We start from the raw sequence: 125,303 nt of genomic DNA, 5'->3' as shown, positions 1-125,303 counted from the left end.
GCACTAATTTTCATATTTTTGCCATTTTTCAAAATAGAAAAAGTGAATGTCCAAATTGGTCATCTGAAGGATATCTACCTGACCACTACTCAAACCCACTCTGGCAACCCGGACATCCAATTACCTGAGGTCATGCACGTGTCGCTAAATTGCACAAATCCGCCACCAGTCACACGGGACACATGAAGACTCTATTAATTAGTCATCTTACTTTGAAATCGTAAACGGCTTATAATTGTCTTAAGCGTTTTCATTAATAACCTAAGGTTATTATTAAGTCTTGTATTTAGTTAACTATTTACTGAGTTAACTTAAATAAATATTTAAAAAACTGCAACCTATCTTCACTATATTGTGATTAAATCTCAAAGGACCGCCTGTCCAACGAAGACGCAGCCACGAGGGGTTGGTTTAACAGCATAGCAAGGTTAGAAAACGAACTTGAAAAGTATTTTGTGTACCGCACTTTGCTGAATATTAATTTTTTTTTTCTTTTATGTTTGTATATACCGAGACTACGAGATTTGTAACTGTTTATTAAAACACATAAGAAAGCCGTTCGCTTAAAAACGATGTCAATGGACGCTCTTAAGACCCGATAAAAAATAACTATCAATACAAATTATTATTTTTACACTAAAACTTTTGGTTCAATAAGCTAGATGATTACAGCTTTTAGAGTTTCAGTGAAATACTTACAGTATTAATTGTTGAGCTGATAGAGTTTCTTAGACAATAATCGACTTGACCAACTTTTGTACTAAATTTTCTTTTTGTGACTTATGAATGGCCTTATATTTTGACCAAAAAATGAGAATCTATTAGGTTTTTGCGGTGATACGATGTTCATTTATTTGCAGAACTGGCTAATTTTTTTTTTAAACAATTTATGTTGTACATGCATTACTTCGACGCGGAGTTTAAACTATATATTCCGGTTACGGTTGTAAATTATAATATAATTTGAATAAAATTTTTGGAAGCATTTTCTTAAATATGATTTTATTATTTCTTTATATACATTGATTTCATATGCTAGTATAAACTAAACGAAGTAGAAAACGCAGAAATGAAGAATTTACTTGGTTTACCAAACGAGACAATGTCAAATCTATCTAATGTTACTTTAATTTTATTTTGTATTTAAAATATTGGTTTTGTTTCAATAAGAAAATATTTTCAAGAGCATTAATAATTAAGTGTCCTGTGTCAAAAGTAAATTTGTCATAGGTACGTTTTTGTCTAACGTAGACAAAACAAATTAAAACCTTATTTTATTTTTAGAAATAAAGGTAAACATAAGTCGACATATTTAATATTCAAAAACTGCCCATAGTGTATGACTTTGCGTCAGTCAGCACCTGCAACGCACTTAAAATCATTTCGAATAGTAATGCGGAATCCTAGGATATTATGTAATTTATATAATATCAGTGACCCATACAGGGGTTTTTTTATTTGGTAGGAGGAGAGGAATATATGCCTTGACTAGGTATAAAATAAATATTGCAAATTTCCAAACCAAAATTCTCAAGATAAGAAATTATGATAGGTAGCCATGGCCTTTCCCTTTGTGGTGTCAACTCGACATTATTAAACATCAATTTAATAATCTACCCGATGCATAGGCTAGCTTATTAGTAACTAGTAGGCTCAATGTTACAATCACCCACTCAGCCTGAGCTCAGCGATACAACTAGATTGTATAGTTTTATTTTATATAACTGTATTTGTATTGTATGTGACCGAGAGGTCATGGTTAAGTTTAATCGTGAAGAGAGTATTATTAATAATATTTTACTGTTTGTTTTATAGAAATAGAAGGATGGAGTGCAGATTGAAATATAACTTACTAAGAATAAATAATGACGAAGAAATGGCTAAAAATGGCGATAGATGTAGAAGACAAGAACAATTTTATTTTTAAATATAATTTGAACTGAGTATTCTGTATAATATGGTAAAAAGTATTAGATATCTGTATATGTTTAAATTTATACATAAAGGAACACACGGGATTATAATTGAGTAAAAACTATTTATTTAAAATATATTAAATCAATTGACAGTTAATAGTGCAATAAGAAAATATTATTACAACGAAATAAGTATAGTGTAATATAATTATAGAAGATAAGTATTAGATATATGTTTAAAACTACACATAAGATACAAATGTGGTTATATTGTAAATTAAAACTGTTTATCATGATATATATAAAATTAGTTGACAGCTATTAGTGCAGTAAGAAATAATACATTAATGCATTATGAAAATATTATTACAATAAAATAAAAATATTATAATATCATTTTAGAAGATATAATACCATTGTTTCGTGGTCTAAACTATACAGTTTCTCTAACAATTGGACATAGTTGCCACCATACGTCATTAATTTTTTTAAATCTTCTCTCTATAGTTCCATCATGCATGTTACAAGTATTATTATCGGGGTCAATCCAAAGCTCTCTTATGTATGATCTCGGAAATTGTGCACTTATATATAGTCCTATCAAACGACACAACCCCCATAAAAAAACATCATGGACAGATCCATCTGAAAAATTAAAAAACAATTTTTTAATTTGCTAAAGTTAGCTTACCAAGTAATAATACTCTGTAACATTTTAGTATAAATTTCATCTCTAAAATAAGCTTTAAAAGCTATTAACGACTATCAAAAAAATAGTAATTACTTGTTTCTTCAACAACTTCAGAAGTATCAGTTCCTGTAACAAATACATCAAATCGATTTACAGTTAATACAAAATTGGTGGATACATTTCATATAATATAAGTTAATACCATCACTTTAAATCACATATAACTCCATATTAATATTTACCTAGTACACCTCGTCTAATTGTATTTTCTATAGATGTTCCGGTAACTCTTCTCTCTTCTGCAAGGGTTGTTAAATTTAAACGTCCCAAATCTACGATAAAAATTATTAATTGTATATTGAGAAGAAATAATAAAAACTATTTTAGTTGGTCGTGATACATAATTACACTACATTTCAAAGAATTAAGATATAAAAAAATGTTTTATTCAACCAGTCATTAGAGTTAAAACTCAACAAATGTATTTTTTCTATACATGAAATCCCAAAGAACTTATTACACATTAACATTAATTGTAACTTTAGATTGATGAGGAGCGAAAATATTCAAGGTATAGTTAGACTCCCTACTAAATTAGAGCATCCGATATTAAAAAAAAAAGTTTAAAAATCTAAAATAACACCGTAAAGGTTTACTAGTTCTCACTCTTTCGCTCTTTCTTTCACCTCAACAAAAAGTTTATTTTTATTACATTATTATTGTTTGACATAAAACATTAAAATAATAAAATGAAGCAAATTTCAACTCTAATCTTTAACGGCTATATTTTACGAATATTGAAAAATTCGTTATTACCTTCGCTTACTTCATTGTCTTCAGAAATAGCAATTTATGTAACAAATAAATCAAACATGAAATCATTATACAATTAGCAACAGTTATTTGAATAAACGGTTTATATCATAAAATGTTCAAGCATAAAACAAATGTGAGGCACAAAAGGGTAAAGGGACCCTACTTCGCAAACATCAAATTTTGAGTTATTGGTAATTAAACCTTACCAAAAATTAAAATAAGTACCCTTAACCAAACCAAATAATATATTTTCACTAAATATGTTTCTAACCCAGATCGATGTGTTGGGCTCTACTGTGATTTAGATTCTCGAGACAAGAGGTCCTTTTTCCCTTTCCGTCTCACTTATAAGTAGTAGGAAGTCCTCTCGGTGGCAGAAAAGCGAAATTATTTTTGGCTTCAATTGATAAGCGTTATCAATTACGCTAACTAATTATAGATATAATTTATAATTTGTTTAAAAAAATAAGTCGAATCGAGATTCGAACCGGAGACTCCCCGCATGCCGATCAAAAGCACATATTGACATTTTGGTAAAGTCAACCGCTGTTGCCGGCTGTTTTTGACTATGATCCCTCGCTAACTACCTATTTTTAAATCAACATAAATAGCAAGGCATACATTTCATGAACTTTTTAAGTTGAGAATAATGTACTTAAAATTTTAACTTGTCAACCACCGATTTTGAATAACTATGTATTCTTGGAGTTTAGGATAAGAGAAAGGTCGAGTGTAGTATTATTTTTATCAGCGAGCACTTTTCAACCGCACTTCCCTTCAGGTCCTCACTTTCAAAAACTAAAAACTCAAATAACATTTAACAATAGGAATATAAATATTTTTGTTATTATTGAATCGACACGGTACGATAATAAGCGATAATAAGCGATATGTAGACCTAGATAAAACACTTCTTGGCACACCACATGATACCCACCGGCAAGATACGTCGCGATCAGTTCAGGTCATCGACATTATTAGGTTAGGTTAGGTTAAGTTGGCAACGATGGGGTGGCCAAGGTGCGGGGTGCTCCAACTCCTACTCATAAACTATAGCGTTTTAACTTTAAATCGATTTTTTTTTAGTTTTCATTAGATCTACAAATATGTATTTTATAATATATTTTTTAAATTTTATACTTACTTAATGTATTTCTTACTTCTAGTTTTAGTTGCATCATAAATTGGTCATACTTGGGTCCTACAATTATAAACAAATTATAAATTAAGTTACCTAATTTTTTTTATAATTAACACCAATATGTCATTCTTTGTGATACAGATCACAACTATCTTATTTGATAAAATAAAGTCGTAACAAAATAATAGAATATGCATGGTGTCAATATTGTACAGACATGCTATTTGTATTACAAGAAAGTATATTATGTTAGTAGCCATAACTTATTATGATAATTGTTAAAATTTAAAATAAGTTTTATCCTTGTTATATTGTAGTAAAATATTCTTATTAAATCTCTTATAAAAAATGAATATTCTCGTGTATTTAATATATATTTATATATTAACGGTTTAAAACCCGTACAACTTCTTATTAATTTTTACCTAATTTACGTCTGAATATATTTTTTAAAGATGTTATAACACGACGTCTTCTCTGTTCTGCAAGGGTTGTCAAATTTAAGCCTTCAGAATCTACGAAAATAATTATTAAATTACTGTATTGAGAAGAAATAACAAAAAACATTTTAGTTGGTCGTGATAAATAATTTCATTACATTTCAAAAAATTCTGATATATTTATAGTTTTTTGTACATCCAGTCATTAGTGTTAATACCCAACGAATGTATTCTCTTTATAGTTAAAATGCCAAAGAAATTATTACACATTAACATTGATGTAAACTTTAGGTTGACGAGGAGCAAAAATATTCAGGATGTAGTCTCTCTTAAAAAGAAGGTATAAAAATCTACACCCGTTGCGTATTAAATTTCCGGGTTGCTAATTGTTCAAAAAAAAAAAAATATATTATTATAAATTAATTTCCTATTAAAAAGTGGTAAAAACTAATTTATAAGCATAACGTAAAAAAAATCATCGTAAATAGTAACTATGTCTCACTCTCTTGCTGTCTCTTTCTTTCTCCTAAATAAATAGTCAAACTATCGTTTGACATACAGCATTATGCAAATAAAATAGAACGCATTTTAACTCTAACACAAGTTTTAAAGGCTGATAACGAGTATCGAAAAATTCGTATTTACCTTCGTGATATAGAGCATCAGAAATAGCAATGCCTGTAAAAAATACACCAAACATCAAATCATTGTGCAGAATTTTACTAACCACATTTTATAATAAATAACAGTGACTCCAAAACTGAAATAAATTAGACCAAGTAATTAAGGCAAAATATAATTGTATAAATGTTGAATTATTTATCATAATAAAATTTGAACAAATTTGAACTACAAATATATGGGGCATCGGAGTCAAACCTCGTGAATATCGGCATAACATCACCACATTATTTCGAAATTTTTTTTTTCAACTACTTTACCTCAAGTATTTTTTTTAGAATTTATATTACCTAAGTTATTTTTCACAAAAAATCAATTGCGACCAGCTTAAACGAAAAAAGTCTCTGATTTTATATTAAAATTTTCAGAATTTAAAAACTGGGCGATATCGATTTTTCGCGCTAAATAACTTAAAACCCCTCTATTTTAGTGGTAAAAAGGGTGATAAAACTTTCAAAAAATAAGGGACTTACTAAAAAACCAATTTTGAGGAGACCGGTTCGATTACCATAGGTTTGACTCAGAATGTCTCATTTATATAATTATTCATTTTTTTTAATTTGATACTTACCCAATGTCTCCTTTATTTCTTTTCGAATATTTAACTGGTATTGAGCGGCATAAACTAAAATTTAAAACAAAACATATTTTGATTTACCTACATATTTATTTTTTAATTAAAAACAATATTATGGAATTTGAAAATAGGTATATGTGATCATTTTTATAGTGTTTATTAATAATGAATAGGCGTTAGATATTATATTAAACATAAACTATTGAAATATGGTTACCAGTCGGTGGGAAAAAGCGAGCTAATGCTGAAATTAAAACAAAAATCTTTTGTTCAAAAAAAAATATCAAACAACTTCGCGAAAACATTTCCATAATGTACAATGAAAATGATTACCCGTTACAATGTTGGCAAGGTCCACTTGATCTGAAATTAACTTTACATAAATAAATAGTAATGCATTTGCTGCTCAAGGTAGAAAACAAATGTTTATTAGTAACTGGGAAGAAATGTATTCCATCGGATATTTAGTACGATGAGAATCGTTTTGGAAAATTCAACAGAAATGAAATTTTGGCAATATTATCATAACATTCAACAAAAGCTATTACCCGGTGCAGTGATCATCAAATTGATTTTGGCTAAAATCGACATTATAAAAATGAATGATATTAGATTTGTTTTGCTACTACAAATTATTACATTTTATATTTATAAATTGAAAGAAGAAGGTCAAAGTAGAAAAATTGGTTGACTAAGCTTACATCAGTATTTTTCATAAAGATTTTATTTAGATTGTAATTTTTATATCATTTTCAAATATTTTTTTTTACTATTATAATTTTTTTAATATTATTATAATTATGCTACCGAAATTCCTGTTAGGAGAACCTTCATCATTAACAATTTTTTCAATTATATATTCCAATCCATCTAGAACAAGCAGACAAAGATTTAGACTATACCAAAAAATTCAAATAAAATTAAAGTAATAACTACTGTTCTATAAATAGAAAATTTTTAAACCATGTTTAGCCATATACATTTAACTTAATAATTCTATTAGCTTATTAAAAGGATCCACTTTAAATATAATATTCTGTACACTGGTTCAACACACCTGGTGTACTTTGTTAAACTAATACAAGAAATTATTATAATCAATTATATATTACATTATATAAAATAGCAATTTTATAAAGTACTTGACTAATAAGTACTCATAACAAAACACTTATATTATAATGGCATATCAATTTTATATATCTTACTTGCTCTAGAATTATTTCCTACAATTAAATCATTCTTATTAAATGCTTGCTCGATGGCTGCATCTGTAATACATAATTTAAAAAAATGTATAAGAACAATGAATTTAAAAACTTTATAAAGACAAAAAAAAAACACCGACTTGTAAGAAAAACAATCTTTTTATATGTCTCTGTAAAAATAAGAGGAATTGATTTTTTTTTCATATGTAGGTACAACTCTATTAGGTTTTTAATTGTGAAAATAAAATAATTACCATCATCATCATCGTTTGCCGATACACTTACAAGGATAAATGTGAATAAAAAACAGAAAAGTTTCATTTTTATCTGCAAATAAAATAAACATAAATAAAATCAATTTATATTAGTCACAACTGTCTCCGGTGCCAAGATGAGAAGGTTTTGGTTTTGCGAGACTGATCTTTATACGATTTATATATGTATATACATTTTTTTTCTAGACAACAATATTTTCTATACCCTTAAAATTGATTTTTTTGTATTGTTACAATGCCATTTATATTATACATCTTATCCTGTATTAACCGAGCACTAATTTTCATATTGTTACCATTTTTCAAAATACTAAGAACATATTATTATATAAGCATGTTGTATTGTGACGCACAACACATACCGCGGGAAAGGGCGCAATTAAACTGTTTTCACAGACCTGCAAGACGGCGCATCTGCATAGTTCAAGGACCGGAGTTGGCAAACGCGTGTCACTAATGGCTATCAAGCGCGCATTTGCAAAAGTGGATGTCCAAATTGGTCATCTGAGGGGATATCTACCTGACCACTACTCAATGTATCTGATAAGAACGGATGGTTTGTTTTTAGCCGACAAAAACCGTGGCGCTTATAGTGCAAATGAGTATAACTTATTTAAAAAAACCAATTTCAAAAATATTCACTAGAACAAAAGTTATTTAATTTTTCAAATCTTTGTGGGCCACCCTGTACAAGCATATGTGACTGATCAGCAAGTGGACCAACCCCATTCTCATTCCCATCCCCACCCCAACCCCATCTCCAGCCTCTCCACATCCCCTTATCTGTAACTCTTATCTCTAATATCTAATCTCTTATCTTTCTTATCTTATCAGATAAATCTTCTGATATTTTTGTGAGGAAAAAAAGTGAAAAGGATTCATGATAAGGACAAATTTTCTTCGGTAACGTTCTGCGTGATGCACGCACACACAGATTTTCTTATTGACCCCCCAGCCAGATAACATATCCATGTGGAAATTCTTAAACATATACATATACTAGAACAAAAGTTATTTAATTTGTCAGGTGTTTGTGGCACACCCTGTGTACACAAACCTAAAGTAAAAAATAACATTTTGATATTTCCTCTGTTCTAATTTAAAAAATCAACATTTAGCCAAATGCCTTTTATATTTTATTTTTAACTAAAAAAGTTTTAATACTACAAAATTCAAAAAAATAAAATCGGACACGTATATTGTGCAAAATTTTTAAAAAAGTAACTAGCATTAAAAATAACTTATTACTGTTTTTCTACAATAAAAATGTTTAGGGTTTGATTGAAATATTTACAATAATTTGTGAGCTGATAGAATTTCTTAGACAATAATTGACTTGATCAGCTTTTAAAACTAAATTTACTTTATAGGTCTTATAAATAGGATTATATTTTGACCGAAAAATCAGAATCTAATAGGGGTTTGCAGTGTATATGTTTTTTATTATATTACTTATTTTATTATATAAAAGTTTGTTCATAAGTGGGATCACTTGGAGTATTAACTGAGCAATCTATTCTTAGAATTGTGTTTTAAATACTAGCGGCCTCTAAGCTCATCGAGACTCCAACACCTCATTGGGCTTTATAAAAATCAAATGATTTCAATATACAATTTTCATTAGTATAGCAAACATAATTGCACAAACGCCTTTATTTTCAAGTACAATCAAGGTATTGTTCCATGTTTATATGTAATTACTGTGATTCAAGTAGAAATTTAATATATTTTTGTGTACACATAACAGCGGATAACGTTTTTCTCAAATAAAAAATTTAATTAAATATATTTAAAGAAAAGACGGTCGTATTTAGTACTTACAAATAATAAAGGAACACATACGAACTATACAAACAATATTCAAAAAAATAGCTTGATATCTAAACGGTATTTATTCAAACTGAGTATCTTAATAAAAATTACTAAAACTAATATTTTTTTGTTAGGATTTTTTTTTCGCAGTTACAATACAATTTATGACTGGTTTATGTTTATTATTGCATTAAAAAGAAATATTTGTTTAAAAAAACACTACTTATATGTTGAATAAAAGTTTTAGTATTATTTAATAAATAATACTCATTACTGTTTTTTTACACTATAACTTTTTGTTCATTAGCTCGTGCCTATTTAGTTTTAGCTTAATAACAATTTTTAGAGTTTGATAGAAATACTTACTAAAATTGTTGAGCTGATAGAATTTCTTAGACAATTATCGACTTTTGAAGCTAAATGTTCTTCATGTGACTTATAAATGAGTTTATGTTTCGACCGAAAAATCCGAATTTAATAGGTTTTTTTGCAGTGTAACTGTGTTCATTTATTTGAACAGCTAGTTCGTTTTTTTTAATATGATTTATGTTGTACATACATTATTTCGATGCGGAGTTTATACAATGTTCCGGATACAAATATAATATAATTTGAATAAAACATTAACGATATTGCAATATTAATTTGAAAACGTACATAATATCATACCGATATAATAATGAATTTAGATTGATTAGGTAATCTTTTCCAACAAAATCAGTAATGACTAACAAACCTACCTAATGCTAATTACATTTTATCTAAAACAATTACCAGACATTTGAATTATTAAACTATCCCGGATTAAATTATTTGACGGCTTATTGGTTTGGTTTGAAAGTGTTTTAATCATTTCCGAAAGGTTCGATGCGAATCTGCACATAGTATTAGGTTTTACAGCCTAAATCAGTACAGCTTAAACCAGTAGAGTATAAATTAAGTTCTGTCTATACTAATACAGTATAAACTAAATACAGTTTAAACCAGTACAATTCAAACTAAGCACGGTGTAAACCAATAAAGTGCAAATTAGTAAAGTTACAACTAGTATATGTGAACCAAGTATTGTCCAAACCAGTATAGTCGAAATCAAGCAGAGTTTAAACGCGCACATTATAAGACATTATCAATGTGAGGTCCAGTATCCACAGATCGCATAGAAGCGTTTTCTTAAATGTGATTTCAAATTTTCTTTATACAACTTGATTTCGTATACTAGAATCTAGTGCTATAAATTCTAATGAGTATATTGCCAACTAGTTAGATTTTTTTTGTTCATCTCGCGATTCCGTCACTAACGTTATTTGGTGTTAATAAAGGGAAATAGTAGGTATATATCTAACATACAAGGAAGCTTACATACTACAACAACACTAGAGCCAACCCTAATAACCAACCTCCCCTCCCGTGAAGACCACTCGACAGTATAAAACATCAAATGAATAACCTACCCAAGGCGTGGGCTAGTTTGTAAGTAACTTTTGCGCCGAATCGTACAATCGCCCGGACCGATGATTTACCCCAACCCTCTTCTCGGTCTATCCAAAGATCAGCTCCTTACAGGGTTCTGTACTATCATCGAACGTAGCAATGGATTTTGGTTTTCTCCAGGCATGGCTTCTTTTGTTAACTTTCAATAAGTCCGAATCAATTATAATGTTTTCAGTTTTATACACTCAAAATATTTATATTTTCTGAGAAGTGAACTATTTCAGATAGATCACCTAGTATAACTATTTAAAAAACAGTCGAATTAGTTCAAAAATGTTGGCCCAAAACTTACTAGTAACAAATAAAGTCAAAGAAGTAGTTTAATTTTATATAATTGTATTCATGCTGAATGTGCCCGAGCGGTAATGTTTAAGTTTAATCGTGAATAGAGTCTCATTAATATTACTTTACTGTTTGTTTTATAAATATAGAAAGATGCAGTTCGAATTAACTTACAACTTACTAGGAATTAATAATGAAAAAGAAATAGCTATAAATGATGTAGGGATAAGAACACTTTAATTTTTAAAAATGATAAGAGCTAAATATTCTGTACAATATGTTAAATCGTATGAGGTATATGTTTAAATCTACACATAAGCAACAAATGTGGTTATATTGTAAAGTAAAACTGTTTATTATGATATAAATTAAATTTGTTAACATCTATTAGTGCAATATGGAATAATATACAAGTGCAAAATGAAAATATTATTACAATAAAATAAAATAGTATAATATAATGTTAAAAGATATATCATCGTTTCGTGATCTAAATTATATTAAGAGCTCCTCGAGGAATAATTGGACTTAGTTGCCACCATACGTCGTTAATTTTTTTAAATCTTCTTTCCATAGTTCCATCATGCAGGTTACAAGTATGATTATCGGGGTCAATCCGAAGCTCTCTTATGTATGATGTAGGAAATTGTACACTTATGTATAATCCTATCAAACGACACAACCCCCATAAAAAAACATGTTCAGATGATTCAGCTGAAAATGTAATTTAATTTTTTTTAATTTACTTATATTAGCTTACTAGTGAATACTCTGTAGCGTTTTATTATAAATTTCAACTCTAAAATAAGCTTTAAAAGCTATTTACGTTTATCGAGAAAATAGTACTGGGTCATTCCAGGTGAAATCACCTAATGGGTGTGCGAGTATACTTCAAAAATTTTTGAAATTTTTATCATATATTCTTTATGGTCCTTAATAACACAAAAATTAAAAAATAAAATATTTTAATTTTTTTTGGACCTAGTAAAAAAAAAAATATATATTTTTACTTAAAATATGGTTAAGAACACTTAATTCTAATTACAGAGTCGGGAACATAAGGTGTTTTTGGATATTTTTTTATAAAAATTGACCTACCTAGGTCCATTAAGGACCTAGGTTATTAAGGACCTATAAAGAATATATGATAACAATTTTAAACATTTTTGAAGTATAGTCGCACATACATAAGGTGATTGTACGTGGAATGACCCTACTTACTTTCTTCTTCGGCAACTTGAGAAGTATCAGTTCCTGTAACAAGTACATCAAATCGATATACAGTTAATAAAACAATGGTGTATACATTAAATATAATATTAGTTATTATCTTCATTCTAAAACCTAAACAACTTCATATTAATATTTACCTAATACACCTCGTCTGATTGTATTTTCTAAAGACGTTCCAGTAAGTCTTCTTTTTTCTGCTAGGTTTGTCAAATTAAAACGTCCCAAATCTAACGAAAATAATTATCAATATCATTATTATTGTTTGACATAAAACATTCAAATAATAATATGATGCAAATGTCAACTCTAAAACAAGATTTAAAGACTATATTTTACGAATATTGAAAAATTCGTGATAACCTTCGCTTACTTCCTTGTCTTCAGGAATTGCAATTTATGTAACAAATAAATCAAACATCAAATCATTATACAGTTAGCAATAGTTGTTTAAATAAACGGTTTTTATAATATTTTTTTATTATAGGATCATAAAATAAAATGTGACGCGAAAAGGAAAAAGGGATCTCACGTCGCTAACATCAAATTTTGAGTAATTGGTTACTTAAAATTCTGCACTATATTTAAAACATTTTGAGAACAGAATAGTTCTCCTATCTTGAAAATTGGCCATGTTGTTATTTTTGTCAACACAAATATTGTTTGAATTTGTTATCGGAAATATTTTTTTTGAGAAAAAATCCTTTACAGTTATAAAATGATGGTAACTTCTTATTTCACATATTTAAGAAATGAAATTTAACCAAAAATTCAAAAAACTGCCCTTGACCAAACAACATAATATATTTTCACTGAATATTTGTTCAACCCTGATCAATGTGTTGGCCTCTTCTGATATTTAGATTATCGCGATAAGAGGTCCTAGATCCCTTTCCGTTTCTTTTATAAGTAGTAGCATGGCCTCGCGTTGGCATAAAAGTGAACTAGTTTTTGGCTTCATTTAATAAGCTTTATCCATTAACCTAACTAAAAAGAGTAAGAATAATGTAAATTGTTTTCCCCTCCCTCTTGTTTGATTTAAATAAGAATTTTGGAGACTTTTAAACTTATCACGATCCTCCCATATACAAAATGAATTTTCAGAGAACAACCTAAAAGTGTTTAAATCTCATACTACATGCGACTAACGCAATGTACCATAATACAAGAGTAACGAGCAAAATAAATTGAAGCCAAATTTAGCTCATTTGTCTGCCACCCGTAGACACTGCAAAAGGGCCAGTGCCCCAACTCCTACTCACATTAAGTAACTTTACACTTACTTAATGTATTTCTTACTTCTAGTTTTAGTTGCATCATAAACTGGTTATACTTAGTTCCTAAAATTAAAAACGACATATATATTAAGGTACCTCATATTTTTTATGATTGACACCAATATGTCTTTTTTATTTTTGTCAATATAAGTTAACTATATAGTTACCACTTTTCATTGTAATACAGAACACAACTATGTTATTTGTTAAAATTAGGTCATAAAAAATAATAGAATATGCATGGTGTCTGTACAGCCATGCTTATTAATATTTACCTAATTTACGTCTGAATATATTTTTTAAAGCTGTCTTAACACGACGTCTTCTATTATCTACAAGGGTTGTCAAATTTAAGCCTCTAGAATCTACGAAAATAATTTAATTACTGTATTGAGAAGAAATAACAAAAAATATTTCAGTTTGTCGTGATACATAACTGCATTCAATTCCAAAGAACTGTGATATAATTAGATAAAGTATTTTGAACATCCAGTCATTAGTGTTAATACCCAACAAATGTATTCTCTTTATAATTGAAATTCCAATGAACTTATTACATATTAACATTGATGTCAACTTTAGGTTGACGAGGAACAAAAATATTTAGGATGTAGTTATGTGTCTCTCTTAAAAAAATGTATAAAAACCTACACCCGTGGTGAATTAAATTTCCGAGTTGTTAATTGTGAATAAATATATATAATTATAATTAAATTTTCTATTGCAAACTGGTAAAAAATAATTTATAAACATAACGTTAAAAAAATCATAAATAGTTATTATGTTTCACTCTCTTTTTGTCTCTCTCTTTCTCTTAAACAAATATTATATATTGTTAAAACTATTGTTTGACATACAGCATCGTGCAAATAAAATAAAACACATTTTAACTCTAACACAAGTTTTAAAGGCTGATGACGAGTATCGAAAAATTTGTATTTACTTTCTCGATATAGAGCATCAGGAATTTCAATGCCTGTAAAAAATCCGTCAAACATCAAACCGTAATGCAAAATATAAAACTCGGTTCGTACATTTTATCAATAACAGTCACTCTAAAACTGAGATAATTTAGACCAAGTAATTAATGCAAAATATTATTGTATAAATGATAAATTGTTTCTAATAACAAAATTTGAACAAACGGTTTATATATAATTTCGAATAACCATCTAATCATAAGCATAAACATTCATAGCCTTTTGACTTTATTTTTTATAATCAATTTTTTATAGACTTTCTTTAGAACTACAAATATATAAAGCATTCCGAGTCAAACCGAGCCTTACCCCTTCAACATTTTTCGTAAAATGTTTTTAAACTTCTTTTGGTTTAAAATTTTTTTGAAATTTGTATCACTCATATTTACTCCTAAAATGGAGATTTTTTAAGTTATTTTTTACGAAAAATCAAATGTTTTAATGATATAATATGACCAGTTTTAAAATTTGGTGTGTTCAGAGCGCCATACCACGCCCCTCAAAATCCTCTCTTATAGGGGTAAATATGTGTGATAAAAATTTCAAAAAATATATCATATATTAGACCAAAAGTAGTTAAACATTTTTTTTTTAATTTAAAGGTCAGGCCCCATTTATATAATCATCGATTTTTTAAATATCATATTTACCTAATGTAGTTTTTATTTCTTTTCCCATGCGTATCTGGTATCGCATAGCAGAAACTAAAATTTAAAACCAATTATATTTTAATCTACTTACATTTAATTTTTTTTTGATAGCAATATGTCCTATTGGTATTTGACAGTAGGTACATATGATTATTGTCAAAGTATTTATAAATAAAGAATATGAGTTAGATATTATATTAAAAATACACTTTTAAAATATGATTACCAATAATTGGCAAAGAGTTTTCGGAGCCTGAAATTAAAATAAAAACCTTATGTTCATAAGTAATATCAAACAATTACGCGGAAACACTTCCATAATTCGCAATGAAAATTATTACCCGGTACAATGTCAGTAAGTTCCAATTTGCCTGAAATAAGCATTACATAAATTATTGATAGTGAATTTCTATTATGATAACAGAAAGACGAAGATCAAGGTAGACAAAAATCATGTTTATTAATAACTAGGAAGAAATTTGTTTCATTGGATATTCAATCCGATGTAAATCTGTTTAGAAAGTTCACTAAAAATGAAATTTTGGAAATATTTTCATAAAATAAACAAAAGCTATTACCCGGTACAGCGATCATTAAATTGATTTGGGCTGAAATCAACATCATATAAATCAATGTTATTAGATTTTATTTGGTATTATAAATTATTACATTTTATATATATATAAATTAGAAAAAAGTAGAAAAAAATATATTAAATAGACTAGGAAACTTTATGAAAATTAAATGGCTGAAATGAAGCAGATTGGTTGACTATACTTACATTAGTATTTTTCATAAAAAATCCATTTGGAATTCGAAAAATTGGAATATTTATATCACATTAATAAAAATAAGTTTAAATTTAAATTTTTATACCGATTTCAAATATTTTTTTCTACTACTATAATTTTATTTTTGTATTGATATTATTATAATTATGCTACCGAAACTCCTGTAAGAACGGTCATCATTAACAATTTTTTCAATTATATGCTCCAATCCATCTAAATTAAGCAGACAAAGATTTAGACTATACTAAAAGATTGAAATAAAATTAATGTAGGTTAGTAGGTACTAACTACTATATACATTTTTATAATAAATAGAATATTTTTAAACCATGTTTAGCACTTAGTAGTAGTCATATTTTTAACTTACTTTTTCGATTAGGTTATTAAGAGTCACTACTTAAAATATAACGTCACACTGATTTAACATACCTGTGTACTTTATTAAACTATTTAGAGAAATGATTGAAATCAATTATATATTACTTGCTAATTTACTAAGTACTTAACTAATAGGTACTCGTAACAAAACACTTATATTATAATGGCATATCAATTTTATATATCTTACTTGCTCTAGAATTATTTCCTACAATTAAATCATTCTTATTAAATGCTTGCTCGATGGCTGCATCTGTAATACATAATTTAGAAAAATGTATAAAAACAGTGAATTAAAACAATTAGAAAAACAAAACAAAAATACTGACTTGTAAGAAAAACAACCTTATTATATGACTTCATAAATGCTGTAAAAAAATAAGTATTGAATTTTGTTTTCAAATTTATAACTCTATTAAGTTGGTAATTGTGAAAATAAAATAATTACCATCATCATCATCGTTTGCACTTACAAGGATAAATGTGAATAAAAAACAGATAAGTTTCATGTTTATCTGCAAATAAAAATAAAGATAAATAAAATAAATGTATGATAGTCACAACTGCCTCTAGTGCCAAGATGAGAACTATGGCAATTTTTTAAATATTTTTCATTATACTTTACATATTAAGCATCCAAAGTAAAATAAAATGTACAAAAAAGAATATTTTATTTAGCCCCAACTCAAAAAGTTTATACCTATTTAGAAAAAAATTTCAAATTGATCATAACTCAAAAAATGTCAATACTACAAAAACTATTTCGCATTTTATAAGTGTACAATATTATTTTAAGAATTTTTTCGTGTTCACTAAAAAAAATTCCAAAATTAAAAACATGCAAAAATAAGTATTTTTACTTAGACTTAATTTTTAAAGTAAATAATAATATTTTTTTTTTGAAAAACTGTATCAAAACTGGTGTTTTGCATGTTTTAAATTTTAAGATTTTTTTTCTTACTTTAGGTTTATATACACCGAGACCCTACTTTTGTGAGGAATTATAAAAACGATTTTAAAAATTATTTTTATTTCTACACTGTAGAAGTTTACCTCCAAGCCAAATAATGTATAAATTAAAAATCTATTTTGGAATTCATCAAAATCTAGATTATGTAAAACGAAATTATTATATCTGTTCCAGTAAAAAATACAAAGAAAACCCTTCGCTCAATAACTTTGTAAATAAAAGTTAATACCCGCTAACAAAATAACTAGCAATAAAAAAAAATTATTACTGTTTTTCTTCACTACAAATGTTTGTTCAATAAGCGAAATAATTACAAATGTTAGGAATTGATTGAAATACTTACAATAATTTTTAAGATGGTAGAATTTCTAAGACAACAATCGACTTGATCAGCTTTTGAAACGAAATATTCTTCATGGGTCTTATGGATGTGCCTTTATTGCGACCGAAAAATCCGAATTTAATAGGTTTTGCAGTGTAACTTTGTTCTTTGGTTTGCACAGCTGGTTTCCCCTTTTTTTTATATGATTTATGTTGTACATATATTATTTCGACGCGGAGTTTAGACAATGTTCCAGATATGGTTAAAATATAATTCGAAAAAAACTTTTACAATATTGAAATACTAAAATTTGAATAACATACATAAAATTCTACCGATATGAAAATGAATTTAAAGTGACTAGGTAATCGTTTCCAGCAATAGCAGTAATGGCTAACAAACCTACCTAATTCTAACTATATTTAATCTAAAACAACTAACAGACGTTTGAATGATTAAACCATCCCGAATTAATTGATCTGGCGGCTTACCGATTTGGTTTGAAAGTGTTTTGATCATTTTCAAAAGGTTCCATGCGAATTTGCATATATAGTATAACCTAGTGCAGTCTTAATCAGTAGAGTATAAATTAAGTTCTGTCTACACCAATACAGTATAATCTAAATACAGTGCAAATAAGTAAAGTTAGAACTAATATATATAAACTAAGTATTGTTTAAACCAGTACCAAGCACAGCTTAAACCAGCACAGTAAAATATCATCAATGTGAGGTCCAGTAACCACATATCGTATTTCAGAGCGATTTCTTAAATGTGATTTTATATTTTCTTTATACAACTTGATTTTAGGTACTAGAATCTAGTGCTGTAAATTCTTATGAATTTATTACCCACTAGCTAGAGTTTTTCGTTTATCTTGCGATACCGTCACTAATGCTATTAGGTGTTGATAAAGGGAAACCGTAGGTATATATCAACAAGGAAGCTTACATACTATAATAAATATGTCAATAGTTGCAGAGTTCCTAAATATCACAGGTTTTCATAGAAAGAATGAATTGTGGATTGACTTGCAACTTATTAGAAATAAATAATGAAAAAGAAATTACAACAAATGGCTATATAGGTGTGAAGAACACTTTTTAAAATGATTCGAACTAAACATTCTGTATACGGTAAAAAGTATTAGGTATATGTTTATATCTACACGTAAGATACAAAAGTGGTTATATTGTAAATTAAAACTGTTATACATAAAATTATGATATATGTAAAATTAGTTTACAGCTATTAGTGCAGTAAGAAATAATACATTAGTGCAATATGAAAATATTATTACAATAAAATAAAAATAGTATAATATCATTTTAGAAGATATACCATTGTTTCGTGGTCTAAATTATACAGTTTCTCGAACAATTGGAAATAGTTGCCACCATACGTTATTCAATTTTTGAAATCTTTTTGTCGTAGTTCCATCATCCAGGTCACAAGTATTATTAGCGGGGTCAATACGAAGCTCTTTTATGTATGTATCTGGAAATAGTGCACTTAAGTATAATCCTGCCAAACGACACAACGGCCATAATCCAACTGAAAAATTAATTTTTTTTCTTTAATTTTCTTATATTAGCTTACTAGTCAATACTTTGTAACGTTTTCGTATAGATTTCAGCTCTAAAACAAGCTTTAAAAGCTAACTACGTACATCGAAAAAATAGTACTTACTTTCTTCTTCAACAACTTGAGAAGTTCCAGTTCCTGTAACAAATGCATCAATTACAGTTGGTAAACAATTGGTGTATACACCAATTTTATATAATATTATAGTAACTACCGTCACTCTAAAATCCTTACAACTCCATATTAATATTTACCCGATAAACCTCGTCTGATTGTAGTTTCTACTGATGTTCCAGTAAGTCTTCTTCTTTCTGTCAGGTTTGTCAAATTTAAACGTCCAAATTCTACGAAAGAATTATTAATTTACATTATTATTGTTCGACGTAAAATATTAAAATAATAAAATGTAGCGAAATTCAACTCTAAAACAAGCTTTAAAGGCTATATTTTACGAATATTGAAAAATTCGTGATTACCTTCGCTTACTTCATTAGTATCAGGAATTGTAATTTATGTAACAAATAAATCAAACATCAAATCATTATACAGTTAGCCATAGTTGTTCAAATAAACGGTTTGTATAATATTTTTTTATTATAGGATCATAAAAGGTTAAAGCATAAAACAAATGTGACGCGAAAAAGAAAAAGGGATCTTACGTCGCAAACATCAAATTTTGAGTAATTGGTTACTTAAAATTCTGCACTATATTTAAAACATTTTGAGAACAGAATAGTTCTCCTATCTTGAAAATTGGCCATGTTGTTTTTTTTGTCAACACAAATATTGTTTGAATTTGTCATCGGAAATTCTTTTTGAGAACAAAACTCTTTTCAGTTATAAAATGTTGGTAACTTCTTATTTCACATAATTCAGAAATGAAACTTAACCAAAAATTAAAATAATTGCCCTTAACATCAAACCTTAATATTTTTTCACTAAATATGTTTCCAACTCTGATCGATATGTTGGCCTCTCCTGCGATTTAGATTATCGCGACAAGAGGTCCTTTTTGCCTTTCCGTCTCACATATAAGTAGTAGCAAGGCATTAGATTGGCAGAAAAGTGAACTAGTTTTTGGCTTCAATTGATCATCGTTATCAATTAATCTAACTGTTATGAGATACATGTGTTGCTAAAACTAAAACAGCTATGCTATAAGATAACACTGTCGTTAAGAGGATGTCAGCGCAGCGATTTACTGGCACTAAAACATGTTTATTTTAATTAAAAATTAGTGGCTCTTAATTGATATTAATGCTAAAATACCAATTAGATTATTTAAAGAAAACAATTTTTGAAGGGCATCTCGAAGCCATTTTTTCGAAACACTCGATTTTTAGAAGTTATAGGGTATAAAATTAACAAAAAATGTGTCTTTTTTCAAAATAAATTAATGAATTTCAAATAAGACATTTGAAATAACAAAAAAAAACTCACTCAGTAAGCCGTGATTTTTTGATAAAAAAATCTAAGTTTTTATGGAAAATATTTTTTTAAAACGCTGTCACGCATACTGAGATAGTCCGAAAAATAATTTAACTACCAAAAAAGAGTCTTAATTAGAGAACTAATAATTACATATCACAGTTTAACCTTTAAGTTAAGATTTTGTAAAAAATTGCCTATACTTTACTCCTTAAAATGGGCTGCACTGACATATTCTTAAGACGGCTCAGAGTAGGCAATTTACATTTTTCGTTGTATAAAAAAAGATATATTTTATATATATTGACGATGACGACTTCAAATCTAAATTACTACTACTATGTGCTATGATTCTATTATTAATATAAAATATGTGTAAAATTGGGATCACATTGTATAAAAACACTATGAAAATAGTAAATTAATAATATTAAATTTATATATTGTTTTTCCCCTCCCTCTTCTTTAATTTATAATATGAATTTTTTTTTGGAGACTTTTAACTTATCACGAACCTCCCAAGTACAAATGAGATTTCAGAGAACGACCTAAAAGTGTTTAAAGCTCATACTACACGTGACCAACGCAATGTACCACAATACTAGAGTAACGAGCAATATAAATTGAAGCCAAAATTGTCTGCCACCGGTAGACACTGCTAAATGGCCAGTGCCCAAACTCCTACTCGTGTATATCTTTTTGACTTGAAACTTTAAATCGATTCTTCATAGTTTTCATAATTGTATCTAATTTTACACTTACATAATGTATTTCTTTCTACTAGTTTTAGTTCCGTCATAAACCGGTTATACTTGGGTCCTAAAATTAAAAACGACATATATATTAAGGTACCACATATTTTTACGATTGACACCAATATGTCTCTTTTATTTTTGTCGATATGAGTTCACTATATAGTTACCACTTTTCATTGTAATACAGAACACAACTATGTTATTTGTTAAAATTAAGTAACAAAAAATAATAGAATATGCATGGTGTCTGATAAGCAGTACAAATAAAAGAGCAGTGTTGCTCATGAAAGTAGGAGTGAAGTGGGGTCATGAACTAACAAAATAGCAGACTTGGACACAATGTAGATATCATTACTCTGATAGGCTGAATTTTTTGGGTAGGGGTCTGGAACTTGGCCCTTTTTCACTGTTAAGTTTTGGTTGGATTTGGATTACGAGAAAAGTATTGTGTCTGTAGTCATCACTTAATTTATTGGACAATAATTGTTAACAATTATAATTAGTTGTATCGGTATTATAATGTAGTGAATTATTCCTATTGAATACCTTATAAAATATAAAACTCCTTATTAATATTTACCGAATTTACTTCTGAATATATTTTTCAAAGCTTTTTTTACACTACGTCTTCTCTGTTCTGCAAGGGTTGTCAAATTTAATCCTTCAGGATCTACAAAAATAATTTATACATGACTGTTTAGAGAAAAAATAATAAAAAACATTTTAGTTGGTCGTGATACGTAATTGGATTACATTTCAAAGAATTGTGATATAATTATAGTTTTTTTTTTCAACCAGTCATTAATGTTAATACCCAACGAATGCATTCTTTCTGTACTCGAAATCCCAAATAATTTATTATACAATATATATATATATATATATATTATATATTATTTTTTTATTGAAAAGTAATAAAAATTAATTTATATACAAAACGTTCTACTATGTCTCTCTCTCTCTCTCTCTCACACACCTAAACAAATATTTTATATTATTAAAACTATTATTTGACATACAGCATTAAACAATTTTAAAAAACCACATTTTAACTCTAACACAAGTTTTTAAATTCGTATTCACCTTCGCGATATAGATCATCAGAAATATCAATGTCTGTAACAAATACACCAAACATCAAATCATTATGCAGAAAATAAAACCCAGTTAATATATTTTATATTTTATAAATAACAGTTACTCTAAAACTGAGATAAATTAGACCAAGTAATCAATGCAAAATATTATTGTATAAATGCTAAATTATTTATCATAAAAAAATTTGAACAGACGGTTTCTACAAATTGTCGAATAATCATCATAAAAGCTTTTTTAATCTAATTTTTTAAAGGCTTTTTTCACAACTATAAATATATGGGCCATTTGGAGTCAAACCACGCGGTCATCGGCCAGACCTCTTCAAAATTGTTCGTAATTTTTTTTTTGAAATTTTTATCATTCATATTTACCCGCTAAAATAGAGGTTTTTAAAGTTATTTTTTACGAAAAATCAAATGGCGACCTGTTTTAAAATTTAGTGTGTCCACAGCTTAAAACCATGCGCCTGTATTATTTTTTATTTTATTCTAAATTTTTCACAATTTACTACTAATTACACTGTATAGTACAAAAAAAAAAAAAAGAAGTAAATCACGGCTCATTTCCGTCATTAGACGAAAAGATTGGGTTTAAGTCTCTGATTTTATAATAAAATCTTCAAAATTTAAAAACTGGTCGACGTTTATTGTTCATGAAAAATACCTTTAAAACCTCTTTTTTGAGGGTCTTTTATTGGAAGAGGTCAGTTCGATGACCGTATAGTTTGACACTCAGAGTGTCCCATTTATATACATATTTAAAATTTGATACTTACCCAATGTCTCCTTTATTTCTTTTCGCATACTCAACTGGTATCGTATAGCAGAAACTAAAATTTAAAACCGAATATATTTTAATCTACCTACATTTATTATTGAAAACAATATGTCCCATTGGTATTTGACAATAGGTACATATGATTTTTCTCAAAGTATTTATAAATAATGAATAGACGTTAGATATTATAGTAAACATAAACTATTGAAATATGGTTACCGGTCGGTGGAATAAAGCGAGCAAATGCTAAAATTAAAACAAAAATCTTTTGTTCATAAATAATATCAAACAACTTTGCAGAATCACTTCCATGATGTGCAATGAAAATTATTACCCGATATAAGGTTGGTAAGGTCCAATTTGTCTAAAATTAACATTGTAAAAAATAATAATATTGCTTTAATTTTCTATTAGTATAACAGGAAGACGAAGCTCAAGGTAGAAAGAAAACATGTTTATTAGCAACTCGGAAGAAATGTGTGCCATCGGATATTAAATATATTTCTTTAGGAAATTTAATAGGAATAAAATGTTGGAAATATTTTCATAAAATTCAACAAAAGCTATTACCCGGTGATGCGATCATGAAATTGATTTGGGCTGAAATAGACATTATAAAAATTAATGATAATAGATTTGATTTACTATTGTAAATGTTTACATTTTATATTTATATAAATTAGAAGGAAATGTAAAAGTAGAAAAAAACTATATTAAATAGACTAAGGAATCTTTTTGAAAACATAATAGCTGAATTGAAAAAGATTCCATTTGATCTTCGAATATTTATATCACATCAATTGCATAAAAATAAATTTCAGTTAAAATTTTTATATTATTTTCAAATATTTTTTTTCTACTATTATAATTTTTGTTTTGTTATAATATTATTATAATCATGCTACCGAAACTCCTGTAAGAACGGTCATCATTAACTATTTTTTCAATTATATGCTCCAATCCATCTAGAATAAGCAGACAAAGATTTAGACTATACTAAAAGATTGAAATAAAATTAATGTAGGTACCTACTAACTACTATATACATTTTATAATAAATAGAATATTACAAAGTACCTATACATGACTAATAGGTACTAATTAATAGGTAAATATTGGCATAACAATTTTATATGTCTTACTTGCTCTATTATTATTTCCTACAACTAAATCATTCTTATTAAATGCTTGCTCGATGGCTGCATCTGTAATACATAGTTTAAAAATATTTATAAAAACAGTGAATTTAAAAACTTTATAAAGACAAAAAAAACCACCGACTTGTAAGAAAAACAATCTTTTTATATGTCGCTGTAAAAATAAGAATTATTAATTTTTTTTTTTTTAATTTATAACTATTAAGTTGGTAATTGTGTAAATAAAATAATTACCATCATCATTTGCCGATACACTTACAAGGACAAATGTGAATAAAACGCAGAGAAGTTTCATTTTGGACTGCAAATAAGATTATAAATAAAATCAATTTATATTAGCTACAGCTGCCTCCGGTGCTAAAATAAGAAGGTATTGGTTTTCCAAGACTATTTTTTGTATAATATGTTTATATATATAAGTTTTTTTACTAGACAACATATTTCTTATACCGTTAAACTGATTTTTTTGTATAGCAAGGTAGAAATCGAACCCAAAAAGTTCTTTATTTAGCCACAACTGTAGTAATTCACATAGATTTCACGAATGTTAATTTATGATTTCTTATGAAGATATACAAAAATAGTAAATTGGTCTATAGTAACTATTTTAATGGATTGTAAAATAGTTAGGTTTCACTATTCACAATACTACACACAAGTTGTAGTGAAAAAATACAATTTTGAAATTTATCATAACTCAAAAAATTTCAATACTACAAAAATTGTGTATGGTACTAAAATTAGCATATTATACGTAAACAATTTTATTTTTAGAATTTTTTTGTGTTCGCTAAAAATTAAATTCCAAAATTAAAAACATGCAAAAATAAGTTATTTTAACTTTAACTTAATTTTTAAAATAAATAATAAAGTTTTTTTTTTAATGGCTTTTTATTTACTGCAAATTAGTTTATTTTACAACAAAATCAAATTTGGAAAAAAAAACTGTATAAAAACTTGTTTTTGCATGTTTTAAATTTTTAATTTAATTTTTGGCGATTATAAAAAAAAAGGTAAAAATAAAATTGCACACATATATTGTGCAGAATTTAATTCCCTACAAAACTACATTTTTTAAATTTTTTTTAGTTATGATCGATAAAATGTATATCAGTTTACTGAATATTACTTTTTTGAAGATATTTTATTATTATTTTTTTTATTACTTTAGGTTTGTGTTCACCAAGTCGCTGCTTATGTAAGGTATTATGTTAAAGATTTCAAAAATGGACTTTTTTCTCTACATCCTACAGTTTACATCAAGCCAAATAATGTATAAATTATAAACCTTTTTTTAGATTTCTCTTCAAAATGTGGATTGTGAAAAACGCAATATTTGTAATAATTGTTTTAGTAAAGCAAAATAAAAAAAACATTGGCTTAAAAACGTTGTTAATGGACGCTGTTAGGACCCGATAAAAAATTAACTTTTAATAAATAATATATTTAATACGGTTTTTTTACCCTATAACTTTCGATTCATTAAGCTCGTGAGGTATTCTAAGTACAAAATATAAAAATGAATTTAACCAAATATTGTTATTTGAGTTAGATTTTGAAAACGGTTATTATACACATTTCTTTCTAAACATGACTTCGGATAATTCTTCTCAATAAACTCATGATTGATTTAAATCAAAGCTATTCATAATTTAAAAATAATTTTTAAAACCCTGAATTTTTTAAATAAATGTTTCATAGAAAATTTAAGAAAAGTAAAACAGTTAAGAGTAATATAAAAATCTCAGTGTTTATAGCACAAATTAATTTAAATTAGTTTTAAAAAAATCTTAAACACAAACATGTGTACAAGAACAAAATGTATTTAATTCGTCAAGTCGTTGTGGCACACCTGTATACACAAACCTTAAGTTAAAAAAAAAATGAAATTGGACACGTAAGTATATCATGCAGAATTTGGTTCTTTACAAAATTATATTTTTTTTAATTTTTGTAGTTAGAAATTATTTAAGTTATGACGGATAAATTCATTTTGCTGATTATATATTATTTTTTTTTTTTTTTTACTTAATGATTTCAAAAATGGCTTTTTTTCTACACCCAACAGTTTACATCAAGCCAAATAATGTATAAATTAAAAATCTATTTTGGAATTTTTCAAAATGTAGATTTTGTCAAACGCAATGTTTGTATATGCTTTAGTGATAAATATAAGAAAACCGTTCGATCAAAAACGTTGTAAATGAACGCTGTCTTAAGATCCAATAACAAAATAACTAGCAACTAAAAAAAAAAACTTATTACCGTTTTTCTACACTATAAATTTTGGTTGAACGAGCTAAATAATTACAATTTTTAGAGTTTCATAGAAATACTTACTAAAATAATTGTCGAGCGGATAGAGTTTCTTAGACAATAATCGACTTGACTCGCTTTCGAAACTAAATGTTCTTCTTGTGACTTATGGATGGGCTTTTATTTCGACCTAAAAATCCGAATTCAATAGGTTTTTGCAGTGTAACTATGTTGAATTATTTATACAGCCGATTGTTTTTTTTTTTTTAGTATGATTTATGGCGAACATACCTACATTCCGGATACGGTTATAATATAATTTATATAGATCGTTAGCGATATTGATATACAAACAATTTTAATAACGTACATTATAATATGATATTGATATAATAATTCGTTTAAAAAGTTACTAGGTGTAACCATGTTCAGCAATAGCACTAATGGATAACTAAGTACCTACTCAATGCTAATTATATGCAAGACCAGACCAGACCTTAATTGATTTATTAAACGATTTCGTGTTAATTGATTGGGCGGCTTATCGGGTTGGTTAGGATTACTTAAATGTATAGAAATTCGTATTTTAATCAATCTCAGCAAGTTTACTGTTGTAGCTACCGTGCCTATATTGTAATCCTTTACAACATTATGAATAATAACAGTATTATTATTTGAGCTGGAGATAAAACGAACGTTGCTGTTTAATTCCAGTATTGTTTCCTAACCGTAATTTAGTTATAATGTATTTGCTCATCCGGTATAAGATAGGCCTATAGTCAGGCCACCGATTTCTTCGTTTTCGTCGATATTTGTATTGCTACCATTGTTTTCCCCTCGTTTACACATAACCGACGCAATATTCGATAGAAATTAAAACACATGTTATTAAACGTGTCAACTTTTATTTATTTAATGCTTATTTTTCGCCGTGAAATTAAAATAATAGCATACCCGAACACTATTTACCATCTTTTCCGCAATTTACTGCGCCGCCACCTTTCTATAGTGTGATATTATAAAAAAATGTCTATTCAAACGTACTTTGTATGGGGAAAAAACTGTGCTACATAAGCTTCGGGCAAACGATCAAATTTGATGTGCCTTCTCCATCCTTCTCTGTCCAACGCCAGGCTCCTTCAATTAGTACCACCTCCCAACTGATCAACGGCCGACTTTCCTACCCTCACACAACATAACTGGTCGCAGAATAATTGTCCATGTCAATATGGACCATAATATTATTAACGTAGCCGTTGGCCACGGCCTAAACATATTAATACAAGGTTATATTTAAGTGTGTGAGAAAACCACGCATTCCACGGCCGAGGGGAACGAGGGGAAGGAGATGGCGGCGACCGAAAACCCTCGAATCCGTATTCCGATCACGCGAGCATTAAGAAGATCCGTCTTGTCCGTGTATTAATATAATATGTACTTACATATTATTATACCCGTGGCGTTGTCGTTTGTGCGATGTGACTATATTTCATACTGTTATACATGTACTGTAGCACGGAGAACGTGGCGGAAGGGAATATAAATGAGAGCTCATTAACGATAGCCGCAGCTTCCATGCGTACAAATAAATATATATATATATAATGTATAATCATATAGTAACAATAATGTGTGTACAACGGGGCCGAACGGCTTAAGCATCGTGCCCGACCGCGTGTTGTCGGGTCAGAAATCAATATCGGCCGGGTCGTTTGACATATTATTATTATTATCATTATTGTAAGTACGATATGTACAAGTACGAGTGTGTATGTTTGTGCTTTGCCGGCGGTCAGTGCCCTATAGCGCGTAGCAGTGTATACACAAGTATACACTGTACATACACGAGAAACCGCAGTTAACGCACAAGAAGTGGATGTAATACGTTGTGTTATTAGCCATTAGGTATTGCTTTTGCGCGCGATGGGCCCAGCGGGCTGTGCGCGGTGTTTGCACATCAATCGGCCGGAGAGACCGGGCCGAGTGCGAGGATCATCGGTCAGATCAAACGCCGGTGCTAAATTTCCGGTAAATCTAAAAAGAAAATAAACCCTATCCAAGTACACACACACACGAGTTCAAAGTCGGACCGGTACGATTAAATATTTACCAAGACCGGGTCGTGCCTCCGGGGCGGGTTATATGTGTATAGGTATAGCGGTCGTCCGGGGATATCCTCGGCCGTCTTAAAACGCTTATAATGTAGGTACATAATGTATTTATTTATAAGTGTGGCGTGGCGTGGTCGCGGTGCAAAAGTCCCCGGGGGGGGGGGGGGGGTTGATAGCTATTTTTCGAAAACCCGAGTACGACGCCCAAGAGTCCGAAGGCGATTTCATTTTTTTCGACCCTCCAAACGACTATCGACGAGTAACGGGTCTGGGAGCCCAGCCGTTTATAGAGAATTAGTCGAAATCATTTTTACCACGGTTATTACCGCCTTTCAAGTATACATACCGACACTAAAAATCGAGAACATCACACCGATGCTGATGTTATACACATCTACTGATGAAATTCGCATCCACTTGGGTAAACATAGCTCTTAGAGCGTCTACATTGTAGGGTTCTTTTTGAAAGTCCAATCAAATACCACCCTTTGAACAGGGGACCGGATCAAAGGTGTATCGGCGATAAAGCACTTCTGCGAAGGTAGGACTAAGCCATAGATATAGTAATATTATTGAAAATTTGCAATCGATTGCCGAATGAGTTAGTTGTATGTGTGTCAACGTATAGAAACAATTTTATTCTAGAGATGGAACCGCTTTTTACATTTTGGCCCTGGGTGTGTCTGGTTGAGCTTAGCCTGGGCATGTCGAGGAATTCTTGCGTTTCTTTCTACCTCCCTATAAAGCCCAGAGGGTATAATAATACTCGTGATTGGTATATGTACAACGCCAGCTGTTCGACAGTGTGCTATAATAGTACATAATAATATAATACCAACGTTTGGTAGCCGGATAATGAAATTATTCGATTATTTACCTGACCCGGTGGAGTGCCATTTATTGGTTGTACCTACCCAAAATATTTAAGGGCTCGTTGCATGACTATAATATAGTTATGTATAAGCACCCATCGATATTATATTATTTTAAGTGTTGCACTATATTGTGTGTGTATAAAAAAAAACATTCAAACGTGTCTGTACGATTGACGTCTTAGCTGTAATATTTTCTTATAACAATGGGACAATATTATACTTTGTTATTATAGATATTGTCAATACAATATATAGTATTAATATGTTATTATTGCGACGGTTAGACGAGCCGTCCCGTTTGTCGAAGCTTTACTACATTGTTATAAAATATTAAATTGATTGGAAACTAGTCATATCTATTTTGCAAAACCGTCAAATTATACATTTTATACATATACACCTTACAATGTAACATAATATCCTCGTTTATGTTAAAAAAGACTTTTTAACATGAAAACTTGAGAACTATGTTCTACACGAGACAATAGATGAGATGTATTCTCCTGAAGGTGTATTTGTTTTGACTTATAAAAAAAGAAAATCTCTCTAAGCAGTGATACAAAATAAGGTATAACAAAATGTCATGTTTTCTATGTAGGTAAGTTTGTCAATAGTCTTATAATAATTGTTTGACAGTTAAACAAATTCTAAGCGTTTCAAATAGATGTAAAAAAAATATTTAGAGAGACAAAATTGGCAAAATCTAAAGGTATAGTCGGTATTCAATTGTGTATCTTGGCAAACAGTAAATTTTTAATATTTTATTGCTTTTTTAAATGTTTAATAACTACATCTGTGTAGTCGACTATTACAATTACTGCAGTGCTTTTAATTAATGTACAGCATGTCCCAAAAGTACAATGACAATAAAAGTGCTAAAAATGAAATTTAACTACTTAACACTATTATAGGTAATATGATATATTATGTTATTGATCATATTTCTGGTTAAACGCGACGGTCGAAAAAGATCAAACAGTCGACATTTTCAATGATCAAATTATGATTAAAAATGTTTACATGACCAATATTTTAACGTAAGACACTCATTTTATGTTAAATAAATATCGCATTTTTATAGTTTTTTTGTTTTTGGAGACACTTAGTTTATGTTGTTTTGGATTATTGGAAAATTTAATTACTCTTTAAATCAAGGATAAATTTAACCAGTCGATAACCAGTTTATCGGATAACTGCTTTTGAAGTTACTAAAGATAAAAATAATACTACACCCTTCCTGCCGTCTTAAGTTTTAAACCTTAGAGGACGCCACTCGGCTCACTTCTAAGGAGTAAAGTATAGGCAATTTTTTTGCAAAATCTCAATTCAGAGCTTGAACTTTTGTTAACATAGTAACGCAAATTCAATTGTTGATGGCCATTTTTCTATAGGAATAGATAGCCCATTTTTTTCCCCCATCAAAACTGCTTTGCGAGGGACAAACTTATGAGTTCAATATTCACAGTGAAGTTACCAAATTTTTGCCATACATATAGAAGAGAACAGTAGTTGTATATGTGCGCTACGACACGTATTTTTTATTTTTTTAGTCTTTCACTAAAAATATTCTTGTGAAATCGATCACCCTGTACAGTATAAAAACGAAAACATCTGTCGTTACTGTTTAACCAACGAGTCGACTCCATTTGTGACTTATTCGATACCGTTGTTTTTGTTCGATACTACAAAAATTAGTGTACGGTTGCAAAACGCATGGCTAAAAAAAAAAAAATCATGAGCATTTCAAAGTACACACAAAACAGTTCACTTGGATTTTGTCCGAGTACACAATTTTTCATACTTAACTACTATTGTAAGTCTCGGATTTGTGTGGAGCACAAATAATTACATGTACAAATAAATATTGTACTCAATCACCCTGTATATTATATATACAGGTATTTCATTAGGGATAAGACACTCGTTTTCTGTTGAAACAATTCTATAACAATATCAAATAAACTTATTATTACTTGTTACACTGTTAACTGTTATTGTAAGCAAACTGCTATTTAGGGTTAAAAATTACAATTGTATCCTCTACCACTCTATGTCCCTGCTGTACCCACTGGTTCATTATTTTATAATTATTATTATTTATAACTTTAAAACGCACACTGTTATGATGTTTTTTTTCTTCTCGTCCATCTAGTAATAATCATAAGACCCCTTGTATTTTTTTTTTTCTTGTTTATTTATTATTTGTTTTGTGTACAAATGCCGTGTTGGGTAATTGTACAAATGTCAAATGCCACTTAAACTAACCAGATTTAATATTTCCCTAAAAGAGGGTGAAATATTATTGCCGCAAATTACTTTTTTTCATTGTGTATTAAACAGTTATAAACCCATTTCATTACGTAGGTACGTCGCCCCTCCCCCCGCCCCACATTAAAATAACATGACAATTCCAGGTATATGTACATAATATAAAAAATATACCGTGTAAACGATGAAACGCGGTTAACCTAACCGTTGAGATTAAGAGGATTGCACGAGGTCTGTTTTTAAGGAGTTTTGTATAGGCAATATTTAAGGTAAAACCCATTTTTCCTTAAATATTGCCCATACATTTCGACCATGTCAATTTGTATAAGCTTCGAGGTGTATCATTTTTTTTTTTTTAATTTAAACAATTTTTTCCTCGAGTAAAAGCGCCATTTCGATTAGTTTATCTTTGACCAATTATTTTTCATTAAACATTGAATCAAACTTGAAAACTAATCAAAAATTGTTCGTCGTGAACGACACGACGGGCGAAAACTATATTATTACAAAGAATTTTTTGGAAAAAAATTTATAGGTTATGTTTTATTCTCTTTAAGTGCCTCGGACCGAGGCGACACCGAGGAGGGTTCGTGTCGACGACGTCTGTATTTTTACTGCGGTCGTCGCAAAGTATTATTGTTATTATTATTTTGTTGTACGACGATTTTTTTTTTTACATTTAGATTTTTCCAATCCCACGGCGGCGCTTGTGTCGGATCACGAAAAAAAAAAAAAGAAAAAAGGAACACACGAGACAGCCGTTAAACGGTTTTAACGACGCGCCAGATTCCGACTGCTATAAATATATATATATATATATAGTATGTCCGCGACCGTCTCAGGGGAAGGGTATGTGCGGCCGAAGGGGTTAGCCAATTTTGTTTAAGTGACGGGTCGACGAGAAGGAACAAGAACAAGAAGAAAAGAAATAATAATAAAAAAAATTTTAAAAAAAGCGAACAAGGCAAGGATACGATATAATATCGTTTCGGTCGTTTTTTACACTCTCACGCGTGTATAGCTCAGGTACCTACCTAGGTATGATGTATATATATATATATATATATACCTACACGAGAAATTGGCATTTTATTACCGTTCCGTGCAAAACGCATAATTATTATATATAGACACACACACACACACGAACTGACGACGGTATAGACAGGGTCCGCCCACCGTCACAAACGACTAGAACTAAAAAAAAAAAAACAGGGGTGAAAAAAGTAGGTATGTGTGTCATGTATATATATATATTTATAATATTATGTATACAGCTAATGTAACATTATTATATACGTTTACCGCGTGGAACAATGGGTCGTATTTTAAGTGTAATGCGCGCACACGTCCGAACGGTGTCCGGACAACAAAGGGGAGGATTTCATCCGATGTCCCCCCCTAGACGTTTAGTGGCAATGCCGCATCCGTCGCCTTACTGCGAAGAGATAATGTACGCTCTGTGTAAAATAACATGATTATTATTATAATGTACAGTATACACCCACAATAATTGTTCCTTGTTATGCAATCGCAAAAGTCCCCCTCGCTCCCCTCGAACGAGCTGAAGAGACCACTAAAGTCCAATCGCGACCAGGAATTTTTTTAAAACCCTATAACGCGCTTAAAATCATTATGGCGTTGAAGAAGCCTCCACGAAGATTGGGTACTTATTAGTACAATAATCGGGCGCCACTGGAATGGCGGAATTTTTTTTTTTTTTTTACCAAAAATTCGTCGACCAATCTGTCAAAAACCGGTGCCGAACCTAAGCTACACGATAAGAAGAAGACTCCTTTCCTCACGTTTCCTATCTCTTCCCCTCAATTGTCTCATCTCGCTTGTTCTCTCCCGTAGCTTTCCATTTCCCTCCCCTATCCTCTATTCTCTTTCCTTTCACATCACCGTTCTTTCTTGATGTCACGAATCCCGGTTAAACCTAACCTAACCTAACCTAACTCTAACTCAAACCTAAACCTAACCTAACCTAACCTATCTAACTCAAACCTAACCTAAACCTAACCCTACCCTAACCTAACCCAAACCTAAACCTACCCTTACCTTATCTCAAACTTAACCTAAACGTTTATTTTATAGCTATCATTAGACTAAATAACTTCATGTCCTAAAACTACGCTCGAAAAAGAGAAATAAAAGTAACACTTCTATCTCTTCTGGGAGAAAGGGCTTATGAAATTTTTTTGATTTGTCATCGTTCATAGATATCGTTCACTTTCTATATAAATTATATGGAATATGCCGCCATTAATTTAAGTTGAGAAAAGTATACATTTTTGGGTGTTTTTCTCGATTTTCAAGGGGGAGGGGTGAACTTTTCGAATTTTTGGTCCAACTAAGTACATGTCCGGTACGGTTTTTGATCTATAGAGTTGCTCATTGAAGAAATCAGTTAAGCGGCTTAGAAGATATCATGGGCCCAGAAACAAACACACTAAAAGTAAAAACTCATCATTTTAAAAACAACACCTTCTCAGATATGCGTCGAAGCTAAAATTAACCTGTTGCATCTGTCTAACTGTTTTTCTTTTAATAAAATATGTCTAAGCTAACAGTGTCGATATTAGCATATTGTCTATGACATCTTCTTCTAAAATGTTTTTATTGTCTTATTAATCAATCAGATTATAAGAATGACAAACTGTCGCTTGATCCAAATAATCTGGTTTACGTTCACCACAAGATTGAAATGATTTTATATTCCTTGTTGCCATAATAGTTTTAAAATAATAAGTTTATATCATAATAATAAATGTATACGAAATAATTGTCTCAGACATGTTGTACAAGAGTCAAGTATAATGTGGCCAACTATAAAATTGAATTATATTATGAGCTATAAAAAAGTGAACACTTCTGTAGTGATTTTATTACTTTCAGTCATAAAATCAGTCTGGATTTTTGTTTAAACTAAGATTATTGATAAACGAAAAAATTACAATTAACATGTATAATATGCCGAATGTAATCACATGATAATCTTCACAATACCTAATGTGTCTACTGTTTTAAGATAATACATTTAATATAAAGGTTGTAATTCGACTTTTATTTTATAGAATTCAAGTGAAAATTTGTAATTGCAAAAAAAAAAAAAAAACACCACTACCGGCTTTTTTTTTGGGGGGGGGGGGGGGTAAACCAAACGAATCGATATTAGGAAACTTAAAACAAAAAGTCACCGAGGGTGCATTTAGTAATAGTCATGATTTTTCTTTTGGTGTCAAAAGCATGTTTAACAATAACTGTGCACATAACGCCAACCCTTGTTTGCACACGGTGTAATTGCACGTGTGGCGTCTGTTGTTGTAAACATTGAATGACAGTGATCGTATAATTAATGAATCCGTATACTTCACGGTCCATGCACATTATTATTATACAGTACAATGGTGGTCACATTCCTATAACTTTTGAATTCTTAAAAATAACGGTATTTTTTTTACCAATATTATTATCCAAAAACTGTGTGAAAATGTTAATATTATTTCATTTGAGTGCCGAGTAAATCATTACACAATATCATGGCCATAAAATCATTTTTTTTTTTTTTTTTTTTTAATTTATTCTTTGCTTTTAGAGGCATATTATTTCCAATATATTAAACTACATTATATATAGTTACCGATAGTAGTCGGTCCATATGACTTCAGGACAAAAAGTGATACTACAATGGCTCTTGTCAATACCAACTAAATATATTAATGTGCATGACTTTTTTTTATTTACAGAATAATGGTTTATTTTTGTATTATTAGCGTGAATAAATATAGTTTATGTTCTTAACGTCTTCTTAGTGTCAAGCTTGAGGGAAAATAATCATTATTTTGTTTTTAAATATAATTTATTAAATGAGTGATGAGATAATAATTTAAATAAAATATTCTCATACGTCATGCCACTTCGTTGCTGCGGCTAGTTCACACAACTTACTGCATAATTTAAAATACTGCCATCAACATTTTCAATTATTAAAACTTTTTCGGTCAGTGTTTGAATAGTATCCTCATTATTTCTTTATCTTATACACACACACACACACATCGCTAAATGTAACTATAAGAAATATCTTACACAGATATAAGTATTTATATGCGTTTAAATTTCTCTATTTTCTCTATTTCCCTATTTAAGTCCACCTATTACTAATGACTAAAAGCGAGAAACTATGTATGACTTTATCCGCAAAATATAGTGCTCTTCTTGTGGAGTTTGCTAATAAAATACCAATAAAACAATAATGTAACAAATGCGGTAATTAATTAAATAATAAAAATAAATGAATTCTAGATTAAATGAAATAACATAAACAGGTAACATGAATCGGATACAAGAATAAGTAATGATGCAGGCTATATAAATGTAGCATTTTTTTGTAAAATGTCAAACTTCGAAGTCACTTGTACATAATAACAAAAAAGGGTGTAATGTGATGTGTCCAAATTAAAAAAATTAAAAAATTAAAAAACTGAACTTTGGTCTTGAATTAGTATAAAAATGTAATGACATTTGTAACATTTTAAATGTTTAAATGTTTAAATGTTTGACATATGTTTAAATGTTAAACATGTGTCGTAAAAGTCCAAAAAAAACATTTTTTAAACTTTTCCGATTCTATGGAACCATGTGATTAAGTCTTGAGACATTTAGAAATTCCACACGTTATGTGAGTTGGCACGGAATGACCCAACAGTAATATATGTCGCTACGGGACCTATACCTGGTGCGCGGTCCCGTCCGGTCGACGCGTTTGTTTTTTAATATGAAACTTACGAGGTGAACAATTTTTTTTTTTTTTTTTTATATAATCATTTAGCCGAGAGCGCGGCAACGCGGTTTCGGAGGGATCTCCACTTTGTTTGGAAAGTGCAGAGATTTTAAAAGCAACAATAATTCAATTTTCGCAGACGACCTTTGGCGGCGCGCCGAGGGTGGTGCGTTTATGCAGTGTTGTTTGACGGCGAAATACGAGTTTTTTTTTTTTTTGTGTTTTTTTATACTTAAACCGACGGCACCCCCCTCCCCCCCCCCCTCCTTACCTAATGCCACGGCGTTTACGCGGTCCTAAGAGTTTCCATTAATCGTGTGTCGTTTAACCGCTCGGCTCGGCGTCGAACCGACAACCGTACCACTTTGTTTGTGATCCGCATAAATTAAACGCGGGCCCTCGCTTGGCGTTTTTGACAAAGTAAATGGAGTGCAAACCCTTCCCTAAGTATACACACACCGTGCGTTATTATAAATGTAAAGTGACGACGGTGTGGCGGCGGCGGTGCGTTTGACAGTTTATTTCGCTATTTTTTTCTCCTCTAAATAATAAATAAAGTATTTTTTTTTTGGTTTTTTACCGTAGTACCGCCAGCGCTGTCAGGTCGTTTGTACGTATTAAAAAAAACATTTTAAAAAAACCCACCGGCATGTGTGTGCGTCGTCCGTCGCACAGTCACCGTCACACGCCCGTTGTATTATGTGGTACACGCGCTATGTATACGTACTTTAAGTAATTAAATTAACACACGATGACTACCCCGCGAGGGGAAGACGGTGGTGGCGTATCGAGTTAATAGGATTTCGGTTTTTGAGTTATTGCCGTCTTCGGGATTTGTCAATTTTTAATCGCACCCCCTCGGTCTGTTGGTAAGCGGAGAACCGGGCAAGACGGTACAAACGAGATTGTGCGGCTGTCCCCGTGGAGAAAAAGAAGACACGAGACTGTGCGGTCTATGATTTATGGCGGTCATCCATAATAACAATAATAACACTATGTGCTGTGTGCACCCGTGGACAAACGGATGACCTCTCGCCCGTCCCCTCGACGGCGTTGTATATCACCCTCTGGTCTGCAGAGACTTTATATTATATATGATGTGAAACAGATAACACCGTATAATGTTAACTTGACTGCGCGATACCGGCCGGCTCGGTATTCAGATAGGTATTTAAGAAGAAAAAAAAACATTAAACTATACGACTTTATAGTGCAGTATGACACATAGTAATTATTACTATATGGTTTGAGTGAGAAGCACAACTATGTGTGTATAATATGTTTTGAAGGGTTCAGCTCTCTTCCCGAGCTCCTTCCTTCGAGGTACGACGGCTGACGACCCTGTTATTGTTCAAGTACAAAACCGGCGTACAAAAAACCTAATATTAACTGAACAATATAATAGTATTTTTTCTTCTGATTTTATAAGCAACTTTTTTTTTCCATTTTATTCTAACATAAGAAAACCATTGAGGACTTTTCGCTCGATTTCTAAGCGTATTCATGTTTATTCTTATTAATTGTTGTAAGTATATTAGCCCTGTTGAAATTTTAAAAACAATTTTATTTTCCACGGTTTAAGAAATAACCTAGCCGTTGATATTGTTATTGTTGGTTTAAGTTAGTTGTGGCAGTCAATTATAAACAATACTACTGATTTGGTTACAGTCCTACACATTTCGCTGTATAATTACATTAATAATAATTAATACATGTAACCCATATTACAGTAAGGACATTTTTTATAATAGTGTGAATTTGGTGTACTCATAACCTCGAGTAAGGCTTAACAATACTAAATAAACATTGATCTAAAGATAAAAATTTTAAAACATTACCATCCTTTTTAGACCTTGTTAAATAAATCTAGTAAATGAGTACATGGAAACTAAAACATTTTGACATTTTTTTATATTTATTATATTATGTTAGTTAAATTTTAAATAATGTAAGTGTTACACAGTTTCTAAAGTCTTATTGCTTATAATCATATATTTATCATATCTATTTAATTATTATATTACTAATGGCCTCAAACACTTTCGTTTGTTGCCTTTAGTCTTACATAACGATAAAGTCGGTTGAATATAATATTAAGTAGATATTAATATAAATATTTTGATTAAGCAAAGCAATACCAAAGTGAAATAATCATTATTGATGTCAATAATCTTATTTTGATTCCCCCTCTCAAATTATATTAAATCATTAAGAAAAATATTTGACTTATTGATTTTTGCTTGACCTTTTCTTTTAATTTTCATTACACATTATGCTCTTCTAGATGAATCTAAACATATTAAGCTATTTTTCCACTTTTCTCCTTAGACTAGCGAAAAAACTCGACTTAACTCTTCTGTTCTTAAAATTGCATTTTGTGCGTCATATATTATAGCACCTAACCCAGTGTAGTACACCCTCCTAACGTCACTTTGGGAAACAAAAGTCATAATATTATTACTCGTGTGTAAGTTTTGCGCTTAAAGTTTGTTCCAGTTCAATCGACAGGTATAATAATTATTTTAATACTATCTGATACCACAACGATGTGTAATAATATCATGGAAGAGCCAATGATGTGCCGACTTAGCTTGTAAATGCAATATCATATCGTATATAATATAAAATACTTTTACTTGTGTGCTGCCTAATTTATTTCTGGCACTTAAACGGGAACGGTCGGGAACTTAAGACGGACAAGTATAGCCCGAGAGATAGCTGTAGTAGTAGCAAGATATGGACTAGTAGCTGCTGTAGCAGTAACAAGGTCGGATAACGGATTGTAAACAAGTCCAGACTGTTTTTATCCCTTTGGGATAGGTTAATGATATTTTCTTGGTTGGTTAACCGCGTTTACCACACAAGGTCGGGGGCTGCTTTTTTTAATAGACTAATCCGTCGCTAGTAGTAGTAGTAGTAACTAGTAGTGGATGGTTACATAGTATGAGTTGTGAAGCCCCTAGCGGTTCGTATAGTGGCCGTTGGAAGTGGTATGCAATAACAATAGTAATGTTATACATCCATAACGAGAAGAATGCATCATATTGTGTACACTAGGCGGTAAGAGATAAAAAAAAAAATATTTAAAAAATAAAAACAGTCATAAAAATACATAATAATTCTGTGATGTATTGTCGGTGGAGGTGAGTATATTTTTACACGCGCAATTATCTTCACGTTATGCGGACACAGTTTATATTATATTGTACAACACATATATATGTGATATGGGATGAGCATAGACAACAATATAGCCGGTATGCTTGATGGGTGTATTGTATACATTACAATTTATATTATTATTGTAACGTGTGCACAAGTGGCGGTAGCTTTCATCGCAATAAACGGTAGGTGTATCATTAGACGCCATAACGCGAGCACACAATTAAAGCTCGAAAAGACATTAACATAAGAAAACAAATTACAAAGAATGCGCATTCTCTTTGGCAATGTAGTACAATATGGTCGGAGGCACTACTCTTGCTCACATTTTATACGTGCAACAGTAATAGTAATAATAACAACAACAGCAACAATGATAATAATATTCTAACCCGCAAGAATACAAATATCGACTAGACGACTATAACACGGTGCTTTATATAAAAAAACGGTTCTACTAAAAATGTGTAGCTAAAAAAATCAACTACCCACAAAGTACCCTCGTAAAATGGTATAGAAGTGTACTCAAAGTTATAATTTCCAAAATATACAGGAAAGGTGGCCGGTGAACCCGGATTACAAAGTTAAATGTATTTTTTTTTGGGAAACATTGTTTTACTATTGAAAGATCCCTCGACGTTAACGGCTGTATAATATATAGACACATTGATTGAACTTGTACAATGAATGAGTTTAAATATAATAATATGTTCTTAAGTCTTATACCTACACCAAGTTTAATTACGCCGTACGTATAGAGTGCGCAGGTAATTATTATTATTAATTTTTACACAACTCGTCACGCTGTATTAAGTGTAACACAGTGTTCAATATAGTAAACAAAACAACGCTAATTAAACAAAGATACCGATTTTAAATAAAAAAAACAATAGAAGATTGCCACTGAAAACAACGTTAATACAACAAAACATATTATAAAAAAATCAAAACACACAGCTCGACAATTAATTAAATTTTTTTTGTAAAACTTGGGCTTCGAACACATTTTGCTGTGAACGATTGCCTATAGGAAACCCCTTCGAAATAGAACTGTGTTGTATCAAGCGAACTGCAGTTGAATTTGAAAAGTTAATTTAATTCCAACCTCATTAACGGTGTTAATTGCTGGTCTTGGACTGGAAAGGTATATATGAGAGCTAAAATCTTAAAAAAAACCGCGCAAGGTCGCCTACATGGACAATAATGGATACCTAATAACATGTCCGGTCCGACCAAAACCGGATAATTGTATATATTATTATTATTATTATTTATTATGCACAACGCCAATCTCAATCGATGTGATTTGCTAATCACGACTGGACGACACGTTTTGGCAATTTCAAGCTGTTGTATATGACGGTCAAATAATCTGCAAACTATATATTATGGTAATGATTGTATCGGGATAGGTCTTATTAAAAAAATTAATAAGAAAAAAAAACACACAAAACAACGGTATGTATAATAGGCTAATAGTCGCTTATATTAAATCAATACAATATACACAATAATATATGCGTACACACATATATATTTATATAATATATAATATGATGATGATAATAATAATAATAATGTTTTTATATTTTAATATCGTTAACAGTATTATTATACAACGATGCGCGAAAATTGTCGTTCTACAAAATACACACTATAAGATAAGGACTAGTAAATATTTTCAAATTTATTATAGATCAAAGTTGATTTCTTTTGATTGAGTCAGCCCTCGGGCGCTACTTTATAAATCATATCGTTTATATTATTATCATAATATGTTATTTTATCTACACCCACGAGTACACGTAAAAACGAACCGTTAATACATAAATTGTATTGTTATGTACCTATTTTTAAAACTCACTATATATGTATTGCGATACAATAATAATAATAATAATAATAATAATATAGTAATAATGTCCAATAAAACGTATTAGGTACAATATGTATGTAGTAATAAGTCTAACCGTTATTTACAAGAGATTTCGCTAAAAAAAAAAATTATTTATATAATAATTATCATAATGTATACAATAATAATAATAAAAACACAACCTATATAATTTAATGCAATAAAATGTACAAATAATAATGTATTTTTTTAAAACTATTATAGGCTCTAAACGTCACACTATAAGATACCACTTTTTGTGTTTTTTTTTTGTTTTTTTTAAACATATTGTAATTTAAGTACAGCCACAATAATAATAATAATAATAATATATTAACAAAAAAATTGTATTTAAATAAATAAAAAATGAATCACATTCATGTCGTATACGTATTCGATTCGGAAAAATTTCAAAAATCTGATTAGATATTTTTATATAATTATACACACATATGTATATGTAATAATATAATATGCATCATTTTTTTTTTTTTACGATTATAATATCGTTTTTTCTTTTTATTCGAGATTAGGTATTTAAGCAACTCGATCTCGTTATCGCGTTAAAACGACATAACTCATGTATAAGTCAAGTTTTGTATGTTTATATATAGATAGTTTGTTTTTATTTTCAAGCACCAAATTTGTATATTTTATTTCATATAAGGGCCAAATGTTTTTATTTCTTTCTCTTTCTGTGAATTTGTATTTTTTATACTTAAAAAGATTTAATATAAATCACACCGCGGTCTGTAGTTTAGGCTTGTTGTTGTTGGTGTATTATCGTCGCTTTACCACCACCACGGGGGCGGCACGGGCAACTGTCGAGGTCACGACGCGGTGACGGGCGGGTGATTTTCGGCGTGCGCGTTCCTCCGTGTCCTCGAGCTGAACACCATGCCGCACCCTTGCACTTTGCACCGGTGCATCTCGTGCATGTGCAGCTGTTCGTAGTGTTCGCGCATGCCGTTCTTGTCGGGGAACGCTTTGCTGCAGAACCGGCACGAGTACATGCCGCTGTCCTTGTCGGGCGCGGCCGGCAGGTCTTCGTCGGCCGAGTACACCAGCCAGCCGTTGGTCATGGCCGGTGCGCCGGCCTGGTGCCGGAACGGGCCGAACTGCGGCAACATCATGCCGCCGTTGGAGAACGCTTGGAACTGTTGCGTGTCCGCGTACAGCCGGGCCAAGAATTCGGCGTGCATGCCGTACGGGTTGTCGGCCGCGGCGGCCGCCACAGCCGCCGCGGTCGTCGCCGGCGGCTGGTGGCCGAGTTGTTGTTGCTGTTGTAGTTGGAGCTGTGGCTGTGGCTGTTGTTGGTCGGCCGCCGTCGGCGACGTGGATAATAGCTTTCGGTGCAGGTTCAGGTTCGAACTGTGCCGGTCCCGGCTCCGCTTGGACGGGAACGCCGCGTTACATCCGTCCACTACGCATTTGTGCATGAGCTTCAGGTGTACGTTCTGGTAATGGGTCTTGACGCCGAAATGGTTAGGGAACGTTTTGCCGCAGGCCGTGCACTTGCGCGGGTCGTCCTTGTCAACGGGCACTTCTTCGGTCTCGACAAAACGGCCGTTTTCGAACACGCCGTATACGTGGCCGTCGCTGTCTGAACCGCACTCGTCGTCTTCGCCGTCGTCGTCCTCGTCGTTGTCAGCGTCCGACAAGAGCGAGTCCCGCGAGTCGGCCGAACGCAAACGGCCGTCTGCCGGGCTGGCCGACCGTTTCCTGCTCAGGTTCAGACACTCACCTTCGGCCACCACCGGCTTGACGTCCTCTTCGTTGTTATTGTCCTTGGGCGACGGGGCCGAACCGTCGTCCGTGCACGACATGCCCTCGTCGCTGAGATCGGCGGCCGCGGCGAACCTCGTCGGATTTTGGCTCTTGCGTTTGTGCACGTTTTTCGTCACTATCGGCGGCCTGTCGTTGTTGTTGTTCGGCGGCTCGGTCGTGCTGGCCCCGTCGTCTTCAGAATCTTCCGACATTCTCTTGCTCCGGTCGCTCCGGTGCTCCGAGTCGTCATCGTCGTCTACCGTCGTGCCGTCCACCACTATGCCGTCCTCCTCGTCGTCCATGTACTCGTCCATGTTGTCCGACGAGAAGTCGGCCGATCTGCGCAGCTCGTCGGCCAAGTGCAGTCCGGACGACGAACTCTGTTTGGAACCGGCGGCGCGCAAATCGGCACCACCGCCGGCCAGCATGGGGAACGCGCCGAACGCCAGCTGGTTCATGGCGGACGCCTGCAACGGTGAAATGACTATGGGATGGTGGGCCTGCGAGCTGCGGCCGTCGTGCGGTGATATCTTGCGGCGCAAGTGAGGCGAATGCAGTTTCGGGTTAGGGTTGGCGCTGTGCCGGTTCCTGGACCGTCTCGAGCTGAACATCATGTTGCAGCCATCGACGGTGCACTTATGCATTTCGCGCAAGTGCACGGCCGAGAAGTGTATCTTGAGCGCGCCTTTGTCGCAGAAAGTCTTGAGACACACGTTGCACTGCACTCGCTTTTTGCCGGTGGCCGGGTTGATGAGCTGAGTGCCCAGGTTCAACGGCAGACCGCTGGAACCCCACTGCCGTTTCAGCGGCAACGACGTCTTGCGCAAGTGGCCCCTGTGCGGCCTCGTCGATTTGTTGCTGTTGTCCTTGCTCAGGTTCAACGCGCTCTGAGAGTTCTCTTCCTCTTCGTCGCCGTCTTCGGACCCGAACTCGCTGCTTCCGGCCAGACTGTCCGACTGGGCGGCGTACTTGCCGCTGTTGTTGTAATCGTTTTGGTTGGGTCTCGGTGGTGGCGGCAACAGGTCCGAGTTTCTCCTCTCGGATTTGCCGCCGGCCGCGAATCCGGCCGACTGCATTTTCCGGAAATCGAACGGTTGCATGTTCTGCAACTTGTTCAGCGGCGACACGCTGGTGGGGCTGGTGTTCGGCGGAGAGCCGCCGCCGTTGGTGTTGATGACTACTGGAGGGACGGGGAGGACGGCGCCCGGCGGCTTGGCGAATCCGAAAGTGGATTTTGGCGGCGACGGAGGCGAACTGCCCAGGGCGGACGGCAGACGTTGTGGCGGCAACAGCGCCGACGGTGACCTGGGCCGGAACTTCGGTTCGAAACTGGGCGGCTTCTGGTCGTGATTGTGCTGCAGCTTTTGGCGTTCCATCAACCTCTTCATGTCGGTCTCCAAGCCAGGCAGCGCCCGGAAATCGGCACCCAGACCGTGCAAAAGCAGTTGCTGAGTCACCGCTCTGGTCTCGCCGAACCGCAAAAATTGTTGCAGAACGAGCGGCTCCTCTTCCGGACTACAGATGTTCCATCGTTCTAGAATGCCGCCGCCGTGAGGCTCCTGAAACGCACACAGCAAAAACCACATTAGTTACTTTGACACGAATCAACGTCTTACGGCTAAGGAGCGGAGATAATCGATAAGAGAACGAGGGCTGAGCGAGAGACGGGTACCGTGAGACATATTCACTATCCAATGGTTTTCACTTAAGGGCAAAACTAACATGTCTTTGCATTTCTGGCAGTGGGAGGAATAGGAAAACCCATATGTGCGAGGAGTGTTAACCGCGTCTGATGCCGATGCAAAAGCAAAAGGTAAATGCGAATTGTTGTTGCTGCGTTGTACAAAGGATTTAACATTCGATGGCCGTCCGTTACACACGGTATATTTGTTTAAGGGTTACGCGGTCCGTGATGTTAATAAATTGTGCGTTTTCGGTTTGTTTTGCCAATTGTCATTCCCAAGAGCGTTTTCGATTGCGATACCGTTGCCGGAGGCAAACTGCGGCCAGTATTGTAACCGGCCAAAACGTTTACCACGTCCCTGGGGGACTGCCAATAGGTGTACACGTGTAATTCAATCATCCATTACCGGCAAATGCTGCCGCGTTTCACCAAATTACACACAACCCTTTCGCGAACCCTTCCGTCACGTACCCCGAGTGTGTGTGTGGGATCATGACCATTGCGAAAACAAACATCCGGCAACGAAGGGTTGCGCGTTGATGGATTTAGAAAGCCAAAAGCGTTGGGGAAAATGTTCAAAAACTAGGTGGAACGAATAATTCTCTTGGACGGTGCACATACATTTATTTATCATAATATTATTATTATTATTTACCTGGAGTATGTATCCTCTGGCGTAGTCTTCGTGGGTCCAGCCGAATCCCCGGAGCACGGCCGACACTTCGTCTTGTCGGAGCACGCTGAAAAGACGGTCCAGCAATATCTTGAGCCTTATGGGCAGTGCTTGGCAACCGTACAACACCAGACTGGCAATGTCGAACGCCACGTTGGGTTGGATGGGCTCGACCGCGCCGTTTCCCAGTGACGCTCCGCCGAATCCCAATTTGTCCAGGGCTAAAACACACACACACACAATATGATATTATTATATAATATATAATGCCATTATTGTTATTATATATATATATATATATATATATATAATAAACCGCTGCTTCGATCCCTCTCGATCATTACCGGTGCGTTACATATTATACAATAATTGCGCATGTACAATATATATAATATAATAACGACCATCATGATGAAACCACCCCTCGTGGGATCACCCGGTAAGTATAATATAAAGGGACTAGATCATTTTCGGCTACCTGACCTGACGACAATGGGCTTTGGGATTATTATACAAATGTATTATATAATACATAATATTTTTCCCGGCGCTTCACAATGGATTTATTATTATTATTATTTTTTTTTTTTTAATTTGACAACCGATCATATTATTATCATTATTATTATTTAAGTATAAATTGCGTATTTCGGATCCGTTCGACCGTTAGATCGCGTTCGATCGTCGCCGAATCAATCCGACCGGAATGAAAAGGCACACACACACACAAAGCAAATTATATCAATAAAATATATCTATTTGGATAGAGCGTTTCCTGTAGTATTTTTTGTTAAAAATCATCAAGACGTTTTTCGAGTGTAACCGGCTTCGGATTTCGACTTATTGTTGTCCAGTCAACCTCTCTAGTTTGTTCGGAGCACGTATAGGTATAGAATATGATAAATCATGAAAATACAGGATATCTTTTTTTCCCTCCAAAAACAAAATGGCCGTCAAATACAATACAGTATATTATATTATGTATGTTCATCAAATGATTCGCAATATTGCATTGGAGAGCGCATATACATTTGTCAATATAATGTACTTAGGCACTATTTATCTCTGTCTTGTGCGGCTTACAAATAATTTATATTGATTTACTTACAGTGTTTAGCAGTTAATTAACTGTTTCCAATAATACTTTATATTAACTTCCTAACGAGTCGAGTCGACCGGTTGCCCGTGTAATATGAACACGATTACTATACTAACAAAACGTTATGATAAACGGGCTGTGATCTGCTCACTCTAATTATACCTAATTTTGTTGAAAATCAATTTTTCGTTTTTTGTATAAACGGCTACCGCAATTATTCGACAGACGGTGGACGGGGGAATGTTATTGTAGCTCTACTTAGATTTGCCCATGGGGGTTATGCTATTTTTCAATATATATATATATACATAGGTATATAATATGTTTTAAGTATATTCTAGTTTTGGACGGCGTTAACGATGGACTCGTTAACGCGCAGTGCCTTACAACTACATACTTCTATATAACAAATCTATACATTATAATAATAAAACCGTATAGGTACGCATGTAGTATCTTACAGTATATATAATGACACACAATTATGATATATATATATACACTGTGGCGCGTTGTCGTTATCCAAGCACACGTGTACTCTTATAATGCTTATGACATGTAGGTGTATATACACTTTATATACACTATTCACATACACATCATCGAAGTCGACAGTTGAAAAATACAAAAAAAAAAAAAAAACGTCTTAAGTCACCGCGTTTGGGCGGGCGTACCTATATGTACAGGGCCGGCCTTCGGCTAGGAAGAAAATAAATAATAATGAAAATGAAAATATATAATATAATATACGCTGACTGGCTGCGGTGCTCGTGAGTGGTTGTCAACAATTGAATCGTGAAGTAGGCACTATATATACTATTCTAGATATTATTATGAAACCTGTCAACCGTGTACTCCACCTATACTCGGATGAGGCTGTGTGCATGTGTTGTAAGTAAGGTTAAAAACTGCAGCTCCTATAACCATTGTGTGTGTTTATTATGTGCCCCCTGTATATAATATAAGCGAGCAAGCAGCAGCAGCAGCAGCAGCAGAAGTAACAGCAGTCATTATATTTCGCCCGTCATTGTTAAAAAAAAAAATAATAATCTACCGGTTTATATATACACACATGATGATGCGACGACGATGATGATGATGAAAATATTATATGTAGGTACACACACACTAATGGCGATAAGGCCTGGATGGCAACGAACCAGGGCTGGGGGGAGAAGGTTTTTCGGAGGTATATAAATGGCTGAGGGTGCCCTCGAGGTATTATCTTCCGCGTGTATATACATATATAATACAAGAGCGCTGTATGTGTGCTTACTGCGTGTGTATATTAAAAAAAAAAATACCGTACTCCCCTATATTATGTTATATAGCCCGTGTACTCCACCGACATAATAACAAAAACACACACACACACACACGAGGTATAAAAAAAAAAATGATGACCCATTTTTAATCCGACGGGATTTATATATCTGCGGTAAATCCGGGGACAATGGTACGGAGTGGGAGGGGGGGGGGTGACAGTAGTTTAAGTCTATTGTTGTGCGTATAAAAGTATCCAAGTACACACACTGTGCGGACTACACCACTGTCTGTGCTTGTATTTTATTTATACCTACACATTGTCGCCTCCCCCTCGTGCGGGTCAACCTCTGTCACCAGACCCACCGCCATTGGTGCACCGTTGTCAACCGGCGGTGACAACGGCACTCCGCCCATTTCCCTTCCACCAGGCGACAACCGCTGTGGGTTTATGTATTTCAATACACAATACTATTATATATATATATATAGGAGGTGTTCCCCACACCAAAGCGGTTTGTCACGGCCAAACTAAATACACTATAATATTATATTAATATACTGTATAATTGTAGCTAGATCTTGTGCGTAACTCGTACTTAAATATGTGTGTAAAGAGACAATATTGATTTTAAAATATGTCATAAATGCCGACCGTCATGATATGACGGTTCGGTCATCAAAAACGATAGCGTCAAAACACACTTGGAATTCATAGTAGAAAAATCGAATCCTAACTTGGCGTTATCCAACTCGAAACGCATTGTGTATTTTAGGTTTTGAAAATATTTAATGTTATAGTTCATTATCTGCCACGCGGCAGTATAAAATTTAATTAATACTTCGTATGGGAAAATAATAGATACAACTGTAACCTAATCTTATATCCAACCTAACCATTGACTATTATATATTTGAAACGCACTTTGAAGACATTAAAAACGTTTTGTAAATATTTGTTTGCTTTGTAATAATATGCGATATTCTGTTTGAAAAAAATGTGTTTTCCACAGCTGCAAACCATTTAAAATGAAAATAATGGAAAAAATATAATACATCAAGTGATGGTACAACATTATACTACAGGCGGCAGTTCCAAATATATTTTTTTATTGAAAATATGTTATGTACAATGTGTACAGCGATTCTTTTTCTGGGATCAGTGATCAGGAGAGATTACTCTACACGGTAAAACGACATGACCGTCAGATTCATTTTTCTTTTTATGTATTTATGATATGATTTTTTTTCCCTTTATTATTTTCCTTCATTATACCTGTGACGAGAGCAGTGCGTTTTTTTTTTATCTTTTTGCCTCTTAATAAACTCCAACAACGCGACCGATGATCGGTCGTTTTCCCATCGTATTTGGGTCCCATCCGGAGGGCTAAACATCTGTCGGGGTACCAACAAATATTATATACATATATATTAATATAATATTATAAAAGAAAGACTGTACGCGCAATATTTCATATATAAAAAAAAAACGTCATAACTATGCCGAGAGAACAAAAATATTGGGAGCATCCTATTTTCTGTATACAAGACCGCCGCCATATGCCAGACAGACATGACAACAGGTCGATTCATATAATGATAATAAGAATAATAATAATTCAAAATAATATATATATATATATATTTAGATACAGTTAATCGTTTTTGCCGTCGTTTGCACGCGGCAACATCTAAAAAAAAATACTTAACAAGTATTGCCACAGAAAATGGTAGTGCCAATGTGTGACTCGACTAGTAGATTTTAAATGCAGAAGGGTGGCGTGGACCGTAGCCGAAGCAGTGTGTAGTGATGTTATCAATATAATATATTATGGGAGACACGGAGGTGTGATCAGAAGTAGGTTTGGCTGGTCGAACTCGTTTGTATGGGATATAAGAAGATCAACACAACACATTGCGGGTGTTCTGAATGGATATAATTTTGGCATCAATATTTTGGTCAAGTTATGTACTATGTGTAGTGCTAATGCCTAATCATACCTGCGGTTTACCTACCTACAACTAAATATTTGCATACACCCGAACCGGCTTATAAGTGCGTATACCCACATTAAGATATTCCATGAACTACGCCATCACCGCGGGGATTTGAATTATATAGTAAAATAACAAGCACGCAGGTATATTATAGAAGTGATAAACAACAAAAATTGTCTATCTCTGCGTTCATAACATCATCATCATCATCATCGTCATATAATATATAGATAGGTTTTCTATGTATAAAACGGCGGGCGGATCCGACCGCAAGATTGTCGACTGTTGACGACGGTATACACATATGTGTTGTACATGTCCTATATTATATTATTATTTGTATATGAATATAATATTATATATGTAAGTATAGCTGTTCTTTGAGAAAACCGGTCACAACGCAAACGCCTAGTTTTCTCACGGACAAAAATTACATAGGACGTGTGGTTGTTTTTCCAGCCCGGAATCGAACCGCATCTTTCGTTGTAATAACACCACATAAAGTCCAGATAATAATAATAATGTCAGATAGGTGTATATAAAGTCTCGCAAACGAGCTGACAATCTAAAATACACGTGTGTGTGTGGCAACATGTACACAAAATTATGGTCAACCATGTTTCCAATTCCCATGGACTACAAGTACCTACACAAACGAAAATATCCTCTTAAATATATTATATCCATAGGTTAGGTTCAAGCCCATCCCCTGTACTCTCCTGTACTTGAATTGCACGCGTTAAAAGTGTATAATTTTTTTTTTTACCATTTAAACTTTAACTCCATGACTAGGTGTTGTTAGACTTGACAGATGTGTATCGCATATTGTTGGACACAAGAATGAACTATTATTAAAAAAATCTAATTCTCATGTCGCGTAGACAAAATATATAGAAGAGGGGACGCAACGGTTAAGTGCAAATATAACAGTACCACGGTCCGCCATGACGGTGCAAAAATTGATTATAATTTTTTTTTCATGTCTCCTCCGGACACACGTGTGTCTTATAACATTATAAGACACATTGTCAATCCTCAGGGCGCAAAAACGGATCGTGACCCGACACTACATGCGGAGTGTGTATATAAATGTCTTGTGTATACCTATATTATTCTATTATTCTATTATACACACAGCGTCGGCGACCGTGATATATAATATTCATGCAAATTTAACGGTCGCTTGTATATAATATATATATTATAATTATAGCCTGGACCAAAGTAAATCGCTAAAGTCCGTCCGATGAGAGGGTATATAATAGGTGCATAATATGTAATCCGCATTTTACTTATGGCATATGCCATACATGCGACTGCGGTAAAGTTATAATGGCCGGCAAGTCGTATATTTTACTTAACGATTTTTAATCTGCGCGTCATTATGATGATTATTATAGTAAGTATAATGAGTAAATAATAATTGACAGAATATAAGCGGGCGTTGTTAAAAAAAGTGCGGACAGTTAAAAATTATGCGGTTGTTATACTATTCTAACGACATTATTATACATTATAATAATATATTGACAGCAACAATAGCTATAACATAGGTGTATAGGTATAGCCGACTGGCGATTATTGTAATAAAGTCGTTGGCCAAGGTCACCTTGACAGAAATAATAATATTATTATAAAATTACAATGCAATTAAAATTGGCGATAAATCCGACGGATGACGTGACGGTAAAAAGTAAAAGAACAAAATACAAAAACTATATATTATTCAACATACCGACTGCGCTTAAGGGGTTCGCCAATCAAGACGTGTAAGTACGTTTCCCCGTCGTCCCTTTTCTTAAATATTATAATTACTTGCTTTAAGCGCTTGCGTTAATTTTACAATGCCTTTGCGCGGTCGACGGCAGCTTTGACAAATTCGTTTAGAGGAGGTTAGGGTCACAAAACCCCCCAAAAAAAATAAAAATAGTTAATCGAACCTTATAACCGGCGTTAATTGAAAATGCAAATGCGGCAGCACAACACACAAAAGGTTTGTATTATTGTATATTGTAATATTATATACCGCATACTCTATATGGCGGTATTTATATCATTATAGATATGTACACATAGCTCGTTCGTGGGATCTATGACAATGGCAGCTCTTATACACCCGGGGTGGTAATTGCACCAGGGTGGACGGCGGGGGTAGTATAATTTAAAATGACACCCCTTTGGCAGCCCCGCGTTCGCCCCCGGGGTCTTGCTGCCCCACATCAAAGGGCTATTTTATATAATATTATAAAACATAATATAACGCGAGGGATAAGCGTTTTTTTTTTTCAAGCTACCGCGGCAAAAATCAACCGAATCGGCCTCGAAGCTGTCGCTATATAAAATATATTATTATCTATACATGAAAGCTGCTGTCGTTCGTTAAACGAAGTGCCGCAACCGTTGTCGATCAAAAGGAAGCGTAATACAATGTCTTTTGGGAATTCAAGTCCGTTATGTGTGTAGGTAGGTACATACATATTATATAGGACGGGCGATGATATTACATATATTATTATACAGCCGTGTAAAATATTATTATTTGGCCTCGGGGGCCGTATATACAGAAGGTTGTATAGAGCAGGCGTGAAAATGGTCCAAGTTGAATGTGGAAAATTGAATTTAAAAATAAAGAGAAAAAAATTGTCCCGCTAATGTGGAGTGACATCAACATATTTTAAAATAACACAAAGATGATAATATTAAAAAAAAACCGCAACAGGTCATTTGGGCCAGTTCTTAATTATTTTTTTAGAATTTTCCCATTACGCCGAACTACGGTGTACGAGTATGAAAAAAAGTCGAATGATTTTCTTTTGACATATTATTATTATTTTCAGTCGCAGAGTAGATTAAACCGGAGAGGACACTCAATGTGTAAACTCAATGATTTTCGGACGGAGGCCGCCATATTGCATAACATCACATTATACAGACACAGGTTTTTTTGTTGTTGTTGTTAGTGATAAGTATACCTGTGTGGTTGAATGGCGCCAATAAGATTATCGATCAATTGCGGATATGATCTAGACTTCGCCCTAGCTGTCTGACTAAATGAGCGTTTGGAAGAAAAAATAATCAATAAGGCAATAACATTCGAATACTGGACGGCTCTAAGCGTTTTCAAAAAATGCTTTCGAATTAATTCCCATTGCGTTTTTTACACGGTGTGTCGTCGCGGCGGAACGAACACACATTTTTGGCCGTTTTCGTAGGATTAAAAAAAACCGTGTGTAAACAATATATTATATTATTGTGTACGTATGATACAGGCGGTTGTATTTTTTTTTTTTTTTTATTCAATTGCGTTGGACTCGCCGTGAGAACTGCAGGCGTCGACAGTCGGTGCAATTAGCAACACGAAAATAAATTAAAAAATACATGTATATCGTCATATTATAATAGTAATAATGTATAAGCGACGACGTTCCTTAGAGGTAGATAGATATATCTCCGGTTTTTTTTTTTTTTTTTTTTTAATGATTTTTCAGTTACACAGAGACGCGTAAATTATAATGCGGTAGGCAAAGAAACAGTATATTTTTTTTTAAATACCCGACGTCGTGTTCCGGGTAAATTTGTATAATATATACATGCATATTACTTGGGTATTATAAGAGCTGTTATATGTTCGGACAAGACGGAGCGGTGTCGCGGTTATCATCATCGCGAGCCATACCACGGTTAGGTATATTATGTGTGTGGTGCGGAGGCGGAGGCCTAATATACCGTGACCGGGCTAGTGGTTACGCACGATTTCTTAAACAAATGAACCTTCAAATGGCCGTCTAAAAACGATCAATTAATCGATTGACGACCACAGTAACGCGGTATGTAATATCGTATACGCCGCCACCGTTTACATGTTGTTTTTTTATCCCCTCTGTGTATTATACACCTATCTAATAATACCTACAATCGTCTACCCGTACATATTATATTTATATAAATACATATTTGCCATTGGAACAAGCCTACACGGATGTGTGCGCACGTTTTTCCGGATACACCGAAAACATTTGTGTCTGTGTGTGTGTGTGTGTTTAGTTTAAAAAAAATCATTAACACACTCCAAGTCTAATAGTATAATATTACACGAGGTTTGATCACCAGCCCGTGCAATAGATAAGAAAATAAGGAGCAGAAATTAAAATTTTAAACGACTACGCAATCGGTGTAGGTTTGGTCACAATAAAAGTCAGGAAGCAACTATGTACCGTAAAAGGTACACAAATGACAAGGGCAAAGGAGGGTGAGAGGAAACAACGGGGCTTAGAAGTCGCTTAGCGCGTTTTCATTATATTTGTTTTTTTTTTTTTTTATAGCATCTATACACAAGCCACTTTATATACTAATGTGACTTTAACGAGAATCCGTATCACCGCCTTTACAGTATATAATATACAGTGTGTACCAATACACTGCAACGGTAGACGCCGAACGTTCTACCTAAACACACAATATATATGTATGTAAGTACCAGTATATTATTATATATACCTTACTTGTTAATATGTATACTGTATGTGTAGCGGGAGCGCACACACACACAAAGAGTACACCTATCTATATATGTGTTTAAGTGTAGCGCCATTGATCAAAATCCTAGGGGGGTCCGGGTATATATAATATTGTATACTCATCTGTATATACCGGCGTACGTCAATAAAAGAATTATATACTTGTGGTTTATGTTGGGTAATTTTTAAAAATAAAAAAAGGATTCGTTTTTTTGCCCCTCAAACTCAACCGCCGCAGACTGATGAACGACATTTGTCAAAAATTTGTATTACCCATTTATATACATATGATAATATATATATTTGGTTTTTTTTTTTTTTTTTTGAAAACCAAACAGTTTTCCGCCGCTATATGCAAGTTGTACCTGCCTGTACAATAATATGCGCGACGGGTAAATTTAATATATTATTATTAATATTGTGTACAGACATGTAGCCGTAGGACCAGACGAATATTAGTATTGTGCATTGTATATGATATAATATGTTATTACTTATTATCGAAGGGATGGGAACGAGCGCATGCGAGGGCAGAGAGTGAACATAAAAAAAAAAAAGGAAAGGAAAAAAAAATCTTCGGCGTTAATTAAGATCTCCTCCGGTGAAAGATTGCCGCGGTCGGTATTGTATACATAAGAGAGCACCGCCGATGATGTACAAAAAGCGAACCGTAGGTACCTACAAACGAGACACGACGTGGATTAGTCGTTTAAGTGTCAAAATACTACTACAAAAAAAAAAAAAAAGGGAAAAAGGGGAAAAGAAAAGAAATCTCCTTTTTATCGTCCGAAGGGGAAAATCCGTCGCGTAAACGTTTCCCGGCGGGCGAATTTTTACCCTCTTGTGTTGTTTTTTATTGACTTTTTTTTTTTTATCGTGCGTTGTCGCTTAAGGGGGTTGAATAAAGTGGTTGACATCGGTTTACAACAATGGGGATAGGAGCACTTGTTGATACCTTAAAAAAAAAACAACAACAACAACAATAATAATTGAGCTTGTTTCGGTGTACTATTGTTATTTATAGGGGAAATAATGTCTACCGGTCGACCTCCTACCCGGCCGATTAGTTTTGTGTGTACCGTGCAAAATCAATTGAGATCATTAACACCGGCTAAACAGTGTTTTAAGGGAGGCGTTAATTCCATTACATACACGCGATGATTGTATTGTTCCCAAATTGTATATAATTTATACGAACGATTATTTCCAGAATTATTTCACATCCGTTTTACTTTAATAAAGGCAACAACGCAGCTCTACCTAGTTTATTGTATGTCGTGTAGATTAAACTAGTATAAAGTTCCATCGACGGTTTCTCCGCTTACAATAATTGTAAAAAATAATTACTCACAGATTGTGTAAATTATAATAAACAAAAAAAAAATATTTAAGACTGTTCACTATAATCAATCCAACAATGAAATGTAAAATGTGTTTGACGCGGTTTTTGTTAATTATTATTGATCACCACGTGTCACATAATACACACGGACATTGTTTTATTTATTATTATGTACCTACTATTTAATTTTTTTTGTAAATTATTACACGGTTCTTTGTTTTAACGACTACATTATTGTTACTTTTTTTATATAGTTTCTTTATGATCACATACGGCCGGTGCAATAAACGTTATCGCCGGTGACATCACGAAACCAATGCTAATTAACAACAACTCCATTCGTGTAACGAACAAAGAAAATTCGAGTGTAATCGTAATTCCGGTAACTCGATTATAGATGATTAACCTAAAGGCCTAAGCCTTGTATAGTAGGTGTAGGACATTGGACTCGCTGTGGTCATTGCACTGACCAAAGACAATATCTGTATAAAATTACATAAGATTATCTGTCATATTTTAGAAATGCACAGGTTAGCAGGCTTAATTAGTATACAGGGGAGCATAGTATGATTTATTTCTCAACATAAATACATTTAGGTACCAACCAGGAACAACAGCTTTACCATTGTGTGTATTATTTTTAAATCAAATACACAACAACGTTAACGGCCGTTTTTTAGCGGATTTAACACACAAGACGGGATTTTTAATTTTTGCGGCTCCCTCCGGTTGTTGTTGTTGTATACATAATATTTTAACACACACACATGCTATTAATAATATCAGATTGGCGTTTAAATTATACATACACAAAATCCTTAACCGGGGGCGTCGGTATAAATTATTATTATTATTAATATTATTTCTTTGCGAGGGCGTGCGCGGTACTTTTTACACGGTTTATATTAATATACAAATCTCTTTGGCTTTTGTTTCTTTTGTACAAAACATATTATAGGTAGGTAAGTACAATACACGCGTCGTTGTTTTCCACGCACAGCATTAAACGGGTAGTTAATCCATACATATTGTTATTATTGGATATTACTGGATGTTACACGTGTTGCGGCGTTACGAGTATAAAAAGTCATCATAAAAAAAAAAACTAATACGACAACATCATACTCTCGGGGCCGAGAGATTAAAAAATCGTTTATTTATTGTTATTAATATATTTTTATTTTTTTTAATCAACCGACTCGGATCGAAAAGGAGGAGTGCGGCTTTTTTTGTTTTTTTCCCTTTTAATATAGGTACCCCGAACGTCGTCGACGACCGCGCCGGCGGAGTGACACCGTCTGGAAACGCCCTTTGCCCCAGACGAAACGACACAATATTATTAATATTATTATGTATATATATATATATATAATATCGTCTCTATCTCTCTCTCTCTGTCGGTCTATTAATGCGGTTTCGAAACAATAAATAAACAGCGGGAATGACATGATTCCAATTTAAAAAAGAAAATAGGTGCGGTCTCTTTGGCGGCTGCGACGGGCATACGCGGCGGCAACGGGCGCCCCGGGGTGTGTGTCGCGCTGTTCTCGGCGGGGCGCCCCTCACCCTTCGTCCTTACACGCCACCCTCCCCACCTTTCCCATTTACTACTACCCCCCCGTACCCGTGTGTGACAAGTGCCATCGATGCTAAAATAAAAAGATATATAGGTATACGATGCTGTGTAACAACATTACAACCGCGACGAAATCCAAACGTCCAGACCGAGACCGAGACGTGTGTGTGTGTGGACACACAGGGTGATCAATCCGGCGTTAGACTTGCAAACATGGTAATATTATGTTGCCATAAGGAAAAACGAGGTCCGTACAGGTCTCGTTTTAAATGCAAAGGACGAAGACGAGCACATACAAAGTGTCAAAGGCGACTCCGCGCAAGAGCCTTGGCAAAAAAAGTATAGTGTAATATCAGAATATTTGTCTTGCCTATCAGATCTATCACCCTGTATGATACGTCAACGCCCACGTGATGGCCACGACGACACGGGATAGACTATTTTCCTGTGCACTCGTTCGGGATTTTTTTAATGCATAACCTTTTTGGTTTTTTTTTTTTTTTTTACTTGCACCTCGATGCAATTAAAACGCGCTCGGACGACGTGTAATTACACACCGTCACAACAGCGCAGGCCCAACCGAGGGCGACTAACGACAAACGAGATATACCTGGGTCGCTAAGATGAGTTTAAAAAAAAAAAAAAATTGTTTTTACTATCTATCTATCCCGGGCAATAGCAGCAGCTATAGCCGGGTAATGACGACGGCAGTCGCACAATCGACCGCGTATGCGTGTGTGTGTGATTTTTGATGTGTCCGGGTCGTAAAAAAGTAAAAAAGTATATATATATATATATATAAATAAAAAATGAAATAGGTGGTCACATGATTGTGTGTGTATGTATTATGCTGCCGGGACCGGCGGCCGCCGCATTCCGAGTAACGCGAGACCATTATTATTATTTGTCAAAGTCATAACGTTAATTACGGCGACCGCTCGCCTCCGGCCGTGTGCACAGCCGTGTGTATAGATAGGTATAGGTAGGTAGGTACGTGTATATATAGATAGATAATATACACACACAGTCGGATATATAGATGGATTTCTTAGGGAAGGGGGGAGGGGTTGCAGGGGAGGGAGGGCACGTTCTGGCGGTACCGCGGTGATGATCATGACCGACGCGAGTTGAAGACCTGTCACGATCGGACGATTTTCTGGTGGATATCGTCCGTCTCGCTCTTTTTCTTAGCCGTATGTATATATATATATATAATAATAACAATAATAAAATATAATATTATTATTACACGCGGTTGCAGTTGTCTCTCTTCAAGTCTTTCAACGGGTACACACACACACACACACAGACCAAAGCGCGCAGCATCGCTATATCATCGTCGTCCGAACCGCATGTAATGGCTCAGAACGGTTACAGAACATGTATAGGTATAAGTACCTAACCAGCAACGCGAAATCGCATTTCGTAACACCCCCTATATTAGGTATTATGTTCACACGGTGTATAATATATAGTTTCACATTCTTCTAAAATCTTAGCCAGTCGTTTTGGCGCCAAACCTAGTTGACGCTCGTTGTTCCGACAACTGTAGCTGTTCTTAGAAGACATTTAACAAATGCAAAACGTCTTGTAAACACCTGACGACTTGATGAGAACTTTTGGTAAAACGCTGTTCGGATAGCAGCAGCTGCTGGTTACTCTGTTGTCGCGTGAGTCCAAGAAGCAAACAAAATATCGCCGGGGAGACCAACAAACACGTTTGTAATGTGTTTACTGAGAATACAACTATTATTTGCATGTACACCGCACAAAACTCCGAGTAGGTATGACTTCCGCTACAGAGGTAAAGAGTTGTGTTGTTGTTGTTGTTTTTTTTTTTTTTTTTTATGAGCCACAATAACGATTCGGTTATTGTGCAAAGGTCAGAGACGACAAGCTGTCCGAGCAGCCTAACGTCAAGTGGAAAAGACACGAGTTCAGCGACTTCCTGTTGGAATCTGGCGTGTCCGTCGCCATAACGGGAGCTCTGATCAAACTATACGAGACGCGACCGTGGCCGGACAATCCTACCGAGTAGAATATTAATTATATAGTTGTAACATATAACAGCTTCACATAATACACATGGGTATGTTACAGATTCGTTCGGCGTCAGATGCGGCCGGACAACGAGGACCGGAACGCGGTCGAAGAGTACTCGAAAAAGATAGAAGAGTTGCAAGAGAAGCTCGGTTGTCTCGAGCGCCAAAGGGTCGAGCTGCAAAATCTTATGGAACCGGTGCCTTTGCCGGACGACGAGTGTACCGACCGCGAAGACCTGTTGTACTTTTAAAAGTCTCGAGCTGTATAATAAAATATGCCAAGGGAAATCAGAATAATAATATATATCATATTGTCATAAAAATATATTATCGAAGGCGTTGTCGTCATCGTCTTGATCCGCCATTCGACACATACGGTCGACTTGGTACGGAAAGATTGTTTTTTTTTTTTCCGTATTAGTTTGGTCAAACCTACTTGCGTCCGATTATCGGTGTGATCGGCCTCGAGAGACATGTGTATAAAACCGTAACAGTCAATTGTTTTTTTTTTTTGAGGATTTCTGTGAGCGGGTTAGCAGATTATTATTCTTTTCTTTTTTTTTTTTACCATTACATTACTATATTATATTATTATACATTGTGATAATTTCGTGTCGTCGGCTTGTGCAAAACATACACACACACATTCGATCCAGCCAATTACACGGTTTAAAGCTAATGTATTGTACTTAAGTACATATTATAATAGATATACAAGTGCATGTGCGATCGATCATTCACGGTGTGGATCCGCTGACACACAAAGATAACATACACACACACACACACACACATAGGGCGATCATCGTGATCGGATAATCCGTCCCGAGTAATTTTGCCGCCGCAATTTTCTTTTAAGTATAATATATTTTTGGCTTTTTTTGCGCTCTCCACACACCCACACACAGTTCGTTTCCCTCGCTATAGTTAGTCGTTGTCGTCTATTTTTAGGATATTATTCATATAAGTAAGGCCAAAAAAAATATAACAGCTATACCGCGTCGATTTGACGTTTTGGAATTTATCTAGGAGAAAAAAAAAATAATCATACACATAATGTGTGTGTGTGTGTTATTTTTGCAATCGTGATGGACACATTGTTCTTGTGCATGAAATAAAAACTGAAACTCAAAACCGAATATAATTTATATAAGACATACTTCGGATAGAAATTTCTTAGAATTTTTTTTGTTTTTGCGCAAATATAATACCTATACGGCGCAATATATAAGTGTTTTTTTGACAGATCTATATTATTATTATTATGTACAGGAACCATTGTGTCCGTACCTACACATAGTGTTACTATTATATTTGGTCGAGCACGGGCGGCTTACGCATATCATTATATAGGTGCGGAACAATCAATCGGTTTGTGTTTTGTGTGTGTGTGCTGTGTCAAAAGGCGGCGTATACAGTGTACCTATATTTTGGATTGCTGCGGTATGCATGGTGCTCGTGCCCGGTGTGTATATTATATACCTATCTTATATACGAGTTGTCAACCCCGAGACCGGAGCCATTAATAACCGAAACAATAGGTCGGGCCGGCAAAGCCGTTAAAAAAATATGAAAATAATAATAATATATAATATAACCCGCGGTCTGTGTTTGTGTGCGGTGAGCGTTATGTATTTGTCCGCTGGCGCCGGGCGCTTAATTAAAAAATATACGGACCTATGTGTACCTGATAATAAAAAAAAAATGAAAATAATAATATACCTATATGTATATATATATATACCGTGTATATTGTCGCGTATGTCGTGGGGGGGGGGCCTTATTGTTTCTGCCGGGGAAGTCCTCACCGACACCGACGACGGCGACAAACAAAAAAATAACCGAAAAATAAAAAAATTTCTTTGCGCTTTTATGATCGTCACGATCGAGACGAAGACGAAGATGATGATGACGACGACTATGTGTGTCTGGCTGCTGATGCTGTTGTGTGTGTGTGTGTGTGTATGAGCGTTCGTCTCCCGTGTAAATACACAAACGGTTCGGCGCGGAGGAGACCTTGAAGAATGACACTTCATTAATAATATTTGATTTTTTTTTTCTCTTGGTTTTTTTATTATTATTATTATTATAGAAGATAATAAATATAATATACCATCGGCCATCTACCGCGCGCTGCACGCTATATACGATATACCTATATTATATGTCCTATAGGTACTATATAGCTTACCGCGTGCAGAGTATGTGTGTGTGTGTGTGTATTATTAATAATAATAATAATAACTCGAGGTTTACTCCGATGGTAGTAGGTACTCTCACAAAGTCATCTAATGACCGCGTCTTAACGTTAGGTACCGCTACTATACATCATATAGGGACAAATCGTTCGGGCGCTGCCGTTGCCGCTTTGATCGTGCGGACGGTCTTGAGAAAAATCCAAGCTAAAATTCTATTAAACGACGGATTCGAAGCTTGCTATCCAAACTGTTAAGTCCTGTATTTTTCAAAAACGACGTGGTTATTGCAAGTGACCAAATCATCAGGCTTCCGCGTGTCGCGGTTAAAACGCCGACGGTTTGTGATTGCACCAAACTTTTCCATCGTCGGTTGGCCGCCCCCTCACAAGCCGAGACCTCAAACCGGTTTTCTGTGTGTGCACATCAATAATAAAAAAATACACGCGTTTTCCAAATTTTTTTTTCCCCCGAATCACATTCGTGTACCTAATGGTAATTATCGTGGTATACCTACACGCCGATGGGTTTGTTTTATTATAATATTTATTTATTTTTTATACAAGTGTAATCGCCCGGCGGGGAGTCTCGTCGACAGTACCGGCACCGGTCTAAGGGCTCGGCGATAATCGGGGGGGAAATCTTCTTTTTGGACTTTGGCCGGCACACATTTTGTTTCAAGAAACGCCGCCGGGCACGCGAGTACGATTAGACATGATATTATAAATAAAATAATAATATCACCACAAATCTCCAAACGCCGGCACCCACGACCCGACCCGACCCGACCCCGTTGTCGTTTGAATAAAACGCGCACTTGGGTATAAAATATATTGTACAAGCACATAATGTTGTAACGACTGTGCGCGGCGTCGGGTAATAATAATTGTCTTTTAAACAGTCCCCACACGCCTCGTTGATTGCACCGCGCGGTCGAACCGGTATTTATAAGGGTTCGGAATCGTCGTATAAAAGCCATTTACTTTACCGCCGACACCCGTGTCTGGGTGTGTATAAATATAATGGGTTATAATTCGCCGTTTCGAATACCGCATATTTATATTATTATCATGTGTATGTAATAAACGGTAAACGCGGTGCGCGCCTTCCAAACCGAGCGATAATAATTATTATTATCACTCATGACGTACCCATATTACTATTATATATCGTTGTTATATAGGTACCCACACTCCTACGCGACCGGTATGTCGTGCAGCGTTACCTGTGTATGTACGTTGTTGTCGTCTGATGTACCAAGCATATTATTATGTATTATAAAACAATGACCGCCCCAGACCACACTCTTGGTCGTCATCGGGATCAGATATTAGGAGGGGGGGGGGGTCCTAAGAGGCTAGTTGTTGCCCGAGACACTATAGACACTGGATCTTAATTATTTGCAAGACTGTGTTTGTCGGGGTTTTGAAAATCAAATCCGTGCCCCGACTCTGATGGCGCTACCAGAGAAAATCCGCCTTTGATCGACGGCCCGTGAACGCGGGGTCTCCCAAACGATAATAATATAATATTAACATTCCTCCAAACCGTCGCCGCGTTGTTCAAAAGCACGTGCCAAGACCTTTGTCTAGATACCAAATACTATATATATATATATATATATATATATATGTCCGTTTAATTAATTTGCATCGTATAAACACACACATATAGGTATAGATGGATATAATATAAAAGCGAAATTAAAGTCAAATTTTTTTGTTTTGTTTACCAACCCCTCCCCTGCCCTTCCCAACGGCGAGTGTTATCGTTGCGTTGTGTTCCTTTGACGCGAATTCTTCGGGCCCCAAAAAGTAATACTACTCGAAAACAACAGTGAACTTTTGCGGGCAAACTCGTTTTTTTGGACGGGCGACCGGACCAACCAGCCGGAAACATTGTTCACGACGATATAACAGTATTATTATTGTTATATTGTTAAACGTCCACGGTTCGGTGAATATATTATTATTATAGTACTATATACAAAATAATATGACTATGATATTATTAGATTAAACGATTCGCCAACGATTTTTATCAACACTTCTCTTTGCATTTTTTTTTTTTTCAAAAATTATTTTATTTTTACACTCATACCTACGCCTCCTACGAAACGACTCGGATCGATAGGTCTATACATATATATATATATATAGGTACGCGCGGATAATCCGATTTTCTTTTGGGGAAAAATCACGTTGTCAATAACGTGACTGATATGACCGAGTCGAGTTTCCCACAGAAACCGGTCGTGCCGACACAAGACACCGGGAGAAGAAGAAGAAAAAAAATGTAAGAGAAAAAAATTATATACATATATATATATATATATATAGGTAATGATAATAACAATAATTCAGCATGATGCGTACACGGTGGTAATAAAATATATATTTATACACACTAGTGCAGTACGTGTATAACAGTATATATAGGATCTATATATATATATATATACATAAATGCGTTATAATGTATATTTTATATATATATATAATAATGTTAGTACATATAGAGGCGATTGTTTGTCCCAGTTTGTCGTGATGCTTCAAAATCCTTGTCACCGCGCGATGAGATGAGAATTATAATATAATAATAATACTATAAATATATATATATATGCCTCGGCGGTGTTACTAAAAAAAAAAAGCACACACATTACTTAGGCTACAAGCAGCTATACAGAGTACCTACAGGTACCTACCTACCTATAACCGCCGTGCTGTGGCCAAGCATGCGTGACAGACGGCATGTCAAATTATTATTCATGAGAAAAAGCACGCGGGGGCGACACGCGGTTTTTTTTATCTATTATATTAACATTATATATACATACATGCACTTGAATGGATCCGCGTGAACGCCAGTATGCGACAGATTATTATTTTATTATGGTAGGCATTGCTAAGCTGAGAGTGAGAGATTTCACGGTGCGAAAATTGCATTCCTCATTATTTCAACGGCTTGTAGTCCGAAGAAAACGACCATATAATATTATATATATATATATATAGTACACACTCGGCAAGAATGATAGAACTGTCACTTAAACTGTTGTTAAATCAAATTCTTCATGTAACCGTTGAAAAATGTCCAATATTTTTGGTCGATGACAGTCGAGAGAGTTAATCGACTCGTTAAGATAAAGTTATTCCAAGCGTTGAGAAAAAGAATAACAGCTAGACAGTTGCTTTGGTAAAATGATTTCAGTTAGTTTTTGATTTCTAAAAAATTGTATTTTTTTTTTTTATGTTCACTCTTGAGTACGACATCGTAAAAAGTTTTAAAAAAATAGTGGCCAACTATGGACAAAGTACATAGGTAGGTACAATGTATAATATGTTCTTTTTACCAAATCTTTAAACGCCCAATAATTATGATTGCGTCTAATGTACCATATGTATAGTAGCTCATCATTAATATTATATATAAATAGGTACATAAACGGTTCGTGCCGTAAGAACATGTTCAACGCAATACACGGTCGGTTGTTGTTTACCGAGCCGATGACGTTGTATAGTCATCATATCAGGCACTATAATATTACATTATATCCAACTAACTATATTGTACAAGGTAGACCTATATATTGTTGTGGACGATGGGCCACACACACACACACACAATATAGTTTTCGCAATTTTGTTAAAATTTGGAACAAAGGTCACTCTCGTGTTTGTTGGCTATCCGTTTTGTAATTTTTAATGATAAACACTACACATGTAGGTAAATGTGTATATATATATATATATATAGGTAAGGTTTTGCGCTTGTTCAAGAGACCATGAACCCGGTTAGGTCGCTGCACACGGCCCGTTGGTCAACGACAACGGGCGTCAAATGGAAAAGAAGGAAGGCAAATCAAAAAAAAAAAAAAATTATTAATTAAACCGCATTTTTTGGGCCCTAGTACACGACCACCGTCGCAATTTGGCATTTTCCGCGGCCGTGAACACACGAGGAGACACACACACAAAAAAAAAATTATTAAATATTATATATTTTTTTTTTTCCATACAGAGGGCACACGAAGGACGACACAAGAGTCGACCTAACCTGTGTGTGTGTGTGTATGTCTGCCGCCGATATATCATCGGGGGTGGTTTCCCTTTGTCAAGAGCCGAATGTTATAATTACACACACCGCAGAACCTTCGGCGACCCGGCGTCGTATTTTCTATAATATATAATATTATTATACCTATAGGTATTATACCTAATAAGAATTGAAAAACGCAATCGATAATGATATAAAAAAATATATAGGTATACAATAACAGCTTGAATACGATGATGTACCGCGGTTGCATCATACATCGATTAAGAATAATAATAAAATATCATAACTCAAAACCGAAATAAGGTCTTTTTGTAGTTGGACCCATAACACATTGTGTGTACCTTACCGTGCGTGAGGACCCCACAAAATGCGCCAAAATCGCGTAACCCCGAGAATGGCCCGGATACATGCCTCTCGGTTTCATTATATGTTCACAGAGGTGGCTCCTTATATTTTTAAGTCTTATAGTAGGTATACACGGTGGCGCCCGAATCGCATATTTTCCAAGTGTACCTATACATATTTTGCTAAAGTACTTATTATCGCTTCACCTAACCTAACCTAACCTAACCTCCTAACATGGCAAACAATACACGAGCGGACGACAAATCCTCAACGGCTGCTTATTGTATTGAAATATTACATCAAAGGCGCAGTTTCCAAACGAATCGCGTACAAGTCATTGACTTGAGAGATTACATACAACTAAAAAGCCCAGCTCTGACACAATGAAAGTTTTTCGAAGACCGTCAAAGCTGGGAAATGACTAGTTACAAAAATGTCTTTAATTTTAACAGCTTTCCAAAGCACACGACCCGTTTCATTGTTGTTGTAAGAATAATAATTGTAAATTATATTTTACTGTGTCGATCCGAACCGATTACAAAATATCAAAGTGGTCGAACACATCAGGCTCGATGCAGATTAAGCGAGAAAAAAAAAGACCCTAACGTTATTATAACGTATATATTATAAGATAGGTAATATCTGCAATGTGTACACCAACACAAAGCTTCCTGTCACTAATGAGGTCGAGATAACCGATAAGCGTCTTACTCAATATAATATAATATTTTAACATATTATTGTAATAATAATGGTGCGCATATAATATTATATATTGTTAACACACACACACACACTGTTGGGTAAACCACGGCGTGCCCTCGGCGTGTTGAGGTCAACGGTCAATTAAAATAAATAAAATCAAAAGAAACAACACACATGCCCACAAAATATATTATAAATTCCCATAACCGATGATAATTTTATTTTTTTTTTATTAAATACACCGCGCATAGTGCACGACGACACAGAATCATATAGTAGATATTATATTATAGCTGCTGTATGTGTGTAAAAAATTACTAATTAACATTACACCGATGATGATCACGACCAATTAAAAATCATCACTCGGCGACGACGTGACCGCTGACAGTATGTAATATTATTATTATTGTCGAACACAACATAAAAGCAACACTTGGGCGATAACCTCTGCAGCGGCTATCACACACACATGGGTCCGAACAAGGTCCACACCGGTAGCCGCGGTTGGTCGCCTGATCGGATAAGAATAATATTGTAAAATGGACTTTTAAAAAATACAATATACTCATAATTAAGAAAAAAATAATAACGTTTAACGTACAATCCTAACCGGGTTTGATAACTTCAAGAGAGGCTGTCAGAGTTCCAACGAGACGAGCGACACTATAGTGCTCTTTTATTAATGTTTTTTTTTTTGTTTTTTAATAACAATTTCGTTACTATTATTATTGTCATTAGACGACGAGACCAGTAACAGTTGATGTGCCGCGGTAGCGAGCTGCCGTTGCGTTATAATATAATAAAATAATATATAAAGTAATAACAGTATGCGACGTTAACGCCCAAGTACCAGGGGAAGGGGGGGATTCTGTTTTTGTATATATTATTGTATAGGAGTCCGGGGGACGACCACGGGGATCTATGAAAAACGAGACGAACCCATTTATCATTTCACTCTCGACGTAAATGGACTACTTACGCGTGTAACGAACGCGTCCCAAAAACAAAAACCTAAGAAAATCACACGATATTCATAATATCATCCCGGTTATACCTGACCAGGTTCAGTATTTTTGGGCCAATTCCTTTTTCTCGGGGTTGTTTAAAACGCAACTTAATACACACACACACGGTCGTCAATGGTGGCGTATGACTTTTGTTTTTTATTATATATATATATATTTTTTTTTATTTAAGATGATATATTGTATTAAACAGTCGCCTGTCTTGTATTGAGTCTGTATCTCTCTCTCTCTCTCTCTCTCCCGTGCACGCCTCTCTGGACCCATCGCAGCATTGTAGTTAATGATGCTTTGCTTCCTCGTAAATTATTATTGTTTTTCTTTCTTCGGCGCGGTCGTTAAAACGATTTTACGGTGCGAGTATTAATCAACCGTGTGTGTGTGTGTGTGTTATATATATATATATATGTGTGTGTGTGCTTGTACGAGTGTGTACTTTACTGTATACTTATATATATTTTATACCTACCTACGGTGTACAATATAATTTATGACATTCGAATCGATAAACCACGACCATCACGATTATTGTCGCGCATATTGATGCTGTTGTTGTTGTTGTTGTTTTGTTCGAGACAAACGATTCTTAAGAAAAATATAATATCATCATATATTGTACAGTTCGGTAACTCGTTGCTTGGTGTACCGGTATGAAAGTTAAATAATCAAGTCAAAACTCGAAGGTTTCGACGTTTAAGCCCAAAATTAATTAAATAAATAATGACGTTAAGAAGAAGAAAAAAAATTACTCATTGTCATTCAGCGCAAAACGTTCGCCTTATCAAAGAGGGGTCACATCATTTTCAGCCTCTTACTACAACTTTTACGTGTAAACATAACGCCGTAACCGATTTAAGTACAACAGCTAGATATAGTCAGAAGGTATTTTTTTTTAAGATTTAAAAAACCGACACCTTCGATGTGAATATTGAGAATTTTTATTGATGTTTTAATATCGGTTTTTTTTTTTTTTACATCGGTTACTCGTTAGTGCGTATGCGACGCATACTAATGAGTATAACGACCAAAGAAGTAGAAAAAATGAATTATAGAACCTATTAAAATATTATTATTATTATTACATCGTCTCGGCCGATTGATTTTCGTTCTCCTCGTCTATACTCGTGTGTACTTATACATATTATAATCCAAGACACTACATGCGACGTCGTCACTTATAAGATGTACAATATACGTGTACCTTTTACATTTTGGGATTGCCTCGGGGGTCATGTGTGTCGGGACGACCCGCGCAGACTTATATTATATTATATCGTGTGTGTGTCGTTATTAAGTGGCATATATACATACTATATATATATATATATATGAGATGTGAAACCCGGAGTAAAAGGGTACGCGGGGCCATAATGAGGGGGGCGGTGCTGACACATAAAACAATGCGCTCGGCCACGTAAGGAATGTCAGCCTCCTGTGGACTGCGTGTGCGGCAATGAGACGACGCTCGAAGGATGATGCCCTTCTCGTATTATTATTATTATTACTATTACTATGCTCGCAACTTCTCCTATCGCCGGTTCGACCGTACACATATAAGTATACAGTGTAATATATAGTTCTGTATACCAGTCCGAAGCGTTCTCTCCTGCTACCGCACTCTTCGACCGCGGCGAGGACCGTACAAACGGTAATATGAAAAAATTCGCAGTTAATTAAAAAAAAAAAAAAAACCCCTCACGTCTAATTGGACAAGTTTTATGCAATATATATATATATATATATATGTATATAATATTATATTGTATGTAAATATTGCGCATCTCGAACACAGAATTTCCCCTCAAGACTTTAATTATACAAAGGACGGTGTGGCGGTGGCAAGTTTTGAGTTATGTTACCCTTTCCCGGCTGATTAAAATAAACATAAAACAATTTCTCGTGTAACCCGTCGTCGTCCGACTGAAAAGTTCGGCGGTGGTTTTTTTTTTTTTATTAAAATTCCAAAAGTCGAGAGCTTACGACGACGGCCCCGGAAAAACAACGGCTGAGTATGAATAATAATAATAATATTTATTATCAAAACGGACGGTTATGTGTTACTATTTTAACGTCTCGCATATATAAAACGATTATGTTGCGTGAAACCGGTTATTGGATATTATAATTATTATTACCCACTATATGTATGATGTGTGCAAGAAAAGCGGGAAAAAAGTGATTATAAACGTTAACTATATTGGAATGTTTTTTTTTTATTGTAGCCGAAATGTGTACAAGTTATTTTGTTTATTAATCTACAACAGTGCCGCGTTCGGTTAATTATTACAATAGTACCTATAACAAGGGGCAGTAGTGAAATATATATAATATCATATTGTTAACGCCTTAAAATATAATATAATCAAAACCCATCTGTATAATAAAATCGAAAATAATATGATATATTATTTTTTTAGCTTAAGTTTGTTGTGTTTAATCACAACTCTAATTAACTACCGCTCCGATAAGTATGTACCTATGTTTTTTAATTTAATATTGTTCTCTAGCGATTTATAGCAACCACAAGTAAAACTGCTAGACATTTGGTAAGTAATTTTATATACATTTTGTCCGACATCGACGACGGTATTGTTGTATATTCGGTCGTCAAGTGAGTAAGCGCGTTATTTTTTTTTTGAAATTATAAATTAATATTTCAAAAAGGACTGTATATAGTATATAGTGCTGTCCACCGCAAGAATAGGTGGACGATGATATTTCGTTGTGATACAAGAGTGCGTATATACTGTTATGTCTGACCGTCACTAGGTGTATTAATATATATATATATATATATATATGCATACACCGTGCGTTAAGTGACATAATAATACTATCAGCGCCGGGTTGAAATTAAAGGCAAGTTGTCCTTATATACTACACGAAACCCACTGACGTGCGATCAAGATAACCGGTCACGCGGTCAGACAAGCGTATAGTGAAGTTTTTAGTGGGGTTTTTTAGTTTCATTGTACGCGAAGCTTTTAAAAAAAAAGGGTACCTACCTATTTTTTTTTCAAAAGACCCAAGTAGTGAACGCAATCGTCGCCGTCTTAGCACCGCGAGTGACACGAGGCCCCGAGTCCTCGCACGCTAACCTGTCACGAGCTTAGATCCGATAATGACCCGGGTCAATCGATTCCGATACCTATGTGTAGACTTCAATTATTATTATTATTATTGTTATTTACCTCGGCTATATTGACACATGTACACAGTATGTGTGCCCGTGAACTGCACGCGAGGCGACGGATTATATTTTATTAAAAAAAATTAAGAAAAAAAAAAAAACGCCCCCCCGACAAGTTTATACAACGACAGCGGAGAACACGTGTACCCTCTTCCTTCCCCTCGATTTAAAAACATTCTAGGATGCGTCCGGCCCGACCGGAGATTGGACTTAGGGTTTTCTAAAAATAAAACCGTTTACAAGTTGTGGCCCGCGTCTGGTTTGTATCTATTACAGCGGCGATGCATCTCCGGCCACTTGTCGTACACAGAGATAGAGAGTTTATATTATTATATCAAACCGCACTCGCGGGAGACGGTCCAAGTCAATTAATATGTATATTGAGCTATATTTTTAGAATAATAATATCTGCCGCCGATAATAATAAAAAAAAAACCATTACAATATACAGTATATTGAAATTGATGGCTTATAAAAAACTATGTACATCATAGCGCGCCACCGCTTTTTCTTGTAATGGTAGTGAAATGATTACCACCGCTTCTTAATTACCGCGGAAGTCTTTGGCCAATATGCGGATAATGGAATTAGGGAGAGGGTAAAGACGACCCACGGGCACGGTATAAGGGTAAAAAAAAAAACGAATTCCCCGGGCTAATTCCATTCCGGCAAACAACCGCCGTTTTTTTACTCTCCTCTTCCGACGATTAACCCTTTTGTCGGATCTTTTGTGCTTGTTTACTTCTTTTCGGTCCATTGTGCGCGCTCCCTCCTGATGATCTATATAATATTACTCCTGTACCTACTACAGCTACTGGCAAAGCGATCCGATTAAATCGTCAAAACAACATTCAGCCGACGTCGTCGCGCGTTCAAAGAAATCTCCGCACAACAATACAAAGAGCTGAAATTCAAACGAACCAATATATAGGTATACACAGCGAGTATGGTGTTTTTTTCTTTCCCTTTTAATCGATAAAAAATATTATGCATATTGTAATTTAACGGCAGCGCTAAAAAAAAATATACATATAAAGATTAATGAACGGCACAAATTTCAACAAAAAAAAAAATTAAAATCATTATTGAATATTTATTATTGCTCGAGTGCCCTCAGAGATGGGTTACCGGCCGTAATGTAACTACTGCAACTTTGTAAACACGTTTTAAGTCCGAGCTTAACTGGGATTCTGATTAACACATTTAAATCTTCGCAAAAAAAGAGTCGCCCCAACAGAGTGATCAACCGGCCGACCCGAGTGTACACGCCGGATGAAAAAAAGGTCCACCGGGTAACATTATAATACTATTATAGCGTGTATTAACGGGAGCCAATCTCTTTTTGGAAGACTTTGATTCATTTGATCGGTCTTTGTCGCCGTTTCGCTGACGGCCCGTGACGAATGAGCCGGCCGAGTTATTTTATTAATATTATCGCCGCCGTGTTGTGACACGTCATTTAACACCGGTGCACCGACAACAAGTCGGCCGGGGTAAGAGAGGCAAGATTCTCCTTTAATATTATTATTATTATTATTGTTGTTGCACCACCGTGTGGAACCGCAGGGGGAATATATATATATATCCTATATTACACTATTATAACGCGTCGTGTACGCCGGCAAAATAATAAGAATAAAGCAACCCAGAATATTATCGTAGAGGCTATATATGTATATGTATAGGTATATGATGTGTTTTTATCTGGGCCCAAGCTCGTGTATAAGTGTCTATATCCAGAGAGGGTGGCCGTGCGAAGGAATAGCCGCGATAAGCAACTCCTTGGAGACCCATCAATCGCGCGTCCTTCGCAGCCCTCTAGCCCAATCATGCAGATTTGACCGACCGGACTTCTTCTTGTGCCGGCTAGTGTTATATATTATTATTATACACACACACACACACACACACATTCACAAACGCCATATAAAACATTTTTCGTTTACCATTTTTTTTCTTCTTCTTCTGAACACCGCACAAACGCTATAATATATATTACACTATACTATAGTGGCGCAAGACCCGCGGCGGTACGTGACCGAAATACAAGTATACCTATACACACACACACTAAGAAAGTCCTGCACGGTTTGCGCTTTTCGATGGTATACATTTAAGATGAACGCTTATATATTATTGTACAACGCGTGCAACTGCTGACCGACGTCGTTTTTTCCGCCGATCATACATAATAAATGGAAACTGGCAACCGAGGTCCGTTTTTTATTTTCTAAATCATAATATATAAATAAGTGCGAGATTGGACATCTCTGTCGGCCAAAATTGTTAATCGGTTAGGTTTTGTCACTATCCACAACGACAATTATTTGGAAGTATATAGATAAAACCGAAGTTGACACCACAAAAAATATATTTTCACTTTGAACTGGTTTTATTAGAGAGAAAAAAATGTGATATTTTCCAGACAATTTCCATCTCAGTGTTTGAACCAAAAAAAAAAAAAGACTATAACCATGATATAATTTGGTTATTGCTGGCCAATTTTTCGAAGATTACAGTAAGATGTAATAATATTATGTCTTATCCGAAGCGAATCGCCGATAGTGTAGCTCGTTAACGGTCTCTGTACATTAGACAGTGGACGTGCGAGCGGTAAGCGAATCAATCTCTTCTTCTTAATAGTTTTAACGGGGTATTTTTTTTATATTTTTTTATTGGAAATGCCAGACTTAAACCGTAAGCAGCGTAGGAGGTAGTAGTTTTTTTTTTTGTACTGCACCGAACGGCGGCGACGGACGCGGCTAGGTCGAAATTATTTTATATTTAGCTATTTGCGATGTGCGATTGCAGTGCACACAGACCAATTATGTGGGCGGACAAAAATGTTAAAAAACAAATATAAAAAACAAAAACAGCGGGCGACGACTGAAAGGAACAATTCGCAGACGGCGCAGGGATAAGGACGAGCAGCCAGTGAAAAGAGATAGACGGCGAGGTGATGTTTAACAAGACAAAAGCTGTGTGCACAAAACGGCTAATATAATTTATATATTATGTACATTATATGTGTATGTATATACAGAGCGCGAGCAGTAACAACGTAAACAACATAAAGGTTTATGCAGCGCGAGACGCTGACGCAGAACAAACAGAGTGTGTATAATAATATTATATGTCGTTCTCGTCCGGGCAATGCATATTATTATAGATACAACAGCTCAAGGAGAGGGTGTGTACAGCAACCAGAGGGGAAATTATCCAGGCCGGCGGGCCCTGATCTGCGCATATTATTATAAAACACAAAAGCTAATATTGACGACCTGCGCGGCGGTTTCAGCACTGGATACGTATATATTATACTATTATTGTAATTACTATAAAATATTATACATAGGAAGGAGGAGCAACGTCAACAAATTATCATCATAATTCCATCCCTCAGGTATGCAGCTTGCGGACTTGGGGAGGGGAGGGAGTAGCACACGTCGCACAATATGTTATATTTTTCGTTTTCTCCGCGTTTCCCCGACCGTTTATTTTTTTCCACACCAGGCCCGGCCAGCGGCGTTTAATAAAATATAGGGGAAGGCGGGCGCGTGTCCAGTTAACAGCAACGACGTGTAATTAATACCGACAGAATCGGTTCGGTATTTGGCAATGAGCCGGGATCCGAGGGGAGGTACTGTCGGGCTGTGTGTGCAACGAACGGGGTAACCACCATCAATCACGGTCTCCTCAGAGGTACGTACGTCATCGACAGGGTTCGTACGCGGCTGGCAGCTAGGCTTATATACACGTATATTATATATATATATATAAGTATAATACAATATATAATATATAAATCGAAGGGCGTGGAAATCACTTTGTCATTCCGCGCGCACGGGGTTAGTTAAATAATTACGCCCGAGGACCTCCGACGTCCCCCCCCCTTCCTACCCACCCTTCTTCTCTCCCCTTCGGCGTCACCACCACCGCCACCCTTTCTCGTGAGTATATATTGTATATAATTACTATAGGAAATTGTGAAATATATACGTATATACTATATATTATGTATGTATTAATTAGAATAATATGATTGTGTATCGCCCGAGAGGGATTTTCCAGTGTTTATTACTCGGGTAAAGAGCCACGTATAATAATGATATAGTTGTTGTTGCGGTGTACACCGCAAGTATAAATTATAATATGCATATATAATAAAGTTTTTCTTGTGTTTTTTTTTTAATTAATTCCCGCTATGTCTGCGCGTTGGACCGCGCGAGTGGGATATTTTTTTAATTAATAAGTAAAAAAAAAAAAAAAACTCTGTTCTCAACCGAGAAACGGAATAATAATTGGTCGAGAGTGTGTGTGCGTGGATTTCTTTTGTTCGTGTGGTCAAGCTACACGCGAGAAACATGCTTTTACGAAAAATCTACCTTCCGAAACGACCACACCTCTTAATATAATATTATGATTATTACTATATATTGTTAGTGTGTGTGTGATATAGTAAAGAAGACCGGACGACCGACCCGAGTCTATATGTTATCATGGGAACGACGTTTTCTTCTTCTACTGTAATTGACTTGTGCGAAAATATACACATTTTAAGAATATGTCGGACGCGGTCAACGGAAAGCATAATATAATAATAATTATTAAACGCGCGTTAGCCCGCCACGGCCGAACAGTTGAATGCACTATCTATATCTGGTTTAATTTCATCTGTGCTCTAGTAAACGCGATCGGGAAATTATAAATCATTCAGACGACCGATTGATATTCAAATTCCATCGGTACCTATGCATATGTATATCCGATGTCCGAATCAATCCACTTACGGAGGCAACTACGGACGCCCCCCCCCCCCCAATAGAGGGCAATTGCGCCGACAAAACGACCCTGTTATACCTATTTTCGTATTTGTTAACATAATAGATTCAATTTGTAACCATTCCGACACGCTGTTTAGTATATATGTGTACATATAAAATGCCTCGGACGATTTATATATTGTGCTAAAATAAACAAGAGTGTGTGTGTATAGGAAAAGGCGCCTACGCAGCGGTCATTTGTAGGATCGCCGGGTTGTAGTAGTTTTTTTTTTAGGTGGCCAAGAAACGAGGGGGGAAAAAAATGAAAATAAAGAGAAGACACTTATATTTATGCGGTTTTTATGCGGATCCTTGGGCAGGATATAGCGGTTGGATATGCTAACGCGGGCTGTGCTCATTTCCATACATAGCCAGCCAGAGCACTATGCCGATGCGGTGATAGATGCAATATCGCACTGTGGGGAATCCTCCACTGGGTTCCATTTGGTTAATTGCGCACACCCTCGCTGCTAGCCGTTTTTCTTCTATCCTTTACCGCCGTCGTCTTTGACACTGAGGTTATCCCGAGGCGCCTTTAGCATATTACCACCGCCGGCCTGAATATACTTACATAAAAAAACAATTGATTTCGGATTCGCGGGTCATTCGCGCCCCGTACTTTGGCAACGGCAAAAATTCTGTTTTATATATATATATATACATACTATATAATATATAAGGGTCGGTGGCGGTTTGGTCAAATCGATTTTCGCTCGGTCCCGGGGGAGCCGCCGCTGTATACCTCTACATATACATACATACAACATGTTTTATTAAACAGCGCGCCGGACGACTTGGACCGGGGAAAAACCCAAGTAGAGTGTAAGGAGAAAACGACTACATAGGCGCTATCGCCTATTTGAAAGGGTGTCCGCGCATAAGACGCTCAGACGGTAACCCTAAAAATAACAATAACTGCGTTCTGTGTATAATAAATGTATACAGGTTTGACCTCACCCCCATCCCCCGTGTATAATATATATAGTCATAATTCGCGTTACAAATGCGGGTAATGATATCGAGAGAGGCGATTTTCAGCCAGCTTAACGCTGCGTGTGCCTATTATTATCATATCAATATTGTTTATATTGTATATTTAAGTGCACTTACCGTGTGGGACCCATCCGTGACCGCACGCGTCGCAAAACCGAATGTGTAGTTTGCCCGGTGTGAAACAATCGCACACGCAGCCCGGTACAGTGCATCTGATGGCCTGTGATAACAAACGAAAAAAAAACAAAAATTAATAAATTTTAACATCTAAGAAAAAGCAAAAATCTTCAACTTATCCGGTCGCCAAGTACCCAAGACCGCCAAGACCGTGAGAACGACCGCGTTCAAGTCGCGATTCATTTTTTCATTTTTTTTATCCAACGACACTGTACAAAAGGATCGAAAAACAAACTGAACAAACTCTGTCATCTCTCCGTCTCTCTCTCGCTCACCGATTCGCCCTTTATTGTTCCAAACGTCAATCTGTCGTTTAATGAAGTCTCCCAAAGTCATTGTACACACACACCATGTGTACACGGATCGGTTTTTGGAATAGGTGTGAAAAATATTGAAATAATAATAGTAATGACGAAACGGCTCTTATACACGCCGGCCCTTAATGTCGTAATAATACAGACCGAGGCTGAGATGATGGGTCATTGTCATTTGGTATGTGTGTGTGTGTGTGTATAAGAGAACCTATTGTGCCCTTTTTATATACATATACGTGTGTGCAAGTATCTGTATATAATATATATTAACTTCTAGGGGCCACCGCTCAATACGATTTTTCATTTTCGAAAATCATCATCGTTAAATAACAATAATAATAATAATTCGACATCACGAGTATCACCTGTCATATACAGCGCACTCGAATAGCACAACCGTCCCGAACAACAATAGTATAGCAGCAGCCGTGTGACGATGAGCTTGTGTTTGTTTTAAATTAGACACGCCGTTTTTGGAAGAAAAAATAATAATAAATAAATAAACCGAAAGAATCCGCGTTAAAAAAAGAAATTTATAATATTTGTCTTGCCCTATATACATTATACATGTGCAAAATATACTGCAACAACGGTGCCGGTTGTTTGACTTTGGCAAAATCAACACTATGGGTGATAATATTTATATTTAAATCTATATTATACAATAAAATAGAACTGCCGAACAATAAATAGGAACCTTGTTATCAATTACTATTATTATTATTATTTATTACACCGTGTGTGTTATAAAATATAACCGTGGCGGTGGTATAGGTGCGTTGAGAAGAGACCATGGTAATATAAAAACACAACCCCAAATTGATATTATGAGATTATGACAACGGGGTTGACGCGTTCAAAATTGAAAAACCCGTAACATAAGTGAAATTTATTAAACACAATACAAGTGAGGTGGTGTATTTTTTTGTAAGTATAATATTTCCTGACAAAGCCGAGCGCGTCAAGGCAAACGTCAGCCGCAAAGCGAGTAAATTAAATTGCGCGTTCTCCTTTTGCCGTGGCGCATCTTTTTTTTCACATCATATATCCTCGGAGGTAATAAATTTATATTTTTATCACATATTGTATTCCTGTTGATAATAATAATGCGTTCACTTTGCAGACTATATTATAATATTTTTCCGGGCCGCGCTCGATCATTATGGCGGCGGGGACGACTATTTGAAATATATAACGTTTATGGAAAGAAAAAAAAATACCTAATAATATTATTTGCCATATAAAACGAAACGGTTATTTCCGGGGCGACGTTCCTTTTTTTTTTTTTTTGACAGATTAAAATTACCCTCGTGGGGCGGCCCTGACAGCCGAGAGCGGGCGAGACGCGAATATGAGGTCAGTGTCAAGTAAATGATGTCTCTCTCTCTCTCTCTCTCTCTCTCTCTTGCTGGAGCTTCACAGCCTACACAGCCCGTGCGTGCACTATCCCACGGGACCGCTATGATTTATGCAAGTTTATATAACGCAAAGGTTCCTCCTGGATCGCTGTGTGCACACACATACATACACATATGAACCCTCTGGCGAAACGACGTGAGACACACAACACACACCCTATATCGCATACATGACGCATTTTTCAATTTATCTCCGAGACCGCGATCAACTCGAGACAGCGTTATTATATTCTATATACACACATCCGGATGGATTTCCCGCAAAATATTGCCACTATCCGCGATTATATCCGCACGAGATAGGTGTACAACACCATTCGGTCGGTATACGTTTACAACAACAACAATAATTGTCCTAAGGAAATAATTATTTTCTAGTAAAAACTGTATAGTGGCGCTAAATCTTATAATTATCGTTGAGTACTAGTTGGAGTAACTAAATAAATAGTTGGGCCGACTAAATGTTTAGTTGGGCCAACTAGAAATTTAACCATAATTTTAGATGGACCACCTATGTACAGGTGAAATAGTGCGCTTAGATTTGAATTATATTTGCATAGATGTACGGTCTCCCAAGTTTTAATTTTCAAGAAAAAAATCACTAGTATATTTCACTCCGTCCGACTCTATGGGCCAAATTTGAAAATAATTCTTAAGTTTCCATCCAAAAGGAATTGTCAATTTCCCTTGTTTTGTAATTAGATAACGTTTTTTCATGTTATTTTTTTTTCAATGTAATTTGTTATCGAAACGAGATAACTGGTCTTGGTTTTTCCTAGGAAACATCACTTTTAAATTTATCACCACTTGCAAACCGCAATATATGTCCCGCTTTGCTACTACTATTCTTCTACGGCGCTAGTTTTTTTTCTCCCCAAGTAGTCAACGATAGCGCCGGTGCGGTTGGCGCCCGCGAGATAACCCCAAAACCTATTTACCAGTGTAAAGGTACAAACATAATAGCATAGAAAAACAAAAACCTATAAAAATCGGTTTTACGTTTGCCATCTGCACGTCCATTACATTGCACGCCGTCTGGAGTGTGTGTGTATTAAAGAATTAGACGACAGCGAGAAGACACCTGACAAGAGTAGGTAATGTGTATATAGTAATTAATAACATTATCTATGTATATCCCGAACCGCCGGTGTAAACTTAAGTAATATGTATACATTACTATACCTATTTATAATAATGTGACATGTAAAGTGAGCGTAACAACCGTGTATACGACACAATATAATGACGGGTTCGCCTTGTGTGCACATAAATAATTTAACTGCGTTTCGGCCATACGTTTTAGTATTTTCAAAATATTATGTACATGTGTGTGTATACTTACATGTGTATTGCGACGGTCACGCGAATTGACGCCGTCGTGTAAGTGTGTACACAATGTTTACACGCGGCTTCGACCGTAATCGAAGTAAACATCAAAAACAAGCACAACCCTTTTTGGCCGCGGTTCACCACCACCCTATACTTTAAAATTTTGGGCGCATGGGCTTAGGGTATTTTTTTTTTTTTTTTTTTCGGCTAGCAAACGATAGATACCGTATTATCCATAATAACTACACACACGATCGATGTGCGTCGGACACGTCGCACTCGTGTGAATCATTTCCGGTTTAAACGTTAAGAAGAGAAGCAGACCGACAGAGGGGAGGGGGTGAGGGTAAACGACTAAAATATACTCCTATGTTGAAATAATTTAATACGGTCCCTCGACGGCTACTATACAGTACTGCCGCCCGTTGTTTGCCGAACACTTCATCTCTGGCCGAGCCTACATACAATATAATAATAATATATAATACAATAAGTGGTTCGACCCTTCGGTCAACATAATTACGCCATTTTGACTTTTGCCAGCTCTCCCCCCACCCCCACCCCTCGTCCATAGCCCTTATGCCGTGAGGTGAAGTGCGCAAGACTTTTAACCCTTCCGTGTGTGCGTCGAAGGCAAATCTTAAAACCAAACACCACCGACGACGTTCAAGCTTTGTATGCGGCTTACGACAAAGTAATACAGACATACTCACATGTATATGCACACTGGACGTTGACATTGATAATAATATATTTTTGTAATCGTTTTAACTATTTTAACGCGACTCGTCCGAGTCGTATTTGCGTTTCGACCGTTCGGAACGATTGGAAATTGTTGAGAAAAAATATGTATACATATTTCTCACAAATTGCAACCATTGGTTACACATACAGCGAGTAAAATATGTATAGTAAATAAATAGTGTGTCAACCGAGCTCGTAAACCGACTGTTTTGGACTTGCGATGCGTCGCTTCCATGTAAAATCCGCTTATAGACAATCTTAAAGCGCTCGTAAGAGATCATACTACATCATATTATTATAATGCCCGGACTTGACAATAATTCCTAATCGTATATAATATGATATTATATACTTGTTGGCGACATTCCAGTAAACATAGCAGCTGCGACAATGTAAACACCAAACGGCTTAAAACAATCATTTTTTTTTTTAAATTACAAATTGTAAGTATATAACATTGCAATGGAATATTACTACAATAAAAGTGCCTACCGCCTATACTACATGTATTATTATTTTTGATTCTAAAACCGCAATGTTATTATTAGACGTTGTGCAACGTATATCTGAACACTGTAAAATAGGTTAAACGTGTATAATTTCTATTTTGAATATTAGAAAAATGTATAATATAAAAACGATGCAATCGATTCGGCCGCCAAAAGCGACGATCAAATTGATTTTGGGTTTCGCAAAAACTGCGGTGATTCTCCTATTTGTGTGTTTGGTTTTTTGATTTTTACATATTAAGCTCAGGCTGAACGTGCACGATGAAGAAAATAATTTGATTTTGCGCAATCACATGGTAATATTGTAACAAAAAAATAACTATAAGCTGCGAGAGTGGCCATTGGTATAATAAATTATATAAAATATGAATTAAAAACGAGGGAAAGTGAATGAAAATTATAATTATTAATTTGTAACATAAACGTCAGCTAATAAATTCAGTTGTAATAATCGAAAAAAAAAACATTCAATGCCGTGTTGAAAAAACTGGCTTAAATTTTTTGTGTCAAAGTCCAAATATGAAGTAGAGAAAATGATAATAAACATTGTGTAGGATAAACTCAAACATGACAAAGTTGACATTTTTTTCTATTTTCTCATTTTATGACAGAGATTTTGATCAATTCAAGCTTCAATCCAACTCAACACCTATGCAAATATAATGAACACGGCTAATTCTGCGGTCACTATATCTTGATGTATTATGGCGACGTAAAGGGGTACCTCGACTCAGAGAACACTATATTATAATGATGATAATGATAATAATAATTGCATTACAGTACTCTGCAGGTAGGTCAAACGACGCTGTGTGGCAACGACACACATTTTACCCGGAGGCGTACCGAGTGGACCGCGGTGGCATTATAGGTACAGGTAGGTAGGTAGGTAAGGTACACTGTATTATAACGATTTGTTATTATAGGTATCGTTGACCGCCTTAAACGAATCCACTCGACTACCGGGCACAAGTGCGACCACGACGACACGCCAATAGAGTCGAGTGATTGGCATATTTCTTTGTGACACACACGGTATGTGTGCGCGACCACCACCGGCAATTACACCTATTATTTATATAGGTGTATAATATAACCACTACGACAAGTGCTGGCAATGCCAAAGAACGTACTATATGTATGCGTTCAAGGGGCAGACAACGAGGAGGCGCTGTGCGCATATTATTATGTTTGGATATATTATGTGTAAAAGCTTTCGGACGCGCCGAGGGACGGAAAAAGGGTTCGAACGATAATAATAGAGACGCTGTATACAGGTAGGTACAATGTGTTGTAATAATTATTGTGTGGACCGTACGCGAGAGACAGTCCGCGGTTGTCAGAAAAGATAGAGAGAGAGAGAGAGATCTCTTCGAAAGGAAAAGACAAGAATTATACATCATCATATACATGCGGTGTAGAGCTTCTGCTGGTCCGTTTCTCGCCTATCTGTGTGTGTGTATTCAACTATATGTATTATTATTATACAACGGACGGTATTATATTATACGGTTGTGTATAGATGGTAGTCCAGCTATAGCTGGTGGTGCTGCTGCTGCCGGTCGCCTCTGTTGCCCTCGCAGTCCTCCTGGTCTGCTGAAAGCGTTGCCCGGGCACTTTGATAACGGCCGCGGTGCGGTGCACAACCATACACATTTATATTATATTGTATAATCTATATATATATATATATATAATATATATATATGTACATGTACAATAATCGGAGCGCACATGACGAAGCTCTTTGGGCCAAAAACGTTGGTCCAAGTACACTATAGCTGTTGCCTGTTGTCCGTCGGCGGTAATAACACCGCAAGGCGGAGGAGGAGGCGATGACTGCGCGTTTATGCGTATAATGCACCGACGGCGGCTTGTTTGATTTATTATTGTCTCTTTTCGTGACATTTTTTCTTATAATATATATTTTTTTATTCCTCGCAATGCTGCTGTGTCCCGAGTCGGTCGGTCGGCGGTAGCCGCGTGACCGAATCGGTCGTTTCCAATATTTTATCATTATTATATTGTTATAATCGCCATAGAAAATAGAAAAAAATTACCCATATACCGCGCCGCAGTGTGAGAATAATGTTTTCAATGTATAGCTGCGAGTCGTCCAGTTCCATTAAAATGGACATCAAGTTGAAAAAACCGAGATGAGTTTGAGATCAATCCAAGACGGATTCTGTTTGGCCAGCTTTATAATAACAAGTGCCTACCTACAACTTGTGAACCGGTTACCATTTAAATTGAGTGACGTCGTTTGTACAAACGGTTTACACGCGACCGGAATTAGCGTATCTGTTAGTTTTTCGGGTCGAGCGATAAATTAAAAAAAATACTTTATTTTTCTCTTTGCTTACGCGAATAGCGTGTCCCGGCGCCGTTATATATATATATATATATTACCTATATAGTGTTGTAGGTATATTATATTATGTGTACCACCTACACAACGGTGGTCGTCACCGTCGGTCGTACCTAAGCTAAGCGCCATTTATATTTACACCACCCTGTGTCCCCGCCGAGGCGACGGTCGCTTGACACTATTTCACCCCTTTCCTGTGCGCCGCTATCAGACGTTTTATCCGTTCACCAACACACAAATGTACGGGTAAACATAACACAGCATATACAAACCAACCGACTAAACACCGTGTACAGGTAGGTAGGTACACGACACGGTAGGACGGGGACTTGTAGGCGTTAACTGCTCGGCACCGGCGTGTAATACGCACCACGCGATTTCCATGTACTACACGTCAACACGACACCGGTGAATATAACGATAATAATAATACATATAGTATAGTGTAATGTAGTACCTACGGTGTACAATATATAATGTGTACATGTAATATGGGTTTGTGTGTGCGCGCCGCCCGTGACGGGGGGGTGCTGTTTGCGGGTTGTCGTTGTACGTGTAGTTACAAAACGGTGCCGATAACACGTCTGAGATTAAGGGGAGGGCTGTGCAAAGCCGCACGACAAGCCCGGCACGCGAATGTAGGTAAGTACGGATTGGACGGTGTTAGGTGTACCTATACATAAAAAAACAAATGGGTCGGGTTTTGGTTTTTGTTTTTAATAATATACACACTACAAGGAACCGGGGCGCCCACCTGAGAAATTTCAACAATCTTTTGCTTCGTCTTCGCCTTGCACTCCCCCAACTATGTATACACAATTAGTTGGCCCGCAACTAAATGTGTAGTTATTGCAACTAGAAATCGTTATTTTAGTTAGACCAAATATGTATTTTTTTTTTTTTTGCTGTGTAAACCCGTTTTCGGTAAATCGGAGAAGCCTGTAACAAACGGTGGGCAGCTAGCTGAACCAAAACTGCAACGGACAGTTATACCCGGTCGACTTGTTTGTATTATAAGTGTATAAGATTCGGACGTTCAGGAATCCACGGACAACGGTTTATCGACAAAAAAAAAAACAAAAATGCAATCATTACAAGCGAATAATCCTGTTATTTTATTTTATGCGCCTACGACCGAGTCCTAGGGTGAAAAAATGCCACCGGGCCGGTATGACTATTATATTATATTATTATAATTTATAGGCCACGTGCTTGGGATAGGATAGATGGACCTACTTGGCTGTGTATACGTGCGAATCGGCCTAATTCGATCCGGTTATGTAATTTTCATTCGTACCCAAGTACTATTGTAAAAATATACTTAAGGGACATCGGCGAGGACCCCCCCCCTTCCTAAAATAAACATAAACCGTAGGCGGATGGAAGTATATTATTATGTATAGGTATTATATTATTTTTTTTTTTTGCTGTAATCCCATATGGAATAATAATGGCCGCGTCCTCTTCGAGTCGTTAATTATTGGCTCGTCGTTTGTGTGTATTTTGAATACTTATATATTTCTTAGTTTTCTATGTTATATTAAGTGTAGGATTGATTTGTGACCGTTTCCGTGATTTTCTCACGGCATTAAAACGCATGTACGTCATATAACGATATGTTTATATACTAAAAAAAAAACATTAAAATATAATATACCTACTGGGCTATTAAGCATTGCACATATTGTTCGGGCCTGTCACATCGCGTGACCAAAACTCACACAAGTCATATAATAACCCAAGTTAAGTGTAGGTCCCCGCCGAAGTGTTTAATATATTATGGTACCTACACATCTAACAGGACTATACACGCGGTATGCATATTTTATTAATGTGTATCATTCGAACAGCGACTTCATCGTCCATAATACATTACGGGTTGGGCCAGTTATTTTACTGTAATCTCAGTTACAAAACTTCAACATAATAAGCAACCCTTATTTTGTATGTATATCAGTGTATATTTATTTATTTATTCGTACATTTCACCCTATAACGCTGGTTGGTCTGGCAACGGCAATTATTTTTTCATTCAATTTTTTTAATAATAAATATAATATAATAAACATCTCGAGCACATAGTTAACGGTGTACAAAGTACACCACGGATGTGATTGGAGGACCCTCGGCTTGCTTGTATATATACCTCTCTCAATCTTATGCCGACCCGCACGCGTTGTTTTGCATTTTAATAATAATAACATCTAACATAATGGCGGACGTACTCGAAAAGGTCTTATCATATCATTCGGGTGGTTGTTCGTGTTGTAATAATTGAATCTCTAGAAAATTCCAATTGCCCTTATAGCGGGTTAGGGGAGGGCATTTTTTTTTTTTATTACTTTCAAGTATAGATGATAACGCGCGTGCACGTGCCGACTTATACGGTCCAAATGAGTCCAAACGATCAGGAAACGCCATTTTTTGTGCTACTACAATGCTTATACATATTGTCTAGTAGGTACATCAGCTTTATAATACTCAATTATAACGATATGGGATTTGAATACATTCGGATAGTGTGAGGGGGGAGGGGGGTTTGTCGACTATGTCCTTTCTCTATTCCTGTATACATCTTATGCGACTGTTCAAAGACAAATCGTGATCAGCGCCGACCCGGTACAACCGGAAGGACGAAACGCCGCATTAGCATACTATTATCATTATTATTATTATTATTATTATTATTATTTTCACGTGTATAATATTTTATATACGCACACACAAATGACCGTGTTTTGCAGTCGAGGGGGGAGGGGTAGTCGGCCTCCGTACAATATAATGCGGAAACGGACGTGTATATATATAGTCGCCGAAGAGGATGTTTAAGGGTGGAGGGGGGGGAAGTTTAAATCGGAACTATATATATATATAAATTATTATTATAGAGAAATCGAAATGATGCAAGATGGACGGCGGTCCGCTGTGTATATGGCGTGCGGTCGCCGAGGGGGGTGAGAAGGTTTGGAAAGGGGTACGAGGGCGCATATTGACCTGTCAACGGGGACCGGATGGAATTAATGCCGAACCCTTTTCCACGTGTACAACGGTCGCCATCATGTGCATATTAAGCGGGGGCCTAATCCCTTCGGTCGTGTATATATAGAGATATAGCAGTATGTATACAGTGTGTACGGCAGCACCGGAAAAAGGGCACGGGTCGGCGGCGACGGTGGAGCTGTATATTAATGCGCATTACGCCGGCTATACGCGGTTTTATAATGAACACAGTATATTATACGCATGTACATATATATATATATATATATAATATGTACGGTATGATGATGACGGTCAACTCGGATGTACAAGTTAATTTTGGCGCAGAAACTAGGGCTAGTTATATGTACCCCTATATAGTGCAAAAGAATACCACAGTCAGGCCTAAAGCGTGAAGGAAGGTTAGGTTAACACTATTGCATCGCTGCAATGACATTGGACTAATCTGAAATGTTACAGATAAATGTGTTGTGTGTGTGAAAACAATAATAATATGTTATTACTTTATATTATGAACTTGTAGTTTATAATATGACTCGGTTTCGCAACTTGTAACCGGTTATCGATTAAATTTAGTAACTAGCCATTTGTTTGCAACCAACTCGGATATATTATTATTATTATTAATATAGGATGTATATGAGAATCACATACTGCATACATTTACATCGTTCTATCAATTATATATACTATAATATTGGATATACGAAACTAATGAAAAGGGGTGTGCATCGTGTGTCCACCGCGTGCTTATAATGTAATATCCAAAAATGTAGAGTGGAGGGGGGGAGTGGATTTTCGGCGACGGGTTTTTCGGTCGAGGCTCCCAGAGATAATGATCTCGACCGCGGGCCAAAGAAAAATATATTACATTATTATTATTTATACGGAATTGGTTGTGCAGGTGTTTCATCGTGTGTATAGATAGATAGGTTTTTTTTTTTCTACTCTCTCTCTCTCTGTCTTTTATTTTTTCCCGGGAGTCATATTATACGAGCGCCGCCTCTTTGGCAGAGAGACCTGCACAGTACCTACCTATATAGCATACATATATAATATAATCGAGCCTAGTGACAGACCCTGTAATCAGTGCCGAGATGACAGTCACGTACCTTTTATGTGTGCTACAGCGGCGGCGGTCGCGCATCTCATCTCCATAATAACACAGCCACTATCCGATCGATGTCCTCGCGAGCATATTACATATTATTACTATTATATATCTATATATATATATTTATAGAGGTAAGTACCGACGGGCTAATAACACGTGAGTGCGCCTCGGCCGAACCGGTCCGTATAAAAACCGCCCACAGGCCTACCGGTGTACCTAATCACAATGTGATGCCGGTCCACTCAAAATTGTTACTGTCATTGGCATACCCACGTACGCACACGATGTCATAATGTCAATTTCGTACACACACACACACACACACACACCCATCGTACCTATATACCTAACCTATTATACTTAAGGTATAAGAAGGTAAATCGAAAATAAAAAAAAAATTATATTACTCACGCGGTAACCGCATAATTGGGAATCGAAATCGTGTGTTGAACATATATATATATATATATATAAACCGAACACACGGATAATAATTGCCCGAGTCGCTTTTTTTATAGATATACATATAGGATACGACAAGGGTCCCCCTACACCACCGGTCTCGATATAGCGCCACGTTATAAGATAATATAACCGCAAGGACACGAAAATATAATATATATATATACCTATTATGACGAAGGACGATTGTATATGTCACGCAGAATCCAATAATAATAATAATTATAACAACATTAACCCAGACAGACCCGACGAGCATGTATACACCGGCTCGAGGAGCATAGTATAAGAATATAATATACACACAACAAGAGAAGAATAGAGGACAATATATCCTTTGACGCGAAAAAAATCCCATTACAACCATAAAAAAGAGACTCTCCGACCGTTGTGACACCGTTTCTACTAGACTACTTTATTTTGCACAAAAGAAAACCCCAGTGTGTATCAGAATAAAGGTCAAAGTGCAAAAACCTTTTTTTTTTATTTACAAAATGAAAGATCACGACTTTTACACAGCTGGAATTGTCTAAAGACAACGCAACAACGGTAAACGTGTCCTGCCAAAAGGCAAAAAGGATAATTACAAACAAATACATATATATAGGTACGTATCAATTGAAATCCTTTTAGTGACTAAGTTGGGAAGCACATTTAAGGAAATTCATATTATTATCTATGATGTACAATAGGTAAAAATCGTAGCTTGAGGCGGGTGGGGGTGGGTTGAAGGGTGGCAAAGCAGAAGAGAGAGAGAGGAGTCAACTTTGGGGCGACCGAGTTGTGTCATACTACAAGAAGTGATATAAAAATCTAATCTATTGTCAATCCAATTCAGAGTATACAGTAGTGTATTATATATATATATTATACACTCAAAACGTCGCCCTTCATTTAAATTACAAAATGTTCCGGTGCTAGGCACGAAGTTAAGTCGCGACACTGCCATGGGTTATATATGTATTACTTGTATAATAATTGAAATTGATCGAGTCGATCGGGCGCGACGCCTGTCACGGGCCATTAAAACGGTGGCGGCGGTCGCTTCTGCATGTGTGCAAGGGAAAAACAGCACTAAAGTCATCAATATCATATACAACAGCAGGGTAGGTATTATTATTATTTTTGTCGTTATTGTCCCTGGTATACTCAGGCTATGGTGTGTGGAGCAATAGAGAGAAAAGCGCCAATTGTTTTTAGCCATTCTATAATTATATTTTTACTTGGCGGGCTGCATTCAACACAAGGCAGTATTGGCAATATTGCCAACATTATCACGGTAAATCTAAGGGATGCCACACGCACAAAGCTATAATATATTATGGGTTCGCGACATTGTAATACTATGTGTGTGTGTGTGTGTGTGTGTGCGGTAGTCGTACTTGGACGTGTATACAGTTATAATATTGTGCATAGCATTATATATGTATACATATTTAAGAAAACGAGCCTCGACTGAGCTGTCAATATCGCGGCGGGCAGATGGATGGGTTGCCGTTTATTCCTTGTAGAGCGACAGTGTGTGTGTGTGTGTAATGTGTATACATATATTATATCTATCTATCTATATATATATATCGGTCTATCTTCACTTCAAATGCAAATCACAGCCCATTGATGGATGAGTGCACGCGGACCGAGCTATCCGTTTTTGTATAACGTCCTTTTATAAGGGATATATATTATATATATTATGCATGTATAATAATAAAATATTTTGTATCGAGTGACGGCCGGGGACCGGGACTTGTGCCACTAATAGATCCACATTTCAACCTGAGCCCCAATCGACCAACATACAGTAATAATTATATATTATTGTCCTGTAGATTCAATAAAACGTGATCCCTATTCACTGCAAGTGCGTTTTAATGTGTCTGCTACACTATAGTTGATTATATAGAAACACAGGAAAATCTCCCGGAATTCTGTGACGGCCTAACCCGACCGAACATAGCTCACGAAATGCGTTAATATTATTAATTGTGTAATTCGTTTATTATGCCAAAATGCGTTACAATGAGAACTGGTCTACTCCGAAAAAATATATTATAATATTAAGAAAATTGTGTATTGTGTGCAGTATTGTTATTGCAGACAAGGATTTGCGAATGGTAATTAATTACTACAAGTTGAAAATGTACACACTTGACCTAACCCAACAATTTATGCTCATATAACAACAACTCTGTTCTCTGATCTACACAACTATTAAATATTAGTGTATTAATTGGCTATTGAGCGATCTGCACACAGCTCGGATAGTCACTAGGCGTACTTAGGTACCGTATAAGACGTTGTATGTTATAAATTTATACTCACGGTACAAATGGTGGGCGGCATAGCCATTTGCGGAGGGTCCGAAGACGTCCGGGAAGGCCGGATGGGCATTGGCGGCGGTTGTGGAACTATCGGCGGCACGCTGGCTCCGGCCATCTCCGGCCGCAGAAACCACGACGCTACAGAAGCCCACTGGAATAATAAAAAAAAAAATTCAAAAAATTAGTCACAAGACATTTCATTGTGTAAATAACAGCTTCTAAAAAAATCAAACAACTATACAAGAGATATGGCAAAAGGTCGGTCGTACCGCCACCGTCGGTCGTGACCGATTATTATTAGACATATACCAATAATTATTATACCTAAGACACCATAATATATTAAACAGTGTTGACACTGTCGGACCGCTAACAAGTTTCCGGCTGTTAAAAAAACGTATACGACCGCCGTAGAGAGGACAACACAAACAGTATTATTATTTTTATGAATACCTTTATAAAATATGCGTGAAGGACGCGAGCCTCGTATACATACATGCATATTAATCGTTTTGGCTAATATATCACACTGCCGCTGCCAAAAAACTAGATGTACACAATATATAATTCTATTAGAGATTGTGTAAAGTGTGTCTCTATTAGGTCAATATAATATGATGTTTTAATAATATGTTGTACTAGACCGCTTTGAACCGGGATTTAAACGTAAACACGAATTTAACCAGTCGATATGTAACATCCTATACAGCTGTATATGCTATAGCTGTGTAATTACTACTAAAATACGAGTACACGAGCACAATATTATTACACTCTTGTGGCTAATTAGATACTATAGGAGTTGCCAAGGTGACACCGAGCTATATCTGCAGGCGTAGGTATAAAGCGTTGCGATATCTCCTCAACGTGGAATATGAGTCGCTTATAATATTTTTTTTTTTGTCATTACCTATGTACACCGAGAGTGTTGTTATGTATGTATGTATGTATGTAGGTACGGTGCTGCCTACGGTCACGACGACCGAGACTTATTATATTTCTTGTCCGCGGTCTTGGCGGTATATGCTCGATGAGACACGGCAAAACTAGTATCCTACATATAAAAATACACGTGACGTGTCCTTAAAGTCGTTTTAATAGTGTTTTTTTAATGCGCTATTAACGCGCAGTTTTGTCGATCGTCACACACACACACACACACATAGGAACATAAACTATCGAAGTGACCATAATATTATAATGATATTCAATTGGATATTATTTATTACACACGGTTATACCTATAGGGGAAGAGAGGAAAAACGCGCAAAAATAAAGTTGAATATAAAATGTCGCTTGTCTTGGGGGTTGCATTATATTAAAGGTCAAACTGTTATAATACGTCAAACGACCCTGGAAGTGTATTAAAGGTATAGCTGGCTAATAATACAGCAGTGTGTGTAGTAAACGAAATAATGACAACGATAAAAGGGGGGAAAAGCAAAAAAAAAAAAAAAAATGTAGTAATAATAAAACCGTCACGCCGGACACGCGAACTTGGCAAGAACAACCCGTTAAAACGCACGTCTTGACCGCTCCTATATAATATAATAATAGTAGATAGAGTGTACACTATATATATATATATGTATATAATATTATATAAATATAATATCTAGAAAGGAGAGACAAGGGCGGGTGTCCTTAAAATGTCAAGTCGGTGACGCGACGAGGAAGTCGGCGATGGGCGAATCGCGTGACTTGGCCGAAATATAAACTCGTATAATAATATTATATTATATACTATCTATAGTCTGTGTACAACACTAAATTGTATCCGACGCCTTTTAATTAAGTGAAATTTTAACGGTCCCGTGTATGAAATGTTACCTAATGGGTTAATTTTGATTCGAAGTCGCGGGCTCTACTTATATTGTATACATTTTCTTTAATCAATTATTCAGTTGCCTTCTACTTTTCAGAGCGCTAAATTTTGTTTTCTCTGCCTTGAAGATTACTATACCGTTAAAGCACTCTATAACAATATGTTTGCCGTCGATATACAAAGTAAAGTATATAATGTTGGCGTCGGTTCAAAACAATAACAATAATTTAAACACAACAGCTATATACGACGCGTTTCGGAGCTTCTGTTGCGCAGCAGCGTCGACTATTTGATTTCTTTTCAGTCTCTCTCACCCACAGCTCGCTAGTCTATTTATATATATATATATATATATACATACATTTTTGATCTCATCTCACATCGGTATATCGGAAATTGCGGTTTTACGACATCCATAAAGTTCGCCATGGCACATGGCGCGTTTCTTTGCAGAGCACCAGTACTATCCGCAGAGGAGGAAGCTGAAGAGTTTTTTTTTTTTCAAAAATCTACGATTACACACACACCGAACGATCGGCTTAAATAATACATATAGAAACACACAAACACTTACCGCTGAGGTCATCCATCCGTGTACTATAATAATAATAATAATAATAATACACGAAGGGGCATTTTACACACACACACACATGCGCTCGTCCAAGTTCATCTGGCTAAAAGCTTCCTGATGGCAACGACCATAAGGCACATGTATGTATATATATATATATATATATATACAATAATAATATAACACTACACACAAGCCGTCAATATCTGCTGACGTGACAGCCGGGCAAAAGCCGTCGTGGTACCGCGTCGAATTAATGAGCGAGAAAACAACCAAAACGACCCAAGACGACGCCACCTCCCCTCGGTCTTTGCCTATAATAATAATGTATGTGTGTGTGTGTGTTGTGTACTTATAATCGTCATATTATATGGCCACCGCACGTAAAACCGATTTACGACCCGCGTCGTAGATCATGTTAGATCATGCGGACCGACGACCATTTGCTTGATTGTGCCAAACCAATACCGAACACGGTGATGAGTGTGAAACTATAATATATATATATATATAGTGTTATGATTGTTAATATTTTTTGCCCTATGTACAACATAAAAACCGCTATGCGACCGAAGCGCTGGTCCCACGGTAACAGCTCAACACCATTCACAACAACAATTATCAACACTTCAATACACACGTCATAGCTCTAGTTAGATAGTTAAAGTCGTTCAGTCTTATAGCGACATCATAAGACTTATACGATTTAGCGATAACCTATAGGCTATATCCTGACCTAATGTGTAACCTAACCGTCTTGGGTCCTCAAGATCTGTCCAATACCTATTGAGAGCTTGTATCTTGTCTAACCGAGTTACAAAACGATTATTGTACCACTTCTATATGGTCCACGCAATAATATACACCTAAAAACGGAGAGTTCTGCGTGTCTTATCATAATATTATGTATATTAATAATAATATGTGCGTTATTACTTATTATATATCTGCGGTCGGCCGCTGTGTATGCTTGAAGATGAAACCGACCGTCTGACGTACGCCCGTCCTTGTTGTTTTTTTTTTATTCACGACTAAAAAATAATGATAACGAGCCGTAAAATTAATTAAAAGTTATAATAATTCCGATATGTATTTTATTACACCGACCGATTCGAAAAATCAAGTCCCACGGACGTACCTGAGCAGTATAATAATAATAATAATGATAATTTATTAACGTCCCCGAGGCGAAGTGAGTGCATAAGCGTATAGCATGTAGGAACGAGCCAATAACGAAAACGACATTAACAGTGTACAAAGCAGTAAAACCATCTATAGACGTTCCACGCACAAGCGTTGTAGGTATTATATGTGACCGAATAGGCTTAAGGTGACAAATCTCGTTGACGTTCTATAATAATAATAATAATAAACACCATCGAGGCGACCAAAGTCGTAAACAAGTTTAGTTTTTTCACAATACTGGAAACATTATTATTATTAGATACTATTAAAATATTATTATACCTACTGGACCCGTTGTGGTTCCCAGGCGCTTTTAGATTGAAAATTCAAGGCTACTGTCCCATTAAGGTGTATTGTAATAAAACTTAACCGAAATAATAATATAAGCTAACGCGGCCTACAAACACTGTCAACCGTGCTTTTCGTCGACCTAGCAATAAGCACAAAACAATGTACAAATTATATTAAATGATATATATATTATCATATGTCGCTATTGAGAGTTATAAACTACACTGTGACAGGAGTCCGGTTGGTATGTTATACTTAAACACGGAGTACCTTTTTCGGCTTTGGCATACACATACATTGTAGTGCGTTTATATTATATTTATGGGCAATCATATCCTAGCAATGATGTTATAATTAAAATACAGTATACAGTTCCACGATTTGACACTAAAAATACCAAACGAAATTGTCAACCTCGATTAGCTCATCTTTTTTGAATCAATGCCAGATAGAGCTAAGATACTATATTATATCCGAGTACATCATAGATAAAAATAATGTGTACGTTTATAGGTATATCTAATAAGTAATAAGCATACAACCGACTATGATAATACTGTGTGATAATTAATAAATATTTTTCTACATGCTATGACCGCTAACCCTTGATTGGTCCTTGAACGGAATCGTTTATTTATTGGGCATAAGCCATGAAAAACTGGTCCAAAATGATTCTGGTACATTTGAGTTGGTAAAAAAAAAAGAAAAGCATAATATATTGAATATTATAATCTATTCCAATGCCACGCCGGTCGTCGATGCGGTATTTATTGTCTTCGGACGGGCGCGTTAATCTATTATTAAGATCAATAAAATGCTGACCGACGGTAATGGGCGATACACATACATACAAGTAAATAGTATACATATGCTGTACACAATATTATAATACACAACGATATGTGTAGGTTAGGCGTACGACCGCGGCTGTCGTTTAAGGTCGACCGTACCCCGGAGGGCCGTGTCTCCTACTTAAGTCGTCTTGTGTCAAATATTGGCCGTGCGATTTTTTTAAAAACTATTTTACACTCGTTATATACGATTATTATTATTATTATAATATGTTCTACGGGTTTAGAGAGAGAGAGAGAGACGCATAAAATGTATAAATTACCCAGTCGAGACTCACGCGGTCGACGATCAGTGACAACCGGTTCCTCGCTTTATATATATATATATATATATACATGTATATTATGTATTATAGGTAAGAAACGGCGGAAGACAGCTCCGCCAAAGATAGAGAGACCTCGGGGGGGTTCGGACGTCCGAGTATAAAAAAATATAATATAAAATCGTTTGACGTTCTAATATAATGACCAAACGGCAAACGTCAACCGCCATTTTGGCCAAACGCGCGTCTTACAAAAAATATAATATAATAATTATTATACATTACACATTATTGTAGATGACTTGCCCGAACAAGTTTTACTCAGCTGTGACGCAGCGCCGCATAAACTTCTTTTTATACTTCTCATTCCTTTGGAAAAATGTACAGAGTTAGGTGCACACAGCGGTGCTGGAGGGCGGGCTGTTATAGCTGTTACCTAGGAGACTAATTAACGGTATCGTTTTACTTATTATATGCATGTATATATATATATATAAATATATACTTTCCGCCCATGAATATTTATTAACGAGCAAGGGCTGCGTCTTGGAAAGGGTTGCACGGTGGCGGACGAAGACGAGCAAAGGGGGCCCTCAATTATCAGTGGAAAGACCTCAGCCGTCTTAACCCTATCCCGTACCTACCCTCGACCCTTTGAGAGGGTTTTCCCTTTATATATACAGCTATAGCAGAGTAATCGATACTTTCCCCGAGACTTTGCCCCGCGAGATGACTATATAATATTTACACGTATATAATATAAGTGCCTGCTGTATACATACATAAGTAGTTGGAAAATAATATAGATATGCCTACCGAACTCGAGCGCTCCACAGAGGCGGGGGAGATGCTGTAAATGAAAAGAAAGAATGAAATAATGAATGGAAAAATAAAAAATGGTGGGCGTCGCTTATATATGGAGTGAAAATCTTGCACCCCTTTCGCTTAGGCACCGGGGCAGCTGCGACGAACGGTCCCAAGCCTTTTATTTATTTATTATTATTTTTTTCATTCCAAGCGCTTCATGCGTGAAATTCTTGAAAATGCTAATATATATATATATATATCGGAAAATGCTGCGTCGAACGGTTGGGTCCGGACGAACAATAATAATAAAAAAAAAAAGATCACCCCGGTCCTTTTAACCCCTTTTTCGAAAAACCAACAATACATATAGACGAGAAGCTGAACCCCGCTGACCGGGGGGCGGGCATCGTCGCTTGGGTTCCATATAATTGGCCGAAAATCACGGTACCCCCTTCCCTCTTTAGGGGAAAAAAACAACGACTGCGACAAATAAACAATGAACGCGAAAAGCCGACCGGCAAGTTTGAAGTTTCAAGTTTGCAGAAATCTCGTTTTAATTGTCCCGGTTCGCTTGCAGACACACACACAGCTTAACCGTATTATATATATATATATATAGTGTACATTTTGCTCTCTCTCTATGTATGTATGAATTATGCATACTTGTTAAAATACACAACGCACTTGTGATTTCAATAAATGAATCCGTTTGCAACCGCCAAATCCAACGATGGATTAATCCGACAATCAAACAACGCACAGCAAGCATATAGTCGCCTTTTGCACGTGGCAGGGATATTTACATAAAAATAAATATATATATATATATATATTATAATGAATAGGGAAACGGTCGTTATTTAGTTCCCCCCCCCCTCTTTATTATATACCTAGCGAGATCTCAATAGTCTAATATACGAGGACTTATCCCGCTCATTGTCCTGACATGTGTGGTCTCCGCAGTTATATGCACTTCTTTCATCAAAGTTCCAAGTTCAGGGTGTAAAGTTACACATGTCAAAGTCTTTCGACTAAGTTGCAATGTTTGCAATTTGTAACCAGTTATTAACAAGTATTTTTTTAACGTGTAACTTATCGTACGGATGATATGAGTTCCATTTTTGTACATAAACCTGCATTTGTAACTAGTTTTAAGAGCAACTTATGTACTACCTTGTAACCCGTTACGGTAAACCGAAACTTGCCCGAGTTGTAGTTGAGTACTACATAGATTTTGCAAGTTTCAACCACCGATTATAATTGTATAAATGATTAAAAATGCCAATAATTGTGCGTTGTAATTACATACAAGTAGGCATATATAAAGAACCACGTCTCGGTATTTTACAACAATACCATTGTGTCGCTCAGAAAATTAACTGTCAGCACGATTTGTGATAATTGTTGTTGTTGTGGTCGGTTTGACAATGTAATTTGCCATATTTAAACACTTTGGGCGAGAAGGCGTTTACGTTCACGAGCACGAATATTAATTTGTACATTATGTGATAATAGCCAATGAGAACAAAATTTAACGGAACGCGTTTTTCAAATTTTAAGTCGAAAAATGACCTTGGTCACGGCCGTATGTTTTTCGGTGAAAAAAAAAATACATTATATTATATTTCAATCATCATTATTGCAGATATGGAAACGCGGTCCAAGGTCGATCGAGTGACCAAATAGAGCGGTTCGACAGTTTTGTCAAAGACCGGAAAAAAAATCAAATACAACATTAAAAAAATGTTAAACTGTCAAACGTTTTAACGCTTTAATCTGCGTTGACCTCAACTCCCGTGTCCAAATATATTATCATGTTTATATAATATGCATACCTACGTTCTGTTCTTATACAAAACATATTTGCATACACCCAGACAGACCTATAGTAGAGCTGTTATTATTACTAATATTCGTGGAATCGTCAAAAGGACTTGGTAAACAGTAATTTCACTGGGTATTATTATTATTTTTTTTTTGCCTAATCAGTTAGTGTTACCGTCGCCCCACCCCTCCCTTCTATCACTCGTCTGTTGAAAGCGTTAACGGACAATTATTAATAAGCAGTATAGTACTATACCTATATTCCTATTATTATTATTATTATCAATGGTGGATGGCCCGTGATCGGACTGCGCGATAATTACCGGCGATATCGTTTTCGTTTTCGTGGGCTCCTGCCTATACCCTTTTGTATACAAACCGGCGGATGTATATCATAGTGTACACATAGGTATAGGAAACCGAAAATAGGGATGAAATTCGTATTAATGGACTCTATCCGGCCGGGGGGGGTAGATATGTACACGCGGGAACGGTGCCCAGGTCGTCCGGTGACGGGGGCGTCAACTGGCGATCGATGCGCCTCTCCTGTATTATATTCGGCCAAGTATACTTAATACATATATATATATATAAATATTATATACCCATATATACCGTGTGGTAAATGGTAATGGGCGCCGGTCACGACACGGTCGCGGTCTGCCCGGTCTGTGCACGACAACGTCCACCAAACTCAAATATATATATATATATATATATATATGGATATAAATACATATAGTAATATATAGGTTCTTAAGTTGAAAGAAAAACGCACCGCCAGCGTCAAATAGTGTCGTCGGGTCACGAATATATATTATTATACAGCCCCTCCCCCCCATCCGTCGTCCCCTTTTATTTCTCTCATCCGAAAACACATATTTTTTGTATCGTTAAAGTCTCCTATCCACCGATAAAAGTGTATTATATGTAGGTAATATTATTATTATAACTTAACCGTACCTAGGCGTACGGACACTAGCCACAAGCCACAAAATAACATATATATATATAGGTACTATACACGGTGAACCCCAATGGCAGACAATTCAAATGCATATATATATATATATAGATGAGATAGGACATTGATGGCATCGGTTATTATTATATTATTATTAGGAGGGAACAGTACACGAAAACCGGTCGCCCGTCCTCCGTGTCACGTTTTTTTTCATTATATATATATGTATACTTACAAATTAAACGTTTCCCATTTACTATATTATAAAGTTTTTTAGCCGCCGTCGTATGATAATAATAATTATACACACACGGTCGGTTATTTGGTACAGTGGGGAGGGCGGTATCTCCAAAAGGGTATGCCCGTGTAAATGGTTTTTGTTTAACCCGGATAAAATCGTCGAAATTACATCTCTGCATACCTATATACCTACTATACATAAGTGTAACAATGTAATGTCTTGCCTTGTACATCTTATATAGTATTATGTCGGACGGCAGCAATCGAGACAGTTGGACAAAAAAAAAAAAAAACAAAAGATACTGCGTGCACACGCACACGAGCAACAACCGTGTAATTTCGCCACCTCCCACTGTATAATCAAATCAATGTCATTAAAAAAAAAAAAAACTGCTCTCGGGGTGGTTGTACACACATGTTTTTTGGAAAACCTAAAATTACCTACACCCAAATGTCCAGGGGTAATAATCGTCCGCTTAAAACGTTTTTGTCCGGCTCCGGCGTCGTCACACCCAAGGCCCATGTATAATATTATATACACAATGGGATGCTGTAGTCGCTTATATTATATAGTTTACACTTACCCGGGTCAGACCTCGGGGGCACTCACCGATTTACTTGTATATATACCTATGTCAGGTCACGTGTACAAAGCTTAAATGTATTACAAAACAAAAGTTTTGGCTGCCTGTGGCCAATTCGTACATAAGTCTTATATTATACTTGGCTCTTGTCTTAATAGTCTATAATACCTAACCCTGCGTGTATGCTGTATACCTGTAGACTTGTTTATTTTGTGTCTTTATAAAGTGTACTCGATGAATGAGCATCTTAATAATATGTCATTGGCCAAGTTTGACAAGGGGGGGGGCGAGGGGGGCACCGATACACGGTCTAGCTTATACATATATTACACATATAATATCTTACCACCTCCATCATGAGTCCGGCACTGGCAGCGCTCGGCGATTGGTCTTCTGGACGGCGCATGCGTAGAGGTGCGCCGATCACTCTGCCATTACCTGTGGAAAAACATTGGGAAAAAAAACAAATTAATATATATAAAAATATACAATATTTAAATACACACACAGGCATGCTGTCGACCGGCTCCTCTAGTTACTTATCTCTTACACACACGTACACAGTGCATGAGAGAGATAACTTCTTTGTTTGACCGTTTGATTATCGTTTTAGGGTGGGTTTTTCTATAAATTTTAAAATATCGCCAACAACTAGAGTAGAGGTGGAGAATTCAAGGTGTTTTGGAATAATATTATTATTGTTTAGCACTGGTCGAAGACGAGCAGTGTCAACGGCATTTTAGACAATTTCCAGTCATTAAAATTTGTATAACATGCAATAAATAGATGAAACGCGCCCTTCGCTCTTAATTTTGACGAAGCAGCTGTCTTCCTTTGTGTAAACAACATGAGCCATTGTGTTATGCGCGTGTGTGTACCTACCCCTACCCCTACCCCTGCGCGTTTATTATACAATATTATATTATATACTCTCTTATGTACCCCCCCGAAAAACTAATAATAATAATGATAATAACAACAATTCCTCTCTATCAAAACAAGTTCCGAAGGACGAGTCGCCGCCGCGCGTTGTACTTATATAAGTAACAAATTTTTTTTATTATTATTATTTTATTGGTTAAGTCGTGTTTAACCATCTAATAAACAGCCAAGTTTTTATTAACAAAAAAAAAAAATGTTATTAACGAAGAGGGCGAACAAAGTCCGTTAAAAAAAAATATAACCATCCTACTATACCGATAAAGATTTTTTTAGTTTTCTGTTTCGTTTTATTTTGCACGTTTACAGCTGTTATTAAGTCTTGCTCTATTTTGAAATTAAGACTGCATTTGATGCTTTTTGATACAAACTACGGGTATGAATCAGCTTTAACGCCAAACAAGAAAAAGCCTTATAATTCAGTCACTAATTGAACGTTTGACTTAAGTAATAGGTACACCGTTTTGATTGTTTAGTAATAATGACATTTCTTAACGTTAATATATCAAGTATTGTCCTAGTACAGATTTTTTTTTTTAAAGGCTACAAACTAAAACCGAAATCAAATCAAAAATAGTTTCTAATCTAAGTATATTACAGACTGGAGACCGCCGCACATTTTTCGCACGAACCGGTTATGGTATTATGATAAAGTTGACAATATTACGTATATTGTATGAGAAGATTTTTGGAAAAACATTTTTCTATTAATTTTTCGGTATATACTGCGACGGCGGCGGTGTGAAAAATCTATACTTACCGTTGTGGTGGCGTAGCAGTTGGTCCATGAGGCAGGTGGTGGCGCGTTGGGCCGTGCGCCCCCCTTGCGGCCGGTTCGACGGCTGTGTCTAGGGGGGAGCGGGTGGCCGCCGGGAGGAGCGACGCGCGTTGTCCGGCAAAGTGGGTCAATCGATCGAACGCGCCACCGGGCGTCCCGCCGCGCAATACGTCGACGGACGTCCGCCCGCCGAGAGGATTCTATAAAAGGGGGGGGGGGATGGGGACCGGGACGCGCGCGATTCGGCGATTCGACGGCGGCGCTCCGGCACACGAGCGTTACGCGACAAGACGGTTGCCCAAGTGTCGCGCGCTGGATACTGTCCGCGCCCAGGTGTGTCTCCGGCACACAACGGGGACGACGACGGCGGCGTCGTCGCCTGGTGGTCATGCGCGCCACCGTTCGTCCGCCCGGAACCGCCGTCCACCGCCGCCGGCCCGCCAACGCCGCCGCGACAACGACATCGACGACGGCCGCATCCTGTTGGCGACACCGTCGGCGGCAAACCGGACGCCCGTATACGGCCGACGGGGGGGAGCAGCCGGCCTCCCGAGCTCCGCCCATTGTGACAACCGCGACCGCGGCTGCGACACACATTGCGCGCGACAACGCAATCCGTTTCACCCACCGCCCCCCGACGAGTGGTTTTTTTTATTCATATATATGCGCGTAGATAATCTCCTGCGCCAGAAATGTATTCGCCGTGCGACATCCGCCATTTTCTTTTATTCCACGGTACTCGCAGCGTATACGCGGTATAAGACATATAACATAATATTTTTTTATTCCCATACAACGTCTTATATTATTGCAACAGAGTGATGTCCTACGACTGACAATGTATAATATTGTTCACACACCGTCTTAAAATAAATATTCGGCTCGGTACAGTTTTAGCGCAAAAAGTTAATTATAAATTACTGTTTTTTTATTTATAGGTATAACCTTGTTTAAAACGGTAGAAACAACATTTGTATTGTTTTGTTTAAAACTCATTAACCTTAGGTACAAGGTATAATAAAAACAACAATATATATATAGATATTGTCAAGCGACTTTTGTTTTTTTTTTTATGGAAACGATGAAACGCGTTAAAAATTAATAAAAATGAAACTCCTAATACATCTGACGTGGTGCTCCAGTTCTATATGCCTACTTAAAAACCTAATAATATTATTATAACAGCTCAGTGTTTGATGTTTCCCTTATCAGCATAATATTTTATTTATGAGTACAAGATTAATGTAATTTGTGTTAAGGTTATTAGCACTTTGTATGCAAAACTGGGCGAAGTTACTTGAAACACAAACAAAAGATAAATTGGCGTAAATATAATTATTATAAGAAGACTCGCACACCAAACCTTTCCATAATAATAATAATATGTAAGTTACTATACAATTTTGTTGATTGGGGGAACATTTCATTGAAGTAGGCATAGGCACAATTTCAGTTTTTAACTCGGGAGGGCTGGAAATTTTTTTTAAATATATATATATAAGTAAATATATTTTTGTATTTTAAAATTGTACGCATAACCTAATTTTTTTGGAGGGGCTAAGCCCACCCTAGTCCCCCCGTATTTGCGCCTATGGAAGTAGGCTTTCCGTAGGGCTTTCAACAACCCTTTGTCTACAATTTACTCATCCAAAATCTTCCGTTTGGCCAATTGAGCAAACAAAACTCCCACTCTGTTGCGCGTGTAACAGTCGAGGCAAAACGAAACCATTACTGTGGCAACGATCGGCGAACCGTAATGGAAACGATTCCAAAACTTGTTATTTTTCAAATAAATTTTCCTATATCTATCAACGCTGTTGTCTTGCAAGTAGTTCTCGAATAGTTCTGCGGCTATTTCAAATAATTTTGGTTCCGGGTCGCTTATACAGGAATCGGTGAACAAATCGGTCTCCGGCCAGTAGTCCGGTTCGTGAAGAGTTATCCGACATATCAATAATTGTTTTAATAGGTTTACAAGGAAAAAATGTTTAACAAGAGGTAAAATTATGAACAATAAATATACATGGAACAAATTGAGTTGTTAGACTGTGTTTGTTTGAGTGGCTAGACTCGTGCCGAACGTTGGCGGCTCAGGACAGCGTAAGTTGGACTAGGAGAGGCTGATTCCAGACGTGCAAGTTTGGTATAAAAGAAAATTTTAAGGATACTGTTGATTTGTGTTTGTATACTGTTCGTTGTTATAGACTTTACCAACAAGGTGTTAGTTATATTACCTATAGGCTATATAGGTAAACATAACAATTATCCAAAAAAAAAACAAATGTTAGTATGCAAGTAGCAAGTAGCTGGTACATATTATGAATAGGGCAAAGAAGCAAAAACTACATCTTATATTATTATGTAATAAATGATTAGCTAAAATCAGATTTTGTTTTATTGTCGGCCAGTCCTCCGTTTGCCTAAGTGTAACAGACCTAACCTACGTTAAAATATACTTGAACTGTATTTCTACCGGATATGATTTTATTTTTACACATTTCAAAGTCAAGTAATATTATTATAATAATGATATATACTTATATACCTATTAAAACTGGTCGATATTTATATATAAATACATTTTTTCTTTATCTTCCGAATATTATTATTACATTAAACGTGGAAAATGTTTTTAATTCGAACAATATTTAAATAATTATATTATATTTTTTCGTTTTTCATAAGAAATATTTACCCTTTAATGTGAATGTTGTGTTTAACATATAGACCGAAGTGATTTATAAATATTGAATAGGTATATATTTGACACAATAGAAAAAAAAATGTTATTGTTTGTCGGCGTATCTGATGAATGACAATGCGAATTTTTCACAATAACCGTTTGCCCTGGTACTAGTGCGGTTAATTGTTTTTTAAACACTTGCAATATAACTACTGAATATAATTATTATTATATAGAAACAAAAAAAAAATAATGTATGAAAGTGCATTTTTTTCTCTATAATAAAGTTTACATTATTAAAATATGTCGATAAACTGTTGTTGTAATAAATCATATTAAGATTATATGATGTAGGTATAGGATAATGTTCAAGCTCGAAAAGTAGATATAATAATATCAATATGACTGAAAAATATTGATTTGTAACAACTGTTGCTCGGACGACATTATAATGAAAAGGTACAATAAACTTTAACAATAATATATTATAACAGCTGTACCTTATTTGTAAAAAAATAACAATTCTTTAGGACTTAAAAAGTTATTTCAATTTGGTAAAATATATTATTCCCGCGACAGTTTCTTAAGCTTTTTTCAAAAACGGTTTAATTTAAGATTGAAATTAGATAATTTAGTTTTTGCAAAAATATAATTTTATTAAATTCAAAAATTTTAAACGCAAAAATCGCATTGAAAAAATATTATCGTTTCATTATTTGTTGACATTTTTGGATAACTTAATATTTTTTTTTGTATGTCCTACTAAGCTGGTAAAAATTTGTGTTTTTTTTTAAACGTATTGCGTATACCGGTCAAAACCGTTTAATTTTTTTATCTTATATAAATATTCGTACTTATACTTGAAACAAATCTGAGAGGGCGTGTAATAATTTATAAGCCGGTTTGATTATTGTTTTGATTTTATTTAAAACAGTAACAGTTTTTTTTAGATTATTTTACAAATTTTGGAATCATTTATTTTTTTTTTTTTAAACTCAAAGACAGCCAACAATTTTTTGTGTTATCTGTTTGGACGATTTTTTTCGTTTTGATTTATTTGTCTATCAAGCACTATGCCTACGCCTATACAATATATTAAAAGTAAGCTATGTAACGCCTAAGTCAGTACTGACCAGTGTTGAATATCGATTCGGTGGTCCGATGAATGTCGGCTGGAGAGATTCCCGCGGCGGCTCCGTGTATAACCATCAAATTGGATCACTCACTCGCAATGTATATAAATCAATAACTCCTATATAATATTATTAGAACAATACATAGGTATGTTAAAAAAAAAAACGACGGATTTTTTTCTTTTGTCACACGACCGGTCAACGCGATATTAGAAAACTTGTATTTAATATGAATATAATATTTTAATAACGTCGGTTTTTTTTTTTTTTTTGTGTAGCAAAATGTCACATGAGTAATATTAATATAAACGCACTACAAACACTCGATTCGAATATTATACCTAATTAATATTATATTTGAATGCGTTCAAGACGGATTTGTATTTTTAATGTCTTCGAAGACACGCAACACACACACACACACACACACTCGCGAGAAGACGTTTTAACGAGAAATATATATATATATATATATATGGTTTTTGTCCGTCTAATTAAAAACACTGTTAAAAAAAAATTCCAATGAAAAACGCACAAAAAAAACGGTCGAAGGGGGTTTTTTTTTTTGTGTCGTTGTCGTTTTTATTTTTTGGGGACGCGCGGCCGGACAACAACAACACCACAACAGACGGCGGACCGCGTACTGAGACAGTGTGTGACTGCGCGCGGCTGGCGGCGGGCTGACACACGGTGGGCCGACGCGGCGACGGTCCGTTTGTGTCGTGGCACCGTGTCGCGCCGCTTTGTGTGTCCCCACGCCAAAGCCGCGTCGGCCAATGTCATTTGTCGCTGTGCGCCGACGGGGCGGGGCCTCGGACAATATGTCACCGGAACGCGACGCCCAGGTCCTACCGTCCGTCCGTCCTGTCGTCCCGCCGTCCCGCCGCGCCGTCGCTCGTCCAACAACATAATAATTAATTATCAAACGTGAATATTAAAATATATTCCGTCTTGACGTTGCGAATATCGTTATTGTTATGATAAAAAAAAAATTTTTTTTTTTAATTCTTCGCTACTTATGCGGTGAAATCCCGTTGGAAATGTACACTTAAAACGACTTGGCCATATTAATTAATAATTATACACCCACTCGACTGTAATAATTTTAATTTGTAATTTAAAAAAAAATGTGTACTTAGAACACTGTTGTTAATATTATGGTATTATTACTTTTTTAAAGTATTTAATAACTTAAGGAATTTAATAAAATATGTTTTTTTTTCAAAAGACATTTCCAAAAATAGTTACTATCGTTTTTTTTTTACAATAATATATACATTTTACTCTTAACAAAACGTATTATTGAAAATATCTTCGAACAATTAAACATTTTATTTTAACCGTATAATTATGACACAAGAAGTAAAAAAAAAAAATCATACATATATTATACGAGTATTTTTATGTACAAACTTAGATTGAATTTTAAGAAACGGGTACAAGTTTTAGGCAATTTCAAAATCCTAGAATAGTAACTCTCCCAACACAATGTTGAATATAATTTAGCAATTTGTTAGATATTTTGTATAACCTAAATACAAAATACAATTTATTGAAAACTATTTCAAATACTTGTACACGAAGCGCACAAACACAGATTGTATTTTCATTGTGTTCTCACTGGTGACGTTTATTGGGTATTTTTTTCTTCCTGTAGATGTCTTTAAAATTTTAAGAAAAAAATTGTAATCCAGTACAAACAAAAAAAAGAGATACCTAGGTACCTATTATCACACATTTTTTTTTTTTTTGTAAACGGTCACTTATATGCACCCATTTGTTTTTCTTCACTTCATTTCAAATACAGCTGTCCATCATTGATTATACTGCACACTGTTAACACACTGTATAGCATTGTATACAGGCTGGTGTGGCAAAGGGGTGGCAAGGAGAGATGTTGGCAGCAGAACGTTGAACCCGCCGGGGTTGTCCCTCCCCTCTTAACTCTGCTTAACCGAGACCTCGAATCATTAGAGTCGTTAAGTATGGTATTGCGCTTATGTAATGCTTTATAACCTTTAGGTACACATTTGGGCTAAGGATCGATGATGGTAAAAGATGACAAAAGTTTATTTATTTTATACACAATTAAGACGATTGCTTGAATTCAAATTAAACCTATACATTTTATTATCTGTATCCGCCTATTGGGTTTAAATTGGTCGATTTACTATACATGTAAAATAATTGAGAGCTGATCGAAGATTTATTTGACCCAACAATCGTTTTGTTTATTTAAGTATTTTTATTTTTGTATGTGTTATCATTATTGTAAATTTATTGTTGTGTATCAATTTTTTAGGGTTCCACAATTGTGTGCTAAAAGATCCTACCACAATTAGCTCTAACCCAAAGTACAAAGTAAATGTGTAAAAAATAAAATAACCGTTTAAATAGCAGATTATTATTAACAACATTCTAATATACATGTTGTTAATAATAAACTGCTCTAAAAAAATTAAAGCTATATTAACTTTTTTCAATTACCATTTACCAATCATTTTTTCTAGTCAATTGTATTTTTTTTACTACATTATTTTTTTTTTGTATTTAAACATTGAAAATATTGAAAAATCATAAATAATTTAATTTTCGCCGACTTAAGTAGTACTATTTTGTTGTATAAATTACAATACCCATTTATTAATAAAACTGTCTTGTTGTCAAAAATTGATAAAGTAATTTTACTCATTTAAAAAAAAATAGTTTTTCCGGTGTAGGTACATATTTTTTATTAATGAAACCTATTTTTATCTACTTAGTATGTTTTATTATATTTTCGCTAAATTTTAAAGTGGTAAACATTTTTCGGTTTATGTTATTTCTCATTAAAAATACGGTTTAATTTACTTATAAAGTTGAAATTAATTCGACAATATCATTTTATTGCATCTATAAATGCTTTTATAGTGATACAATTATGTTTTTAACATATGTATAGGCAAATTAACTATAGTCGAATTGCGGTGAATAATCTGGTTCGCTGTATATATATATATATAATAATATTATGTAAAACGATTAAAATTTAGTAGCTTGCCTATGCGTAGGTACCTATACTAATTACTGTAGTATATTATTAGCTGTATATAATATATCTGTAAGCCGGACTGTATGAATAAACTAGGTTTAATATCCGTTTGAATATAATATATAGATTTATAATTTATTTTATATTATGTATAGCTACTTACAAAACAATAAAATTGTACTTAATACGACGTTTAGTTGTAGGTATATTGATTATATATATATATGTACCAACATATAAAATATAATTAATTAAATCAAACATATTAACGACTCGTGTACCTATATATTATTATGTGTGTTCAATATATTTATACTTATGTTGATATTGCCTGTGGGCAACTGCGGATTTTCAAGCTTGTTATACTGTACATAATATTATGTTGTATAGTTTTTTATGTTGCACCTATACTTATATATACTTTCATATATATATGTATAGACACCTACTGCAGCTCAACAGGTGCCTATGTATACTGCGCCGTGTGTATTTAATCGATCGTAATTAATACATCAACGACGGCGCATATTTTTCAATTATTCTATACGTGTACCTATTGTTTACACGAGTAAAAACGATAAAAAAATATTATTAATATAACATATATTGGTAGAAGTTTATGTATGTGTATACAGGATAATAACAATCATCACCATGTATAGTACATCACAACCTAATGTTCACATGTAATATGCAAATGTACAATATCTCAACCCCACTGCTTCTCTCTTGGAAATAAACTACTCAAGCTGACAATTTTTCGCTAACTCAACTGCATATGTTTTTATCATATTATAACGTTTACGGAGAAATTACAGAATTTAGGTAATTAAAAAAAAAAAAAAGAGACCATTAATTATTAAAAAACAATTAGCTGGAACATTTGCATTTTTGCACCAACACTAAAACGGGCGACCATTTTTTTATAATAAAAAAATCGCGGTTTTCAATGTATATAACATATTTTATGACGCGCGCCGAAATCATTATTCATTGTTTATCTTCATTTTTTTTTTTTCAGTAAAAAATATTATTTGTATAAGAAAATAATATGGGCTATTGTTCAAACGTCGTAATCTGCTCTGACATATCGAATAAGGTCATCCCTTCTTTTCAACATAGTTCATCATTGCGTCTCTCTAAATAAATATCTACTAAGACGAACAATACAATATTATTTATCACACCTATATATATATATATATAGATAGGTGGATACACATTAACACGAATGTCGACACATAGTATTATTATTATTATTATTATGTTGTGTAATACACAAATGAGATACACTCAGGTGCACCTGTCCCTATAACAATATGTAGGTGTAATATAATAATATATACACAAATTATATCAGTCTAATGTTACAATAATACACATGAAGATGTGATGTGAAACAACTATGCGGTGGAGTGTTACATTATCTATCCGTGTCTGTTACAAAACAAAAAGTCATGTGTGTATGCTGTTTGTGTCCCCCTTGTCCAACAATATACTTGACGGTTCACGCTGAGATGCAACTGTTTAAGTATAACATCCCTGGAAATGTTTGAATAATTTTCTATTCAAAGACAAGCTCAAAATATGGTCGTTGAAAATAAAAATAAGTTTTTGAGAACTGTATTACAAAACGTTGTTCAATATATCTATTTTTTTTTTTTTTTTCATTATTAGTGTTGCAATTAGCAATAATATAGGTATGTCTTTGTATATGTATATTTTTTTTATCAACGGTTTTTTTTCTTTACATAGAACAACGATAACATATCTACATAATTTATATATATATATATATATATATTTAAAACTGTATTAAAATATTATTATACAAGTGGTCCCGGACGCGTTGATGACTTTGACATTTTTATCTTTTTAACGAAAAGGTGAAATGTTACGGACGTTGGACCGTTCTGAGATCACTCACGTTTAATACAGTGTACATTTATAAATAATTGTTGTCTCATTGCCGACTTTATTGCGTTCACAACGTTTGATTTCAAGGTTTTAAATATAGGTAGTAGGTATACTTACCTGTACAGACATAAGAAAACAATATTATTTGACAGTGTTTTTTAAATTTTATTTCTCCCCACGATAAATGTTTACACTCGTAACCGTTTTATGAAACAAATATAATAATATTATTATAAAACCAAACAAGTGTCATTGTGTTTTTACAAAATTAGATTTTAGTCCAAGCTTCAATAGTTGACAATTGATAGAAGTGTTTGAGCTTTGACCATCGACTTAAAAATAGATCATTTACCAGCCATCAAAAATACCAGTTTTTATTGTTACCTTTTGTCAGTTGCACTAAATGTTTAAACAATGTAATGATGTCTAAAAGCTAAGCTTTATAATAATAGGCTTAAGACTATTAAAGGTAGGTATGTTATTTTTATTAAAAGTCCATCCCACTGCTTTGTATAAAAATTATAATTATAATTACAGTAAAAAATTAGAAAAAAAAACCATTAACCGGTTTCAATTGTTTTAGACAACTATTTTTAAAATTTTAATTTAATAATTGTATGTAGGTAAAATGTGAAACTATAAAAAATATTAAAAGCGAATTTAAAAAATAATTGACTAGCACTTTATTTTTTTAATTTTAAGCAATTTGTATTTCGCACGTTATGTGAATGTTATGCCATTACATATTATTATGTAAATGAAGGACCAAATGTATATACTTAAAAATAAACAATTAAGTCAAGGCTAATGTAGATATTATTAAATAAGTAAAAGTTATGTATGAATTGTAAATTTGTGATCTTTTGGGGGTTTTTTTCCAGTAAAAACTTCGCAGTTATCTAATTAACTCGACTGAAAGAATAATTAATTTTAATTGTTGGTTTATTTCAAGTATAAAATAATTTTATTTTTATACAAGTCATAATAGATTTTTTAATGTCAAATGCCTGAAGTACTAATATTAATTTATAACCAGCTACGTCGTGACGACGTTTGTTTCTCAATAAACAAACTAGTTTTTATAATCAACTGGAAACATTTTACTTAAATGTTAATAACGAAATGTAAATCAAATAAATTACAATATGCGCTCAGTTTTTTTCTCAGACAAGTCATCGGGCACGTTATAGCATATCTATTTTAGCATATTTATTTTGCTATTTAATATTCATTGCACTAGCTTTCTTAGCTATTCGAATTGATGTTCACAATACCAATAGAATATCAATAAATCATTGAGCAAATTAATTTCCCTGGGTATGTATAATATATTAGATATATGAAGAAAAGTAACAGAACTCGTTAAAAAAAATATATCATTACAATAGTACGCTGGTTGTAATACATATTTATACGCATCAATTATTAGGTATAATATTTTACCTATGTACACTTTTCATAGTCTATAATAAGTTATTTCAATGCGCCGAAAATACCAGTATACTAACTCATGGGTACATATTATAAATCTTAATTCTTGTTTGGTTTTACAATAGTCGATGGATGCATTGTCGAATATTATCGAGTATTTACAAACAAGTCAAAGCGGACGGATAAATAATATTAATAGCATAATTTGTACTTACTCAAAACTAGAGGGTATTCGTTTATTAAAAGCCATTGTTTGTATATTACATACTCTGCGCTTTAAATGCCAGTATTATGTGCTTAAACCAGCGGTTGCAAGAAGAAAATTGCATCAAGTCTAGCAAGTTCTCAGAGGAAACCCATAGACAGCTAAATGGCGTGTTATATGTTATAGTTAATAAGTATACAACGGGTTTGCAATGTACTTTTGAATGTGTACTTACATTACGGGCACAGATATACCTTTTTTTTTAAATACTCAGCCGAGCAGAGCTAAGCCTCAATAGTATTTAACACAATTTTACAGGAGCACCGTTTTGGCAAAACGACTGAGGTACTATGCGTTTGTCTCTATAAAGATTATGATATTATATAAAAATCTTCGGCGTGTCTTAGTAGCAGCACAAATGGGTGTACTCAAAAAGGGGTTGTCCTGTGTGTGTGTACATAGCTTTGCTCAGCTGTACCTTCTATGGCTATATACTACTGGCCTATGCGTTTATGCCATGTAGAAAATATGATTTTGCCTATTTTTCTATACAATAATATCACATAACCTTAGCTGTGCACGGCGAAAAGTAGGTATGAAATTCATATTTATTCACGCACACGTGAAGATTATGAAGAGTATAACCCGCGAGTATTACTGTAATCGCAATCCTATCGCACTGGCACTTATGTCTCTATAGGTACATCTATATATATATATATTTATAAGGTCCACGAGAGTGCTATATGGATCGAGATAAAGTACAATAATTCACACACACACACACACACATACAGTATGTATATACCTAGATAAATAGTGTAGAGAATATAATATTGTGTGCACGTGAATCGATTGTGGCGTTTCGGTCGATTGGCCTCGAACGTTATGCTTTAAAAAGTCAGCCATTCAAAAAAATATGTTTTATTCGAAAATATGTTATTTCATCTAGGACCCGAAAACGCACACTTATAAACCGCCTAAGTATGTGTGTGTACACGACATATATATATATATATATAGGTACCGGGTATGTACAATATGCCTATACCGTTTACAGAGTGCTCTAATAGAGTAGGTAACGATGATTCTGTGTATACAATAATATTCTCATCCTATATTCTTATTATTGTGCGCGTTAGCCATATACAGTCCAAAGGTAATACCTATATGTCTATAACGTTTGCCAAAGTAGAATTTCACCGCCGTTTTACCGTCTCGCACTATATACGGGTAAAATTACCTCTATATGTACTTACACGCGAGTCGAATAGTGTTGCAAAAAAAAAGGAACAATATTTGTCAACAAAAAAAAAAAAAACACAAACGTCACAGAAATATTAGAAAATTAACAACTTAATTTTTGTATATGAAAAAATTTGTATGTACATTTTTCATGGAAATAATATGATTTGATTAATTTAGAATTTATTTTTATAAAAGTATTACCTTTCTCAAGTGGGTTAATTGTATCAAGATAGTATTAGTAGGTAGGTACACTGTTTGAATAATGTTATTTTTACACAAATAAAGATTTTTGATTTGGGGGGTTATTCAAAACTGGTAATATCGACAAGTGAAATTGTTCAGTAAATAATTATTCTTAACTTTTAGTATAAATATTCGTCCAATGCCTATAATGTAAAATGTTCACTACTTACTGTCATGATAAGACCTATCGTCCGATCCATTAAAATCTTAAATAGTAGGTATTTTTTTTGTGTTTGCGGTTTTTACACTTAAAATATTACTATAAATTGTAGGTACAATATTAATTACTATTTTTGGTCAAGTATATATCTTATGCGGGTTATTGCATCGTTACGGTACCTATTATATCAATCCCATAGTAATTTGTTGGTGGCAATTCATTTTTGTAATATTTTTTTTAAACTACAATAACGGTCGCGGTCAACGCTGAAGTATACAACACTTGAATATTTTAGTCGAAACTGAATGACTTCAACGGACGGAAAACACAATAACGATGGGTACGTTTCTTAAGGTCTAAGAAACAAATACAGAAAAAAAAAAAACTAAAAAAACCTGGAACCTCCAGTGCTTCACGCGACCGTGTCGGTTTCCTATATGTACAGCGGCCGTTTGAAATATATTGTAATTAATGCAAATTTTAATGAAATTCAACGGACACCGTAATTGGCGTCAATTAACGTGTGCCTACCTGCGTTTTATATTATGACTACTATATAATATAGGAGACAACAGTACCTATATGGAATAATATAAGCGTTGTATTAACAAAGATAAACACCTGTTGGGTATTATTTTTTTTCGTGGTTTAACATGTGTTGGGTAGTACTTCCGGATCGGCAAGAACGAAACGAATGTCAATGTGGCAAAAGAGTTGACAAAGTCAATTAAAATATTATCATGTTCGGGTCGTATATTATTTCATACTGTAGTTATTACTTAGCTGTACGCAGGTCAGGTCGGCCCTCTATTATTAGTATTATGCATATATTACCTATGTGCGGTTGTTTGTGTATAAAAAATGCACAGCAATGTATATATACACCGGAACCCAATTTGTAGGCCTCTATAATATAGACATGGTATTTTTTTTATTATTACACTACACGAGCAATACAGTAATAAAATGTAGGTGTAGAGGCTTAAGCGCACAATGTACCTATATAGAAAATATTATACCGTCCGGTACAATATCAAAGGGCTAATCTACAAATTACAATATTTATATAAAGGCAATAGGGAGAGCAAGTCGCTAGCTGTACAGTATTTGTTTTCTGAATAATAAATCAGAGTTTTACATTAACAAATACCTCTGTTCACTTCAAAGTGTTACCGTGGTAAATTTATCATGTTAATTTTTTGTATAGACAACACACTGTTTGGGGTATTATTTGAATTGACAATTTTTGTTTTATTTTCTGTTAAATAGTATAAATGTTAATTTAATAATAATAATCATATATTGTTACCTGATATACATTTTTCATAAATGTAATACACTATTTCATAGATGAGCATTTAGTTAATTAAATAAATCAATTTCCAGTGATATTTAAAAAAAATATAAGACACTTTGTATAACCAGTGCAGTGCATTAATAAATGTCTTTATACCTTTACATATCGAAGCCATAAAAGTGCTCTACATACGTTATATTATACTGTTATTCAGTTGAATATAATAATAAATCAAAGGCCAATAAATGATACTACCGCGTACCTAATATTTATAGTATCCTTTAAAGTTTCCAAAGTTATCTGTACCCCATTAATTGTGCGTCACTGGACGTGGGCTTGATCTTGGCCTGTTAAATAGAATTTGTACATTTTGCGCTGACACTTTATAATAATGTTATTATCAATTATGACCGTCGATTGCCGGCGATTAAATAATACTACACTAATTGAATACAAATATATGTTTTGTTGTTTATTATCGAACGTGGAAAACGACACACTCTTTAGGGATTAACATATTTTATAATATATTATTATTATGTAGGTACAACAACACCGCGGCCGGCGAGACTGTATAGCTAATAACGCTGTCGAATTAACTCACCGCGGTATACCTCTATATGTATTACAAGAAACCCCGCGGTCTTAAGACCCATAGGTGTACAGTATACATATATAAATAATTATGGTAATAACGTGAATAATATACATTATATATTGTTATTCAATAAATGCACGATGAGCTTGGATTTAAACGGCCAATCTAAAAGCTGCATAATATGCGCCGTGATGTGCAAACAACTGTTGATAGCAAATGCAAATTTATTTGCATTTTTGTCAGTGTTGTAATAGTTGTTTTCCGTGCTTATTGATAATAACGAAAAAACGCTAACAAGAACTCGTTGCCGAGACACACTTGGTCAATGGTGGAAGGAACAAAAAAAAAAAAACAGCCAGAGAGACCTTGATCAAATTTTTTTTTAAAGTAAAAACTGTAATTGAATTATAATATAAACCGTATAAAATATCCTATTACTAATAAAACTCATTCCAAACCCTGGATTCTTACTTTAAGACCAAAAACAACTATTGTTCTTTAAAGATAAATCAGCAGCTTTATAAGACATATTTTTTTTATGTTTTAGCCATATTATTATACAATATAACGGTAAGTCGTACACGGCAACAGGTAAAGGAAGAATAACAAGACAAGTGGACAGCACAGCCCCCTTAAACGTTGGGGCAGATACTACTAATTGTAGGTACTTGTTGGCATTAGACGGTGGACCAAGGAGCTAATCGTCGACTAGGAGCTAAACGATAGGTACCGTACCCACACTGGCTACAACCTACCCCTGTTGCATACGGCTCGTATCTTCAACAGTACACAATTCTGAATTTAACTGTCTCGGGCACTGTACTACCGTGTAAGCCGGTTTGAACTACAGTATTTTTTTAACGGTAAAAAATGAAAATTTGTTTTCCAAGTTTAATGTCAACAGCTCTGCCTCGGTGCCGCGTCACGGCCGGGGCCGTACCTTGCTTTTAAATATTATGACATCGCTCGTTTGATTGTTATTTTATTATATACATATATGGCCCGTACACACACCTTGTCGGCGAGATAGTAAAAACGGCGACGTTTAATCGTTTTATTATTATCATATAAATATTACTCGAATAACGGCGGCAATAAAAATAAAAACCGACGTGTCCACGCGATCCAGCGTCGGTACACTTTGTGATTTCGGTTAAGTATTGTACACAGGTATAATATTATATTATGTACTTAAGTATGTGTGTGTGTGTGTGTGTGTGTGTGTGCACGACAAAAAGAAATATTTACATCGGTACGCTAATAAAAGCCAATCCGCTACCACTAATGCGTTTCTTCGGTGCCGCCGTTTCAATGTAATAATTAAGAGCCCCCCAAAAACCGGAATTATTAGTAAGTACCTAGGTATACCTGTATAATATACACTGTCCAAAAACCATCGTCATCGTCAGAGACATAATAATAAAATAATACTGTGCATGCAATATACATGATAATATGCGCATTGTCGTTCAGATGCAGTTTATTTTATAGTGTCTTGTACTATTCGTACAGCTACAGTGTGCGACATAATGCTCTGCTGCTCGAGGATAGATCTGGTTAGGTTAGGTCTAAAACCTTCCATTCTACAACTCATATATATTGTCAAAACCTAAATCTAGCATTTGCTGGGTTTATTCTTAAAATTGAACACCACCTCAATCGCAATAATAATTATAATGAACCCATTTCGAAGCATTGCAAAGGCAATACCAAACGCGTGCCTGGCGTTGGGTTTTTAGTACGAGGGTGGACGCGGTTAAGCTTGATCGTGAAACTAACAATATTTCTGCTCCTTCTGGGGGAAACGGCAAAATTATGTTTTCTTGGGTTTCCTTGTACTAAATCTGAAGAATATTCCATAGAAGTTTGGAAGTGGGTACACTTATATAGACTATAAAAAAAAATTAAAGCGTTCTAAGTTGAAAAACGTGAAAAAAATACATATTTGGTCAAATTAAAATTATGGTTAATATAAGGACACAATACATTTCTGGTTGAAATAACTAAAAAAACAGTGTTGTTTTTCTGTGTATCTAATTGGTAGCTTCTTAGTTCTTACATATTCCATACAAACATTTCAAATAAGTTAATTGCCTTTGCCTAAACCAGCACCCTCAATACAGTATGGATCAATAGTGTTGATGATGTGTAATAATTTGACAAAATCAAACAGAGTTGTAAACATGGTATTTCCAACATTTCTGATTTCCTTAAAAAAAAGAAAAAAACAATAATTATTGCTCAGGGAATAGTAGGTATTACGTTCCAAGTTTTCAAACAGAAAATCCAGAAATCAAATACCGTGCAATTGGTTTGATCGAATGACTGTCAATGAGAAAGTTATTAATATCAAGCTCCAATTTTCAGTTGTTTTTTTTTCTCCAAAATTTACATACATTTTTTTAATTTGAAAACTTGTAATGGAATACTTCCCGAGCAACTGTTTTGGACAATGTCTATTTTTTGAGGGGACTCGGTCAAGTACGGATTATTACCATTACTTATTGTATTGTCTTACGATTGACGCCGCCTGTATAAAGATATCTATCGGGAAACTGACAGTAACAGTAATAACGATGGTAATAATAATAACAGTGAGTAGCGGTAGTCTATAATACTTGCAGTGTATGTGCACCTACAATAATAGGTAATAATAATAATAATAATAACAACAGCTATGATACATTATTAAAAATGCGCATAATGTACTTGCATTAACGCCGCGGCCAGGCCTATTTAACCGAGTCACGGTTCAGGTGCTTCGTCGTCGTCGTTTCACTCGGTTGCCGAATAACGACACGGTTCTGAATTTCATAACGAAAAAATTATACCGATTTTTAATACCCACACACACACATAGGTATAATATAAAAAATATGTGTTTAAAAAAAAAAAATACACTTTTTACCCACTTGTCTCATTTTTGCGCTCGCCGAGACAACACCGGTTTCTGCGTTCCTGTGTTCCAATATAAGAAAAGAGGAAGAAAAAAAAACCCCCCATAAGGAGACGTTCTATAAAACGGGGCAATAACATTGTTCAATAATATTGAACCAATATAATATATATATATATATATATATATATATATTACGGTGTTTGTAGGCCCAAAGCAAAACGTTGTGTTTTTTTATTTTATTTTTCCAGTCAAGTTTTTTCCACATTATCATAATAAAAATCGTACAACGTGACTGTAAATAAACAATATAATATACATATATATATATATATATATAATATATTTTTCAATCGAAGGCGACCAGTCCAGATAATATTATTATTATCATTATTTGTTCTAGATTTTCTTACTCGCGTGCGTGAAATACCATTGCAAACAGTAGGTATCTTGTATAGGAAGTATATATTATTATCATTATATTTTATTTTCTATGTACTGAGGTACATACAGTTAATAAGCCACTTGCTCTAGGGTTTTCCGTTGCCGTCATCGCCATCGTTACGGCCAGCGGTTATCCGGTTCATCCACAAGGTATCGCGTAAACCTGCCTACAAAATAATAATATATACTTAACGCCAACATAGTGTTGGTAAAATAAGAAAAACATTTTAAAAAAATATCATTCGCCCCGGTTTTTTGATTTTCTATCGATAACTACAGCTATTGATAGACAGGCATAAAGATAAAAACTACTGCACTTTATTAAACACATTCATTGCATGGAAGTTTATCCAAAGCTGTGATAATATGTAATCGACCCTTTACCCAGGGGTGCAACTAAGTTATGGCCTTAAAGACAATTTCAATTAAGGGTCTTACAAAAAAATATATTTACATAACTAATAGCAAATAGTTTTATACTACTGCGAATACACTTTTAAATGATTCAGAAATTAGAATTTACAACTATTTAAATACCACATTCAAGTTCAGTGAACAATGTTTGTAATTTAATGTAAATTAATCTTATATGTTATTATCAGTTATAAAAATCTATGACGACGAAAAATATAAATAACATAATGTATAAAAAATAAAAACAAAATTTCAAACGGTGATTATCTTTACTTGATCAATACATTTAATTGACATAGTAATATAGCACCAAGTTGTACCAATTCTATACTTAGGTACACTTGAGAAATTTTAGATGCACTGAAATTTTAAAACAAATAGTAGACAATTTAAAAATTAAATATATTTTACATTGAATCTAAGTCTTAAAAGTATATTTATTATCCAGTATAGTATGTTCACGTTGTATAGCTGTAGGTACTACTCATCATAATAATATATCAGCCAATATAATATTATTATACTTTAATAGCTGTCAGCTGCTCGATTTCGATTCGCCATTCCGATAGCGAGTAATAGATTAGCAAGTCATCAATAGGTGTCTGTTAATGTTTTTTTACTAATTACATTTAGTAAATCAGAAGCGCACTCACGCTGGCACGTAATAAAAAAAAACCTAATGATGTATATTAGGTGCAATATGACAGCAGCTGTTGTATAAAAAAATTAACTGCCCACGAGGAACTTTTATAATTTTTATTTTATGTATTAATAATAACTTACACAAACACAGCTATGCGCGTGTCCGTTTTCCACTTAAGGAAACCTCAATGGCAATAATTAATATAGATGGACTACAACGTTTGATTACCATACAATTATATTCACAATCCATTTAAGTCGAATATAATATTGTGTACACAATTATTTTAATTGATTCAAATTGAGATTCATAAGCCGTTCAACGAGGTGTCGATAATATTGTTAGCACATATTGAAGAGCTTTTTGGGAAGCATGCAGTTTTCCATAATACACAAATATCTTTGGCCAACTGTATCCGTGCACTATTTTGGACCAGCGTGGGCGCTTCTGTACGGCTAGACATACACATTACAGGAGTCGGATTTCCCGCCAGACACGTAGGTACAACATAAGTTTATCTAATATACTATATACAGGTAAGAAATTTGCATTTTACAGCGCACGAAAATATACCCAGCGAATAATTACGTTTTCGAGACAAAACGACTTGCAGACGAACATCGCAGCCGCACAAGTAGACGTATATCCTATAAGACGGTGTATATTATACATTATACGGTATAAAAAAAAAAAACATTATAGTACACACCGGTATTATAATGAACGCCACTATATAGTAGGTACAACCATTAGCCGGCGCGTTATATCTGTATATGTAATATTTCATAACGTTTCACGCACGATTTTACCGTAGCAACGGCAGCCGCATAGAGTACAATATACCAAAATTTAATAATAATAATAATATAATATAACAGAGCGGCCCCCGAGTGCCGTGCTGCTGTTGATGAATCAATTTGGCTGTGTATTATACTCACCTATACATCATATATTGTGTGATTCGTACTAAAGCAGTGCAACGTATTTGTCTGGCCGAACAAACCACATTGGGAGGTGGTAGCAGTTGTCTAGAGAACAAATAAATACAAAATATTTACATTGTTATTGCACAGACAAAATTATGGATATATACCTCTACCTACTTCCCTGGCCTGAGTAGAGGGCAAGATAAACGTCAAGCTCTCAATAAGTATTTGAAAAAACGCCATAAGTCTAACTCTAGGGTTGAATTCATGGCCGAATGACCGAAATCGAACTGAAGACAATTATCATGCAATGTATATACCTACTGGTGACCACAGATCGTCTTGTCCTAACTGTCTTGGCTTTGGTTTTTTTCCTAACAATTTAATAATTCAGTTAAACGCCAGACACTAATGGATTTGAATGGAGTGTGCCTAATAAAAGGTTTATGGATGATGACTGTGGTAAATTATACATGTATAATATGTATTGTACTGTATCGCATCGCGGTGTACACGTCTCGCAACTTTGCTGTGTAGACTGCGAAGGTAACTGAACGTTGAAAATATACCGTTATACACAGCAGTGAGTAATTTGACAAAATCGATTGGACCACTTTTGACGGTTCAACCACTGGCGAATCCAACAGTGAGTGTATTCATAACCGTCATGGGCAAGGACCTTCCAAAAGCCAAGTTTAAGTACGTTGCACAATTCAATTTTAAACTAAATTACACGCATGTGAACATAATATTAGTGTACTGTTCCGTTGCAGTGACAACTATTTTTTTACCATTTACTGAAAATGATTTTTTTGAGTAGATTTAAAAAATAGCGCTATTTTTTCTTTTTTGAGTTCCCCGATAGAAACAATATTAATTAGCAACCCTAAAAAGTAATTAATCATCGTTAGCGGATTACTTATCTGGTACCTATCTAAAATTAAAAACATAAATAACTTCTATACAGTTTAAGAAAAACAAGCTCTTATGGTTTTTATTTTTATTTTTATGTTCAACACAAAATTCCGCGATTATACACTGCCGAATGCAGAATAAACACATTTGCTTAATTAATATTACAGATTTACATAGGCCACATCCATTTGGCATTACCCTAAACCCTTTTTTTTTTCTCCCCCTCTCACCGTCGGCTCAAAAGACTCGATTGCAAGTATTGTGTAAACGACCGTTTATTCCATTTTGGTTGAAAGCACATTTCCGTACTATTACTATTACACTAACGGAGGCGTGTATTTATATTGTATAATATGAATAGCTGGAACATTTTTTTTTTTTTAAGCGCAACGGCCGTTCTATATTATTGTGTACACAACATGTAAACCCCGGCCGAACCCTTTGATGCTCAGGCAACACATTAAGGAATTGCATTTTCGCCAAAAAAAAAAAAAATCAAAATGTACATCTCTTTCATGTCTCGCTCGTCAAATAACACACAATGACAAGCGTGTATTAGCCTATATTGAAATATATATATATATATATATATTTCAATTCGACCGCTATGGACCGCTAATATCAGACCGGGAGTTCATCAACGTGTATAATGTACTAAAAAAAAATATAAAAAAAAAAAAAATGGTAAAGCCCCCGCTCGATGGGAAATAATATCATATTGCAAAGATTAAAGGTCTCCGGGTCAAAAGCCAATTTTCGTAATTGGCCTTCGCCGGCAGATCTGTTGTGTATACCGTCCGAAGAGGGTCGGTCCGGCGCACTCTCACAGCACAGGTAAATATTAAAATATTTAAATATACATAGGGCATTACCATAATAGACTGCTGTTGCCGTCACGAGGACCATCTCTGCAAGTAGGTCTGGTCGAACAATAGCAACACACAATCGCCTTGTATGTGCATTTTCGCGGGCTAAACGTATGGCACAATCCAAATCCGTAATAACATAATATTATGCGTGTAACAGTTTCGGCGAATTACCCTTTTGCACGCTTCGATTCGTAAGATTCACATATGTCTCAGGTTGCCTTTTAACCCATACATATGTGTTGATTGTACAAACATTTTTAAATAGGAAGAATAAACTAGGTTTACCCAAGGTATGTCCAACACAAAAACACACTAAAACCTACATAAATTCTACATTTTTGCGCTAAATACGTTTTTGCACTAATTTATATATAGTGTACACAAAGAGATTATTAAGAACGCACAAGGGAAACGCATCTGGATATCGGTATCTTATATTATTATTATGCTAACCTGAACAATAGAACTTTGAAGACGAGGTCGTTTTGTTTATAAAAATTAATACGTGCAGGAGTTTTTTTTTGTAAATTTTAAATATTTGTAATTTAAAAAAAACAGCAGCGAGGATAAATAAAATAAAAAATATATATAAACAACAACATGTACACTGTTTATTTAAGTGTCACTAATGGGTGACTTCTTTATCAAATGTATCACATGTTTTATATTATATTATCACATATATTTACTTATTGTGCTTTAAATTGTACAGATTGTACAGATTTATATTTTCTTAATAATAATAGTAATAATTTTAAAAAAAAGTACACTGTTTGTATATTGACCGGGTATTCAAATTATTTTGCAAGACTAATATTTAACAAAAAAAAAATTACATAACTAATATAGACTTATTTTATTGGTCGTAGACCAATTTTAATTTGTTTAGATTAGTCAACTTTGAAGTAAGTTTAATGGCAAAATTAGCAGTCTATAGTTATTATACTTCACTTGTTTCAGCTATGAACTTGTGCAAAATATTTCAATAAGAAATGTAAATGTTTTTAAAGAAAACGTCACAATATTTTTAACAATGTCATCGTATATTGGCAGAATTAAAAATAGTGATTATACAAATATTTCCTAAGTACTATATAGACAAATATAATAGACTTGGGTACCCGAATTCATATAATAATAAATGTGTGCTGTGTATTAGAACCATCCATTGGTGTTATTACTAACCTAGTGAAATAAAATACAATGGCATTGTATATAATATATTATATTTAATTATCAATGTACACTATTTCGTATACCACATTATAATGTGGTACTTTGTATAATAAATTGGACGTTTTTTTTACTTCTTATCACAAACAAAAATTTAAAAATAATTAGCGCCTCCATTCAGCGCTGATTCACATACTATGTTTTATATGTATAATTATGTACATACTTAACAAAGTCACCACCGTTATAATAATAATTAGGGATTCTAATTATTTATTTATTTTTTTTAAGTTATTCGGTATTATTTTAACGAAATTGCAATACATATTATATGCCTTGGAAATAAAAACCACACGAAGGACAATCATTTAAACGACCTTACGGTAACGTGTCATTATTTGAAGATGTGTGTGTGGATAAAATAATACTATTACTATTATTATTGTGATGCGTCCATTACAAAATCATAATAATACATCCGTGCACATGATCACATTAATAGGTCCGAAGAGCAGCGTTGGGTTCGTGGGACGAAAAATATGTACGTTATTACTTATATTTTTATATTTAAGAAACTCAAATCACATAATGTTATGTTGTTATAAAATGTTAAGTCCAATCTCACACGGATTGTAATTAACCGGTTGCGGTTTTTCATTAAAAAAAAAAAGAAGGTAATTCATTTTTTTTTTAACTACAATTAACGTGGCCGCTGTGTTTAAAGGATCGACCTAACCATATAATAATAATAATAATACTATAACTAACCAACCTGTGTTGGTAGTCAAACTGTTATGGGCGCACAAACGCGACGTACC

At 34.7% G+C, this 125,303-nt stretch overlaps 4 protein-coding genes and 1 long non-coding RNA gene across 6 annotated transcripts; all 5 read right to left on the bottom strand.

The window, feature by feature from the left end:
• Positions 1-2,220: 2,220 nt before the first annotated feature.
• LOC126847196 (uncharacterized) lies at positions 2,221-10,004 on the bottom strand. The gene is made up of 16 exons (XM_050587309.1): positions 9,924-10,004; positions 7,725-7,797; positions 7,611-7,640; positions 7,471-7,533; positions 7,070-7,132; positions 6,811-6,840; positions 6,596-6,625; positions 6,480-6,506; positions 6,257-6,310; positions 5,650-5,682; positions 4,990-5,079; positions 4,568-4,624; positions 3,424-3,441; positions 2,850-2,939; positions 2,701-2,733; positions 2,221-2,561 (listed from the first exon to the last, which is right to left on the bottom strand). Exons 2-16 carry the CDS (start codon positions 7,789-7,791, stop codon positions 2,350-2,352), a joined length of 897 nt encoding a protein of 298 aa, XP_050443266.1. The 5' UTR covers positions 7,792-7,797; positions 9,924-10,004; the 3' UTR covers positions 2,221-2,349.
• A 1,663-nt stretch (positions 10,005-11,667) lies between these two features.
• On the bottom strand, positions 11,668-18,041 carry LOC126847195 (uncharacterized). The gene is made up of 16 exons (XM_050587308.1): positions 17,950-18,041; positions 17,085-17,151; positions 16,966-17,004; positions 16,827-16,889; positions 16,412-16,471; positions 16,046-16,075; positions 15,809-15,838; positions 15,694-15,720; positions 15,468-15,521; positions 14,781-14,813; positions 14,113-14,202; positions 13,844-13,900; positions 12,924-12,941; positions 12,701-12,790; positions 12,552-12,584; positions 11,668-12,044 (listed from the first exon to the last, which is right to left on the bottom strand). Exons 2-16 carry the CDS (start codon positions 17,143-17,145, stop codon positions 11,821-11,823), a joined length of 909 nt encoding a protein of 302 aa, XP_050443265.1. The 5' UTR covers positions 17,146-17,151; positions 17,950-18,041; the 3' UTR covers positions 11,668-11,820.
• A 1,079-nt stretch (positions 18,042-19,120) lies between these two features.
• On the bottom strand, positions 19,121-19,861 carry LOC126847201 (uncharacterized). Its single transcript, XR_007686999.1, has 3 exons — positions 19,767-19,861; positions 19,618-19,650; positions 19,121-19,482 (listed from the first exon to the last, which is right to left on the bottom strand). It is a non-coding gene; the product is annotated as an uncharacterized LOC126847201 (long non-coding RNA).
• Positions 19,862-21,618: 1,757 nt separating this feature from the next.
• LOC126847200 (uncharacterized) lies at positions 21,619-27,173 on the bottom strand. The gene is made up of 12 exons (XM_050587334.1): positions 27,068-27,173; positions 24,962-25,028; positions 24,852-24,881; positions 24,713-24,775; positions 24,476-24,535; positions 24,141-24,170; positions 23,905-23,934; positions 23,790-23,816; positions 23,569-23,622; positions 22,779-22,811; positions 22,276-22,365; positions 21,619-21,759 (listed from the first exon to the last, which is right to left on the bottom strand). Exons 2-12 carry the CDS (start codon positions 25,020-25,022, stop codon positions 21,653-21,655), a joined length of 585 nt encoding a protein of 194 aa, XP_050443291.1. The 5' UTR covers positions 25,023-25,028; positions 27,068-27,173; the 3' UTR covers positions 21,619-21,652.
• A 14,488-nt stretch (positions 27,174-41,661) lies between these two features.
• Positions 41,662-106,756, bottom strand: LOC126846829 (zinc finger protein basonuclin-2-like). Of its 2 annotated transcripts, none has more exons than XM_050586635.1 (6): positions 106,076-106,756; positions 100,889-100,980; positions 91,136-91,285; positions 77,496-77,598; positions 46,186-46,424; positions 41,662-45,405 (listed from the first exon to the last, which is right to left on the bottom strand). In XM_050586635.1, exons 1-6 carry the CDS (start codon positions 106,149-106,151, stop codon positions 42,910-42,912), a joined length of 3,156 nt encoding a protein of 1,051 aa, XP_050442592.1. In that variant the 5' UTR covers positions 106,152-106,756; the 3' UTR covers positions 41,662-42,909. The 2 variants fall into 2 exon arrangements, with proteins under 2 accessions (XP_050442592.1, XP_050442594.1); XM_050586637.1 differs by having other exon boundaries at positions 100,892-100,980.
• Between the last annotated feature and the right edge of the window lie 18,547 nt (positions 106,757-125,303).

The sequence above is a fragment of the Adelges cooleyi genome, unplaced genomic scaffold (genome assembly GCF_023614345.1).
Source record: "Adelges cooleyi isolate 19-005CV unplaced genomic scaffold, UGA_ACOO_1.1 ACOO_flye_CR_arks_rails_tigmint_CR_PRNA_9, whole genome shotgun sequence".
NCBI classification, from domain to species: domain Eukaryota; kingdom Metazoa; phylum Arthropoda; class Insecta; order Hemiptera; family Adelgidae; genus Adelges; species Adelges cooleyi.
The sequence above is the reverse complement of the archived record's forward strand: the minus strand, read 5'-3'. Positions and strand labels throughout refer to the sequence as shown.

Bases quoted from the DNA above. Each gene is read 5' to 3' on its own strand.
- LOC126846829 (XM_050586635.1), bottom strand. From the start codon at position 106,151: ATGGTTATACACGGAGCCGCCGCGGGAATCTCTCCAGCCGACATTCAT. The intron at 100,981-106,075 runs GTCAGTACTGAC...GTTTTTCCACAG, and splicing joins CGAATCGATATTCAACACTG to GTAATGGCAGAGTGATCGGC. The intron at 77,599-91,135 runs GTGAGTATAAAT...TTGTTATCACAG, and splicing joins TGCCGCCCACCATTTGTACC to GCCATCAGATGCACTGTACC.
- LOC126847195 (XM_050587308.1), bottom strand. From the start codon at position 17,145: ATGAAACTTATCTGTTTTTTATTCACATTTATCCTTGTAAGTGCAAAC. The intron at 16,472-16,826 runs GTAAGATATATA...TGCTTAATTTAG, and splicing joins AGGAAATAATTCTAGAGCAA to ATGGATTGGAGCATATAATT. The intron at 15,522-15,693 runs GTAATCATATTT...TTTAAATTTTAG, and splicing joins AAACTCTTTGCCAATTATTG to TTTCTGCTATGCGATACCAG.
- LOC126847200 (XM_050587334.1), bottom strand. From the start codon at position 25,022: ATGAAACTTCTCTGCGTTTTATTCACATTTGTCCTTGTAAGTGTATCG. The intron at 24,536-24,712 runs GTAAGACATATA...TGCTTATTCTAG, and splicing joins AGGAAATAATAATAGAGCAA to ATGGATTGGAGCATATAATT. The intron at 22,812-23,568 runs GTAAGTATCAAA...TATTTGTTACAG, and splicing joins AGAAATAAAGGAGACATTGG to ACATTGATATTTCTGATGAT.
- LOC126847196 (XM_050587309.1), bottom strand. From the start codon at position 7,791: ATGAAACTTTTCTGTTTTTTATTCACATTTATCCTTGTAAGTGTATCG. The intron at 6,311-6,479 runs GTAACCATATTT...TTTAAATTTTAG, and splicing joins TCGCTTTTTCCCACCGACTG to TTTATGCCGCTCAATACCAG. The intron at 5,683-6,256 runs GTAAGTATCAAA...TATTTTTTACAG, and splicing joins AGAAATAAAGGAGACATTGG to GCATTGCTATTTCTGATGCT.